This window comes from Poeciliopsis prolifica, unplaced genomic scaffold (assembly GCF_027474105.1).
Source record: "Poeciliopsis prolifica strain line A6 unplaced genomic scaffold, Auburn_PproV2 SCAFFOLD062, whole genome shotgun sequence".
Taxonomy (NCBI): Eukaryota; Metazoa; Chordata; class Actinopteri; order Cyprinodontiformes; family Poeciliidae; genus Poeciliopsis; species Poeciliopsis prolifica.
Genome location: NW_026562437.1, coordinates 1,121,051 through 1,265,229, shown reverse-complemented (window position 1 = coordinate 1,265,229; position 144,179 = coordinate 1,121,051). Strand labels below are relative to the sequence as shown.

At 38.0% G+C, this 144,179-nt stretch overlaps 1 protein-coding gene across 1 annotated transcript; it reads left to right on the top strand.

The window, feature by feature from the left end:
* The first annotated feature begins 33,574 nt into the window (after positions 1–33,574).
* On the top strand, positions 33,575–142,459 carry trpc5a (transient receptor potential cation channel, subfamily C, member 5a). The gene is made up of 19 exons (XM_055060818.1): positions 33,575–34,022; positions 77,341–77,382; positions 78,004–78,106; positions 79,079–79,329; positions 83,834–83,950; positions 84,739–84,801; positions 85,254–85,391; positions 85,702–85,908; positions 110,653–110,790; positions 111,755–111,953; positions 113,322–113,461; positions 115,819–116,019; positions 117,443–117,564; positions 125,194–125,389; positions 126,236–126,445; positions 131,362–131,403; positions 134,912–135,001; positions 137,620–138,508; positions 138,580–142,459. The coding sequence occupies exons 2-19, from the start codon at positions 77,350–77,352 to the stop codon at positions 138,651–138,653; spliced, it is 3,213 nt and encodes a 1,070-aa protein (XP_054916793.1). The 5' UTR covers positions 33,575–34,022; positions 77,341–77,349; the 3' UTR covers positions 138,654–142,459.
* Positions 142,460–144,179: the final 1,720 nt, after the last annotated feature.

Below are 144,179 nucleotides of genomic sequence, written 5' to 3'. Positions count from 1 at the left end.
CACTTCATTTAACATCGCCAATATTTTCCTCCTCTTCCCACTTTGCTTGATCATCCTTCGCAGTGGAATCCAGCAATGGTGGCAAAACAATCGCTCCACATCATCCATGAGCCACTCTGACTTCTTCACCTTCCACTTGGTGGTCATAGAGCTGATTGGTGTGTTTGGATCTGTTATTGGTCTTTGCGCTACGTACATTAACCAGAAAGTCTTAGTCACAGCAATCTACTTTTTGTCTTTTTCTTCCTTTGGGGGCGTCTATTTTCACGTGCTAACATGTGTGGATCGCTACCTGGCTGTTCTTCATCCTCTGACCTACATGAGCCTGAAGAGGGAAAGAGGATTCAGAATAAGACCCGTTTGTGTTTGTTGTGTTTGGCTGCTTGGCATTGCAGAGACGGCTCTGATGACAGCTGGGATTGTTTTTGTCGTTTTAAATTTCTGTGTTCTGATTCCGTCCATGGCCTCCATTTTCTACTGCACCCTCTCGGTTCTTCGTGCTCTGATCAGTCCAGGTCCAGGAAAACAACGGAAGGACAAGAAGAAGGCCGACCAAAAGAAGCAGAGGGCGTTGTACACCATCCTGGCCATAACAGGAACCTTGGCAATGCGATTTTCCTGCGCTGTAGTTTGGGCTGTAGTGATTGTGTTTGGTATAAACCTGAACTGTGTGATAATGACGATGGACGTTTGGTTAAATTTGCCAAGCAGTCTGGTGTTACCTGCCCTGTTTCTGCAAAAGGCAGGAATATTTGATTGCCTAAAAACAAAATCCTAAATGATTAAAATGTTTATTATAGAACAAAATCTTAACCTATTTGAATAAAGCGTAAAGGAATAATAAATAAGCAGCTTAAATGTCACAAATTTCTGACTTGAGTTGTGTTTTGACATAAATGTAGCTGAGCTGTAGAAAATGTAACAATGCTACGGCTCCTATTTAAGCCTTTCAAATTAAATTAGTCCGGAACTTTCTGTGAAATTCATTCTGTTCTCGCAATATTCCAGAGACACATTGATTCTGTAAAATTACAATAAAATTAGCGTTAAAATTAACGTTGCTGGCAGAAAATGTTTCCAATGTAACAGGTGTTTTCCAAACACCTGATTGGAAAACACCAGTCATTTCCAATTGGTGCTGGGATTATCACTTTGGTGTTTCCAATACCAAACTGCAACAGTTTGAGTCAATTTAGTGACAGTAATATTGAATGAATCAATTAGATTGTATAAGATTAATCAATCCAATGCAAAACTCTAAATGCATGAGTCAGTGTGTAGTCAGCACCTTAGTGAATGGTTATACAAATATAGCAAAGTAAACTAAAATTAACCATCACTAATCGCCAAAACTAATTTAATAACCCAAGTTCTAAAATCCCCATAATAAAGAAAAACAAATTTTTAGTTATATTTATGAGTTCTATATATTTTCATCCTTTGGTTTAGTTTTGGAGTATAACTACATTCCCTGTTTATCAACTTTGTAACATGCTTTAAAACTGTTTAAATGTTCATGTTGGACAAATAAGTTTGTTTATAAGTTATTTATGTCAGAGACGCTATTATAACTCTGTGTACAAACAGATGTATATGTTCTTTAATCTTTAATTTGAAAATAAAGTCTTAAAAAAGAAAAAGATAGCAAATGGATTTAAGTGTTTTTTTTAAGTATCTGCATCTGAAACATCTTGATTTGTTCTGGTTTATATCAGTTCAGATTAATTTAATTCTTTATCAATTAACTTTTTTGTATCGGTTCCATCCTGTTCTACGTTATAAAGCTGGAGTTTAAAACAACAGGTTAGGTGGAAAACTCAATGTTTTGATTTCCAGTAATCATTTCCGATCCCTCAGATCTGCTTTGGTTTGAAGATGCTACAGAAAAAGAAGAAAAGTTACACACATTCCTTTCAGTATTGATTAATTTTTAAATTTAATTTCAGCCTTTTTCACACAGAAGAACCTCAAACACACCAGGAAACACCTTCAGCATTTTGTTAATCAAGTGCAGTTTAATTAGGTTTATTGAATTTATTTGCCACCAATTCACAAAAAAAAAGCAGTTAAAATAAGTTTTGAGTGCCACAAATTGTCCAAGTACATTTATTGCCAAAGGTGAAATTGACATAAAATTCTCTTCTAGGTCTATGAAACAATCCATAGTCGATACATGCAAAAGAAATCAAGCCATAAATGTCCCATTATTAAGTAAGATGTAATCAAATGTTATGACAAACTGCACTGTACAAACAGACATGAAACGTGAGACCAATCTAGTATAAATCTAGTATAAAAGCTATTTTACATTTTTAATACAATGCATAATGCATGAATCAGCATGTTAGAGCTGCAGCTATCAGCATATTATGTTACGTTTGCATAACACAATCTATGCATTTACTTGTTAAAATGCTAAACAAAGCAGGGAAACAAGTTTTGAGTTTAAATATTCATGTGCATCTTACAGGATCTTTCTCTGACTGACAATTTTCTGCCTCAATTGAACAGTTTTAAAACGCGTTGCAAAATCTTACTCTTTATGAAACAGAACTTGCCTGTTAAAAGTTTCAAACCAAGGTGGTTTTAAGAACATTTATTTCATTTACCTTTTCATTTTATTGTAGGAGAGTTGATATTTAAATTTATTTTTAAGATCCAGGTTTTCTGCTTTATCAGCTGCAACTGATTCACATGCAACTCAAGAAAAAAGAGTTTGAGTTAATCTTTAGAGTAATGGGTGTTATTTTATGCAACATTCAAATTTTCCTGCTCTCTGTAGAAACAGCAAAGGTAAAACCAGACTGCTGGGAATATTAACCCCTGTAGTGAAAACCATTGCTAAACAATGAGCCGCGTTTCCTGTCAGATCTAAGCCAACCCAAACCAGTCCGTAGAACAACCGCAACATCAGAACTCCCAGTATGACCACAATCGTGTAGAAAGCTCTCTGCTTCGCCTGGTCAGGCCTCTGCCTGCCCGGACCTGGACGGGTCAGAGCAAACAGAACAGAAGCACAGCAGAAGAAGATGATTGTTGTGGCTAAAACAATAAGGAAGGTATCCAGGATAATGTACTTTCCAATCGTCAAATAACCCACCGATGCAAAGCAGAGCAGCCAGACCCAGATGACGGCCACATTTCTGATTCTGATTCCTTTTTCGTTCTTCAAGCCCATGTAGGTGACGGGGTGAACGACAGCCAGGTAGTGCTCCACACTGGTGAGCATGTGGAAGAATATTTGCCCATATGCAGTGAAAGAAAATATTATAAAACCATACATGAAGATGTTAGTATCCTCCATGAAGTTTCCAGAAAAACTCAGGATTAACCCGATCGCCCCAAACAGTTCCATGACAGCGATGTGGTACGTGAAGACGTCACAGTGACTTATCGCAGCAGAGGAGGCGGGGCTCTTCTTCTGCGCCTGCTGGAGGCCGAGGCAGAGGATGCAGAGGCAGAGAGGGAGGACGGTGAACACATGAACCACAGTCAAAACGCTGAAGATGATCTTTCCTGGGCCTAAGAAGTAGCAGTCGTGAAAGTTATTGCTAAAAACATGAGGATGAGGAACGGAGTCGTTGGAGGCTGAAGAAAATGACCACATCTGAAAGAGAAAAGAACATTACTTTTTAACATTGTTATATTTTAACCCAAAGAAAACACTTCAGTGGATTTTGGTGGGAGAAGAACCAAACAATAAAACCACATATGTGTGAAGTAAAAGCAAAATGACACATTTTCCTAAAATACTTCCTAAATAAACATCTGAGGCATAATATGTAGTTATATATTTGCACGCTGTCTATATCCGGCTTAACTGAGTTTGAGCTTTTTGTAATTATAAGTGGAATAAAAAAATTACTTCCTTGATGAGCAAAGCAGGAAGAGACATAAATCCCAAAGAACTGGAGTCATAATCGAAGGAACAAGTGGTTCAACAAGACGCTGATTACAAACACAAACTCAATTATCCAGATAATTTTTACTGAAAAAAGTCATATTTTATTCCACTTCAGAACTTTATATTTTGTTTTGGTTTTTTACAGAGAATCATAATCAAATAAATTGACATTGATGATTATAATGCAGCAAAATGTATACAGAAAAAAGACGTCTTTTAAAACGTATTTCATTATTTCAAACATCTTTAATTTCACCAATCAAATAAATAATTGGCTTAATTTTGACAGTTAAATAAAAAGCACAGAATGTAGCTCAGAAATAATATTACTAACAAATAACTTTCAGTACTTACACTGACCTTTTCAGCCTTGCTTTGAAAGTTACCCATCTCTACCTTAATGTGACCTAAATGAGAGAAAGAGGAGAGTTTGGTGAGAAACTATTTTGCATATATTTGTTTTTTCTGAACCTTAGCCAGTCATTTTGTTTGCTTTCAAATGATGCAAATCATAAACACTGGCAGCCCATTCATAATGTTCCTCTAGTTTAATGATTTTACTTTCAAACTTTCCCTCATTATTTAACATCAACCCATATTTACATGAATCATATATCAGAAATGATCATTAATCTGAACTTCTATGATCTGCTTGTTTGGGCCAGAGATCATCAATCATTTTCTCGTTGTTGTCGTGTTGTTTTAATGCAAATAAAGTGCAGATGAATTTAATGTGAAGAATGACGAGGAGAGCTTGTGTAAGACGAAGATATTTAAACACATGAAGTCGTCTGAAGTGGAGAGACAGAAAAGGAAAGGCTCACAGCAACCAGGTGAGCGCTCTTCTTTTTTAACTCCATGCAAACTCTCATCCATGTGTTCAAACAGAAAAACATTTGCTGTGATCATCTATGAGGTTTTGAAGAGCTATGTATGTTATTTACAAAAAAGCTGCTCCTGCAGAAATGAATTTAGCTATAATAAAAGTATAAACTGTCTGCAATGAGCCTTTATTATAACATAATTATAAACTACTGATATTCAAACTTTGTTTCTTTGTTTCAGAAATGTTGGTGAATAATTCATCCTCACTCTCCAACGACTCTCTTCTTCTCCCTCAATCCATTTTTTCTAAAGTAATGCATTGCTTGACCTACAGAGAAAGCTTGTACAGTTTTGCCATGTTTAACATCACCTACTTCTCCTCGCTCCTCCCTCTCTGCATCCTCATCCTCCGCCATGGACTCCAACGACGGCAGAAAAATCCGTCCAGCTTCTTATCGGCGTCGACGAGTCACTCTGACTGCTTCACGTACCACCTGGCGCTGATGGAGCTGAGCGGGGTCACCGGGAGCTTCTTGGGTTTCTGTGCCATCTACGTCAATCACCAGGCAACAGTAGCGGTTGGCCTGCTGCTCTGCAGCTTCTCAAGCATTGCAGATGTGTTTGTCCACATCTTGACATGTGTGGACCGCTACTTGGCCGCCGTGCATCCCGTCACCTACCTGAACCTCAGATCGGAAAATGGGGTCAGAACCAGAAACATCGGCATTAGATGTGCCTGGCTGTTGTCGTTGATAGGAGTTTGTCTGATGTCCAGCGACGCGGTCTTCTTAATTCTGAGTATCCTGATCATGATCTTGGCACTGTTGGTCATTTCCTTCTGCAGCGTTTCGGTTCTCTGTGTTTTAACTCGTCCAGGCCCGGGACAGCAGGCTGGCGAGGCAAAGAGGCTTCACCAATCAAAGCAGAGGGCTTTTCACACCATTTCAGCCATACTGGGAGTCTTACTATTGAAGTTTGCTTGGAATATAATTTGGGTTATGATTTATATCTATCAATACGATCTGGGTTGTTTGTTGGTAACATGTAACCTTTGGATTAATATGCCCAGTGCTCTTCTGTTACCACTCATGTTTCTGTACAGAAACAAGAAATTAGTCTGCTTTAAAAAATGACCGGGTCGATGATGGTGAAGCGCTCATACCGCTTTTATTTTGAAAAGACAACAGACAGGTAACTTCAGCTTTTCATTTAATATGTAATGACTATAATTATAATTATTTGTGTAGCCGGGGCATTATGTCCATTATGCACTCTTCCGTTTGCCCATATAAGGAAGACGCTGTTTTAGCGCAGCTGATTTATTACGGAGACAGATAATCGGCATTTACATTTAAAAGATCGCTGAGAGGGTGAGAGTCCAGGCTGATTCCTCTGCAGGTACGGTTAACATGAAGCATGCACTGGGTTCAGAATTATTTCTGATGGCTCCATTTTATTGTTGCAGGAAACTTCCTCTTGGAGAGGACATATAGAGCTCTTCTAGCTTTTAGCGAAAGTAAAGGCAGTTTATTATTACTTGGTTATTTAAAATTTCCGTCTAAGTCTATTCTCTGTTGTGTGCAGGTTGGCCTGCTGCTGTTTCAGTTTTAGTTTGTTTTGGTTTCCGTGTTGCATTAGTTTAGAATTTAATTTTTGGTTATTTGTTGATTAAATTCTTTATTCTTTTGGAGGTTTGCGGGTTTTTATTGTCCAGCCCTCCAGGCTCGCTTGTAAATGATAACCTGTGCTGTCCCTGGTTCCAAGCTGTTTTATCTAGATTGAGGAGACTAGTAGAAGGGGAGTTTCTTTTTTTGTGTGTGTGTTATTCACAGGGAGTTTGTCTTTTGTTGTGTGAGTGTGTTTTTGTTTGGGAACACACAGGTGTATGCAGTTACATTTGTTTTTTTTTATTATTCCTCCATCAAGCAGTCTGATTTTATTTAATCAGAGTAACTGGTTATTAGCGGTAAGGTTTCCAGGGCCAGCATAGATTTAGGATTTTAAAGTGGTTGATATTGTACAATAAAATGAATTGACTATTTATGTCTAAAGGTTATTGTGAGCTAAATAAACTGTGGTTAATTTGCATCAGTGACTCTGATCATTCTTTTTATAAACCTATGTGTGATATGGTAAAAAGACAACACCAGAGAATTTAAGGTTCTTCCCACATAACTAAAGTTGTAACCGAGATCACATTTGCTTTACTGTTGAGCATATTGAATGTATATGTTGCTATTTTTGGCGCTTAAAAAGATAGGTTTAACAGATCACACCATTATGATGGGCCAAATGTTTTCCCACGCTACCAGACGTTTTTCTTTTCTTTTGGATTGGGTATGAAGTTTAATGAGTGCATTTTAAGTGTAGTAGATGACAGTTCAATCATTGTTTATTGCTATAAATTTATTATTTAAAGAGTGGTAGGACTGTATTAAAGTCAATGTAAGTCTACATGTGAGTGCCGTGGTGTCCAAACTGACAAAATTAATTAAATAAGAATGGAAACATTCGTTTATTGTGATCTTTCTCTTTCTTTTTGTTTTTGCTCAACAATAAATACAACTTTTATTTATTAAAAGCTTTTATCTGTAAAATCTACACATCATTAAAGATCCAAAACATAAATATGAGTCTGATTGTTGCATTTTTAGAAGAGAATGGTGTGAGGATTTGGTGCTTTGTATCTATTTTGGTGTTATGTGAGTCCCTGTGTTATTGTGCCTACTTCCAGAGTGTTACCAGCTGCAGTATCACAAAAAGTGGGTATGCACTGTATGCAAAGCATAGCCTGGACTTTGTGAACATTAAGATCAGCATTAAAACTGTCATTTATCCACTGCCACCTCAGTCCAACCATGTCTTTTAATTTTTGGATTATGAATTGTTTTCTTTTCTTTGACCAAATTTTTTTACCATTCTTAACTTGTGTTGAGCAGCCAAACAAATTATTTCAAGGGCCAAAAATGGGCCCCCGAACCACACTTTGGACACCTCTGTGCCAATTATACCCCACATACTAATAGCAACAGCTAAGCTACGTTTAGCATTTAAGCTAATTTTAGCTCATACTCTAATATATTCAGATACTGGTAGTGAACATGCTAATGTTAACCCACATGTTACTGACTACATCTTAGCTTACCTTAGCATTATTGCTAATTATTAGCATCATTGATCACTCATCAATATTTCCAGCAATATTTGCACTTTACTCTCTATTAAATTCATCACTGCGATGGTCCCAAGAGTTTGTAAATCATTTTCTGTTCCATTTTGCTGCTGGAAAGACTTAAAATTTTAAATATTAAAGTCCATTTAGTCAGTATAAATATGGCTCTATATTTGTTTGTTTGTTTTCTTTATTATATTTTTCTGCATTCGTTTGTATGAAGTTTATTTTTCTGAACCAGTTATTGTTGAAAATGAGAATTTGTTCTAAATCAGCTTATCTGCCTAGTTAAAGATTAAATAAATTTAAAGAAATAGGAAACTACTACATGTTAAATAAGTACAATGAATATTTGGGATTATGGACAAAGTTGTTTTATGTTAGAATGGTCAATATCTAAGACATAATTATGAGATTTTTTTAAAAATAAATTGCTTTATTAGTGATGGACTTACTGCAATGAACGAACATGTCAATTTATTGAATATCATTGTGCATTACAACTGGATTACTTTCATACAAATTCCAGTTTACTAAAAGCAACAGGACACAGTTGTACAAACTAAACATTGTATTCATCCACTGACAGAAACAGCTCAGCATATACATATTAATTTCTAAAATGTTCTTTTTCACCATTTCTCTTAAAATGATATTTTTTCTAAAACTGCTGCAAGTACAATCATTAAACCAGTTTATAAATACAGGACTTAAAACACACAAAAAAGTGACTTTGAACATGTTTTTTTCAGATTTATAGTCCATTATTACGATCTGCATTTAAAGGTACCAACAGCATCAAAATAAAAACATATTTTTTTAAAGACAAAGTAGAGATGGGTTGGACATGGTGCCATTTATGTAAGTAAAGAAGTCTTTTTTTTTTCTCTCAGTCAATAGTTACAAAGAAGAAAACCAAAGAAATAGATAAAAACATAAAATGGTAACAGTAACTCAAGTACCCGAGAGGCTAAAATGCTTGTTTAAAAAACCAATGTCTTAAGTTGCTTAACGATGTAAAATAGGGTGATAGTTCATTCCAGCAGCTTTGTAAAATGAACCCAACTTCACTAACCCACACAGCCACCGGCTCCCTAATCAACATGGCCGTCATTAAATGTTCCTCTTGCACATTAAACTGCCTGTCCTGTGCAGAAAGAGCATCTGTAACACCAGACTGCTGGGCAGATTGAACCAACCGTCGATGGTCATTGTCACGCAGTCGTTCTGTCCGAACGCAAACATTACAACCCAACAGAGACCAAAAACAAATCTCAGCAGCAGCGCCACCAGGATGGCCAGGATAGTGTAAAACGCCCGTTTCTTTGCCTGGTCCGCCCTTTCTGCCTGCTCCCCCAGCCTGGGACGAACCAAAACGTTCAAAACAGAAAGGTTACAAAAGGACACGACTGCTACAGATAATATTAGGGAGCTAAAGTTGATGATGTAAAACAGATTGGCGGTGACTAAGCTAACCAATAGAAAGGCAAGCAGCCAGACACAGCCGGTGATCATATTTCTGATTCTGATCCAGCTTCTCTCTCTCAATTTTAGATAGAGGATGGGATGAACGACAGCCAGGTAGCGCTCCAAACATGTCAGGAGGTGGAAGAACATCTCTCCAAACCACGTGAAGGTGAACATCAGGGTCCCTACTTCTAATATTTTACCAACTTCTTTCTTGTAAATACCACAAAACGTAAAGCCAATACCAATCACCCCAATCAGCTCCATGCTGACCAGGTGGTAGGTGAAGCAGTCAAAGTGGCTCAGGGCTGCGGCTGACGAAGACGAGCATTTCAGTTGTTGTAAGCCCTTGTAAAGGATGAACAGAGAGAGGGGGAGTTGGAGAGACGCTGTGATGATGAGATACGAGATGAAGATGGAGGAGGTCGGTTTGGAGACGATGCAGATCATGAAGGAAGGCAAAAAATTGTACACTGAGAAACTTTGGGGATCAAACTCAGTTTCATTGTAGGATGAAGACGATTCCATCATAGCTGGAGGAGAAGAACGTGAAGCAGTCCAAGAAAACACATTAGATGTAATTTACAGTCACACAGTATCATTTTACAGCACAGTTAAGTAAAATGCTGCATGTATCAAAAATGACCTGAAAAACTGACTTTGCAATTTGAGAAATTGAAACTGGGCCTCTGTCTCTTTAAGAAGTTTCTACTCTTTCTGACATGCTATTTAATCAGAACAGTGTTCCTCCATTATGCCATTTACAGCCGTTCTTAGGGGTGTTGGACTGAGAAGAAGTTTGTATGATGAGTTCAGGAGACTCAGTTCTTTCGGGGGTTTGCTAATTGCTGCTGCCGCTAGTCTGAAGGAGCTGAGTGCGGATGGGTGCTCTGTATTTCGTGGAAACAGACAACACTTGGTGCAAGTTTCTTATACAGAATCACGTTGTGTTTGAGAGTTTTCAAAGCAGTCTGAATGGTCATGTGAAAGTTTAATAAACGTTCATGTCACTGATGTCACAATGAAGCATGAAGCTCAAATTTAAAATACTTTTTGACCCCAAAGGGAAATAAAATAAAATAAAGACAGAACATGTGACCGCTTTTCTGCTTACAGTTTTTTTTGTCCAAGTTGGAATCATAATTTCATTAAAAAATGTAAAATACAACAGAAAAATTATTCAAAATAATTTTTAAAAGTTATAAAACTCTACCAAGAGACCCCAAAGACATTAAGACAAGTGTAGTTTTATTATAGAGTCTTTAAATAAAAATGATTTAAAATATTCTTCAGCTTTTTGGAAAGTTTAAAAGGAAAACAGATTCAAATCACAAAACCATTCAGATGCAAATGAGACCAGACACATAGAAAGTACAAAAATATAAGATAATAAAAATAATAAGAATAAACACAGCACATAATATTTTTCACTGAATAACAAATAATGATGATAGTTAAGCACTTTTCTAAATAAATAATTGTATTTATATTGTTTCCTGTAAATATGCAAACATTTTGTCTTTTTATTTTAAACATGAGGGAATTACTCGATTTCTACCTGGAGCCTGTTTCTATATAATTAAATAATATGTAAATATTGTAATAACTTAATCCCACTGTGCAGATGTGAACTAAAATAGGAGAAATTCATAATAAAACCAACCTTCTTATTGTTCACAGGCTTCCTGTCTCTCGATGTCTCCTGGATGAACTGCTGGTGAAAATCTGCCTTCTCGTCTGTTTTCAGTATTTCATTCAAATATTCTTTATTTGCATTAACAAATTGTTACGTCAAGCGAATTCAAACACAGCTGACCAACAACACGCATGTCACGAACAAACATGGACCGCAGGAGTTATTTGTCACTTCTCTGTGAACACTTATTAATATATTAAAGCAAACAGAAAGCTTTATTTTATTTCAATTCTCTGTCTTGCATTAGCACAGTGGTGTCCAAACTTCTTGACATCAAGGCCAAAAATGTCAAGTTGAAAATATTCTGGGACCAAAAAAGTTTTGCATTTTTCTGTTTAATAGAATTTGCAAAATACATTTTTTATTCATTTTTATTTTTACTTTCTCAACAAGACACAAAGCACATATTATTTTAATGAATTAATCATGATTTAAATTATAAAATGTTCTTTTGTTTCCCAGATTAAACAAAAATAAATAAAGATATACAACATTTTTCAGGTTGATCATATTTTTCTAGCTTTTTTGTCTCTTTTCAGCAACAAGAACCAGATATGGCTCACTCTTACTTTGCATTTTAATAAATGTCGCTGGATGTTTTGTTTTTACTGCTGAAAGAAATTTAATTCAAAACATAAACCTGGAACTTGAACATTTTGTGTTGCACCTTGTCTTTGCCTGGCAAACCAAAGTTAAGGAATTTGATTTGATTGGCTTATTTCTTTAAAAACAAGAAAACAAGCAATCAGTAGGGCAGAGAAAACATGAGCATTATGATCAAGAGCTGCCCAAAATCATCCCAGGGGCCATAAATTAATCACCTGCATTAGCGTTTAATATCTTGTCCAGTTAGAATAAAAGATACAAAAGAAAAACAGAGGGTCAGACTGATTAGTTTCAAGTTTTGCTCATTTATTCTCACTTCTGGAAACATCTAATTGTATGAAATAAGAACAAAAGACTTAAAAAACTAATAATCACAAGAAAAATGTAGTCACTTTCTTACTTTTGAGCTTTATTTTTTATATGTATTTTGCTTTAATTGTTTTCAGTTGTAATTTTGTGACTAGATTTTATTTCTTTTTCTTTCTTCGCGAGGCTCAGACTGATGGGAAACCTCTTTTACAAAACAGAAATCTTCCCGTTCTGTGCACAAACAGCAGCGGCAACACCAGACTGCTCGCCAGATTAAACCAAACATCAATGGTCATCGTGACACAGTTGGAATCCCCCTCTGACAAATACACCACTGTCCAAAAGAGACCCCAAGCAAACCTCAACACCAGTGTTCCCAGTATGGCCAGAATGGTGTAGAACGCCCTCTGCTTTGACTGGTCCGCCCTTCCCCCGCCCCCATCCTGCTCGCCTGGACCTGGTCGCATCAACGCACCCAAAACTGAGAGACTACAAAAGAAAATAACTACCAGAGACAACACAACAAGGCATAAATTTATGAACACAAATGATCCAACTAAAACCAAAATGACCCATAAGAAGCCAAACACCCAAACGATGGCGACAACAACGTTTCTGGTTCTGATCCATCTTCTGTTTCTCAGCTTCAGATACACGATGGGGTGAACCACAGCCAGGTAGCGCTCCGTACATGTGAACATGTGGAAGCACATTTCCCCAAACCATGTGAAGGAGTAGAGCAAGGTCCCACTCCGTAAAATCCTCAGAGCGTCTTCCATGGAGCTGGCAGAACAGGTGAGGACGTAACCGGTGAGGATGTAACCGGTGATGCCGATGAGCTCCATGCCGGCCAGGTGGTAGGTGAAGCAGTCACAGTGACTGACGGGCCACGATGAGGAGGAAGAGGAGGAGGAAGAGTGCTTTTTCCAGTGCTGGAGGCCATGGTGGAGGATGAACACAGAGAGCGGGAGGTGAAGACAGACGTAGATGATGACGAACAGCAGAAACACGGTGGAGGTCGGACTGGAGCTCAGGCAAATCAAATACTCAGACAAGAACAGGTAGGAGAGAGGAGGAGCGGATTCATTCTGGGCTGAAGACAAATTCATCAACATCTAGTAGGAAAACACGTAACACATCCATTACACATCTTACACGTTGCTTAAACCATTAAAATCAACTATTATTAGCTCTAATATTGAACCACATTCTGATTTTTGCATCTATTTTCTGAATGGTCTTAAAAACAATGGATGGATTTATGTTCAGTCACTACAGCTGCAGCTTTCTTCTTTATTTCTCAGTTACTTTTGATATCAGTAAGTTATTACACTGCTGTGTTTCTGTGTGATAAATTCACTCAAAGCTGAATAACACATGTGCTTCTTTAAAACCCAGAGCAAATGCAAAATGTCACAAATCTGATTATTTTTGCTTTTTTTGGTCCTAAAAACTTCTCACCTTAATGCTGATGTTTTCTTAACCTCTCTAAACTCAAGAGGAATTTATTCCAAAATTGTATTTAAAGAAAAATTACAGCAGACATCTGTAATACAAAAGTCTAAGAAATAATAATAAATGTCTAGGATTTTTAAATAACAATAAATGTATTCTCATGTCTTCATTTTACTGACTATATTTTAACAAATATGAGAAAAACATTTGGATTTTACTCAGATTATGTTGCTTTTCTAATCCCTGATAACTACCAACAGACTGACCTTCCTGGTGCTTCAAAGCTCTGCTGCTCCTTTTCTGTCTCCGGGTCGAAACCAGCGGCTCAGCCTCCTCTCTGTTTCTTAATGTCCAATTCAAATCCGCCTCATTTGTAATAACAAAAACATTTCATATAGATGACAAACTGCATGCATGTGATGAAGATGCATGAATCCACTGATAGATTTGCATGCTTGCCCAGTGAACATGGCCTTTAAATCTGAATTAAATGCATTACATCCTGCTTCAAAATGTTTCCTCCACTAGGGGGTGCTCTTACATTTAATCATGCTAAAAGGAACACGTTGTGTGTCCTTTATTTTTGCAAAATATTACAATTTTAAAGTTGGAAATTTTTCTAAAACTAAACAGTAAAACTATAATTACTATCTTTGACTGTAGCTTCTGCTGTTTAAATCACTTTATTCATTGGAAGAGGTGTTGCTTGACCTCTTAATGTTGTCAGTATTTAATTTACTTTTGTCCTTTCTCATGATGTTAAGTATTTACCAAAATCACATTGATTTTACATATTTTCTTACACTGTGAATAAACATTTACACTGCCTTCAATCTTTGCTTTCAGTCAAATAAAACCTGTCCAAACATGCCGTCTGCAGTTCAACAAAGTACAGCTGGGAATCAAAGAACTAGATTTTTATTAGTCGTTTTATATTTTTCTCACATTGTGGACATGAATAAAATGATTAAATCCATTCTATACTATCAAGTAAGTGAGTAGTCATGAATGTTTCTGTTCATTTATATGAAAATGTTGAATTCCAGAGAGCAATGGTTCAAAATCCTCCGCTGTGAGAAAAAAAAGACATGCAAAAATAGACATAGAAATCCAAGACAACAAGAGAAACGAAAGCACATGTGGAAAAAACATGTCATGCATTTCCTTCCTTTAAAGTTTTTCTGCAAAACAACAGAAGAAGCAAATATCAACAGTAGTGGATAGCAAACTAATGCTAAAACACAAATAAAATATAAAAATAAACTTGAGAAAACGCTAAAAACACATTAAGTAAATTACTGACTTTACTGGTATTTTTCTTGTTCTTATGTTGATATATCTTTTTTTAGTTTGAACACAGTAATTAAAATATTTCTGCTTTTTTCATTTGAATTGATCAAACAGATTATTTATGCACAAATCTTGAAAACACAAACATATACAGGAAGCAGTTGCTTCTGACCCACACTGCAAAAACACTCAATTTTACCACGTTTTTGTTTTAGTTTCTCACATAAATGTCTTAGTACATTTTAATCAAGACACAACCAACATAAAAGTAACTTATCAGCAAAAAAAAGGAGCTTGTTTTAAGTAAATAAAGCCTTAATTTTGATGAAAAAGCATCAGTTCTATGGGCAGATTATTTCACTTATCTGCAAATAGAACAACCACTTTTTGTCAATATTAGGGAATTATTTACTTACCACTGTAAATTATGGTAAAATACTGGCAGCTAATGTTACCAGGGAACGCAAAAGAAAAACTTTTCTCCATGTCCCCCAGGAGGCTCCATGTAATCTTAGTCATCATCGTCTTTCTTCCAACATGCTAATTTTCCTGCTCTTTGCAGAAAAAGCAAAGGTAACACCAAAGTACTGGGCAGGTTAAACAAAACCTCACAAGTCATCACAACACAATTAGTATATCCTCGCACGAGATAAAAAATCCAAATTACACTCCAAGCTAACCTCAGGATTAGCACACCCAGAATGGCTACCACAGTGTAAAACGCCCTCTGCTTTGACTGGTCCACTCTCTCCCGCCATGTTCCTTGACGATGCAAAACCCAAAGAACAGAAAGGCAGCAGTAAGGAGTGACAGTTACGGTCAGTATTATGATAATTACATCCATGATGATGTAATTGTCCTTTACAGCCAAACACAACCCTACAAAACAGAGCAGCCAAACGCAGCCAACGGTGACGTTCCGGATCCGGAGCCCGTCTTTGTTTCTCAGCCTCAGGTAGGCGATGGGGTAGACGACAGCCAGGAAGTGCTCCACGCAGGTGAGGTTCTGGAAGAATCCCTCTCCGTACCAGGTGAAAGAAAACAGAACCGTCCCCACTTTGACTGCGTTTATCTCTCCACCGTAGAGTCCTCCAAGGGAGATCATACACCCGGTGACACCAACAATCTCCATGATGACCATGTGGTAGGTGAAGCAGTCCGAGTTGCTGACTGCCGATGCTGAGGAGCGATTCCTCCACCATTGGTTAAAGCCATAGTAGAGAATGAAGATGAACAGAGGGAGGAAGAGAGCAACATTGATGACAATAAATGTGGTGTAGATGAAGGAGCTCGGTCTGGTGAAGAGGCACTGACTGTAGGACATGACAGGAAGTGGTGGACCAGGATGGGAGTCATTGGAAGAGGAAGAATTGGCCAACATTTCTCCTCTTTCAGTGGTCCTAAAATATAACACCACGGCTGTCCATCCAGATCCTGACAGTAAAACTTCAATTTATCCTGTCAAATGCAAAGTAAAGATATTAGTTTGTATTATGGCTATAACTAAGTTAAATAGCGGTGTGATGTTCACAAACAATTTGATTCTTTTCTATAGATCTTTATCATGAACGATCAGACTCGAGTCGAAATAAAAACCGCTCTGATTTTTACAACTTTGCTAGCTTCCAATGCTTTGCACACACACTATTGCACTATTTAATTTTAAAATATTTTTATGTAATTGGGTGAATGTATGGTACAATTATTAACAACCACTTGACTTTTGAGTACTGAATTTGAATTTCAGTACTAAAGAAAGAGTACATAAGTGTTTCTAAGTGGTAAAGCAATTACTAGCTTATGCTGGCTCCATTTCCATGGTAAACCACTCCAAAGACTCAGCTTATGCGAGTGAATGATACTTCATCAATGCAGGCAGAGCATGGGAATATATTATGATATAAAACAACATTTTTATTTGGTTAGTTCTGTCATTGGAGGAGTTAAGAACTCATGTTGGCTTTGTACTTTCAGTATTTTCTCATTTTAATTAGGTCAAGTTCAGCCATCTTTAGTTTTTGTTCTCTAGGTATTTCAAGAGTTAAGTTCCTGATTCATTCTCCACTTTTAGTGTTTCTAACATCTAGTTCCTGTTTTGTTTTTAACTGCCTCTCAGCTCTTGAGCTCTGTGGTTGGTTCACTTCCTCCTTTGTTATCCTGTTTCTTTCGTAGCTTTACTTCATTTAGCCTCATGTTGAGTTGTTTTGTAAGTCACTCTGCAGCTTTCTGAGTTCTTTAGAGCCTTGTTTATTCTCTATTTGTCATTCTTTTTTAATTACTCTTTCCTTCAGTCTCTGAGCTTCCCTCCCCTCACAGCTGAGGTTCATTGTGATAATTAACTCACCTGTAATCATTCCTATCTGGTATTTAGGCAACATCATTGGCTGTCATTACCTACGGTTTCTGATTTCTGTTTTTTTCCCTCCTTTCTGGTTTGTTACTTCTGTTTTTTTGGGTTTTTTAATATATTTTTAAATCTCTTTTGCCAAATACCTGTATGTTAGACCTCTAAATCACATTATCTGTCTGTAATGGGCTTAACTAACGTTACAAGCCAAATTCAGTTGAATTGTTGTACAAAGAAATGCTGACAAATGATTAATTAATATTATTAATCATTTAATACAGCAAAGTCTCATATTTTTTGTCAATCTGGTCACAGGAACCAGAAAAAACATATTTTTTACACAAGCGACTATAGAAAAGTACTGACCATTTGGAGTCAAAATTATGACACAATATTTTGACTTTGATAAAGGCTGTTTTCAAAGTAATCCAGGAGTTAAAATGCCTTTAAATACTTTCCCAGAATTCCTTCTTACATTTCCTCTCTCCATAATGTGTTAAATTAGCTTGTAGATGTTATTAAATCTGAAGGTTTTACCTTTTTTCCTGAGTTGATTCTTTTTCAGGAGAAAACCAAACAGAAAAAACCCTCAAACATAAATTCCTAAGAAGCAGCACGAGGAGTTTTCTTTCTAACTCAAGTTTCTGCTCTGCACTCAATGCTAAATTAAGACATAGCTTTGTGATTGGCTCAAACTAACCACTCAACTTTCAGCAGACAATGTCACATCAAAACGACAGAGTGAAAAAAACACTTCTTGTTTTTCATAACAACTTTGTTAACGTCCTGCAAGGAGTGAAGGGTTACTAAGTTATGTTCAAACTCAAGCAAAATGTGTTAGCCCAGTGTGATGCTTTTAAATGTGGTCAAAGATGAAACTGAAACTTTGAGACGATCAAATATAAACACAAAGTTGACCACATGGTTTCCATTTAAAACATGATCTGCAGTTTTAGCCTCCACCTTCAGCCTTTTCCTGTTGTGCATCTAACTGTCAGAAACAAAATAGGTGTCAATGACGTGGTACAATGAGACAGTTTTTCTCACTTAGCAACGGAAATATTTACCTATACAAATATTTAAAATGTAATGAAACATCAATTCAAAGGTCTGGAAAGACACCAGAAAGATTTCACAGAGCAGCAGCAACAACAGTCAAACAGAATACTATAAAGTTAAGCATAAAAGTATTCGTACCCCACTTACATTTAGATTTTTTTCAACTTCATCTGATTAAAATTAAGACTGTATTAATGTAGTTCAGCTTGATTCTGATGGCGAATCTGCATATAGAGCTAAAAGGTGATGGCAAAGAGGCCTTCCAACATGAAAAACCTGGAGGTCTTCACCAAATTTAAAAATCAAAATAAAAGCCTAAACCTGTAAAAACTGGGTGAGCGATTATACCAGAGTGTTTAATTGGAGTAATGTTAATACATTTCCATTTATTTTTGAGGAGGTATCTGGAGGAATTTCTTAATATATAAATCTGTCAGGTGCATGAATACTATTGAGAGCACAAGTGTGTTTATGTGTGTGTAAAGAGTGATAACCAGATAAAGGTCTGTGCAAGTTTGTTTTGTAGACTGTCACTGTGGATCTGATGAAGGAAGTGAAGCAAGAGTGTGTTGCAAGTGAAAATGTGAAAACGTTTTACTTTCAGATTCAAAACATTTCACCTGTTTCTTGAGATAAGAAAGAGCATCAGATTACATTTATATTTGTTCTCAGTGAACAGTAGACACCATTTTTATTATTTTTTAATTCTACGTACGACTGAAGTATTTCTGAACGTATGCAATTGAAGCATTATAGTCAGAATAACATCATCCATGTTCCTCTAAAACATCTGAAAAGCTGTAAAATTCCTGTTTCAGGTCTTTAAATTATTGTCTGGCTGATTCAAGTTAATTGAAAAATAGATTTTCTTTAAACAAAATTGCAAAATTTTAACTAAAGTTAACAAATTAACATCAACAAAAATGTCACTTTGTCATTTTTCACGTTTATGTCGTTATGTCATGAAAATATAATCTACAAAACTTAATTAACTTTTGGTATTTTTAAGAATTAACCATTTACTTTTTAGTCAAAGTTAATAATTAAATCATAAAGCAAAGGACCCAAAAAAACAACACATTCACATGTATTTTAACGATGAACTTTGTGGCTCATCTCAGACGAAGACAAGAAGGCGGAAGTGATGTCACATGACCCTTTGCGCGTAACGTCACTATCAATCTCCACTGCGGTCTTATAGAGCCTGTCATTGTAGCTTAATACCGCTTCTGTTTGGTTTATCTCACTATAAAACGGTCACAAGGTGCGGCGCGGTGGGCTGCACAAACAGACAGAAAAGGATGAAACCCAAACTTGTCGTTTTATTATTTAACTTTGAATGATGAAAAACATGGCGGCGGTGGACAGCAGCCGTTACTCATAACGACCGGCGGCAGCCCGCGGTGGAGCCGCGGACTTGCAGCGAGCACTTCATCCAAGGCAAGAAGAAGATTAACGTTCATATACTTTAGAAGTAAATATGATTTAAAAGATACCAAGTGTCGCATTATGGCGAAGGAACATAATGGTAACCATGGTTCTTACCAGTAACCATGATAATAACGACCTACCGTCATGTAGCCTAGCATATACGGGAAGAAATGGTTAGCATTTCGTCTTCTGAACGTTTTTACGGCTGCTTCCGTTTAAAGGACAACGCAGTTTGTGACATAGTGACATAAATCATGTAAATTGAATTCAGACAAAGTCGGTAATTTGATGAACACGTCAGGAGGGAGGAAGTATGGGTCGGTATCAAAGCTAGCTGTTTCAAACCTTTCTGTCCTGCTGTCTATGAGACCCAACCAGGTGTGTTACGTTCACAGACAACTTAGCTTGACTAGAACAAGAAGAAGCCATGGATAAATTGGCAAAAACAACCTTTTAAAACAATTTCGTTTGCTGTTTTCAATATTCCCGATCCTCATTTGTGACGTCCATCATGGCGCCTCGAATGATTAATTGACGCGGTTGCAAAGGGTCGATAGGCAGTAGGTCAAGATAATGACAAATGTAACGCTAATCATCAATAACATTTTTCTCCCAATAAACCAATTTTCCTGCTCTTTGGAGAAAAAGCATAGGTAACACCAAACTGCATGGCAGATTAAACAAAGCTTCACACGTCATCATGATGCAGTTTGCACTGAACTCTTCAAAAGTACAAACAATAAAAATAACATTCCAAGACAACCTCAGGGTCAATGCTACCAGTATGGTCACAATAGTGTAGAAAGCCCTCTGCTTTGACTGGACCACTCTGTCCCTGCCCGGCTCACCTGGGCCTGCCTGGGTCAGAACGCAGAGAGCTGAGATGCTGCAGTATGGCACTGTGGTTACAGTCAATATTACAACGCAGGAGTCTATGACGACATAGTAGTCCTTCACTGCCAAACTCAGGCCTACTAAACACAGCAGCCAAACACAGATGAGCACTACATTCCTGATTTTTATTCCTCTTTTGTTCTTCAGGCTGAGATAGTCGATGGGATGAACGACAGCCAAGTAGTGCTCCACACACGTCAGGATGAGGAAGAGCCCTTCTCCGAGCCAGGTGAAGGAAAACAGAACGGTCCCCACCTTCACTACCGCTATTTTATCGCTGTAGATACCGCCAAAGGAGATGACGCACCCGCACACACCGATCAGCTCCATGATGACCAAGTGGAAGGTGAAGACGTCCGAGTGACCCACGGTGGAGGAGCAGTTCTTCCTCCACTGCTGGACTCCATGGTAGAGAATCAAGACGAAGAGCGGGAATAAGAGGACAATGTCGACGGCGATGAAGGTGGTGTAGATGAAGATGCTGGGTGGGGTCATGATGCAGTCGCTGTAGGACATTTTGGGAAAAGGCAGGTGGGAGCTGTTGGAAGAAGAGTTTACCAACATATCTGGAAGAGAACAAGACGCCAGATCATCTCAGTGAGAATCTTAAAGGAGCAGTATATAAAAAATATGAATTTTTAATATTTATTTGTTGAAACCATGCTATGACAGTTTAATATGAGACCTGTGAAAAGATCGATCTCCTCCACCTTATCCCTGAGCTCATTCTAATTTTAATTTAAAAATTAAAATTTTATTACATTTTAAAAGTTTGTATTTCTATTAAAATTTTATTTTAATAGAAATTCTAAATTTCATAGAATTAAATACTGTTACATTTCTATAAAAAAAAGTGATAGCAATTTCCCTTCTATAAATTGAATAGAAATTTTATAGAACTTAATAGAAATAATTTTTATCTAAATTTACATAATTTAATAGAAAATTCAATTAAAATTTTTGTTGGAAATTTAAAGAATTTCAATTAAATTCTTTAATGTTGCCATCTCAAAAAAATGCACCACCAAAAACAACAAATCAGAGTCGGGGGAAAGACCTTAGCGGCGTCAGTCATTCTCATAAATACGCTGCTAAATATGCTAATTGTGGAGAAACACCAGGAAAACTATCATCATTGGCGGCTACGCTAATTAATGTAAGCATTAACAACAGGCTACATCATGGAATGAACATTTCGACAAATATGTAAAATACATTCTAAAAGTTGCATACTCCATTTTTTATTATTATTGAAGTCAATTTATGTTTATATTTCATTGTAGATTTAGAAACTTTTGTATTTTCTAGATTTATTGCACACTGTGGGATATAGTTCAAGCTTGTTTCTTTCCACTTTTATCCTAAACTGTCTGAGTTACTGCAAATTTGATTAAATCTCCTTAAAACAACATTTCTATTAAATTTCTTAACATTTTTAAGATTGTTGTTGTTTTTGGGATGCATAAATATTGACTGCTCATAACATTTGAAATTCAAATTCAATTCCAAAATTCTTACCTTTCTCTTTAATCTGTATTTTTTATGTAGTTAAATAAAATGTTGATTAAATGTTTTCAGAGAAAGACTAACAAACATGAGGTCCTTACCTTTAATCTGACTGGATTATGTTTTTTTATATGCAGGCCAAAGATGAAGAGTTATTTCTTCTTTATTTTAGTAGGTCAAAATTCAGAGACTGAAGATCCTCCCACCTGCACCTTCCTTCTTGCTTTCATGTCTTTTAATATGAAGCCAGCTGAAGGAGGGGTTTACTCACACTGCTGCACACGACACCAAATGCATGATTAGTTTCAAATTGTCATGACTGATTGTCTGAAGTCGTTTATAGAAATAATATTTACATTCCTCGCCAGGATTGGTTTGTGATGCTGAAAAAAGGGATGTCACTCGGCATGCATGCACATCCGAAATGATATAAAACATTTCCTCCTCCTCCTCTCAAAGCCTCTGCAGATTCTCTTAAAGAGGTTACCAATAACTGTTGAAACACAAATAGATCTCTAACTCTGGGTTAAGCTACAGTACAAATTTAAAATGATTAAGATGCTGAAAGGCAATGTTTTCTTTTCTCCAAATTATTGTACTGCAAAAAACCCCAACTAATTTTACAAAGTATTTTTAGTCTTTTTTCTAGTGCATGCATCTTATTACACTTTAAGTAACTAAGATACATATAAAGCAAAACTAAGCAAAAAGTATCTTTTCAGCAAGGTTCTGCCAATAGAACTAGAACTTTTTCATTAGTACTAAGAAATAATTTTGTTAAATCAAGCTCCTGCTGAAAAGTTACTTTTAAGTCATTTGAGTCTTAATGTAATTATTCTAACATATCTGTGCTACACACCAGTCAAAGAATACTTGGTAAGATTGTGTGTTTTTGCTTCATGGATGCATGTTGTACATCCAGTGACTCCTGAATGAAGGATAGTTTTGTTTCCTGTTATAAGCATTTTCATTTGCAATGAGTCATTGCTCCAAAAAAACAGACATCATACTTCGTTTATGGTAAAAAGTTGCAGCCTTGGTGAAAAAAGTTAAATTTTTATGACGTTTCATCATGTATTCTAAAATAGGTACAGCGTTTAAATCAACACCAGTCATTCTATCCATAAAAAAAGAAAACTGCATGCTAGGTTTTAACTACCAACCTTGTAACTACAACACCACCATACTGCTATAGTCGGCCATGCCTGTCTGCAGGACAAGTCCCTGAGGGTTGATGGTTGCAATAAGGGTTTGTAAAGTGAAATTCAAAGAGATGAGAAAGCAGAAAGGCCAGAAACCCTAAAAGTCATCTGTCTGATGTGCTGCTGATAATCTGAGTGAAAGACTTCCCTTCTATACCATTAGAAAAAGAGGAAGCATCATTGAATAAAATAAAAGTAGATGCAGGCAAAGAAACTAATGCTTCAATAATGCACAAACTAATATGCACAATAATTTTGCTCATTTTGCTTGCGTCACACCAGTGTAGATGTGCAAAATTAATCAAAAGTTACTTATCAAAATATTTTAATACACAAATTAAACCAAATTAGAATACATTTATGATCCTATCTAGCGGCAGAAATCTTAAATATTTAACTTAAGAAACCTTAATATGACATAAAGCAGAATTACTTTTCTAAAATAAAGACTTTAGTCACACAGGAGAACAGGAAGGGACGACCGTATATGGATAATTATCAGTTCACCTGTTTCTTTTTTATATGTATCTGGTTTGTCTACTCAAATCTCCACAGTTGTAGCAGGTGGCCGCTTACACTGGTTCTGGTTCTGATGGAGGTTTCTTCCTATTAAAGGAAAGTTTTTCCTCTCCACTGTCGGTATATGCATGCTCATTATGACAGATAGCTGTAAAGTTGGCAAACCTCGCAGGAGGTGTTAATGCTGCAAATCAGCAGGAAGTTGAGTATAAAACATAAATAAACCACTTCTGAGGTAAATCATCTGTTCTCACACAGAGTGAACCTAATGTTTATATAAATATAGACATAAATAGCAATCTAGTTTTCACACATATTACTCATCCTTGAGCAAAGATTCGTCTCTGTAATCGTCTGTATTTGGAGAAACCAAAAGGCGTGTAGCATTTTTTATGATACTTTGTTGCCATCTGGTGTTTGTGTTGGAAACGGGATCCTTCATATGCAGACATGGATTTTTAACAACTGAGATGCACCAGTTAATTAATAGTAATGGTTTTTAATGTTGTTAATTATTCTTCTGTGCATTTTAAAGCCTAAGAAGTATCTAAAACGCGGTGGAAAATAAAAACAATGCAGTTTTCTTTATAGGTTGGAGTTATGGGCCTTTTATTTAATTTTTCCTAATTTATTACTCTTTTACGATGCACCATTGTATGTAGTTTATGTCATGAATCAACTTTGACCTTTTCTCCAAAAAGGCAAAGTATTGAGCTAATATCTGTTGCTACATTCAGTTTATATGAAGACATATTGAGCTGCACTGGACTCTGAGACAAAATACATCAACCTGAAGGTTAATCATTTAATTTCATTTTAATTGAATGATCCATAACTAATCAGTGTGAGATCCGATGCTGAATGTTCATTATCCTGCTTTATCTTCTGTTTTCTTTCCTTCCCACCAGATTGTTGTTGTAAACAAGAATTTACCTTCACTAAGTCTTCTAACTAAATAAAAGTTTAATTAAAATAAAAATAAGGTAAAGCTTTACAAAGAGAAACTGCTTTTATCCAGTGAAATGATAAATTATGCTTTTCTAGATAATTTTGGCCTCAGTTCAGAAAAATAAAACTAGTTTAGAGTCATGAATGTTACATCCCATGATAAAAAATATTAATTGATACTTTTAATTTTCCTTTGGGATCAATACAGTATTTTTGAATTTGACCTTTAAAAACTATATATTATTTTTGATACATAACTACAATTGAAAATTTATGATTTTTAAAGAATCACCATTTTATTTTTAGTTGAAGATTCTTAAATACTATTTTTGAAAAGTATTTTAGAAATACTTTTTTTTTAAATACTTTTTAAAAATACTTTTGAAAAGTATTTTAGAAATACTTTTTTTTAAAATACTTTTTAAAAATACTTTTGAAAAGTATTTTATAAATACTTTTAAAATGTTTTTTTTAAAGTATTTTAGAAAATACTATTTTTATGGATATATTGTTTTCTATGGCTTTGGATTTTTTGTGGGAAATTATGTATCGTTTACAAAGAGTTGAAAAGAAAAGCTAACAGATATTACTGCTACTGTGATTATGTTGTAGAAATCTAATGCAATTATTCCATAAAAAATATAAACTTCTAAAACTCACATTTAACTTTAGTTTGTTGATCATTTGCACTCCCATGATGCTGTTTGATTTGTGAAAACCTCTAAAATTGTTAAAGTGAAGCCATTTGAGGTAACTAACAACCCACCACCACATTAAAGACATGCACATCTTTTAACTCGAAGAGTATCTGAAGGAATCTCCCACATTCACATGCAAACAGAAAGAGTTTAAACCCGGAACATTCAGGATGGTCAGAACCGCTTCACATGTTCCACCACGCAACTAATTATCACTTATTACATAAAAAATAATGGAAAAGACATCCTAAAAACCTCAGATATGTACAAAATACAGCTGAAAATGGTTTCGCTTTTGTTTTATCATGCTGATATGTGAAACTTTAAAGTAAACGGAGCACAAAAAAGTGAAAAAAAAAGAGAAAGATTAAGAAAAGTGGAGCGTTTAGTTTGTTTCACTAATGCTGAAAGATCTTGAAGGGATTGTCAGTCACTAACTGGAATAAAATGCACAAATGTTCCATAAGTGTAAAAATGCTTTATATTAAGAATTAAAATGACAAATTTAACATAAATTTACAATTAACCACGCCTGACAGACATTCATTATTGGAGCCTGAGCAGAAGTGATAAGTAAACATGTCAGGTTGAGGCAGTTTTAACCATAAACTGTACAGTGATGCTGGTGTAAACCTATTAGCTGTTTTGATTCATTACATTATTTAAGTCTGTTTATAGCTGATTATTCTGTATACATAGTGGAATATGAGAATAGAAATTAAATATAAGATGTTTTTTTCTGTTTCTAGGCGCCATGAACCTGAGAGTGAGGCACTCTAAGCTTCTTTTCATGTCCCTCAGTGTATAAAAATCTAATTTTAACTTCCCATCCCACATTTTTCCCAACAGATGCCAACCTAAAAAGACTCTTCCAGGCTTCAGCTCCGGCAGCGAAGCAGGAAACTCAGTAAATATACTTTTTATTTCTGGCTCCAAGACATTTGGATGGCAGTAAACCTGAGCGTCTCTTTCTGTGCTGGCGTGTTTCAGCCACTTATCTCTCCTGCTTTATTCCCTTCCCACTCTTATCAGCTGAGCCTTTTCTCTCTGTTTCATCAGTTTGTGCCCTCTGTCTCTGCAGAAGTGAACATATTCAGCAGATGGAAATAATCCTCCTCCCCACTGCTGTGATCAAACGCCATTCACTCTCACAGATGGATAAAATAGACTCAGGTAGGCAGCAGCAGGATAAGATGTTAATCTGGTAAAAAGCTCAGGCGAAAGAAGCAGCTAACAGAGATAGAAGTGTCTTATTTTCTCTGTTTTACTTCACTCTGCTTAAATCTTTCAGCTTTAGTTACATTTTTTGAAACACGTTAAAATGATCACTTATTACAAATCTGACAGTTTCAGAGGAACACTACTCTATTATAATAGTTTTCCTCTAATAAAAATCAGATTAACAAAAGTTCCAAGTTTTAAACCTCGATTTCAAATTACAGTTGTTGAAGTAAATTGATCTAATTTAAAACTGTTGCAGAAAGCCCTCCACACCATTACCCTAATCTTGGGCTCTCTGCTTAGACTGCTGGTGTTTAAGTCAGAAATCATTGGTAAAATAAGACGATGATTCAAACCTTAAATCTGTAAATGTTCTAAATAATTTTAAGTGTACACAAAAGACGTGTGTACAATTATTTGACTGATTACTTAAGTCAAATAATTTTACCCAATATTTTTATTTTGCTAACCAATTATGATTAAAATAAATAAATGTCAATTATTACGTAAGATGAATTGTAATTGAACTTATCTTTGTTGGTTTGATCTGCATGCTGAAACATTGATTTTTGTCTTGAAACATTTGTAGAAAACTGCAAATCATCTGTTTAAAAACGTTGTTAACTCTGTTGACGCAGAGGAGAGATGCAGATTAATGAGAAGTTTAGAGATTTCCATCAGCATTGATGGGAGAAAAACGTAAAAATTAAAGCTTAAAATAAAATAAAAAAGTGTTGCAGAAAAGCCAAAGTGGTGGAGTCTGGCTCTTTGCAGACCATCACCAGCAGCATGTGATTTATCAAACTCATTTCAGGTTTTCTAATTTGATTCTGTCTTATTGTCTTCATGTTGCAACAATGTGAAAAAACAAACTGATTCAATTTACAATCCGATTTCTTTCATGAGATGTAATTTTATCCTTCAATAAAGAAAATTCAACTTTTGCTGCAGCACAAAATGACCAATTTGTCAGTGAACTGGAGGTGAAAGATGTTTATCTCCTTTGGAGTGAATCTGTGCTGCAGTGACACTGAGTCAGATGTAAGAGAGCCGTCAGTCAGACACCGCCGTGAAATCAGATAAATCTTGTCACCACCCAGTTGATTAGTGCATCTCCACCGTGTCGCTTGCTGTTGTGCAGTTTGGCAGGAAACATTTCCATTTGTCTCTGTCTCTTCGGTATTTTGTTTGATCAATGCTATAATGAGTTCAATTTGGGAAATAATTTTTCGATGGCTAAACATTGACTTTCCTTAAGCACAAACTTATATAAAAACAACATATTTATTAAAGTGCAACTGCTTTCTTCCAATAATTATGGAATGATTTCTGCTTTATTTGTCAAAAGTTTGGAAATTACAGTTATCACTCCAAACTTATCAGTATCGGAGATGTTTTGATTTATTTTCGAGCTCGTCAAAAAAAAAAAAATCCACTGAAATTTTCAAAGTTTATTTTTTATAATACCTTTATAACAACCTCAGCTGACCAAAGTGCTTCACAACAATTACAACATCACGGATAGATCAAACTAACAAAAAATACATATAAAATTTGCAGAAAATATCAAAAACTAATATGAATAAAAATCTAGACAGCTACAGCAATTTACAAAAAAAAGTCAAATCAGTGACTTACTAGTGTCCCCTTTTTTCTTTCAAATTGAATTTGGATTCAATTTAATGCTTCAACCTGCAAATTTATATTTAGTTTTTTATTTTCATAAATTAAAACATTTTATGAATAAAGTACTGAAATACTCATGTGAAACCAGTAGGTGGCACTATTGTCAACACCTCAATATACAAAGAACATTAGCAGCATTTCTGAGCATATTCACCTTTTTTCATATCTCATTAATTAGGCTTTACAAGAGTGCAAATAAAGTATATAATTTATATTAACTGAATTTTTATGTCAGTTTTTTTTAAGACTACATTTAAAATTTAATGTGACAGTTTGAATTAATAGGAGTCATCTTTATTTTTAAAATCACTGGAAATGTGTCCATTAGGACCTTTTATAGGGCTTCAGTTATGCAGTACAGACGAATATTAATTAACTTATTGTTGTTTTATGTTATATGTTTTATCTTGATTTTCTGTATTAAACAAGGTGAGAACATTTTGAAGAACTTTGGTTTCAACCTCCCAGTGACAAAAGACAAAACATTTAAATATTTCTTTGCACTAAATTTATTTTAGAATAGTTTTTTTTAAAATTACAAGAATAATACAATAAAATTATGTGAATAAAGACATAACACTACTACTTTATTCTTGAAATATCGTGACTTTATTCTAGTGATATTATTGCTTTATTCTTGCAATTTTTTGTGTTTCCTCAGTGTGGCCCTAATGCTCAGTCATAGAGAAAAGATGTAAATTATGTTGGTGGCTTATGTTGACTGTAATTTCCTTTAACATGTTTACAGAAAATAGGTGACTTCTAATTGTTTGGGTCACATTAAGTGAGATTAAAATGCTTCTTCTAATCAAGTCATTAGAGAAATTGACACTTGAAGACATTTTGTCCTCTTAAATTATTGTCAAATCTTGCTGACGAATCTTCAAACCGATTGGCAATAAAACCAAAAGTATTGCACTGAAAAACAACAAACTTGATATTAAAACAATAAACTGCTAGAATGAGCATCTTGTCCAAACATAACCGAACTTTAATCTATCAGACACGTTTCCTACTACAGTCGACTCATTTTGATTCTCTGAACTCTGCAGGATTTTTGCATCCAATGTGAATCTTTGTGCGAATACTGAAGTGTGAGGATTCATGCTGATAAATGTTTCATATTCTCGTGTGTGTGAGGAGCCAACAGAGCTGGAATAGATAAAGATCAGCATACTTGCACTCTTTTATTACGTCGTTCATTGTTAAAATGCAGGCTGTCATCTTTGCTTCTGCTTATATGGAAGCATATCTCAAATATTTGCAGCGTGTGTGTCAGTACATGCTGGATAAGCCTAAAATAATCTATTCCTCACATACACACACTAGGACAAGGCACTGTTCTGGAAAATGTCACACACGCATCCAGATGAACGATTCTCCCTCCCTCCTCTGTTCTTCCTCTCCACTCCCATCCTTCTCTCTTCATTTCCTGTCACTCCCTGTTGCTTATTCACTTCTACTCAGTCAACCTTCTGTCCTCTCCTCTCCTTTCACATCTTCTGTGCATTTTCCTTTTGTACGCATTGAACTCCACCTCCTTTCCCTGCGCTTCGTTTCTCCCTTCATGATGTTCCAGTAATTGAATTAGACGTCCCATGGATACAGACTCCCACACACCGGGCAGAACAAAACGCAGCAAAGGCGCACGCTGCGTCCAGACCGCGGCAGAAGCTGCGACTCGGGCTCCAGGTGTCTGTTATGATGTACCGTATCTGTTCCCATGGACTCAGCAATGCACACACACACACACACACACACACACACACACACACACACACACACACACACACACACACATCAGCCAACGTTTACACTAACGTTATGTTCAGTCCGATAAGATCGTAACAGAGGCAATGCATTTGCTAAAGGTTTCATACAGCAATGGCTGGTTTCTGCACACAGTTTTGTTCTGGTTTTATGCACCGTTTTTAATGTAGATCTACATCTTCCTCATATCCTCTTTTAATATTAACGTTTTACTTTTACTCCTGCATCATCTCACTTGTTTATTTTTGTGTGTCCCCTTTTGAAATTTTATTTTTTGTGTTGTAGTTTCTCAAGTCTACCATAAATTTCAAAGTACAATAGCTTGCTCTTTCTTTGTGTAGAAAACAATCCTCTCAGATTTTTGTGTTTATCTTTAGTTTGAAAAGAGTAATTTAAAAAAAGCCACACAGACACCTAATAAAGGTCAGAAGTTTGATTACTTAAAGTGGTGGTTAAATATTAAATATTGTATTGGTATCGCTGACATTGGTCCTGTATTTACTTATCGGATCAGCACCAAAACATGCTGCATTATCAGGGCATACATTCATGTATACCCTATTCTTTTATTTAAAAAAATAATAATTAAAAATATGCCATATAATTCCCCTTTTAATAAAAATCCAGATTCATTTTTGACCAGTTTTTCTTGACTGGAAATCCAACACAGAGTTGGTTTGAGCTTGTAATTTATCAGATCTCTGTCTTGCTATTGAAGCCGAGCGCAGGGAGAACCAATCTAAAAGCAATCCCAGTGATCCCACTGTGTCACTGTTGAGCAAATCCATAGTAACAAATCCAGCCGGTGGACAGGGATGGTACAGGGTAACAGATTGCATGTACTGGATTAAAGTCATTTGATTTTATGATGTGGCGAACAGAACAGGAAGTGTCAGGTTAGCAGGAGCCCCAGGAGTCTGTAATGACCATTATTTTTGAATGGATTACCTTCTGCATGATGGAAATTTTAGGCCATCTGTGATTTGGATCAGTCTAGACATCCTGAGGGGATGTCGGATTGTTATCTGTTAAAAATAAATAATAAATAAATGATGGTACCAGTGGATATAGGATATCAAAGCTGAATGAACTGATAGTCTGACTCTGCCTGATAAATAGGATGTAGAATAGAATAAAAGAGAATATACTTTATTGATCGAGGCAAGTGTTTTTTGTTTTTTTTTATCTAAAAACGTCCAGTTTATTTATAGACTTAAGATAGTTCATGTTATCACCACTGTAATATTTAAATTAATTCCTTTATGTGAATATTTAGTGAACTATTGATTGTGAAGTTAGCTGGCGTTAACTGTAGTTGTGCTATATATTTTTGTTTTGTGTAGGAGTTGGAGCTGGTTGTTAGTTTCATAGAGAAACCATGTCCTGACCTTAAACATTAAATAAAACTGGCACAGCACAGAAAGGATCCACTTGCTCACACAATACCATCACATTTGGGTTTCCCCATGTCCTTCTGGAGAAAGTTGTCCTGAAGTCTCAACATGCACCAACATAGACTGTAAAATCAGCTTTAACTCCGTTTGCCGCTTGTTTGGATCTGAACCTTTTCACTCAAAGTGTATCAATTCTGTCTTCAGTATTGCATAACCCCAAGGAAGAAAGAAGTCCACTTGTAAATGCTTTGGAAAATGTGCGAACATTGAAATTAAACAGTTTTGCTATAAGTTAAAAAGTGTCAGACAGGAACATAATAAATCAGTGATGACTCAAACCAAAGATATTTCAGAGACTTGGCATGTCAGACGGAAATTGGTTGCTGTGTTTGTCACACTTTCTGATCTCTCTAGACAACTGAACAATGTGACAGATTTGCTTTTGACAAGTTTATTTTCTAAAATGTCATGACAAAAGATTTTTTCTAGTGAAATAATATTCGATCAGTGGCTGTAAATACAGGTCTTGCATGTACGTAATAAATCTCTTCTCATGCCAAGATGTCAGGAAAAGAAATTCATAAACGTATGGTTGTACCTAAGAATTTAGAACACTGCCAACTTTCCTTCCTTCTTGTTGTTCGATTGAAAATATACAACATCAGCCAAAACAAAATGTTTCAGACTGATCTAAAAAGTTTTGGTTCCCCATTAGCTGCTTTATCTGGCACCAAGATGTCGGCAGCAGATCCTTTGAGTCCTGCAAGATACAAGGAAAGGCCTCCATAGATTTGTCTTCTTTGTTCCGGATATTCAGATTATTTTCAGGTCCAAAGAGTTTTTGGAGTCAGCAGTTGCTTTTGTTGCTCTTTGAAAAAAAATTTCTGCTCAGAGGTTGCAGCCACCAAGAAATAACATCCCTGTGAAAAGATGCAGGCGGTCTGCAGCAATGCTGATGTAGTAGACGTCAAAGTAATAGCAGGACACAACATGTCCACAGGCTTCACCGACAGCTTGCCTTGTATCGTAAGTTCATCCTGGTGCCATGTATCTCCAATTAAGTGAGGAATATAAACCAGGCCATCCATTAAGATGTAAAACAAAACTAAATGTATCAAACCAAGGCGCCTTCTTCCAATGCTGTAGTGCTTATGTGCCCAATGTTATCACTTTTGAAGCTAGATAGTGGTCAGCATATGCATCTTGACAGGTCTACTGCCATGTAGATCCAATTTGCAACAAACTGAACTTCTGTCAGAACCAGTATTAGCTTATATTGTAATATAAAATTCATCAGCTCCACTAATTGATTGGAACAAACCAGGCCAAATCAATACGCCGCAGGTTGACTAATGTTTCTTCCTTGATTTATGTTACATAGAAGTTACAAAAACCCCATACTAGATAAAGTTTTGGAAATGCTCAAATTTAAATGGGACATCAGTCCAAAATTTACATTTTACACATTTTTGTACTTTCATTTGCGTCTCTGCTGCTCCTAAAAACAGCCCAACTGCTTAGGAAAAACAAATTGGCAATAAGTGAATGTTTTTTAGTGTCTAGAAAACAAGTTGTTTTAAAAAACCTTCAGAATGTTAAGGCACCGCCCATCACCTAGCAACCCAAGCTGAGCACCTGGTCAGCTGGTTTTATATGTCCTTTATAGTAGGCGCTGGAAAAGACAAGTGTTTTAATGTCAATAACCATCCAGAAACCACTCTCGGTATTCTTGTTGGTTGAGCAGGAGGCTCCACTAATGATTTTCAAACCTGAGCAAGAAGAAACTTCCACGAGAATAAAAAGTCTCGGCATGGCATATCAACAAGATTAAGCAGTCCTGTCAATCTATATTGGCCTTAAAGAAAATGCCAACTTATTTTTTTCATTAGGCTAATTTATGACTTATAAAGGAGCCGATATCTTCTGCTTATCAAACAAGGTTATGAAACAGAAGAAGAAACCATTTTAACTGGAATACCTGGAAAGCTTAAATGTTGCCAGTGATTTTTTCTTTTTGTGAGTGAGCTGTGAAAGAGAGAGAAAGAGACAGAGAGAGAGAAAGAGAGAGAGAGAGAGATACAGAGAGAGAGAGAGAGGGTGCATGAAGTGATGTCTTTCCTAAACCAGAGTCAGTTACAGATGCCACTCTGGAGCCGGAACCAAAGCCAACTCTCTGGGTTTTATTCTTTATTTCCCAAACAGCCAATGATCCGTCACCTGTAGCTCTGGGGTTTGGGATTCATTTGGGATTGATCCCACACTTCCATCATTTTCCTCCCGCCGCTGGCATCGCGATGGGTCGCGCGGAGGAAACGCGTCCCCTGCCGCTCCGCCTCGGTTCGACAGGCTCGAGGAGGACGAGCTGATTCTGCGGAGTTAAAGGAGAAGAAGCAGGAGGAGAGGAAGACGGAGGTGGAAATCCCGCGAGAGAAACAAAAAGAGAGAGAGCGAGGTGGCGGAGGGGAGGAAACGCGGACAGATACGCATTCAGAGCCGGAGCGCCGCACGTGAGGCGCGCGAGCGGAGCGGAGCGGGGAGTAATCATTAATTTTGGAGGAGCTCCGCGGTGAATGTCTGCTCTTTTTCCAGCTCACAGACGGAGAAAAAGGAGTCTCCCGAACAGGTAAGGACCACCTGCAGGTTCCCGCTGAACCCGTTTCTGCCGCACACGGAGAGAATTAAACACCTGTAAGCGTCTTCAGCCTGATTGACTCAATTAGCAGCAGCTGCTGTCTGTCATGGTGCCACATTTAAAGGACGGCCATCATTTGAAACCGTGTGTTTTCAGTCGTGAAATGTCTTTAAGAAGAGATTAGCGTTAGTTTGTCACTTTTTTTAGTCTGTTTGCTCGTGAACTGATTTATTTTTTAAGCAAAATTGGTGCTTTTGTTGACTATCAGGCTCAAGCTGGTTGGGCAGCTTCTCCATACGCAGATGAAGCCCTGAAACATGGTGCATACCTGGATCCATGTTTATTTTCACCACAGAGCTCCAGTGTTTGGGTCTGATCTGGTTTTCAAAGTGACGATGGTGTTGCTGTTGATGTGTCGCTGCAGGTTGAGAAGGGAGAGAGAGAAAGATGCTTTGGGTGACTGGTGGGTGGTTTATGTATCCTGAATGTATTGACTAATGCTGAGGAGAAAATAGAGGAGGTGTAGCTGAAGTGCGTGCGCGTCAATTTGTGTGTGAGGGCCGCAGAGTTTGTGTGGGTCTCCGTGGACTCTGCTTTGCGCGTTGGTGCGTTTTGGGTGCGCATGACAAGGCTTTGTGCAGTTAGAAGAGAGAGAGAGAGAGAGGATGGTGCAGCTTTCTGCTGTATTTGCAGTGTGGGTGTGTGTGCGCGTGCTCGTTTGTGCACGTGTATGAAGATGGAGACAGAAATGGATAAAGCTGCAAAATGTTTGAGCTCCCCCATGGTTTTGGAAGCGCATAACGCGCAGAGCCATAAAGCCTAAGGGTTTTCCCCGCAAATTAAACCCTCCGTCAGCTTTTCTTCATTATTTATTTATTTTTTCCTAAGTGTTCCCTGGTCTGTCCACCTGCAGGGAAACGCAAGCCTCTTTAAAATGTAAGGGAGACCTAACTGCAGGCGCAGCCACCCACAAACAATAACATCTGGGAAATGAACCTCCTGCAGCAAAATGAATAACAAGAAGCAGAGAAATGATCTTGGCTATTTCATCTTCAGGAGAGATGCTGAGGGGAAAAATCAACGCAGACTGTTGATCATTATTTTATTTTGACAGCAAAAGTTGCTGAATTGTGCATTTGTTTTTTGGACCGTCTTCTGAAACCACTGCAGTTGTGTGGTGCCAAAATTACAGCTAAAGCAGCAAAGAATCGTCCTTATTATTTAACACTTTGTTGGTAACGAGTTTGGTAACTTTAAGTAGAAATATTTTAAAACCTGATTTGTCTGTGGCAATTCTTCCCATTGCTAATGCAGAAATAAATTAGCGTTATGCTTTTATTTTGGTTACGTTCCCTAATTCATTCATTTGTTTCTGAATGACAGTATATTAATTAAGCAGATTTATTTTTGCAATAGTCGTGCTGAGTCGTTCAGTGATTCTCTTTAAAATTAGTCATTTTTAAGTGGCTTATTCTTATTGTGGGTGGCGTATTCTGCTCTTTAAATTGAGTTTACTCCAGCTTTTGGCACATAAAGCACCACTATGATGGCACTTTCTCTGGCATCACACAAAGTAATATCCTTTAAACTGTGGAAATTCAATGTAACCTAAAAAAACAACTTCGTAAAGTCCAAAAAAGCTCAACGTTTTCTCTTAAAATATTAGTTTTTTTCACTCCTTAGTTTCACATAAGAATTTTTAATGTTTTGTGACCAGAAATATTTCCAAATGTTCATATTTGTTTTTCTTGTAATCAAAATTATAGGAATATTATTTCCAGCCAGCTGACCTACAGTAAGTAGTAACAGGTGGGGGAGGGACATCATGACCCAGCAGGAATAAATTTTGGTTGCTGAAAAACGTTTACAGTTTTTAAATCTTATCTGTCAAAATTCTAGTTTGTCAGTGAAATCACAAAATTTAAGTTTTCTGCATAAACTACATATTACATTTATTTTTATTTTATTGGCTATTTTCACAATAGAAATTTAGCACACAAATCACTCCATTCTGTTAGAGCCATGTTTGTTCTCCTCCTCTTCCCCACCATGAGCTGAATAATTCAAAATCTAAACATCATCGAGCATATTCTCACTTTTGAGCACTTCACTAGTTTTTGAAAGGGTTAGAACAAAAGACAGGAGAAACTGTGTGGCAGGGAAAGAAATAAGTAATGAAAAAGAGCAAAGGGGGATAAAAAAATCTCTTTGAGAAAAGGCGCTGACATGAATGTTTGTTTAAATAAGGGATTTAAAAGAAAGCTGTGGCTTAGCGCCGCAGAGTGCAGCGAGAAGCAAGAATTTCACACTAAGAACGATGTTTGACTGCAGGGGGAAACGGATCATATTTGAGTCTTGTCTCTGGATAATGGATTCAAAACTGTCAGCTGGAAAGTAGAAAATGCTTCAGACGAGTTCAGGCCTATTTTCACCGTTTTGGACGGGATCTGTCAGTTCTGAGAGCGATGATCCTGCAGCTGCCTGCAGCTTGACTTCATCTGAGCTGCCGCTGCACTGCTGAACGCCAACAGCAGATGGCTGCTGCTGCTTCACTCTTCATCTGAAACACAGGGCTGTGGAATAAAAACACCTGGAGCCCGGTGAGTTTGGTTCACTGTAAATAACAGTGTACCAAAAGCACTGATTAGCATTTTTGTGAATAACGAACACATAAGCTGCCCATTTAAATCATTTCTCATCTTCCATCTGCTTATTTTATGCTGCATGAATTTTGTCTCTGCCCAGAAATTTTGCGCATGTGAACAAAGCTGGAGATTCGGCGTATATGATTCTCGTACATGCCGTCCACAGCCACGCTGCCGCGGCAGAACAATACGGTTAACCAAATGAAACCTGTTATTAGTTTACTGCAGTAAAAATAAAGCAGAACAAACGTTGAAGAACAACTCAAAACCACCTTTTTTCTTGCTTTCTGTTGTCGGCTAGGCTATACACGTACTCGTTTTCATAGCAACTGACATCACCACCACCAAATTGATCAGGATTTAGAGAAGAGCCAAAAATACTCAAACATTTCCCACAAAAAGAGCAGAGTATCCAGTTAGTTTTATGTTTTAAAGCTTGATGTTTATTTAGCGATTATTAATAAGCGATCCCTGCACTAGATTAGCACCCCACTGCTTTTAGCTAAGCTAACACACAGCTAATGTAAACACTCGCTCCAGTGATGATCTGTCAGAGTTCATGATTTGGTCGCTTTTATTATTTTTTTGAACTGAAATTGAAGCACAACAAATTCAACATCACATCTACAAAATCAAACAAGAATATCTTGCTTCCCTCGCTATTTTTTTCTTAATTAAACCTTTTCCTGAGTTATCTGGTTCTCATAGTGTCGACAATTAGTTGCAAAGAATTGTCCCTTTATCTTTTAAATATCATACCAGGCATGCATTTAAGAAATTGGCATAACAGCTAAAATCATTGCTTGTCTTCGTCAGCCAGCAGCTTGTTGCCCTCCAGCAGAGGGATTCAATTCTCATTTGAATTGTGGATTTAAAGGAATGGTGTGTGGTCAGTTTGGTCCAAATATGATGCAATGTGGTGAAATCATCTGCTCCTGCATTGAGATATACCTCATCTTTTATGTATGACTAATCTTGACAAGTTTCCTTGAGACAAAATCAAAAGACCCCAGTTACACCCGGGTGGACGGTTTTAAAGGCAGACCATTTCCTCCACTTTAAAATAAAAGTCCTGGTGTCAGAAAATAATAGAATATTAAAAAATACTGCTTTATTTCTACTGCTAATAAACCAGGAGTAAGCAAAGTCTACATTACTACATGACAAGATTAAAAAAGGTAACAGCAGAAATGTTTGTCTTTGACTTTTTTTTTTTTTTTTTTAAATCTGGACATAAAGTCTGTGCTCATTCAGCTTTTATGCTATTTGAGAATATGCTGTACAGGCAATAAAATACTTTTATTCCCTGTATTTGACTAATTAATGCAATTTCTGTTCTTTTCACCCCTCAAAACAACATCAGATTTGTGCCACTTTCACATGTGGGACTGAATCTGATGCAGATCCAGCTGAAATCAAAGCATCTGAATATTTAAAATTTTAAACTTCACAGTAAAACAGATAAATGTGGCTTTCCCATCTCCCATTAAAGGATATTTCTGCTTTCTCAGGGAGCTTTCACACCTCTAAGGGAACTTTCTCACTTTCAAACTGCACTGTGTCAAATAAACCAAAAGAATTGAAAAATTTGTTCACCTCCTCACCTGTGGGGGCGCTGCACCATAAAAACCTCTGAAGAAGATAATGAGCACAACTTCCTTCTTCACAAAAAATGGAGTAGCGGCAGATTTTAACGATTGTAGGATTTCTTTTTTGTCTTTGTTAAAAGATGAAGAACCATTTCTCCTGCTAGCACTAGATTAGCATTTCTGTTTTGGTTGTATTTACCCAGAATGCTGTGCGGTGGAGAGGTCTCTGGTCTGCTTGCATTCAAACTGCACCACTTTCTCAGGAATCCTTTGAAGTACCCTTTCCATCCACAACATCCCATGGTCACGGTACTTCTCAAGATTCCTTGAATAGCTCAAGGAACGCCGCTCCACCTCTGCACAGACTTGAAGTGTTGCTGTTGCTACCTTCGAAAGTTGTACATTGAAGCCTTCAGACTCCAAGACAACATAGTCTCTACAGTTCCAGAAGAGTTTGTGGGAGCCACGCACATCCCAAAACTTGATGTGGGGGAAGAACCGTAACTTCTCTACCAAGAAACCCTCAAAGAGGCACTTCTTGACAACCCTGTCACCTTGCACCATCATCTCCCGTGCTCTCCCAAATGTAAGCGGTGCAGGGAAGCTGTTCTTGGTGCTCAAGTCCTCACAGAACACCTTCAGGTCAATGCTGCCAGATAGACGACCAGGTGGTCGTTCATCTTTCAGAGCTACAAAGGGAATGTCACTGTTTCTCCGGAAGATGTCACACAGCAAGAGGCTGACACCAAGAACAGCTGGCACAGCATCTAAGGCTTGGCATACTGGGAAAATGCGCTCCAAACGCTTTGTCTGGAGCTCATTTCGAGTCCAATGATGCAATGGAGGTGGTACCTCACCAGCACTAGCAGCTGAGTGGGCCAACCCAGTGAAACCTCTGGTGTGGGTTAGGCTGCTTGGGTTGACTGTGTTAGTACCCAGGCTCACACTCAGCTGAAAGTCTGATGTTGACAGAGGATGCCCGTAAAAGAGCTCCTCCAGTGCGAGCTCCAATTGAAAGGCCCTCCAAAGAGCATCATATCGGGCAACTCCCTGATGTTTTTCAAAGATGCTGTGCAGCTCCGCAACAAAGTAGGAGAGCACATTTCCAAGTGTTGACATCAACCCATGTTCCATGCCAGTATCCTTAAATGGGATAACCAATGAGTTCTCTATGAACAGCATGTGTAATGCTTGAAAACAGAAAAACTCTTTTGGTTGAATCTCCCAAGGAATGTTACCCTCGAACCAGTGGACTTGCTCAATACGAAGACCAAGCTGGACACTAGTTTGTCCTTTAGGTCCTGCATGTGGTCTATGTAGTCCCATGCCCTGGACATGAGTGCCCGCTGGAACTGAGGGTGTGACATGCGGCAGGTGGCCAACATACCACTCACAGGATGCCTATACGGCAGTTGTATGTGGACATGTGGCGAGTCCACATACATCTGCAGAAAGTTCAGCTTCCCCTCAGTACCAAGTACATCAAGTAGTGTTTGCCAAGCAAACACTACTTGAGTGGCAGGTGGTCCAAGTCGGTCTGATAATTGGTGGCTTCATGGATCCCCAAGATGGAGTACAGGGATCCATGAGGGCCTACCAACTCCTGCAGAGCAAAACGGGAGAACAGCAGGTGAATAGCTGGGTTGTGGGCTGCTATGTTGCAAGCCGTGTGCACAGAGAGATTAGAAACACCAGGGGGAGCTACTAGTTCTGCCATGTCCACAGTCTCCTCATCCTTCTGCCCAAAGCAGTTAGATATAGACCAGGCTTCAGGAGGTGGCTTTCTCCGATGTTCTTAATGGCCTTATCAAGAAGGGAGAGGATATAAAAACGGTCTCTCTTCAGTACATGATAACGACTGGTGTTGGTCGATATCTATCTGTTTCTGGAGAGTTGCCCTGCTTCTATCCATGCCCTTTGCTCCCTTAAGCAACTTCTGGAACTCCTGGACTATGCAGTTGAACATTTCACATGCATATATTCCATAAAGGGACTTCTTTCTTACCCGTGTATCTGGGTAACAATGTTGTGAAAAGTCACAGCATCGGCAGGTTGGAGGTTATTTCTGATTATTTTTGGGTTCGCAGGAATATGTTGATTCTACCAGCATTTCTGTTCTTTGTGGTAATTTGACGCTGAAATTTAAAGCATTTAGGCTACAACTTTGTAATTTCCCCCAAATTGGTTCTGATAGGTGTCACGTAAGAGTGACAGGTTGACCTGCTTTTGACCCGCTGCTGCACCGTTTGACTGACACTCAACAGGAAACCTGAGCTCAGAGTCGCCTCTGGTTTTCTCTCAGCTGTCATCTGTCTTGTTTGGCCAAACTCAATCAGTTTCAAAACCTCCGTGCTCTTGGTTGTCAAGTGAGGTCGCCTCATCTGGAGACAGCTTCCTGAACAGTTAATGTGAAGATTATTTCTTTGAGATAAAGCTCTCGCACTGAAAAAACACAAAATCTTTCTTATTTGAATTCTAGTTTCTGGTGAAAATATTTCAGTACACTTGAACTGAGACAAAACTGACTCAAATAACTTTTCAGGAGGATATAGGAGCTTGTTTTAAGTAAATAATTCCCAAATATTGGCAGATAACATCACTCATGACATGGGAAAATGTCTTATGAGTGGATCTAAAGCCCAGTGCACACTACACGAATTTTTTGGCCCGATTTTGCCCTTAAGACAATCTTAGAACGTCCTGCGTTCTAAGATTGTCGCTTCCGACAATCGTAACCGATCATCCTGTAGTGTGTTACGACTGATTGATCTAAAATCGGGGATACTGAACGTGTTTAATTGTCTTGCTTTAGAGGTAATTAGATCTCATAAAACCATAAGTAAAACTTTATCTTTATTCGAAGCAGCATGCTATTCTGTATGCTATCGTTTTTTTTTTTTTTTTTTTGTTTTTCTAAATGAAAGCTAATTATAAAATTACAGAGTACATCTGGTTGAGAAGCGCATTCCAATCTTTTGGTTGAAATGGCACATTTGATTTTATTCTGCAGTCATAATACAGTTTTAAACAATACAATAAGTTTCAATTAAAGGTGCTGGAATAGGCTACGTTAAGCTTTCACGGTCAGTTGGGGGAAAAAGTTTAACTGCCATCTGATTTTCTAATAATGAATATGCAGGAAAAAATTTCTTCTACTTTAAGCTGCTCTAATGTTTCAGTCATTCCATAATATGCATATATGCTACAACATAAACACAGCGAAAAATTATACGTAAACGGTTAATTAAACGACAAAACCGAAAACATTAAAAACAGTATTTTTTATGAAAAAAAGAAAAAAAACTCACCTCCATGTTGCGATGCAACAAATATAATCCTTGCTCGCGATGTATCCAGTTCTTAATCCAAAGCTTTGATTTCTGGTTGCGTATTTTTTGGGTTAACATAAGTCGCAAACTTAAAGTTACCACTGCTACGTCGTTGTCCCTGTTTGTTCGTAGCTGGAATTAGAATGTGTTGGAGTGAAACCTCACACTCTATGATCGAACCCGTTACATTTTAAATCGGCTAGTGTCTGGTCTCTCTCTCTCACGTTTTCAGAATCTACCGACTTTTCAAAAATCAATGTGAACTGGGCTTAATACATTTTAAGATTTAAGTCGATAATTTTTTAATATTGATTTCTTAAAAGTTCGAATTCGAATGTAGAACAAGATATGTTCATGTGACATTATCTACCAGTGTAACTAACTTTTTATCAATATTTGTGAGTTATTGACTTAAAACAAGCTTGCATATCCTGCTGAAAAGTTACTCTTAAATTAATTTAGTCTTATTTGAAATGCACTCCTATGTTTTCACTAGAAACTAGACAAAATTAGTTGTTAGATTTTTTCCAGTGTAATTTTTTGTGACTTTTCGCCATATAAATTAGTAAACTATAAAGCAAAATGTCCAGATCTCACACCTTCAGATACTTTAATCTGTGCTGCTTGAGCATTCGATCTGGTTGAGGCCTGAAAAGGAGAGTAAAAGTTGAGAATCCTCCTTTGGATTTGTGTAATTGTTCCTCTGTGACCTGAGATTTTTTTATTTCAGTGTTTCTCTCTCTCTCTCTCCAGCAGCCGTCCCTTCCCTCCTTGTCTTTCTCCTCCACTCACTCCGTGGTTCTCAGATAGATGTATAGGTGGAGGTGCTCAGGGTGTGATCGTTTTGTGCAGCAGAATGAAACACTGGTGGTGCACTTCATCCCTCTGCAGACTCTATTTCGCTCCGTCTTTCTCTTTTTTTCTTTCTCATAAATCACTGATTATTTTTTATCTCTGTCCATCGCTTTATTTCATGCATTGTTCCATTTTGCTTTTGTAAAGACCTGCCGTTTCTCCACTTGCTTTTATTTTTTTGTCAAATTTTTCTTTCTTCACTCTTATATTTTTTATTTTTATCATTTTATTTTATTCCTCATCCACCTTCCTTACAGTAACAGTTCTCATGATCTATATTTTGTTCATAAATTTGAGCATGTATGGAAATATTGGCACATTTATAAACATTTTTTGCCTAAAATTCAATAACATGACATTTCTGACTTAATTTTGCATTTATTAAGCCTGAGATTAAGGTAAACATGTAAAGTATAAATGCAGATTACCTCTTAATCTCTTTGTTTTCTGGTGGGATTAGAACTACCAACTCTGTGGAGGAGTCTGCAGCACAATGTTTTCCTTTTGTTTCTCACATTTAATTGTTAAAATGACAAAGTTTACACAAATTAAGATTAGTGGATTATAATATGTGCTCCAGTCACAGGATCTATAGAATATGAAGATAGATTTGAAGTAAAGAATATTTCAGAATCGCCTTTCTGGTTTATTCACAAAGTTTGGACCTCCATCTTTTCTGTGTTTACTAAATTCCTGGAGGGATATGTTTACAAACTTCCTTTTTCTTTCTAAACTTTCTATTTCTAGTTGTTTTTCTATTAGAAGTTTTTCTTACTCTCCATTTTAACTGGTCTTGTTTTAGGCGAAATTAATAAACTCAACAACTTCTCCAATTAAAACAATTATATGCTGCTTATAATAAGCATAAAGTGCAGAAAAGCATCAATTTTTTTATTTCTTCATTTTCATCTCTAAACTTTGACGTGTTTGAAGTTGTTTCTGTAAAAATGAATCCTCTCTCTCCCGTTGATGGAAAACATAAATCCTCCAGCAGCTTCCAGCATCCAGCTGCATTTATTATTCTGTGGAAATATCTGCTTTATGGGACGCTTTGCTGAAAATTAATCAATTCAATCCGACGATAAAATGAATATTCACTAATGCAGATAGTGAGCAGTTTTCCTTTATGGATGTTTTATGGTTTAGTGGTTTTCATTGCTGAGAATGAAGCTAATGGCTCCTGGAATTAAGCAGAGTCTCTATTATTGCTGATGATTTCAACATTGAATTTTCCTTCTGTTTTTATCAAACTATGAATCCTATGTAAACAAACTACAGTTGAATTAAAAGGATAAAAGATGTGGGATAACACCAAAAACCAGAGTTGGGTAGTAATTAGTTGCATTTATTGAGTTTGATTTACTTTTGTAACTTGTTTGAGAAAATGTACCTTTATTGGGAAACATTTTATTTTGCTTAATTTAGTTATTTTTTATTACTTGTGTGAATTATTGTCACTTTTGTTCTTAAAATGCCAAAATTTCCGCTTTATGTTTTGGTCTTGCTGATGATGTAAGTTTTAAATATTAAATGATTGATAATTTTTACCAAATACTTTTTTACTCTTGAGGACCGGTTTCCTCTTCCCACCTCTGTCTTTTCAGTTAAGCTTCATTTACAGAGATTTTCTATAAACTGCATAATCTATATTCTTAATGCATGTACATAAAATCCAGATGACGCCGGATTGTTATTCGAATGTTAGAAATGTCTGCTTGACTCTAAACAACCCCAATAATTGTGGACTCAGACTCAGACAGATGAATCCGTGAAGCAGGTCACCCTGGAGATTTCTCGTTTTGCACATCAGTGCCAGCGAACCGAACTGACTGACATGTGAGAATTATTGGCAGCCTGGTCTTTTTTAAGCGCTCTCTCTCTGATCATGCTCATTCTCCTCATGTCTCCAAAGCACGTGTTTGCACGCTTTTCTAATTTTAGAGTAAATTCACGTGTGCATCTGTGCTCCTTTTCTCCCCAAGAGTGTTTGCATGTTTACCGCTCTCTGGGTGTTTGATTGGAAACTGGTTCTCATCGACGGATGCTCCTCTGGGTAAACTTGGGTTTTGTTTAGGCCACTCTAGATTTCAATGTTGTGGCGTTTGGAAACTTAATGACACACGTCTCTCGTGTGTTTTATCTTTTTGTTAGTAGGATGTTTTGCTTTAAATTATTACTGTTGGCACAGGACAGGATCAGAACTTCCAAAGATTTTTCATCAGAAATTTGAACAGTCTGAGTTTTAGATCCCAGGATTATTTGATTTTTTTTTTTAAATGACATTACTGGAGTCAGGATTTAAAAAACTGCAAATAAATGTCAAATAAGTGAAGCGAATGTCTATAAAAGTTCATTTGAAACCAAAATATATAGTCACTCTTTCCAAAAGTGACAAGAAAAAAACAATTTACAGGAATATGGACATTATTTCAGTTTGTACTGATCATGTATTTCTAAATTACAGATGTTTAAAACCCTTTGCAAACTCAAAGTTTATGGTTTTCTGTTGCTGATTTTTAGCTGTACAGCCACATCTTTTGCAGCTCCTTTAAAAGAACAGATCTAATCCTAATTTAACCGCGCTAGATTAGATTAGAAAATACATATTTATCTTTATTTGCCTGAAAATAGGAAATTCAGATGTTGTTGGGTTTTAGTCTGGACCTAAAGAAACTCAGGGTTTTGGCTGTTTTGCAGTTTTCTGACGGTTTGTTCCAGATTTTAAATACATAGAAGTTGAATGCTGCACACGAAAAAGAACTTAAGGTGTTAGAAACAATATATGAAAATAATGATTGACAATGCAAGTAATAATATACAGTATGACATACAATACTGTGCAGGTTTCACAAATGCAAACATTGAATGGCGATGCAGCAGAGTCCGGTCACTTTTGAAGAAAACCAGATGTGCAAAAACAGCAGAAATGCTTTTTTTTAATTAATAAGAACAGAGTTGGTGATTTCAGAGTTTTGTTACTGATCTATTGAATCTGGGTTTCCCGTAATGTTATGTACCTCTGAGCTAAGAATAAAATCAAATTTCTGTGGAGCAAGAGGCCGCCGTGAATTTTTAGCAGCCGTTCTCCAGAAGGTAAAAAAGCCGAAGGTTTTCAGCTCGATGGAAAAGCACTGAGACTGATGTTCGCTTCAGTTGGAGTCAGAAAATGGACTGAAGCGTTCCTGTAGAGCCTCATTTCACAGCAATCATGAGGCTCAAGAAAAGAAACAAAATCGTGTGAATGTTTCCTTTTGGTTCAGATGGTAGATGAGTATCGGCTCGGCCTGATCTGTTGGACTCTTGCCTCACCGTCCTCTCATTCACCGAATGTCTGCTGTGGGAAATATTGTGTCCACATCCTCCCAGTGCAGAAACCTCGTCTGACTCCAGCCAGCATGTTTAAATACAAACCCATCCGCCATCAGCTGACGCAGCAGCAGCAGCACAATCAGCGCCTCTTTGTTGAAATGATTTGCAATTTATTTTACCTTTAATGTGCGGGAACAGCAGTCCTCCATAATTTGGTGAACAATGAGAACAGGCCCATTACAAAAACACAGCAATTACTCGTCCAGATAATGGGATGAATTCACTTCTTCTTCTTTTTTTATTATTATTATTATTATTATTGCCAGGAGGAGAGATGCATATCTATCTGCAGCTTTCTCTTGATTGTGTTTATGACGGCGCTGATGTTCTGTAGAAATGTTATCAAAACGAGTCACGATTATGTTCTGTTTTTGTGTTTGTCATTGAAGCATGGGAGAAACATTAGAATAAAATCATCCCATCAAGCTCAGAAAGGCTGGAAGAGAAAAACATCTGACAATGTGTCTAAACTCAGAGGGAATAAAATACTTTTTAATGTAGAAACAGAAACTGTCAACATCTCTTTTAGTTTATTGTAGTAATAAAATCTTAATTTTATTCCCTGCTGAGGCACATCAGCCTTCAACCCACAACTTTTATTTTAGAAAGAAGAGTTTTATTTTAGCATCATTTCTTCACTGCATCTGCAACATATATTAGTGCAACTATATTTTCTTCTTTTTCACTAAAAGTAACCAGCATTTTTATTTAGATCGATTTTTCTTATTAGGATGCAAACTATGTAAAAAATATCAATGTACAATATGAGAAAATCATCTTTTTGAAAGTTTTTTTAATTGTGGTAAAACCTAAAAATAGGAATAAAAGTGGTTTCAATTTAAAAATTACAACAGATTTCATGCAGTAGATATTTATCAAAAATTACAACAAGTCTGTTCTTCAGAAGGCCAGGAGATATTTGTGACTCTAAACCTGTTTTATTTAAATGAATTGAGGGCAAAAATAACTTTTTGCATTGTAAAAATTGCACAACTTTTCTCTAATCAGCCTGATGATCCAACATGAGGTGAACAAACCAAATCCAGAGGCTAATAAATATTTTAAAGCGATGTATGGCATTCATTTTCATTTTATAATCATATAAAGTTTAATTATGTTTCAGTTTCATTCCTGTCTTTCTCTTACTGGGCGAACATTTCAGATTTTTTCCTCTCATTTGGTTTTTAAAGCAGAATAAAGAACAAAAAGAGAGAAAGCCTGGGAGAGATGTCTGAAAATCTACAATCAAATATAAAACAAAGAGAAGAAAAACTTCCCCAGAGTGTTTGGAGAAAAGAGACCAAAGCAGCAGAAAATGAAAGAGTGAAGTAATCGTACAGGGGAGACGACCCGTATCAAAAAGAGACAGGTTGGAAATGAAAATGAAAGGGATCACCTGGAGGGGATCTATGCAGAGTGAGAGGAAGTGTGAATGGGTCAGAAATACAAATCAGTTCAAATATGGAGTTAAAGGAATATAAGTGGGGCGCGGCCGCCCCTGTGGCTTCTGGCTCTTTCTGCAAAGTGTTTTATCCTAAGAGCCGCTCCGAGGCAGACGAGCGACCGACCGCAGCTTCTTCTGAACGTCTCGCTTCTGCTTTTAGAAAACAAGCAACTTGTTATGACTGAAACGATTAATCGTGATTAATCAATCATTTCAATAAATCGTGATCGATCAATTATTTCAATGAATCGTCAACGAGTTTAGCAATTGCTAACTGGAGTTTACAGACTCAAACATATCAGTTTAGTGCAGATTAATCATGATTATTCCATTTTTGAAAGAATCGTCAACTCATTTAGTAATTGATTAATCAGAATGTAGAGACTCAAAAATGGACCAGATCAATCTTAATTGATTTTTTAAAATATATTTGTCAACTTATCTAGTAGTCAATTAATTCTTAACTGGAAGACACAAACTCATCCTATAATGCTGTATAAAAAGACTTAAGTGGATAAATTACAAATCTGGAGAATGTACCTTTGTTTTCATCCAATTAATCGTCAGAATAAACAATTAATTAGTTACAAAATCCTTATTGTTTGTTGCATCCCTACCATTTTATATTTCTGACAATGTCTCTCAACGTCAGTCCAATCACTGCCTCTTCTTCTTCCTCTTCTGTTAAATCTTCGTCTTAATTGAGTTGTTTTTGTTCCATTTTGCTGATGATAAACGACAGAAAGGAATCCAATGACGTCCAGCTCAGTGTTTTATCTTGGAAACAATTTAAATGAGAGGTTTTCCTGCAGCTCCTGAAGAGTTTTACAGTAAAAATCTGTCAACAGAAGAGATTTCTCACTGGGGAAAAGATTTAAAAACAGAAATTGTGCTGCACAAAAAGACACGACTCTACTGAGTGTCTTTTTTTCCTCTGCTTGATTAAAAAGGTTTTTCTCCGTCTTTCTTCCTCCCGTCCTTCTCTGCTGTTGGGGTCAAACTGACAAACCATTATTTTTACAACCATGTTTTATTCTTTGGAAGAAGCGCAGACTATGAAGCTATTCCTAGAATCGACCCTGATTTATTAGCACCTTCTTGACCACACTGATGATTATTTAGCACTTTAATGGGTTGAGCTGGAAAATGTGGATATATTTAGTTAATGTCACATTGTTCTTTTATGTCCCTAACCTGAATGAAGAGGGTCATTAAACCGACTCCTCATTTATTACTTATCCAGTCTGTACAAGTACATTTATACGCAAAGTGTTTTTCTCAAAAAAAGGCGAATACCTTCAGGCAGATTCCATTTTAATTTAACTTTTCAGTTCAAAATCAAAGTTATAATTTTGAACCTCATTCGCGAAGCATAACATGAAACACAAAGTGTTTTATGCAAAGCTCTCTGCATTCATTTGGATTTTTTATTGATTTAATATGCGATTCAGCTTGCTTGTCTTTATAAACTATTCCCCAAATTCTGGTTTCATGTTCAGTTATTTATTTACCTTTTTATTTGAAAGATTATGATCTCTTTCCTGCTGCTGTTTTCACCTATTTTTCCAGAGGTTAGTCACATTTAATTGAGTGACATTTTGAATTGGATCAGCCAGTTTTATTTTTCACTTTTACGTGAGTGACATCAGTGGCTCCAGAGATCAAGTAAGCATCGTAATCCTCGTCCTTGTTACGGACTTTCTTCATGTCTCACAGACTAAAAACAATCTAAGATTTGCGCATCTTATCTCACATATGCACTTGGATCTCTCTCTATGTGAATGTCAACAACCGACTGACCCTTTGCGTGTGACATCTTCTTTCCATACATGGTAGCATGTATGGAAAGAAACTGATTAGCTTCTCGTCTTTGTGTGTTTTTAAAGCTAAAGCTTTTTAAAGGGAAACTCTGTTCATGTCACAGTGACATAAACGGTGTGTGAACTCAGGCAGTCAGTAATTCGATCAACACGTCAGGATGTGGGCGGCGCAGGCCGGTTTCTAAGCTAGCCGCTTCAGAGTTTTGTGAATACATCACTATGAGTCCAATAAACCGACAGAAACAACGTGGGAAAACAATTTAAGTTGCTCTACTCAATGCTCTCTCTCTCACTCCCGACGCCCGTCATGGCGCCTCCAATGATTCAGTGACGTAGTTGCAAAAGATCAATATCCATTATTGAGCAGAGAAAGTGCTCACAGGTTTCAGTTCCTCAGATCAGGTAACGTCTGTCACCCAACTTTACTGTTCCTCCTCCATTATGATCTAACATCCCCACTTTCACCCTGCTGCTGCGTTCCCTGCCAAACCAGCAATCCGATAAAACGACTCTCACAGTGAGGGGAATTAGTGATTGAAGTGTTAAACAACAGGCCATTTCGGCCCGGCAGCGTTGGAGCTGGAAGTCTTTTTTTTTTTCTTTTCCTCTTTGTCATTTTCCTGCAGCTTCGTAAAGAGAAAGCTGAGCGCTGCAGGGATCCTGACAGATAAAACGCCTGCTAGGTTCCACTTTACCTTCTGAGAAAATTCGCTGACGTTTCATCAGGAAGCCTTGATCAACAGCAGAAAACTCCAAAACGTTAGTAAAATATGAATCCACAAGGCTAGTTTGCATGTTCAAACGGTTTCAAAGGTTCAGTACGATGCATTCTTAGAGAAAACTCTTTATTTTTATTGCTAGTTAACCATATTTCAGTATTTTTGGCATATTTAGCTACTTAGTTGGACTTCGACGGCCCTTTGTAATCTAACCTGATCTATATTTTCTGTGAGATACTAAATGTCTTGTAAAAAAAAGTGGAAATTTTTACAGAAAACAAAGAAGAGATTGAAAAATTGTTATAATTCAGAATGTCCAAAAGTTAAAATTAATAAATTATTCATGAATAATTCTAAAACATGAATCTTGTCTGCGTAATGATCAGCTGTATTTAGTTTTTTATGCACATCTCTTTCATTTTCACTTAATCCATGTGTCATTAATGATAGTTCAGGATTTCTCTCATGTTTCCAGACTCTTGAAGTTTGATTTTAATCATTTTAAAGCTGGTTATGTCAGACATAAAACCCAAGATCTAAAAGGTATAAGAATAACAAAAATCTCCGTGCTGATGTTATGTTCTCTCTGCACGCGCTCAAAGCAAAAATCAGACATGTCTTCGGAGTTCAAAGTGGTATTTACAGCTGAATCTGTGTCAAATTCCCGATGTGTGAGCTCTTCAGATCCCCTGAAGTATCTGATGCGCCTCATTGTGCTGCGAGTATGGAGCTGGTGCTCTCACACGGCTCGGTTCACGGTGAATGAGCCGGCAGCGGCGCAGGTTCTTATTCAAGGACGCTTGACAGTCAGGCTTTTTAAAAAAGAAAGAGCTTCTTCAGATGCAGAAAAGTCTCATTTAACCACTTCAGCAGAGATGAAATTGCTCTCTTTTTCTTAGTTATTATTCTTTAGCTGGTGTTGTGCAGCATCCAGTCAAGAAAAGGAGACTGAAAATGATCAGTGACGCTTCCAAACAGAGTAAAATCAAATCTGGGTTTATTTTATGCTGCTACAAAATGCCTGAAGTGACATTGTAGGTGCAAACAGTCATCATCTCCCTGCAGTGTTTTATAGGAAACTTTTAAATAACTTTTAAAAACCTCTTTAAATCATTCACAACTGAGCAATAGTTCAAAATATTTTTATAGATGTTATGACAGAAGCTGAGTCAATTTAAATACATTTAAATTTGTGAATCTATTAAAAATGTATGTGAAACTCGAGGCTTTCTCATCGTCAACATGTATAATATGTTTCAAACAGATGACATGATGAAAGTGGGTTAATTAAAAATGAGTGAAATCAATGACTGTAATTAAAAGGCCACAAATCAGCCGTTGAGTTTAATGAGCTTTTTAAATGTTAAAATGTTTCCATTCATTTTTCTGAAAGGCTCTTTAATAAAACCTAAAAACAACCTGCTGCTTTTCTTTTGATAAATTATATCTTGTCAGGGTTTTTCTTCCATTTTTAAAATAAAAAGATTAATTTTCACATGTTGATTACCATTAAGTGCTATAAATGTTGCTTCTTTATAGGTTTTTGGTCAGATTGTCAAACTTACTTTATGTTTGCTTAACTTGAACTTAATATATTTACTTAGACTTAATTTTATTAGTTGTAACAAATCTGACTTTTTGCACTGTAAAACATCCAAAGGTGGTTTGACTGTAATTTCCAAGTATTGTTTTTTAAGTTCATTAATCTTGAATTGATGCTGCAATTTAAACCAAATAATTATTTCACAATATGCAAGAAAAAAAAAAACTGCTCTCACTTAATTAAAAATCACACCTTTCTGATCTTTTCACTCATAATATCAAGTAAAAATAAAAACCTTTTTTTTTTACTTTAGAAATGTTTAAATTTTTGTTTCAAATTCCATGATGAATTTTATGAAACACAATAATTTCTGCTCGAAAGCATTTAGTGTGAACAGGACGTTTTCCCCGGGCTTTAATAAAAACATGCCGCTAAGCATTCTGGGAAATACGTCTCACTCCTGTCTTTTTCTTCTTCTTTCAATTTTCCCAATTGCTTACCTAAAAACTGAAGTTTATTCAACTCTGACAAAATTTGCAAAAAGTTACACAACTTGCTACTTTAAGTCACATTTAGGTTCTAAAATTCACTAAATTTACGACTTAAAAAGCAGAAAATAGTTGACGCAACTACATGCGTCTCATGTTTTACAGTGTTCAGGTGAAATGTGCTCATTTCCTGCTGCAGATGAACCACATCGATATTTTCCACCCAACAGATTGAGACTTCTGGGCTGTAAACAACAGTTTGTGGTTTTAAAGCCCAAAATGACGCAGAGTTTTAGCTGCTACCTATTGATCTGAACTCGAACATCCTGAGACTCACAATCAGGGACAAATGATTTCAATCAGCACAAGCAGCACAAGAGACCCATCATTTGCAGCAGTTAAGTGTTGCATGTTGTTCACCACTGTAAAAATGTCCAACAGCAAAGATTTATGGGAAATATCATCATCCTTCCTGCAACATGGTAACAAACATGGCAGCGATGCGCAACACAATTCAATAAGTTGGACGAACAAACTCTTTATTTCAATGGAGGGAAAAAAACTAATACAAAAGATTTTATTTAATATTTTTAGATTCTTAATTTGTTCATTTCTGGATGGGAAAATAATGTTCTGATTATCTAAATAAAATTAACCAGCAGTATAAGTATTTATCTGCAAAAACAGAAAATATGACCAAGTACTTTCTGTCTACTTTCTAGAGAAAAGTCTCAATGCACTTGAATAAGACAAAACTAACTGATTAGTGACTGTTCAGCAGAAAAAACAGAGGTTGTTTTAAGACAATAATTCTTTAATGTTGATGAAAAAAGCACTAATTCTGTGAAATAATCAGACAGTGGTCATTTTTCAGAATCAGAATTAATTATAATGTCATTTTGCACAAATAAAGCACAACAAAATTTAAAAAATAGCAACTCAAAGAAACCCTGACCCATGTTGTATCCGGTGTGTGTGTGTGTGTGTATGTGCGTGCGTGCGTGCGTGCGTGTGTGTGCGTGCGTGTGTGTGTGTGTGTGTGTGTGTGTGTGTGTGTGTGTGTGTGTGTGTGTGTGTGTGTGTGTGTGTGTGTGTGTGATGGACGGCCGCTCTACATTACCTGATTGGATCATGTGACCTGCGCAGTGGGAGAGCTGGACTCTCCTCTGCTGCTGTAATATTAATGACTGACTGTGTGTTCCCGCTGCCGCCACATGTGTGTATTTAATGCGATGGATCAAAGCGGACTCACACAGGGGAGGTGACATTTGCGAGTGCTGCTTGTGGGCTTTTGCTTTTTTTGGGAAACATTTTTTTGTGTCTATCAAAATGTAAATTGAGTCCAAATCTTGGAAAGCGTGTTATTGACCGCAGAAACGTGTGGAGATGTTTCTGTTTAGCGTGTGTGTGTGTGTGTTTTCTATGTGTCATGCCCAGACAGATTGTTCCCAGACGGCTCAGAGCTGCATGACACACACCACGCTTGTTGTCAGGACAGCCGTGCTGGTTGCCATGACGGCGTCAGTCGATGGGGAGCGGCGGCGGTGACTGATGACCCTCGGGACGCGCGGCGCCGTCACGTCATTTTTACTGCTTCCCATTTTGCTCCGATTGATTTTCACACTTTGTCGTTTGCATTTGGTCATGAACAACTCTTTGATTCATTTGTAAACGATACATTATTGGTGATATGATGAAAAACGCTGAATATTCTCAAGCTGGATTGTTAAATCTAGTTGGGATCAGCTCCAAGATAACCGCAGACTCATCAGTATTCATTTGGAAAAAGACAAAATGTCATATTTCCATAATCATATGGAGATTATGATGGATATTTGTAACCACTTCAACACGTGATCTGAAACAGATTCACTTTACTTACATCTTACCTGATTGCTGTTGCTTTTTAAGAAATTTAATTAGTAGCATCTAATATTGTTTCTGATCTTCCAAACATGAGTAGTAATTAATCATTTATATTAGGAGCAGAGGAAACTATCCTGCCCTGTTTAGAGGATTTTCACTTATTTTGAAGCAAAGACGAAATAAATATGGTGTTGTTTTTGACTGTAGCATGATTAGCATTGCTAAAAACAACCAAATCCATGTGTATCTACTGAAAAATGCAAGTTTTATTTAAAGGTTTGAAATTTCTGGATGGCTAAAGAGCCAACAAATACATTTTGTTTAGTTTCTTGGCCAGAAACTAAACCAAAATACTTGGTAAGATTTTGTTTTTGCAGTGTAAAAATCATCTTAAATCCACGTCACTGGAGTTCACCAACTCATTGGAGGCCATGTCTTGCTAATATGGAAACCTCCTTCCTTCAGTAACAACTTCCACACTAAAGAGTGTTGTCAAACTTCCCATTTAATCTTAAAAGTTGTCCATCTTCAGCCTCCTGCTGTTTTTTTGTTATCTTTTCTTTATGTTGTTGTGACTCACGTCCGCTTGTTCCTGTTTTCTCGTTTCGGTCGGCATATAGCGCTAGCTCCCACGTAGCATTTAGTTTTCCCTTTTACCTTCAATAAAAGCTTGTTGGTGTGGCCATGACTTTGAAAGAAAATCACACATTAGGCTCCCACTCCTGTCCTTTTCCTCATTTCCTTTTGTCATTTCTCTTCCCGCCTTTCCATTTCCTCCAGATTTTTATTTTATTTTATTTTGTGGCATTAATCTTAAAACTTCCATTAAACTTCATTTTTCTCCAGCTTATTAGTTTTCTACTCTTGACCGTTTCTGGTCTGCAGAGGAAAATAAATTCAGCGAGAGAAGTTAAAGGACTTTGTGACTCATTGTCTGCTCCTCTGGTGACAGTCAGACAGTTGTCTGGCAGTTTTTACCTGACTCATGAATATTTAGACTTTCTTCTTCTCTTGCCCTCCTGTCTGTTTTGCTGAAGGAAAAATGTGGAAACATTTTCAGCCTCGGATGGATCAGTTCTCAGCGGAGAGGCGTTTCTCATTTCCTCTGATAAATCTTTCCATCTTTTCTTTATGTTGATTGTTGCACTTTAATTTTTCAGAATCGTCTGGAATAAACTTCCAGAAATAAAGGCTTTAATAAAGGCTAAAAATTCACCTGATTGAGTGTTGCTTTTGATTAATTACAAACTTGATTATTGATCAATGTATTTTATCTATATTTTCTTGACGATTTCAATGATGTCATTTGACAAAATGATATGTTTATTGCTGTTTTATAATTGATTAGTAAATTATGAAGCACTTTACAAATCAAGTTTCAGTTCTGGCCAATGTGCCACTCAGTAGTTTCATATAAAATTACAAAATAAAATTTAATTTAAAGAGGATTTACAGACTTTAGAGGAACGTCTGACTTTGTTCTGCTTCTGGTTTTCTTTCTGTCCTCATTTTCTCTCAAGAAGGATTTTATGTTTTTGTCCTTTGCCTGCCAGCTGAGTCTGTAATGACTTCTAGAGGCCTAATAGCGACTTAATGGACAGAGAAAACCACATCACTTCATGTCTCGTAAGGAGAAAGGAAGAGAGTCGGGGTTTAATTTCAAAACCGACTTCATTAAAAGATACTTAAGCTGATACGGATCAAAGTTTGAAAAATAACCTGTGTGGAGCATTTATTACGGGGCCGTTCAGCTGCAATGCTGATGATGTATGTAGAGATTTGCTCACTGCAGGAGGGAAGAGGTTCGTTTGTACAACGGCACATCAGGGCAGATATAAGTAACTTTCTGCTAAAGAAATAAAAATGTTGAGATTATCAGAAATTTTCTTCAAAAACAAATAAATTTATCAGTTTGAAGTCACAAATTTGCTAGAAAAACCTCAAAATTTAACATTTTAGACTTAAAGATTTATTTGTTTTTAGAAGAACTGTAAGATTCCAGTATTAATATAAATATTTCAGAATTATTTTTTTAGCATATTTTTGACTTCTCAAACCTTAAGTTTGAGACTGTTGAGGGTTTTTTCTAGAAAAAAATCTAAATTTCAAAAACTTTCATGAAAAAACAAGTAAATTTCTAAATCTTAAATTTTAGAAAAATTTAAAAAACAAGTAGAATTTGAATTTTTCTAGGAAACTTCTGAGATTAATTTAAAAATGTCAGAATATTTTGTTTTAATTTACTCTTTTGTTTACCTAAAATAGCCTGTCTGATGTTTGAATGTGAGAGTTGATCAAATAAGAAGCTGATCTCACGGATATTAATAAAGCAGAATAACATTTTGGTCCTCTGCAAACAACAAACAGATTGTGTTATTGTCTGTTGTTAAACTTTGAAAATAAATTTTTTTTGTTTTTTTTGCCAATTAGTCGCAGACAAAATAAAGAATGAAACAAACGAAACTGAAAACAAATACATCCGTTTTCAATGGATAATGCATCGGGGTATTGAAGATGATGCCTTTACAAACAAATGTAGTTCTTAGGTTTACAAAACGCCGATTAAAATTTACAAAAGGTGACCAGTTAGCAAAGATGTTGCTATTAAAATGTGACAAAGAAAAAACAAGAATTTCAGATGCAGAACTTGACGTACAAAAATGTCCAAAACACATAAAGATGCTAATAATTAACAGTGTACAAAACTGAGCAACAAGCATAAAATTTAAGGTAAGATGAGTGAAAAAAGTAAACGAATACGACCGAACGCAGACCATGACCTTGTTTTATTTTCTAACATTCCTCCATTTCTCTTCCTTCACTCTCTCCATCCTTTTTGTTCACTCCTTTCATGTTTTCTCCGCTTATCTCCCCTCATTTATTTCACTTAACTCTGCAGCACAAAGTGCCCTTCAAGGCGATCCGCTGTACTGTAACGCTTTTTCTTTTCTATCAGCTCTTACATCTGAGCTTCAGTGGAGCTGCTTGATCCATAATTAGAAAACTTTGCTGCAGAAACAGAACAGGAATCTTAATATTCCCTGTGTGTGTGTGTGTGTGTGTGTGTGCGTGCGTGTGTGTGTGTGTGTGTGTGTGTGTGTGTGTGTGTGTGTGTGTGTGTGTGTGTGTGTGTGTGTGTGTGTGTGTGTGTGTGTGTGGGTGTGTGTTTGGGGCAGATGTCACCATGCGGTCAGCCATTGTCCTCTCCTCTCAGAAGGTGTGTGTTTTCATGTCCAAGTGAGTCACTAGGAAGTGCTTAACAGTGTCAGATCAAAGGAAGCCGACTTACGTCTGCCTGCTGTCTTCCTGACTAATTAATCCAAAACACACACACACACACACACACACAGGTTGCGTAAAGGAGAGACTAATGAGCTCATGGCCTGTTTTCATCAGCTTTCTAGTTTGCCTAAATGTGTCTCACTGTAAAGAATTAGAAAACACTTTTAGCACGTTTAAGGTCAATCTATTGGATGTTGATACGAATAAATGACACGGAAAAGGATTGAAACAACTGGAAAGCACAAAAAATGTGACTTTTTTTCCCAAAATTTTGACTTGAATCTCAGAATTTGGACTTTAAGGTCAGACTCTTGTGCATTGGTTGTGAATAAATAATAATAATACAAAAAATGATTCAAGCTAGTGGCTAAAAACAAAATAAATGAAAACATTTTCCAGAATTCTGACTTTTTATCTTGTCCCTTTTTAAGCTCAACCTTTTGTACATTTCTCGTTAATATGTACTAAAACTACAGAAAAAGATGGTAAATGTAAAATAAATGTAAACTTACAAGAAAATGCTAATTTACATTTTCTTCAAAATTCTTGGATATTTCCTCAGAACTGTATTTTTTTTCTCAGAATCTTTATTTTTCTAGGTCGGCCTCTTGCACATCAGATGTTAATCTATATTAATAATGTGAAAGACAATCAGACCCAGAGCTCTAAAAATAATCAAAGAAACTTCCTTTTTTCCCCAGAATAAAGATATTTCCTCAGAAAATTAAAGTCAGAATTTTATTTTATTTTTTTTAAATAGCCCTAATCCTGATTTGTATAATAACAATAGAATGCAATCATGTTTTTTAAATAATAATAAATAATTTAATCAGGTACATTCAGGTTCCTCCGATAAAAAGAAACAGATCTGTGCGTCACAGTGACCTCGGAGTGTATGAACAGTTCATTAGTGATGCATGGGAACAGTTCAATAGTGATGCATGTGAACAGTTCAATAGTGATGCATGTGAACAGTTCATTAGTGATTATGATGCTTGTGAACAGTTCAGTGATGATCCATGTGAACAGTTCAGTGACGATGCATGTGAACAGTTCAGTGACGATGCTTGTGAACAGTTCAGTGACGATGCTTGTGAACAGTTCAGTGATGATGCTTGTGAACAGTTCAGTGATGATGCTTGTGAACAGTTCAGTGATGATGCTTGTGAACAGTTCAGTGATGATGCTTGTGAACAGTTCATTAGTGATGCTTGTGAACAGTTCAGTGATGATCCATGTGAACAGTTCAGTGACGATGCTTGTGAACAGTTCAGTGATGATGCTTGTGAACAGTTCAGTGATGATGCTTGTGAACAGTTCATTAGTGATGCTTGTGAACAGTTCAGTGATGATCCATGTGAACAGTTCAGTGATGATGCTTGTGAACAGTTCAGTGATGATGCTTGTGAACAGTTCAGTGATGATGCTTGTGAACAGTTCATTAGTGATGATGCTTGTGAACAGTTCAGTGATGATCCATGTGAACAGTTCAGTGATGATCCATGTGAACAGTTCAGTGATGATGCTTGTGAACAGTTCAGTGATGATGCTTGTGAACAGTTCAGTGATGATGCTTGTGAACAGTTCAGTGATGATGCTTGTGAACAGTTCAGTGATGATCCATGTGAACAGTTCAGTGATGATCCATGTGAACAGTTCAGTGATGATGCTTGTGAACAGTTCAGTGATGATCCATGTGAACAGTTCAGTGATGATGCTTGTGAACAGTTCAGTGATGATGCTTGTGAACAGTTCAGTGATGATGCTTGTGAACAGTTCAGTGATGATGCTTGTGAACAGTTCATCAGTGATGATGCTTGTGAACAGTTCAGTGATGATGCTTGTGAACAGTTCATTAGTGATGATGCTTGTGAACAGTTCATCAGTGATGATGCTTGTGAACAGTTCATCGTCAGTGATGATGCAAAGCGATCGTTTCCTGAACAATCCAGCCTTGACTCATCCACATGGGATGATTGAACATTTTCTCATTTTAAAATGGAGCTGGATATTTTTTTTCCTAATGTGAATAAACAGAGTGAAAGCTCTTTTTTTATTTTATTTTGGAAGATATATCGTCATTGCTATCATTTGTGTGCGAGTACTGAAGTGAATATATTTAGTGTTTTCACCATCAGCTTTGTTCATGCTGACATCTCTCCAAACTCCTGCAGAAATCCACAGAAATGCTCATTTATTCTGACATAAAACTTAAACTAAATGACAAAATTTACTCCTCCATTGTGTTTCCTGTAATGATTACCTGCAACACCTTGTCATTTTTCCCATATAATCTTATCCAGATGTATAAGGGAACCCTGTTTGGAAGCATTTGAACTGCGGATGAACCGTCTACCTGATTTATTCTGCAGTCAGCAGCTTTTCTGTTTAACGCGCTGCGCTTACGAGGCTCGCATTATGTTTTATGGCAAAAAGACGAGCTATGAAAACCCGTTTTTCTTTATAAGGACTTGCAGTGTTTTGTGAGCTTCTGGGTTTCCTCAGGTGACAAAAAGAAGTAAATATTGAGACGTTGTCGTCTGGCGCAGCACGACGTTACGCATTTCTGTAGCCGATCAAAGGCGGTTCAATCTGGAGTCCAACACCGATTAATAATAATGTCGCCTACTTAAATTCAATCGTCCTCTAAACAGTTACGTTTACTCAATTACATTGGGTAACTTTTTTTGAAACGATGTTTAGGAGTACTTTTACTTGAGTAATATTTCTACTCTTAAATAAAATTCCTGGGGTTTTTTTACCCACTGAATAAAAAACAAATTCACCAGACACAAACACACACCTGCAGTTTACGTTACAGTTTCATAAGCTTTTTATTGAAAGAAAATATATTTATTTACATGAATTAATATCAATTTCATCCCTTAATACCAACATTTCCACTTAACTTTATACTTTGATGTCATTTTTAAATATTAAATCATTGATTTGATCAGTTACTCAGTACTTGAGTAGAATATTAGTGCTGCCAATCGATTTAATAAGATTAATCACTATTATGCATAATTTCTGTTTAACTTTGTAAGAGTGAAATGTTTTCAAAGATGTGCATTTAACATTTTTATAATCGTGCATATTCAGGAAGGTTTAAAAGAAGTACTTTTGTTTCAAACGTTAATTTAGAAGCAACTTTCGTTGAAAGATAATTTATTGTTGCAATTTGTTCAGATCATCTTAGTTTTATTCAAACTTAAATCTGAGTGTCTTTTTTTAAAAGTGAAATTCTCCACTGATCAAACAAGTTTGACACATTTTGGTGTATAAATGCGTCTTATGTTGATCAAAATTGTCAAGAAATGATAAAAAATGTCACATATTTGTGTTATTTTTGTAGTGTGTGTGTTTAATGGGATCAAGGCTGCAGTTTTCTGCCTACATTACTGCCACTGTCTCTTTTCATTTATCTATTTCTCTGTACTTTATGATTTGGAGGTGAAAAATCAGTTCTGTTTGTACAGTTTATGAGAACCTCCAGGTGGTGGGATGAATATTAAGTGAATAAATCAGAGTTTAGGTCTGACTGTCATCAGTTGAAGCAGCTTCAGACATTTAAACACGGCAGCGAGTAAAACTGTCAGCGCAGAGAGAGAATTTGCATATAATGGGTAATATAATTGAGTTACTGCTGCAACGTTTCAGTATCGGCTGCTCTGATTGCATTGAAGGGATGCGTTTATGCAGCTTATCTGGTGATCAAAGTTGTGCATGTTTCACTGGAAAGGTGACGCTTAAATATTAAACCTTCAACTAACGATTAAATCAACTTACAAGCAAAAGATCGTAGTGACACGGAACAAAAATAAGACGAGCTACTTACTTACTAACTCTGTTTCAAATTAAATATGTGACACAGTGAGTAACTAATTCAGTTATTTACATTTTTATGCTCCAAAAATCTGGAACAAACTGTTAGAAAACTAAAAAGTATCTGAAACACAGAGTTTAAATCAATGGTAAAAAGCCATGTTAGTTTTCTTTGATTAAATACGACTGAAACATCGACTAATATATTTCATTTATATTTGATGATTTTAAAGAATGTAACTTTCGTTGCTCATTTTATATTTTGTAATGATTTTTATCATCAGAAGCACTTTGGCACTTTAGTTTAATTAAATTTATTTGCAACAAATTCAGACTTTTTGTTTTTTGTTTTGTTTTGTTTTACATTTTAACAAAAAAACATTGAGGGAAAACTCCCCAAACCTCTTGTTAAATATATTTGAATCATCCATGTTTTCATGTTTTAACTCCTACACAATCTGCATGCAAATTAGCCAAAATTTACACAACTTATATATTTTTACTCAAATACAAAATGTCCAAAAAATACTTCAGTACTGAGAAACTGATCAGAACATCCTGGTTTAGTATTTAAGAAAATAAAATAATGTGTAAATTGTGGTATTTGTAAAGACGAAAATGAAAGAAATCTACACAAATAAGAAATATACTTTCTAACAATAATATTACTATTAGTCCAGTGAAAGTAATTTGTTTTCCAAGAAGTTACTGAAGTAAATGCAACTAATTACTGTCAATAAGTCCATTATATATAAATCATGTAAGTTTTTAGTTTTTGTTTTATAATGTCCACCTAAGAAGGAAGATGCACAGTTTGCAAATCTTTTAATGTCTAAATGGTCATTAAAATCACTTTTATGCAGCATTCCTGGAACAGAAAATAAAGTCTAAAGGAGCATTTTCACATATTTCTGAGGTTTTTCCTTATATTCTTCTGGAAGATCTCAGGATTATTTCAGCTGGTTTTTGCCGTCTTCTTGTTGGAAAGGATTGCATAACAACTAAAAATCAATAATCTCAGGAGGCCTGTGTTGCTTTATCACTGCAAACTTAAAAAGATGTTGTTTTTATGCAAATGGACCTGATGACCTCCAATCAGATAAAGATTGGAAAACTCACAGCCTCTGTGTCTCACCTCTGAAGTGCTGCAGCAGCAAACCGCAGCTGCGTCTTCCTGACTGGTCGAGTGCAGGCATTGTTTCCATGGCGATGCCTCTGCTACCGTCTGTCATGACGAAGCAGCAGAAGCAGCAGAGCGGCGTACGGGCTTCACGCTCCCACTCCGTCTCTGGTTGGCGCGCGCAAACACTCGTGAACGTGCAGAGGGTCGTTGCAGCGTTGCAGCTTCAGTCACATGATTCACACAAGCAGGACGGTGGCTCCGTTTATCACCAGTTAGGAAAGAAACTGATGAGGTGATTAAAACACACACACACACACACACACACACACCTGCCTCTACTACCTGTGCTCAGACATAAACCTTCACACACATGCAGATCAGGACAATTAACAAGACCGATGTTGCGCAACAAATGTAATTACAGCTCACTGTGTAATTATGTGAATGAATTGAAGGGAAGACGATCATTAAGTGTTTTTATTTAATGAAGCTGCGATATAGGGTTATATTTTATTTTATTAAATAAATCTGTTTATTTAATTTCAATAAATGTATTAATATGTGCTTATAAAAACAGAAAAACCAGCATTTCACTGAGAAGTATCTCGTGTAATGCGCTCAGCTGATGTTCCACCAGATATTTACTAATTGCTGCTGGCTAGTTTGAAGGAGCAAAGCTGAATGGTTGCCACGGGAGACTAACGGATTTCTCAAACATGCAGGAGAGAATCAAGACGATTCTCCTGTTTTGTTTTTAATGAGATAGAAATATAATAACATGATGGAAAGCTGAAAAGAAAATTACGTCTTAAGAATCAGCACCAAGGAAAATAAATGTTGCTGTTTTAAAGGAAAAAATCTGACTTTTCATTGTAGGAGTTGTGGGCATGGTTGCTAACCCAACCCCTTAATAATCTGGAGGTTTTTGAAGCGCCTCATTTTCCTGAGAGAAGCAGGAAAATGGAAGTAAGTATTTCCTGCAAAATGCTGATTTTACTGGAAAGTTTAATCGGAAGTGTGTATTGGATGTGCATCAAACTGAATTGCTCCAGTAATATGAGCAGCGTGTTGCGTCTGAGACTCGGCGCTAACAGAGGGATTTCTTAATTAACACGGCCGTTACTCCTGTTTACCGTCTGTGGAAGGAAATATTAATGATTCGTGTTAACATGATGAGTTGTTTATTAAAACGCGGATACGGCTGCAAGCTGCATTCAGGTCGAATGCAGCACCGTGACCTGCTGGCGAGAGTGTCAGCCCGCAGCATGACATGTGCAAAAAAGGCAGAAGAAGAAGAGAGCAAACGGGAATACTGATTACATCGAGGGGAGAGGAAACGAAGGAAAAACAAAACATAGGAGTGATGGATGTCTGACGAGGGTTTAAAGGTGGAGTGAATAATTGTCAGCGATGATAAATGAGAAGAAAGACAGATGAGGCGCCAGACAATAGATGGATGAGGTGAAGGGTGACAGGAAGTGATGGATGGACAGGATGGGCTCCTCTGAAGGACTTCAGGGGAAGAAAGAGATTACAAAAAGGCACCAGGGAAGAAAAGAGGAGGAGATTTAACAAAAAGGAGAAGTGGAATTAGAAGAGAAGGGACTGAAGGAGAAGTGAAGGAGGTTGAAATGAGGAGCGAGAGCCGGGAGGGTTGAGCGATGGGTGAGGAGGAGGAGAGGGAGAAGGATTATGGAGGAAGGATTCTCCAGGATTTTAGGAGCGAGTCCGGCTCAGCTGGCGGTCTCCTCCTCCCAAACGCTGAATACCTTTCAGCTCTATATTTAGGCTGTTACACAACAAAGCATTGCATCACCGGCCAACATTTTATTTGCTATATTGGCTGGAATGTTTCGCAGCTCAGTGCGCCTCGTAAAGAACCGTGGATATAAATAAAAATGTGTCATTAATCACCCTGTTAAAGGAAAAGTTGAATGACTTATTATCCTTTAAGCCATTTTTCTTGTTAGTGACGGTTTGGTCTTGATGTGTCTGCAAGTTGGCTGCACATTTGTTGAAGTTTGATCTGCATTTAGTTCAAAAAACCAAACAAAACTACAGCTAAAACTTTGCCTTAAAGGTTTTAAAATGTTTACAAAATACAGTAAATTAAAAATATTTGTTAATTTCAGTGCTTCATTTACTGGCAATGGGTTCGGACTCGTTTCCAATTCTGAAATTTGACCAAATGAATGTTTTCCTGCATGCATTTCTGGAAAAGTTCATCCATATGTAAATTACTGTAAACTGTTTCCATGGAAGAAATGCTGTTGGCACAAATCTGGTAGTTATTTAGATTTTGCTTAAACTCTGAATCTTGTTGTTCTAATTCGGAGTTTCACTTTTAGCCAAGATGCATCTGACGTTAGAAATTATGAAAATAAAATCACTTCATGGAAACATTCAACGTTTTGGAAGATGAAGAGGTTTTTCAGCTGTATTTGGCAAAACTGCAACGGAAACAGTTTATTTTTATGTCACACGATCAACAGCTGGACGTTTCTACTGACAGAAATGACAAATAAGACGACAGGAAGTGGTAGGAGGATAACGATGGTGCGTCTTATTTTTAAACAATTAAACACATGAACAAACGTATAAATCTGTCTTTTTCTTATTTAATGGAAACACAGTAATGTTTTTTGACATTAAAGTTGTGCACACATTTGTAAAAGAAACGCAGCTATTATTAGAAATATTGAAATATTTTTAGTTTTTTTTCTGTGTTATTTATCTTTTTATCATCTTGTTAACAAGAACACAAATCTTGATTTTCAAATTTTTTATTGAACAGCATTGTTAACCAGCGCATCAAATCAAATATTTTATATATGGGATCCTTTTTGCAGCACATAAATGTTAAATTATTGACAGAAATTAGAAATGTTGTGTGCAAAAGGTGTTGAATTATAAATTGTTTTGAAACTTTATGTTTTGTGAAAACGTGGAGGAATTGGACTATTGCTCTTTTTTTCCAGAGTATGAAAATACACACATTTATTGTCTATAAGTCACTTTTCAGCTGATTAAAACCATTTTTAATGACCGGCGTTTTAATAAAACTCATTAAAGTCTCTGCTTTTCCAACTGGCATTAAAACTGAAAGCCTTTTGCAGACATTAGAGTCGAACAACCAGGCAGTAAAAGTCTCGTCCCTGTTGATTTCATTGCTTTTAATATGCTTTGACTCCAGAAGAACAAACAGAATTTGTTAATGGCTACAAATTGCGGTGAATTCCCTGAATCTGTCGTTCCTGAAGTCTTCAGATCGCTTCACCTGCAGCTCTTTGATGCTTCAGCAGCTCAGATTACCCGCCGTTTTGATCTGCGCCTGCAATCATCTCAAATCTTCTCGCAAACAGCTTTTCATCCTGATCGCCAGAGAGACCGCATGTGATGCATTTAGTGAAGTTGGTTCTGTTCACACAAACCTGTGTGAGAGCATTGGAAGGGCTGTAGCTCCGTTTATTTATTACCTTTCATTAAAAAGTTGCTTGGTGATATGATTTATTTATTTCAAACATGATTTTAAAATCAGGAAAACAAACAATCGGTAAAAGAGTTGCATACATAACCAAAGTAATTTACTTTTCTGTTTGAAAAGGATTAGAAAGAAGGGAACATTTACTAATCCTGCCCCTTATATCAGTTTATATTTATTGCTTACCAACAAATTTTTGATCATTTTTTACTCTTATTCTGTTGATCTGAAAAAAATGAAGAGTGACAACTTAGCTCTGCAAAAATTTTTAAGACAAAAATGAACAGAGATGTGAAAGTGAGATAAAAGCTTCAAAGAGGGGATGAATGTTTGTTTAAAATTTTATCTCTTCATGCATTTAAAATGCTTGTTAAGAGGAAAAATTCCCCAGAGGAAGAGATTATAATTACTGCGGCCCTTCTGTGGCCCTTTCATCGTCCAAATGGACGCGTCACGTTCTCCTTGTAATGATGTGACTAAACTATTTCATGTCCTGGCTCATTAAACGTCATCGGATCCCGACTCCGCAGCTCCAGAACCAACAGAAAGTCTTCCAGTTGTTCTCCTTTTGGACTCTGAACCGATCAGAACCGTTTTGCCCAGAACCAGAAGAAACTATCCGACAATCTGGACTAACTCGAGGTTTTTGTTTTGAAGTCGACTCCTTGAAATTGGGCCTCTGTCTCTTTAAGAAGCTCCGACTCCTTCCCACACTCCGCCTTCAGCACTTTATCCTGGCAGTGTTTCTCCATTAATCCGTTTTTAACCGTTTTAAAATTATTCATCAAACATGCATCAAAGAGGCATATTTATTACTTCTACAAATTATCCAAATATTAATAAAACTGAAACACTTATTATTAAAAAAACTGTATTTGATTTTAAACTGGTGAACTTTTCCAGGTGGCTGGATTCAATGGGAATGAAAAATGGATCAACATGGCCAAGTTCTTTGGCCATGTTGTGCTAAAAGATCAAACTTTAAACTCATTTTAGTAAAGAAATAAAAACTAAATCAGTGAGTGAATTATGTTAATTTCCTGCCGGCTCACCTGGTTGTAATTTGGAGTCTCATGTTAACAAGCTTTTCCTGCCACGACCTCTGAACACATTAAATCGGTTTAAATCACTTTTGGAGCAGAACCAGTGAGTGTGTCTCTGCAAAAGATTCAATTCCTTGGATTTAATTTTAAAAAAGTCCAAAAATGCAACATTTATTTCTCCCTTGAGTCTTTAAAATACCTTCATAAAGCCTTAAAAACTTCAGGTTAAAACCACTTCAAAAGATGAAACTTTGTTTATTATTTTCTGTCATTTATATATTCATTTCTTAAAATGTGGCTTCTTTTTCCGAGCATAAAATGGAGATGGTAAGATGTATGAAATGAAACCAAGATGAACTGAGGGGACTGAGTGATGGAGTGGAGGAAGAAGAGCTGAAATTAATAAACTATGAGGTAAAAAAGAAAAGAAACGTCTCAAAAGACGAGGAGTGAAAGGAACAAGGAAGTGATGATCTGTCTTTCATTTTTATAAAACAGCTTCATGGAAATTTTAACCCAAAACTGATGCATGATGACAGTAAGAAATCCTTTGGTTTTTCTTTTTTATTTCTAATTTTTTAGATTATTTAGTTTGTAAACAAAAAGGTTTGACCATAAGGTTTTATAACTAACTAGTCACAGAAGTGCTACACAAATAAAATTAGATTTTTCTATCATGCATTTTTGTTTAAGTTGAATGAGCGACGACACGAGTTAATAAACAGAGAAGACAAAGATGGAGGAGACGGAGGATTGAAATGTTAAAGGATGAGTGATGAGACGAGAGAAACTCCTACATGAAATAAAGAGCAGCAGCTTTTAAACTTCTGCTCTTTGTCTCATTACGCTGCAGCTTTTATTGCAACGCTTCCCGCTTCCATTCAGCTTTTACATCTTTATTTAAGCTTTTAGTGATGCACATATTCAATTAATGATCTAAAACCTGGACGAGACTAATTCAGAACGTTTTCAGCCTCTTTGATCAGAACAAACGTTAAAATCAAGCCGTTGCCTTGAAGTGAAATGAACAAGGTGAGGTGAGTTTTTGGTTTTGCTTTGCGCAGAGCAGCAGGAAGGAGCTCAGCAGGGAGTCGGCTCATCCAACTTGTGGTCAACACACTCAGGGCCAAGTCTATCAAATCTTTACCAGCTGCTACAAGTATCGTTAAATCTCCTGCAGGATCGAGCGCCGACCGGCTCAGCGGCTTTACAGCAGCTTGTTGGTCTGCCTGTGAGCTTCACCTCGTATTTAATTTGTCTGGAGGAAAGTGTTGCTGCTGGCACGTTTAAACGCTGCGGATTCATCCGAGGAATCGTTGCTGTGGTTCTGAACTACAGACATGGAGAAATTCACTGTTTCTCATCTTTTATACAAGTTAATCTTTTAATGCGGAATCAATAACCTCACTGCAAAACATGTCTTTGATTACAAAATTGCATTTATTGTTTAAATTGTTAGCCAATGCCAAGAATATTGAATTATTCCTCTGTAGCTACCTTTCTGCAAGTTTTTTTTCCAAAAATTGGTGTTTCCATTATGTGAATTATTTTCATAAATCCAATTTGTGCAATTAAATGTTCAATATTAGCAGTGAAGAAACTTTTACATGAGCTGTGTTTCCACTAGAAACGTGCACAAAACTATCAATATCAGGTTAATGTTGGAAAAATTACAGTTTGGTGTAATTGCAGCGTTTCCATTAAATTAGAAACACAAATAAAATCTCTCATAAATAAGTTTGTTCACATAATAAGTCATTAAAACATGCAGTGGCATCACTCTTTTACCACTTCCTGTTATCGTCGTTATTGTTTCCAGCAGAAGTAACGTCCGGTTGTTGAGCACAAGATTCGTGTGATGTGTAAAAAATGTTTCCACTGCACAAAAATACGCGACTAAAAAATCACCTCATCCTAACGTAAACTTTTAATAGAAAGGTGGGAATTCTGGCAACTAATCAATAAATCTGATTTTAAAAAGTGTCACTCTGCAGTTGTTTCATTTAATCACTTAAGCCATTTTTATGCATAATTAAAAGATGCATTACCTTTAGTTAAAAGACGCAAATACAGATTTTAGTGATCATTTGTTAATTTTTCTGATTCCAATTTGCACCAATGTTGCCCTTTACAACAAATGATCATTAAAGGAATACTGTTGTTCTGTTCTAGGCAGTAAAATTTGTACTTTTGATTTTTGAAACAAGAACTACATCTTCTAGTGTATTTCTAATATCGCTTCAAAAAGGCCTCAGTGGTTTAAGAAAAAATCTGTGACTTTTTTATCTGATTAGTTGTCAGATTAACAAATAAAATACTTTATTGTTGGTTGCAGCTCTAATTTACACATAAAATAAAAAATGATCTGTTGGAAGTCAGATCACTTTATGATGTCCTGATGAATAAAATGCCGCTTTTCCTCTGGTGACAGAATCGCTGACAACCTGAGCTGTGTCGTCTCTGAGAGAATTAAAAACACGACGTCTTGCTGCGTTTGTGCTTCAGAGTAAATCCTCTCTGCGTCTCTGGAATGCCGTCTGGATTTGGAGAAACGCTCCCGCCTGCTGCGGCTCTTGCTTCCTGTTTGTGTGCCGCTCTGGCGAGCGGCGCTGGCTCTGCTGAGTAAGTGGCTGCAGGTCGCCGTCGCCGCTGGCAGCGCCGACTCCCATCAACGCCTCAGTGCAGAAACAAGTGTCAGCATGTTGCTGTCAGCAGATATCCGTGTCCTCCACCTTCACCTTGTGTAGCTGCAGCAATCTGTTCCACTTGTCACTGACCTGCTGCATTTATTTATCAGCTGCCTGTCACACACCAGGGTTTCTTCTTGTTTCAGTTTTTCTGTTCAGGCTGCCGTGTTTCCATACAAATGTGTGGAAAACGTCAATATTTCTACTGATGTTGGCAAAAGACAGTTTAGCAGTTCTATTATTCAAGAAAAGCAATTAAAATGACGCCTGAATAAGTTTGTTCACGTGATAAGGCTCTTAAAAAGATGCTGCACTCAACATCCAACCTCTCTCTGTTGTCGTCTTTGTCGTCTCTGCCTGTAGTAACATGCAGTTGCTGCTCACATGAATCATGTGAAGCAAAAAACGTGGGCGATGGAAACTCGGCTAGTGTTTTTGGCTCGTGTTGCTTTATCAGATAGTTTGGAATAAATGTGGGGGGTTTTGCGTTAAATTACTGTATGTTTCCATTACAAATGTACGGAAATCTTTTTTGATGTTGAAAAAACACAATTTTGCAGTTTATTTGATTTCATTAAATTAGAAACAGAATTTAAATCTTATGTGAAAAAGCTTGTTCATGTGATAAGTTGCTAAAAAGACAGGCAGCTCCATCATCCAACCACTTCCTGTCGTCTTTTTCATCATTTCCGCCAGTAGTAAAATCCGATTGCTGATCACGTGATGCATAAAAAGTGCCTCTATTGCAGCTTTACAAAATACTTTTGTTTCAATGTAGTCTAAGAAACACATCATCCTTCCACAAAAGCAGAAATTAGGTTTTTCTTTTTTTTAAATTGGAGTTTTTCCATTAAGCAAATTTATTTTCAGATTTCTAATTTGTGCAAATGAATGGAAAGGCAGCTCCTAGTCATCTTGCTACATAAATTTGGTTAGAAAAAGCATAAATAAATAAACTACACAACACGTTTCTTTGCAGTTTTACTTCAAAATGAAGTAATTACCACACCTGGCCAGCAGATGTCACTAGACATGTCTCTTTCCAGACTGCCCTCATAAATTAATTGATGTTAAAAGTGTTTTTGTCAGTTTCCTGGTATTGTGAATATCAGAAGCATAATTACTGAAATGTGTCTGTGTGAGCTGCTGTGGTGAAGTGAAGTTCTTCCTCCCAGTCGAGGTTCAGAGCTGCCAGAACAGCGTTGAGCTGAAACTCTGCTGGAAACACAACTCACAGACAGCAGCATCGTTTGCATATCGCGGTTACATCAGACCAACAGGCGCACATTCATGTGCACATGATGGGGAGGTCTCTGCTTGACCTACTTACACTGAAGGAGTTGGGAAATACAACAGTGTTGGATCTTTGCTGCCAGGAGTTTTTGAAATGCAAAAAGATTTTGACGGGAAAATATTGTTTACTGATTAAAATGGCCAGTTTGAGACGGGAAAGTTGTTTTTGTGTCCCGGCATTTGCATTTTGGCAAAATGAATCTAACTGGAGAAAACTCTGCTTTCACTTCTGGATTTTTCTAAAATAAACAATAAGCTTTTCTTTTTTTAGAGAAGTATATTATCAACATGCTAAATTAAAATGAGCTCGATAATTTCCATTCTGATTATTATTTTCTGAAGAGCAATTTTGTTTACATTATCCGTTTCATTTATATGCGATAAATTCCCAGTAAAACTTGAAATGACCTCCTTGTGTTTCAAGAATAGCTCTCACAATTTTTCACTCTAATATGTTCAACAAATAAACTGCAGAGAACCATTAAGAAATGGCTCAGCTGAGTGAAAATATATTCTTCGTAACGTAAAAGAAAACAGTCTGTGGAGAATCGCTGAGATTTGATTTTATTGCCGGACAGAATCGACCAGCTGAATCACAGTAGATGTAACTTTTACGGAGAATTGAGGTCAAGATGGAGAGGTTTTTTTACGCCAGGAACAGAAACGACATTCAGAAATTGGAGCGGAAAATCTGAAGGAAGTGCTGAGCGAAACCTGGAAATGTTCTGGCTAGAAAGTGATATCTGAGCGAGGACTGTAGAGTTTTATTATTATTACTATTGTTGTTGCAAAAAGCAGGTGGAAGTCGGGTAAGTTGTTCAAGAAATGCCCCAATCAGATCAACATGGAGGGCAATGAAAAAGGAAAGCCAACATTGGATGGAAAGTAATAAAGAGCAGCTGTCCAGACTGCTAAAACAACTTCTGCAAGACCAAATAAAAGAGGAAAAGTGTGGAGTGAGAGAGAAACGATGGAATAAAGATAAGGCAGGACTTTATCTGCAATGCTGTAACACGATCTGTGGAGCATTTTAAAGCAGTCAGCATAAAATCTGCCTCACTTTGCAGATTCTCACCTCATCTGCATTTCAGCAGCTCCTGGTCCAACACGCTGCAGGATTAATGGCGTCCATTCACCCGAATCTCACCCACATAATGTAAACATTAACAAACCATCAGCAGCACAGGCTGCAGGCTTCTAAACAGACCTGCAGGATAAAGGAGGAAATATCATCACTGCCAAATTCCTGCAAGCATCGCGACTGTTATATATTCTCAGAATTAAATAAAAAACATCATATAATTAATTTGATTGCATTTGAAGAAGTAAAACACCAGAATAAAAAAAATAAACAAGGGAATTTAAAGTAAATATAGTGGAAAAATAGAAAATAAAAGGCTAATTTAAAATTATCAAAGAGTTTTTAACTGCCATGGATTTTTTAACCAACATGACGATAAATTATCCCAGAAATCATTGCGATAAACGACACACAGTGACGTACTGGAAGTAAACATTCTCAAAATCACATTGTTCACTTTTTTTTTAATTAACAAAATGCATATTTTTTAGGGTTAATTATGATAAAACAGTACAATACTTAAATTCTCCCAGGGTTTTAGTCCAACAACAGGATGTTCATATCATATTTAAACCTCCGCCGGGTCAGAACGGCCCAGAGGCCTCACAGATAAACCGCAGCAGCTTTGCCGGCCGGGCTGGACCGGCCGCAGCGACAGCTGGGAGCACAAGCGGGTCGAGCGGCTCTCGGAACCAGCTGGGTCCATTTAGCGCATGTCGCTGCGTTTTATTCGTTTCGCTTCATTCTGCCGCAGCCTGAGGTCGACCCGGCCGGGAGGCAAATCGGCACAAATGAACCAAAAGCAGGAACGTTCACAAACGCAACATGTTTTCAGCTTGTCGGATCCAAACCAGCTGTTACAGAACAATTTGTGCTTTGGCCCCCAAACAGCGCCAACATCTGGCCAGGTGCCGCCTTACAAATCCACAGATAATTCTACAAAAACTTTTATTATGTTTTTAATGGTTAATGCATTCATTTTACATCATGAGCTAAGATGAATCAAATAGAAAATGAGAAATCAGCATCACTTTTTTTATACAAAAATGAAAAATTATGATAATTTTTAAATTTTGCATTGTTTTTCTCATCTTCCCTCCAACTTCCTGCGGCCCACACATCACCCCACAGCGGCCCCCAGGGGCCTGCGACCCCCACTTTGATAACCACTGAGCTAAACAACCTCATTGTTTTAAAAGAAGAAGAAAAGTGATCTTAAATGTTGGACCCGTTGGTGTTTTGCAGCTCCTGCCTCTGAGTAATCACTGGAAACACTTCTACTCCAAAGCTGCCTTCAGCAGTCGGAGTCAGTCATTTTTAGTGCGCTTGACATCGGTGGTATCTGGAGGCAATAATTTGTCTGTCAGCCGCTGATAAAGGCGGAGCTGACAGCGGAGACGTTCTCTTTCTTCTTTCTACAAACTTGATCCTCTGATGAATAGATCTTTGATTTGCAACGACTCGAGCCGGCGCGCAGATAACCTGACAGCTGGTCATTCAGGGAGTTCTGCCGGCTCCGATTTGGGATTCAGGGGACGTGTGTGTGTGTGTGAGAGTGTGTGTGTGTGTGTGCGTGTGTGTGTGTGTGTCTCTCCCCGACAGTGATTTGTCACTCTTCTTCAAAGAGGCAAACTGTGCTTGAACTTGACAGGATGAAGAGCTACAAGTGTCTGGGGCCGCAGTGTGGGTGTGAGTTTGTGGAAATGTTTGGGGTCTTCAAGAGGCCAGGAAGACGGTTCAGATATTTCTAGGCATTAATTTAATTTGTCAGGCTGCAGTCTCTGAGGTCACTGCAGCCTGAAGTGACCCAAATCTAACTTTTTGTGAAATCAATTTTTTGCTTTCACACTTCCAGATATGCAACGTGTGGAAAGTGTCCCGCCTGCGCAGTAGAGGGCGCAATAACGTCTCAGCGTTTCACCAGCAGCCATGAAAAGAAGTGGATGCTAACGATGGAGCACTGCTCACGATTTTAAAGTTGCCATCTAACCGGAGCAGCACAGTAACAGCTTAAATCTCGCTGTCGTCCGCCATATTTGTTGATTTTCTTCCCGCTTGCTCAGAATAGTGACGTTTGTCGAGTGTCAATGACGTTCAGGCCAGTGCAGATTTAAAAAGATCCGGAAGGTAAATCGGATTTAGAACCACATGTCCATATGATCTGGGTCGCTTTTGAAAAAAATCAGATCTGCGGTGTTCAGGAAAAGATCAGCTACAGGAAAGTAACGCCTCTGGGCCTCATAGCTGCTGAAAAACTAAAAGCAACGTTGGCCCTAGTTTGGCAGTATTTCAGACAGTTAAAACAAAAAGCTAATCAATAATTGCCAATATCAACTGATGTGAAATGCTTATATTGTGACATGTTTTTCAGCCACATTATCCAGAGGTTTCAAACTCGAGGCCCAGGGGCCAAATTCGGCCTTCATAGTAATAATTATTACATTAAAAATCAAATCAAAGCAGTTTTTATCTGTTTGGTGCCAAATTACATCAATCAGTTCCTCCAATTTTTTGCAGTTCTATGACTGTGCAAATTCACACAAATTGAACTAACCACTGCATTAGTTTTGCTTTTTTTTGACAAGTGAGAATAAAAACTCTGTCAGATTTCTGAGATTATTATTTTCTTTCAGTGGCTCTAATATAGTTTTTATAGCATACGTCCTTTAAAAGTTGTCAAATACTGTTAACTCCCGCCTGCAGGTGGCAGTATATTTTAAACTGCCTGCTCAGTCTTGATCTAACGTTGTTGTCTGCGATCGACAGGGAACGTAACAAAAAGTCACATTTACTGTCTTACATACAGTAAGTGCAAATATCGCAAAATTTTTTGCAGATATTTCTACATCAACACAAAATATGTCATTTTGATTGTAGAAAATGAAAACAAAACAATCGTGTAATCCTGGAGGGATTGATCAGTGTGAATATTTTACATAGAAATTAGACCAAAAATAGTTGGCAAGGTTTTGTTTTTGCAGTGAAACATTTCAGAAAAGTATTGCAGCTTCTTATAAGGTAGTTAGTTAATACTAGAAGTATTAGTTACACCGGCAGATTATTTCCCTTATATCAACATCATTTTATAATGTTATGATAGAATTTCTCAAAGCAGCAGTTTTTGAAAACACGTGAAACATCAAAACAAGCATCTTAAAGCTGCATCATTTTGAACCGTCATGGTTTTTCACGTTCGTTTTCCCTCAGCTGATTTGTAAATTCGCCGTTCGTGTAGCGCGCCATCCCAAAAATCAAAAAGAAACAAAAAAGTCTATATCCATTACTCATGTTTAACCAGCACAGTCTCTGAAGAATAACTCCGCTGCCTCGAACATAAACCAATTACAGCCTCGTTGAGATGCAGATCTGTGTCGTAGCAGATTCAATTTTCTCCAGCGGTCCGAGTCCCTGACTCGGATCTGCGGCGTCGACATTTCTGTCATCGACTGTGAGATTCTGTTCATGATGAGCCTGCAGTCCGGCCACCATCTGCAACGCCGCTGCTCTCACTTAAAACCACAGCAGTTTAACGGTCAGGAGCTGTAACTGCAGTAGAAATTCATAACTGGATCTCATGACTAGATAACCATTTAAATGGCCTCTGCTGAGTTAAAAAGAAGTTTGGACCAATTGTCAGAGCTAAAGTCCAATCGTACCACGGCCTAGAAAAAGTACTGAAAAACTGCTGTGTATTTAATACAAAGGAAGATCAATTATGGACATTTCTATAGATATTCCACAATTTTTACACAGTGAAATCGGGTCCAGATGAGGTGGTTAATTGATCCAGATGCTACATGAAGCTGCTTAGACGTCCAAAAAGATTTTTTTAGTAGGCCACACTCTCTAGCTCAACTTTTACACACGCACATAAAAATGGCTGCAAGCAGATGCGCAATTATACAACTGTATGTCATTGAACAGCAGAAGTGGAGCCTCCTCCACAACCAACGAGAATGTAGCCAGTGGTTTCTCAGTTGTGACAACAAAACACTTTTCGTCTTTTCCAGCAGCCATTGTACAGCACATACAGCGGTAAAACCACCTGAACAAACATTGTCGAACTCTGCTTGGGTTGCTAGGAAATGGCGCAGTGTGACTCAACAATTGGGAGTTTTTCAAAATGGCTCACCAAAAGACATCAACTTATTGCTAAACATGTTCAGGTGGTTCTTCTAGGCAGTTGGGTTGCTTTCAGAAGCAGTTAGGAACCAAAAGGAAGTACAAAAACTGCACAAAATGTAAATTTAGCATGAAACGCCCCTTTAAATATCTAACAGAAAACGGCAGTTGACCTGGATTGTTTCTTGTTGGTTGACTATTAAAAAACCTAAAGTGTTATTAAGAACAGCCAAATGAAACATATCCTGTTTAAACACCTTCGGTCTCATCAGATTATGACTTTAATGATCAAAGTGTGCGTCGGTTGCCAGCCGGCGCAGGATAAACTTCCAGGACTGATCACTGCAGCTGCTGCGAGACGGTCGATAAAGATGAGCAGGAGTGAGAGGCAATAAAAGGCTTAATAAAATGTGCTCATATAATCCTGGAGAATAATTTGTGACTTTCCTTCTCGTCCTCTGCTGAGAGAACAGCTGGAATCGAACACCTGCGCAGACTGCAGTTTGTCTAATGACTGCAGCGAATGACGTTCAGATGTAAAACAAGCTCAAAGCTTTTCTTTTGAGATTAACAGGTTTTTTCCCTGGCTTTCGAAACAACCCCGTACTTTAATTAGGCCCTCTCTCACCCTGGCACACACATGCAGATTGATCATTGTGTTCTTTTCTTCATCAGCATTCGGTTCGACTGCGTCCCACTGATGTAAAATTAATGCTGCGCCGCGCCGGAGAGCGTAGAAAGTGCATCGTCTGCCTTGAACGCTGCTTCACAAAATAAACAAATACGGGGTAATTATGGTGCAGCAAGTTAATGTGTGTAAAGTCCTCAACAAATAAAGGCACGCACACACACACACACACACACACGTGCAAACGAGAGGCGTTAGGCTGCGTTAGGTTTATGGGATTACATGTAATAACAGGAGAGGGCGTCGGTGTGGGAGGAGACGTATCTGCTCTCTGTGTGCTGACGGCTGATTTGACTCAACATACAGGCAGACATTTGCTTCCTGTCAGCTTTTGACAAGATTATACATAATACAGAACAAAGCCGCGGCATGTTCAACGTGTTCAAACACAAAAATGGCTGAAAACCTGCAGTTTCTGATTCATGTTTGCTGCAATTTGAATCGTTTCTAATTGTAAATAGTCTCTCTCTCAGATATGTTTTGTTTCTGATTAAAAAACAATTTAACACATTCCTCTGGTCTGAAGGACACTGTTTTTATATTACTTTACTTTTATTCTTTATTCTCTTCTTATTCGTAATATATTCTGTCTTCTTCCTTTGATTTTCTGTCAAATTACAAAGATTTCCACATTTTCAGGCAATAAATGATATTTTTCTTGTATTTTCACATGCAGCTCTGGAAAAAAGCCCACTGCACTGAACCACACTGAAAACCTCCCAGTTATTCCACCAATTACTGATTTCTGAATTCTTCCTGAGCTAAAACATTAGTTTTGTTGTTTCTAAATGAATATAAACTTATTTTCTTTGCATTATTCAAGGTCTGAAAGCACTGTATCTTTTTTTAAAGGGATTAAATAACATTTCATTAAATGTTCCTATGACATATGACTAGATTTTGTTATTCCCTTCCTGGTTCTACTGCCGCCCTGGGCGGCCGCCCTGATCAACATGCTCTCCTTTCTGGGTTTTAAGTATTAACTTTTAATTTTTCTCTCTCCTTCCTTTCCTCCAGATTGTCCAGATGAATCCAATGACACAGCTGTACTACAAAAAGGTGAGTTAAAAACACCAGCAATAATAACAACAAAACAAACATTTAGTTTCAAAACTAATTATGTGGATCTCATTTTAATTTATCATTCAATTAACTGATTGTCATTTAAGGTATTAACAGCTTCCACTCAAAATCTTAAATTTAAATGAAGTTAAATGTATATTGAGGATGACTAGTAATTATTTTCAGAGCAATAGTGAAGTTACTATGCAAGCTACAAACAACTCAGGACAATTAAAATGCTCAGAAATGAGAAAAACATCACAGATTAAGTGAAGCTGCTACAGCTAAACAGGAATGGATTAACTTCAATCGAGAAAATGGCAACAGTGCAAACAACTGCATAACGCTAAGCTGAAAATGTGAAGGAAAAACAACTTCTTTTTTTTTAAATGTTGGAAATTTCTCATGATTTGTAACTTGACTTAAAAAAAAAAAAGAAAAATTGTCAAAGTTGAGATTTCTGTCAAGGCTGTCAATTGTAGGTAGGGTACTGACTACTAATAACTAATCTGCACAAACTTAAACTCATTTAAGAAAATCGCATTTTGATGAAGGTTCAGCAGTTTTTTAATGATTTTAGTTCCTTCGTCTCTTAATCTCTTATCCCTCCGTCTGCAGGCGACATATTCGCCGTATCGCGACCGCATCCCTCTTCAGATCGTCCGAGCTGAAGTGGAGCTGTCAGCCGAGGAGCGGGCCTACCTCACCGCTGTGGAGAAAGGTACGACACGCGAGGACAAGCTCCTGCAGCCGCGTGTTTATCAGTCTGTTCCCTGCACACCTGGGCCGAGGACGGCCAGTCACCCGTGAAACGGTGCTGATGGCCGAGCAGCCGGTCGCTCAGGCTGTCAGCCGCTGTGCAGCGCCGTCCGCAGCAAACCATCTGGATGTCCTTCACTGCCGCCGTTCGCCTCTTTCAGAGCAAAAACAAATTGAGCAGCTGTGTCATGTTTACAGTAAATCATTCGAATAAAACCGGCTGATAGTGAGAGATTCAAGAGGTTTTTCTTCTAAGATTTAAATAAGATGGCCAGATAACTGCACTGCAAAAACACCAAATGTTACCAAGTACTTTTAGTCTCATTTGTAGTGAAAATATCTGAATAAACTTGAATTAAGACAAAATCTAAAAGGAACTTTTCAGCAGGATATAGAAACTTGTTTCAAATCAATAATTCCTTGTTATTGATGGAAAAAGTTATTGTTTCTTAGGCAGATTATTTTACATTTAATATGGAGAACCTCACACGTTATGAGTAAATTTATCTGCCAACAGAACAAATTTTTATGAACATCAAGGAATTATTTACTTACGTTCTCACATCTTGCTTGTGAATTTTGCAGGGCTTGAGAGAAACACTGCAAAATCACAAAATCTCACCAAGTATTTTTTGTTTATTCTTTTGTGCAAATCTTTTATCACCCTTGGAATAAAACCAAACAAGTTCACAAGCTACTGTGCCGTCAATAAGTCCTTAATAATCAGAAGCTCCACTCGTCTTGCGACAAGTGAAATAATCTTCCAGTGAAGCCAGTGCTTAAAAAAAAACTAATTCTTGACTTTAAGGCTTCAATTTCTTGTTGAAAAGTTACTTGTGAGAATCTTGCACAGAAATACTTGGTGGTACTTTGTGTTTTTGCAGTGAACATCCACTGCCCAGGCTTCAGCTTCCTGTCTGCGTTCCCTCCTCAGGTGACTACGCCGGGGTGAAACACGCCCTCCGCGAGGCCGAGGTTTACTACAACATGGACGTGAACTGTCTGGACCCGCTGGGCCGCAGCGCGCTGCTCATCGCCATCGAGAACGAGAACCTGGAGATCATGGAGCTGCTGCTGGACCACGGCATCCACACGGGCGACGCCCTGCTGTACGCCATCAGGAAGGAGGTGGTGGGCGCCGTGGAGCTGCTGCTGTCGCACCGGAGGCCGAGCGGCGAGAAGCAGGTGAGCTCAGAGCCCACGGCGGAAACTTCAGGACGACGGCGTGTGACGTCACGGTGGATTCAGAGAAAACGTACAAGAAAAAATTCTGAGTTTCAAAAGTTGAAAATATCCAAGTAAAAACTAAAGTTTTCTAAAAACAAATGTTGAAAAGTCAAAAATTTGGAAAGAAAAAAAGCTCAGTAATTTTTATATTAATTTCTAAAATTTTCTAGGAAAAAACCCAGAAATTTCTGAATTTGAAAACATAAAATTAAAAAACCATAAGAAACATGAAAAGGTCAAAATTTACGAGAAAAAAAACTTCAGAAATTTTCCGGTAAATCAAAAAAAATGTTCAAGAAAAAAAAATGCAGAATTTTCTAAGTTTGAAAAGTTGAAAATATTCATGAAAAAAACTGAGAAACTCTCAAATTAGGTTCAGAAAATTTCTAGGAAAAAATACTGAAATTTCTGAATTTGAGAAGTCAAAGATTTGTCTGAAAATTAATTTTAAAAAATGTCTGAAAATAAAAACATGGGGAGTCAACAGTTTACAAGAAAAAAACTGATTAATCTTATGAATGTTCAACATTTCTAGGAAAACTCAGAAATTAATCTCTGAAATTTTGTTTAAAAAAAATCTTGTGAAGTCCAAATTTGCAAGAAAAACCGTCTTAAAACATGACAAAAAAACAAACCTTTTTCTCTCCGGTTTTCCGGTGGCTCGTCTCCCGTTACTCATCGGCGCTTCACGTTTTTTTGTTTTCCCATCTGAATGCGTGAGGGAGAGATAATGAGCTGCACATTCATTCATTGCAAAGCTTCGTGCCGCGTTTTGCTGAGACGAGGAAAATTAAAGAGCTCTTTAGCAGACAACGTGTGAAATAGGATTTGCAGACAGAGGATGTTTGTCTGCATGATGCATTTTTATTATTTCTGTGTTTTCTCTGAGAAAAAGACCAGAATCCTCTGTTTCAGTGAAGTGCGGAAACATCCGTTCATTCAGAGGAAATCGGAGCGAGAGATTAGAGAGAGAGAAGCAATGAAGGAGTGAAAAGAGAAGAAGAAAAACACAAAATGAATCATTTTGTCCTCTAAACTGTTTTTTTTTTTTGATAGTTCATGTTTGAGGAATCTGTATCACCATGACTACAAGCCTGAAACAGAGGATTGTGGGAATGTTTCTCACTTTTGTGCTTTCTTGATTCTTTGATTATTTTTTCTCTTTTCTGTCATTTTTTGTTCTGTTTTTTATAGATAAAAGAAAAGCAAAAATGTAACTGCATAAAAAATTCAGATTTATTCTGTTTTGTTTCTCTTTCACATTTGACGCTTTTTCATCAAATAAAAAGACAAAACAAAATTTAAAAAAAAATTTATTAAATCAAAATGGTAACAACATTATAGATATGTAAAATAATAATAAAATAATTAAAAACATATTTTTAAAACGTTAAACAAAAATGTGCAAATTTAAAGTAGATATGCTAATAATTAAAAATTAACATTAACAAAAATTTAAAATTATATTTAAAAATAAAAAAGTAAATATTTTATTTTAAAAACTTTATAAAAAATGTTATTACAATTAAATTAAAATGTAAAAAAAATCTAAAGTAATGTATTTTAAAATAAAAGTAAAACATTTTAATTACATTGAAGTTCAAATTTTGACCAGGAAAATTCAGAAACTTTTATTTTGTGTTTTTTATTTTCTCTGTCCTGTAAACTGGATCTTATGATCGTGAACCTCTTAAAGTTTTCCTCTGTATTTCCTTTTATTGTATTTACTATTATTTATACCGTAGTGGCTTTTTAGAATTAAAATTGATGACTAAGCAGCATTTTTACGTCCTGATTTTTACATTTGGATATTTAAATGGGATGTTTTCTGGCTTCATGTGCAACAAGCTCACCAGTCACTGCTATTTCAATGAAAATAGAAATAAAAGTTAAAATAAAAAAAGGAACTGTGTCCTTTTAAGAGATGGAGAAAAAGATGGAGGGAAGGAAATGAAATGACTTTCACTTTGATGTCTGAAGAGTTTCAGTCTGAACTGGAGTCCAAAATAGATTTTTGTCTAAGTTTGCTGTCTGTATTTGGTGACAGCCACAATTTCACTTTTATTTACTGTAAACCGGAGCGTATGAACCAAAATATGCTCCAACTGGGTCAGCAGAAAGCAGAATTTGCTGCGCTCACTTTCTGCAGATTTGCTCCTAATTGATTTTTGGAGCTCCAGCTGCAGTTTATCAGCTTTTCTCTCTGCTGTAATGGATTCAGACGTCGCTCTGGTCAGAGAAACGACACAACTGGACGCTGGAAAGTCTCCAGGTTCGGTTTCAACCTGAAACTAAACTGACAGGTTCTTCCTAAAGTAACGTTTTCATTGAAATTCTGGCCCATCCGGTTCCCGACAAGGCAATGGAGAGTTTGTTTTCTGCTGGAAAGCAAAGAGTTACATCAATGACTTCAGTGTTTTGTTTTTTTTTTATTTTTCAAAGATATTTTACAATAACAAACATTTCTGCGATTCAACAGACGTAACTGAGGCGCTATTTTCACCCTGATGTCTCTGGATAGAGAAATATTACATGAAAAATATCAAATTTATAGAAAAAACTGAAAATATAAGTGCACTTTGTGAGAAAATACTGAAAAATATAACTAAACGTATCAGCAGCAAAAACCCAATCATTGCAAAAACACAAAATCTTCACATATTTCTTTGTGCAAATTTCTTACAACAAGCGAAAATGTTCTAAGTGAAATAATCTGCCATTATAACTAGTATCAACATTAAGAAATTATTGATTTGAAACAAGCTATTTTCTGCTGAAAAGTTGCTTGTAAGTTAATTTTGTCTTATTTCCAGTAAACTGAGATATTTTCACCAGAAACCAGATGAAAATAGTTTTGTGTTTTTGCAGTGTAACGTTGTGACCAGACTGCAGATACAACAGCATGCAAATCATGTTCATTTTTAGCAAATTAGCAAACCTGTTTCTTAACGTGTTTGTCGCATATTTTAATCAAAAACACATTCCTCCACACAACCAGACATTTCTTTTACTCTTTCGCTGCATCGTTTTCCAGTGTTTTGCTTAGATTTGTCTTTATTTCCGTACCTTTGTGTTTAATCCGAGCCGGACTCGTAGCAGCTGCTTTCACACGTCTTCTCGCCGCTGGAGAAGGAGGGAACGGGGAGGAAGAACGAACAGATGAGTAAAAGGTTTTGGCAGGCGGGGCAGAGAGGTACGAAGAGACGGGGCAGATGGGGAACGGAGGCGACAGCGGGTCGGAGGAAGAGAGGGATGGGGATGAAGCAGCGGGGAAGGAGCAGGAAGAATGGAGGAGAGGTGTGATGATGCGACGAGAGAGATGAAGAGAAGGCCTCTTCCTCATCCTCCCTCTGAGATGAAAGACTTCACACATGTTCTGTCCTCTTCCTCACCTCATCCCCTCGTCTTCCTCAAGCACCTTCAGAGTCTCTGTCTTATTTATGCAAAGTTTACCTTTGTTAAAGTGATGGTGACCATTCCACAATGGTTTCAAAAAACCCAAAACAATAAATAACTGAAGTTTTGACAATAAATATGATAACAAATCCAGATATCATATATTTGGGATATTTTATTTAAATTCCACCAAAAAATGACATTACACTGCAAAAACACAAAATCTGTCTGAGTATTTTTGGTTTAGTTTCTACCATAAACAGACAAAAATAACTTTTCAGCCAGATGCAGTGAGTTGAGGGGAGTGGATTCACTAAAATAGACAAACAAATCTCATCGTCATAAATGAAAATATTATTTTATTATGAAGTATTTCTGCTCTTACTTGAGTGAATTTCTGGATTTTCTGCCCATTGAATGAAGAACAAACATGTTCACCAGACCTGCAGCTTTTCTTAAAGTCTCTTATTTCATTGAAACAAACAAAACCGAAGCTAAAGCCCCTGGATCCCGAGCTGCTTTCCATTCGTAAATCTCTGGAGCTGCTCATTTTTTAGGATCCAGGATATTTTCTCAGTGCAGGACCAGATTCCTACCTTTGAAACATTCTTCCAGGATTCTTTCCATTTACAGGCTAGTCGTTAGGGTTGCTGTAGAAATGTGGACTCTGCCACATATAAGACCTCCACATAGAGTTAGCGCATAGTTCCTTTCGTGGTTCACATTTTGTTTGGGTGAGCAACGATTACGCCGTCCACCTCTGGAGCTCCAACGTAACTCAGAAAGCTTTATTTCCACTTCAGGTTGTGTCTGTTTTTATCTCATGAGCAGAGGAGACGCTGATGAAGCACAAAAAAACAACAGTAAACTGAGCTCTTTTATTTAACTCTTTCTGCACCACAACAGACCTGAGAAACTTTTATTATCATTCCAGTTTTTCCAGGTTGTGATCAGTAAACGGTTTCTTGAAGTTCAAATGCATTATTGTCTTGTCCAACTTGTCTTTAGATGTTTATCATCTGCTCTTGTCCTTCTGTTGAGACAAATCGCTTTGGTTTCCCCTCAGGTTCCCTCCCTGATGATGGACAGCCAGTTCTCAGAGTTCACCCCCGACATAACTCCCATCATGCTCGCTGCTCACACCAACAACTACGAGATCATCAAGCTGCTTGTCCAGCGCAAGGTAATGACTCTGTAACAAGCATGTTACTGTTTGCATGCGGATATTCAGCGCAAAGGCACAACGCTGGTACATGTCGTCCTTACAAACCTTCAGACGTTTGCATTGTTAATTTGGTGCAGTGTGCAACGGCAAAAAATAGCATGAAAACCCTTGAGAAGCAACTTAAAATAACTTTTTTCTCTCTCTGTGCAACTGACAACATGAACCCACTTTATGTTTCAACACCAAAAACACTCAAACATTTCCTACATGGAGAACAGAACATTAAATCCGTTACAGTTTTGGGTTTTTATGCTTGATGTTTATGTTGCGATGACTAATAAGTGATCGCTGTGGTAGATTAGCTACCGCTGCTGCTAGCTAAGCTAACACAGCTAATTTAAATGGCTGCTCTACTGATGATCTGTCAGCTGGTGTCCACGTCGCCTTTGTTTATTTTTTAAGCTGAACCTAAGCACAACAAATTCCACATCACATCTACATGTTAGCTTGTCAAAGTCAAGCTAGCGTAGCTGACCTACTTTCCTTTCCCCTGCTATTTTTTTCTCTTAATTAAAACTTTTTTCTGACCTTGTTCTCTAGTTGTCACAGAATGAAAGCACTGCGTCCCTTTGTCTTTTATATATCAGGCGTACGGTTAAGATTTAGCACATTATGTTGACAAACCAATGCTAGTTATTGTTAGCAAGCAGCTTAGGAAGCTGGGGGCGTGACGTCACGCTGCAGGGGTACCGACCCGTCTATGCTGTTTTATTTCCTGTTCTGATTTGCTGTTCGTCTTTTCTTAGGTCACCATCCCAAGGCCGCACCAGATACGATGCGACTGCGTTGAGTGTGTTTCCAGTTCAGAGGTCAGTCGATGTTTCTCCACTGACAGCCACTACCTGGTTTCTGATTTGGAGAAAATGAATTTATTAAATACAATTAATCTCACTCTAAATTATGTCTCTTTAAAATGTAAAATAAAAGAAGGATTGCTCACCGTTTTATTAAGAAAGTTATCAGTTGTATCCAAGTAAGTTGTGAGATTTCCATAGAAGTAGCTGTACAGTATAATGTGGCAATGATCAATTAACATTATGATGAATTTTGATTATTAATATTTTCCAAAGGCCAATGACTTCATAATCCATTCTATTTATGGTTCCTGTTGTTTGTTGTTTTATTTATTGTTTTTTTTTTGGTTCCTGTGTTTTATTTTGGATATTTAAAATATCTTCCAGTTCCAGTGTTGAGCATTCTTGACAAAATTAAAGTTTATTGGTCACTGAGAGAGCAGACTTGTATTATTAATCCCTGGCAGGTCGACAGCCTTCGACATTCCCGGTCTCGACTCAACATCTACAAGGCGCTGGCGTCGCCGTCGCTCATCGCGCTGTCCAGCGAGGATCCCATCCTCACTGCTTTCAGACTGGGCTGGGAACTCAAAGAGCTGAGCAAGGTATGGAAATCAGCTCCCATTACGCCTCAATATGCGCACCGAGGCAGCTTTTCATCTGGGGGCGGAGTTATGCTAATGAGGTTTCAGTCTGATCAGTCCTGCCTCGTTCTGAGCTCCTTTCAGAATGAGCCTCTGTCACTGTAAATCCAAATAAGTTCATCTTAAGTTCAACTTTCCTGAGAAAATGGCTGCAATTATACAAATGTGAACTTTGAAAAGCAGAAGTGGAGCCTCCTGAACAAAAAGACAGGAAAGCAGCGAGGGATTGCTGCTCCTCCATGTTTTCATCATCATCATCCCCACGTTCCAGGTGGAGAACGAGTTTCGCCAGGAGTACGAAGAGCTTTCCCAGCAGTGCAAACGATTCGCCAAAGACCTCCTGGATCAGGCCAGAAGTTCCCGCGAGCTGGAGACCATCCTGAACCACAGAGACAACGACCAGAGCGAGGAGCTGGACCCCAGGCAGTGCCACGACCTGGCCAAGCTCAAGCTCGCCATCAAGTACCACCAGAAGGAGGTAGGGACCCAACCGAGCCGAAGTGGTTTGTGTTTTCATGTCTGAAGGGTGGCTGCTTCACCGCTAAGCTTGACCTTTTGCCTGTTGTTGTTAGATACTGTAGCGGAGTAATGGACGGAGCTGTTTTTGCATAATTAGTCTTCACGTTCAAGGCTGGGCATTAAATGTCAGCGTATTCGTTCTTCTCTTATATGGTGACCCTGACGGCTGTGCTGCCGGTTTTATGGCCCCGTTGTGCAATTTTTTCGTTGAGTGGCTTTAATAAACTAAATGTTACATTTCTCCTCTAATTTACCCCGACTGGATAGCAAATTGTTTTTAAATGTCAGTTCAGTGTCTATATTGTAAGATCAAAGTAAGCGAGCAGTTATCCACCCGGCGTCTGACCTGCAAACTTTATTCACGGGAGATAAATAAAGACATCAGACAAGATGAATGCGGTTTATATCATGTATACTAGCTTCAGCAAAACAATAATAAACTTTCAAACTGGAAAGTGTAGCTTCGTAGCAGTCGATATAAATGCTGCACAAACTTTTAACCTCACTGAGTGAATTTTCTGGTTAAATAAAGGACACACACATTTGGAACAGGTTTTCTATTGCTTTCCTGCATACAATCAACAAGGAGTCATTATTCTGATGTGTTGAGTTGGAAATACAAAAGTAGTTTGACACACAGCACTTAAGCAAATAAATAAATCTGATTATTGCATGATAGCTTGAACACTGTGAAGGCTCAAAAATGACCCACAACACGGACTTTGGGAGTAATTTATTAAAACAGGCAGAGGTGGACACCACTCAGTTAGTTCTGTTAACTCTAAAGCGCTATACCAGCATGGTAGTTAGCATAAGCTAATGCTAAGATGTTCTACCAACATGGTGTTTAGCAGAAGCTAATGCTAAAGCACTATAACATTATGGTATTTATCAGAAGCTAATGCTAAAGCACTATAACATTATGATATTTAGCAGAAACTAATGCTAAAGCACTATAACATTATGATATTTAGCAGAAGCTAATGCTAAAGCACTATAACATTATGATATTTAGCAGAAGCTAATGCTAAAGCACTATAACATTATGATATTTAGCAGAAACTAATGCTAAAGCACTATAACATTATGATATTTAGCAGAAGCTAATGCTAAAGCACTATAACATTATGATATTTAGCAGAAGCTAATGCTAAAGCACTATAACATTATGATATTTAGCAGAAGCTAATGCTAAAGCACTATAACATTATGATATTTAGCAGAAGCTAATGCTAAAGCACTATAACATTATGTTATTTATCAGAAGCTAATGCTAAAGCACTGTACCAACATGGTATTTAGCAGAAGTGAATGCTAAGGTAGTTGCACTAGAAACTAGACCAAACATATTTGGCGACATTTTGTGTTTTTGCAGTTCACGATGTCAAACGAGTAATGGTTGTCTCATTCCTCCCATTTCCCCATTTATCTGGACAAAGGATAAGGGCTAAAAGGTTGAAGAAGTTTCCCCCAAAAGAAAAGTTATGGTCTGATGAAACCATTTGACAAAACAGAAACAATCACTATATCGCTTTTAAAACCTTTGCAGTATTATTCATGGAAACGGTTTTTAGTTGTTCCCAATATAACATTTAGCAAAAATATGTCCCAAATACCAAAAACATGTTGGAACTTTTTGTAGTTTTCATTCATCTATTGTCTCTTATTGTTAAAAATGGGAGTCGAACAGGAAAACCATTGAAGCTTAATGGGAAGCAGAGCCGCTCAGAGGTCTGTTCAGGAGAATCAAATGAAACAGTGAGAAAAGAAAAAGGGATAGAGAGGAATAATGAGCTGGATACAAAACAAGCAAACACAAAAGCTGAGACTTAATGGGACAGAAAGAGAGTGAAATGAGGAAGCAGATGAATCCAGTGAGATGGAGATGTGAAACAGAACAGAGCTGGAAACGAACCCCAAGGCGATCTGTCTCTGCACTTCCATCTACATGGCGGCTCCCTGCTGCTTCCAGCTCTCTGCAGCAGACGGATCCTGCCAGACAGATGAAAGCCGGAGCGAGAGGCGGATTAAGGGAATGACGGGGACAAATCTGGGCTGGACTCAAAGGAAAAGCATCAAATCTACGGTTTTCCTTCTCAGGAGCACAAGAGATGGTGAAGGTGGAGCCCTGACGAGCAAAACATGGAGGTTTTCCTCCATAAATATTAGAAAAATATGATCAGGAACTACAGATTTCATGAACTCAGTATAATCTATAAACCAGATTATACTGGGTTCATTTCAGTTTGTTACATTTTGAGCTTAAGCTGTAAATTTTAAAAAGGGTTGAGATGTACATTGCAAAAACTCATTCCTACGGACTGTTTTTATGTCTAGTTGACCGATATTATGTGTTTTCCAGATACATAAAGCCATTTCTTTCACAATCACAATTTTATAACAATGCTATAAGTATTTTGCCATTTAGCACCTTTAAATCATGTCTCTGTCTCTTTAAGAAGCTTGATCAATAGTCCATTAATATTACATTTACAGACATCCTCATGACTGTTAAACTGATAAGCAGTTTGCATGGTGATCTCAGTAGGGGGGAAGTAGCTCCACCAGGTGTTTGCTAATGGCTGCTGCCGCTAGTCTGGAGGAGCTGGGCAGAGGAGAGTTGTTTGAGGATTCCTAAAACATGCATGAAAGAATCGAAACAGAACTCCAGAAGAACCTTAAAACATAATGTAAAGCTTAAACAATTAAAGCAGCCCCTTCATTTAAAACTAACTTCAGCATTTTTTTTAACAGAGATGCTAAAATTCAAATAGGCATGTATATTTCTTTAATGGAAAACTTTATGAAACTGAGTTTAGAAAAGCAGAAGTTGGATTACATAAAGGCAATTCTGCAAACTTCTACAGGATTCATCCTATAAACTACAAATCTTGTAGGTGCCCTACATTGTTTTACATTTACAGTAACAAAATGTTGATTTCCAACTTGCACTGGAAGCGTTTTGAATGTTCTGTGGCGTCGCTGCAGCAGCCTGCAGTGACTCTGTGATTTAACTTAATCGGCGCCGTGCTTCCATGACGTCCAGTTCACAGAAACTGGGAGGGAGTCGATGAGCGGTCTGCCTTCCTGCTGCAGACGAACACGCTTCACTGCAAGGCTGGATTAGCTGCACGTCCCGCCTCTTTGCACAAGAAGCTCTCAGACAGCTGAGAGTCTGATTTCTTTCAAAACATTCAGCGGGATCATCGTCTCAGAGCTGTAAATAAGAAATGCTTTCAGACTCCGTGGAGAGGAAAGGTGGGAGATGCAGAGGAGTGGAGGGCGGCTGCCAGCGGTTAATAAGGCATTAGAGGACGGAGAGAGCAGGCAGGAGCCGCTGATGAAACTCCTGTGAAATATTTGAGAGAGAAAAAGCTGATAAGTGTGTTCACATCTAAAACCGGAAATGCCATTTTCTTTTTACTCGTTATGAGTCAAATTGCTGAAATGATTCTCAACGAGCTCAAAACTGTGACAGACGAAATGTTTCTAATCAATTAAAGGAAATAAGCGACAGCAGTCAGCAAAAATCTCCCAAGCTGGAGACGAATGAAGAATTTAAGCTGCAGAGAAGAGATGGAAATGCGTCTGGGGAACATGACGTTGTATTATTAACTATCCCATTACTGTTCTGCTGCTCTCTGTTGTTTCTTAATTGAGGGAATAAAACGGTTCAATAAAACGATTCCCTGCAAAAGTTTTCAGACGTCCAGAACTTCAGTGATGAATGGTTTTCAAACCTTTTTACAAATAAAAGTCGGTAGCCAAACTAAAAAACTTTTCCTGGACGTCTGACCAGTTTTAATTAGTTTTTCGAAAAGCGTTGACGAAGCTTAACGCAGCCACTGCAGCCAAATGTTTGCTTTCATCTGCTCACAGCAAAGAGTTGCATTTTAAGTGAGAGCTGATATTCATACAACACAATTCTGGGTTGTATTTTTGTCCAAGGAAGTAAAATCTGCTCAAGAGACCATTTCAGAATGAATCACTGAATTTATGAGGAACAGTCATCACCGTAAATATCGATGCGTTCCTTAAATTTGATGCATTTGCTAATTTAGTAAAAGCCCAGTAAAATCTTTGGAATGCTTTCAGTTTATTTATTTGTAGAGATAAAATAAAAGTGCAAACATTTCTGCACACTGGTGTCCTGAAAGTTAAACTCTAACAGGTTTTGGGCTTCATTCACATCCAAACTCCGATTCATCTCACGTCAGTCTGAACGGCCCGATTCTGACGGTTTCAACCCCACGAAGAGTCCGATCTGAGCCGCGTCCGCATGTGGAGCCAAAGATCCGACACGTGTCCAAAAGTTTTCAAAGTGTCGCATTTAATCCGACTTTAACCTAAATTATGTGAAACGTGTCAAAATTCTGCACCAGAAATCAGTAAATCAGGACATAATCAATGATTATGAATTTATTAAATCAATCTGATTCACCTAAATGTTTGAGTTTGTGAAAGATAAACTTACAGCAGGAAGTTTTAATGTTTTATTAATTTCATCAAACCTCCAAGAGTTGAATAAACTGGAGTTTTTAGGTTAGCACTTAAAAAAACAGAAAAAAAAAAGACAAGAGTGGGAACTATTTCCCAGAATGCTTAGCGCCAAGTTCATGTATCCTGAGATGGAACTGCGTTACTGAATTTTTATTTTTTATTTTATTTTAATGCACATCTTTGAGGATAATGTCCTGTTCTCACTAAATAATTTTGAGCAAATTTCATTGTAATATTTAATCAAATTAATTATCAAATCAGAATTTTTTTTGGTGCCACTTAAAACAGGAATTTAAATTATTCAAAAGTGAAATAAGTAGTTATAACTTGATGTAGTGAGTGAAACTAAGAGACAAATTTTTTACTCCTTAACGTTTTTTTCTTGCGTATTGTGAAATAATTATTTGGTTTAAATTGCAGCATTAAGTTAAACTCACAAATCAGGATTAATGAATTTAAAAAACAATGTTTAGACAAACAATGATCAGACTTTGGCTTACATCAACTTTGTAAACTTTTCTTGTTGACTTTAAGTTAATTTTTAAGGCAGCAGGACTGCAGATGTTTTACAGTGTAATGTAAACACAACGCCGTGCGAGGAAAACTGAACAGGAAGTCAGTTCCCACATGTTGCTTTATTTGTTTATTTAGTCACTATTTTATTTAGAGATTATTCTTCCAAACTTTACAATGAAAGTCCTTTTCAAACATTTAGACAAAGGCACAAAACACAAACTAAAACCCACACAAACTGTTTCTAAAACCGCAACCAGCTGAAACTGGGACAACAAGAGCAGCTGATGGCTTCACATGTTCCAGCTTCACATCATCAGTGCACAGAGTCGGCGGCACATTTATATAATTATCCCTAAAAGCCTGGGATTGTTAATGTGACACAAACAAAGAGAACACACACCGACACACACACACACCGACACACACACCGACACACACACACCGACACACACACACACCCACACACACACACACCCACACACACACACGGCAGAACCTGAGCTGAAAGGGCGGCGCAAACAGCGAGAGGAGGAAACAGAAACAGGGAGCGTTGGGAGGTTTCCATCAAGTTTCCATCAGGTTTCCATCAGGTTTCCATCAGGTTTCCTTCAGGTTTCCATCAAGTTTCCATCAGGTTTCCATCAGGTTTCCTTCAGGTTTCCATCAAGTTTCCATCAGGTTTCCATCAGGTTTCCATCAGGTTTCCTTCAGGTTTCCATCAGGTTTCCATCAGGTTTCCATCAGGTTTCCATCAGGTTTCCTTCAGGTTTCCATCAAGTTTCCATCAGGTTTCCTTCAGGTTTCCATCAGGTTTCCTTCAGGTTTCCATCAGGTTTCCATCAGGTTTCCTTCAGGTTTCCTTCAGGTTTCCATCAGGTTTCCATCAGGTTTCCATCAGGTTTCCATCAGGTTTCCATCAAGTTTCCATCAGGTTTCCATCAGGTTTCCATCAGGTTTCCATCAGGTTTCCTTCAGGTTTCCTTCAGGTTTCCATCAGGTTTCCTTCAGGTTTCCATCAGGTTTCCTTCAGGTTTCCATCAGGTTTCCATCAGGTTTCCATCAGGTTTCCATCAGGTTTCCTTCAGGTTTCCTTCAGGTTTCCATCAGATTTCCATCAGGTTTCCTTCAGGTTTCCATCAGGTCCATCAGGTTTCCATCAGGTTTCCTTCAGGTTTCCTTCAGGTTTCCATCAGATTTCCATCAGGTTTCCATCAGGTTTCCATCAGGTTTCCATCAGGTTTCCTTCAGGTTTCCTTCAGGTTTCCATCAGATTTCCATCAGGTTTCCATCAGGTTTCCATCAGGTTTCCTTCAGGTTTCCTTCAGGTTTCCATCAGATTTCCATCAGGTTTCCTTCAGGTTTCCATCAGGTTTCCATCAGGTTTCCTTCAGGTTTCCTTCAGGTTTCCATCAGGTTTCCATCAGGTTTCCATCAGGTTTCCATCAGGTTTCCATCAGGTTTCCATCAGGTTTCCTTCAGGTTTCCATCAGGTTTCCATCAGGTTTCCATCAGGTTTCCATCAGGTTTCCATCAGGTTTCCATCAGGTTTCCATCAGGTTTCCTTCAGGTTTCCTTCAGGTTTCCATCAGGTTTCCATCAGTTTTCCATCAGGTTTCCTTCAAGTTTCCTTTTAACGATCCACCTGGATTAGTTTTACAGATGGTTTGGACATCTATCCAGTCGAAGCTGCATTAAAATGGTAATAATTGGTATTAAATTATCTCTGAATAAATGATTCTTGCAGAAAACAATTTTATTGTCTTGCTTTTAAATGTTTGTCGAAACTAGTTTTCAGTTTTATCTCAATTTTTCAGCTTGCACCACATTTTTTTGCTTTGTGGTGCTTAACTGTGAAGGAAAATAATACATAATTTAAATGATTTATTTGCAAATGAAAGTCTGATAAACAGCTCCTTTTACTCTGATAACCCTAAATAAAATCAGATGTCACCTAACTAGCAAACACAGCACTGATTAGAGCTGCAGCTAGTGATTTTTTTAGTAATCAATTATCCTATCGATTATTTGGACGATTAATCAAATAAAAAATTTGTCAATTACTGCAGATTATTCACGCACTAAAATATTTGATGCTTCACAGGAGATTTTTTTTGTCTTAAATCTGAAAGCTTTTAAAATCAAACCTGATAGGTTCAGTAATAACCTATTAATTACACCAATAAATATAATTAAATTAAAAACAATAACAGACAACTCTGTTTATATTCCTGCTAGTTTAAGATTTCTGTTTTATTTTCTTAAATGGCAAATAGTTTGTTGTTTTTTAGATGAATTTTTATGTATTAATTGTGCAACTCGGTGGCCAATTATGTGGATTATGTCACGGAAATCCAAATCAGTGACAAGCTTCATGGATTCAGAACCAAAACCAGTGTTTTCTGCGTCCAGGTCCGTCCGGGGTCCGTTCGGGTCCGACCGGGTCCGGCTGTAGATCTGAGTGTTTTTGTGCTGCAGTGTGAGAGCGATCAGCATTCTCCAGAGGGATCAATGCAAATTGCATCTTCAATAAACTATCCATGACTCTCTGCGATCAATAAGTGTGGCTCCACACCCACACACACACACACGCGCACACACACACACACACACACGCCCAGAGCTCTGCATTCCAGATGCTGCTGCCTCGGCTCCAAATTATTTCCTCTTTCTTTGCTTTTCTTCCCTCTTTTCTCTTTTCTCTCTTTCTCTCACTAAAGTTTGGGCTTCGCCTCAGCAGTTTCCAGAGTTTGGTCGTAACTAGTTACATTTACTTCAGGAGTATTTTTACTTTTCACTTTTACTTGAGTAATCTCATTCTGAAGTATTTCTACTCCTGTGTAAAATGTCTGGATTTTCTTCCCTCTAAATGAAAAGCAAACATGTTTCAACCAAAAATCCACCAGACAGACTCATCTGCAGTTTCAGTTAAAGTTTTAAAAGTTTTTTATTGAACGAAACTGATTTGGAAACATTTTCTTGATATTTTCTTGTCATTTTTGTCCTTAAAATACCACAATTTCCACGTAAGTTTATGTTTTGGTAATTTTTTAATTTTAAATGGTTGATAATTTGATCAGTACCTGAATTTTTTAATTGATTAATTTCGTACGGTTTTACTTTTACTTGAATAAAAAATATGTAATATTAGCGCAACTCTTACTTGAGCACAACCTCCACCCCACATCACCACAGACCAGGTCAGAGAACAGCTGAGGAAGCTCAAGCCCAGGAAAGCAGCAGGGCCGGACCAGGTGTGTCCAAGGCTGCTGAAGACCTGCGCTGCTGAACTGGGAGAGCCACTACAGCGGATCTTCAACCTCAGCCTGCAGCTAAGGGAAGTGCCCACCCTCTGGAAGACATCCTGCATCGTCCCAGTGCCCAAGAAGAACAGGCCCAGCGAGCTGAATGACTTTCGGCCCGTGGCACTCACTTCACACCTGATGAAGACGTTGGAGCGGCTCTTCCTCGGCCTCCTCAGACCTCAGGTGGAACATGCTCAGGACCTCCTGCAATTCGCCTACCAGGCAGATGTTGGTGTGGAGGATGCCATCCTCTACCTGCTGCACCGGGCCCACTCCCACCTGGATAAGGGCAGTGGCACAGTGAGGATCCTTTTCTTGGACTTCTCCAGTGCCTTTAATACAATCCAGCCCCTTCTGCTCCAGGACAAACTAAATAGCATGGGAGTGGACCAGCACCTGGTCACCTGGATCCATAGTTACCTCACCAACAGGCCGCAGTATGTCAGGCTAAAGGACACCGTGTCTGACACTGTGGTCAGCAGCACAGGAGCCCCTCAGGGCACAGTGCTGGCCCCTCTTCTCTTCACCCTGTACTCCTCTGACTTCCACTACAACTCGGAGCTGTGTCACATACAGAAGTATGCTGATGACACAGCCATAGTCGGATGTATCAGGGACGACGGAGAGGAGGAATATCGCTGTCTGGTGAGGGACTTTGCTCTCTGGTGCCACACAACCACCTGGAACTCAACACCTCTAAGACGAAGGAGCTGGGTATAGACTTTGGGAGGTCCAGACCAAAGCCGACCAGTCGTACTAGAGGGCACGGAGGTTGAGGTCGTGGGCTCCTACAAGTACCTCGGGCTGTGGCTGGACAGTAAACTGGATTGGTCAAAACACACCAGCCACCTGTACGGGAAGGTGCAGAGCAGGATGTACTTCCTGAGGAGACTGCGGTCCTTCAACATCTGCAGCAAACTGCTGTGGATGTTCTACCAGTCAGTGATCGCCAGTGTCCTCTTCTACACCGTGGTGTGCTGGGGAGGCAGCACATCCAAGAAGGACACGTCCAGACTGGACAAACTGATCAGGCGTGCCGGCTCTGTGGTCGGCATGAAGCTGGACTCTCTGGTGACGGTGGCAGAGGCGAGGACACTGAACAAAATGCTGGACATCATGGACGATAGCAGCCACCCTCTACACGACGTCATCAGCAGCCAGAGGAGCCTGTTCAGTGACAGACTGCTGCTTCCCAAGTGCCGGACCAATAGATTCAAGAACTCCTTTGTCCCCCACGCCTTCAGACTGTACAACTCCTCACTGGGGGTCGGAGGTGACACAGGAAAAGAGGGAGGAAGGAGTAGTTTTTCTACAAATGTGAACTCCATATTTATCAGGCAAACCATACAGTGCAATACCATATCACTGGTCAATCTATCGACCAAATTGCTATAATTTCCTTTTGTGTTGTATTTATATTCTTTGTTTTGTATTTAATTTGTATTTTTTTGTATTTTGTGTATGCTTACTGTGTGCCACATTTTTGCCTGTGAGCTGCTGGTAACTATAATTTCCTGAGGGAGTCTTCCTAAGGGATCAATAAAGTCAAGTCTAAGTCTAAGTCTAAGTCTAAGTCTAGTTTGGGTACTCTGTCCATCTGACGTTTAAATCCCTTCGCTCATGCCACAGCTTACCCATAATGCCGAGTGCCTTTTAACGCGAACACAACCTCTGATTGGCTGTTTGACTCACAGGAAGTAATGAAGTACGTCCAGCTGGCTGGCAGGAAGGTGTAGGAAAGAGGCCGATACTCTTCGCAACACCTTTGCGAAGCCTTCTGGGCCGCTGCGGATTAATGGGAAGATAAGTGTGAAAAAGAGGGGAGGGCCGGAGTGTGTGTGTGTGTGTGTGTGTGTGTGTGTGTGTGTGTGTGTGTGTGTGTGTGTGTGTGTGTGTGTGTGTGTGGTGTGTGTGTGTGTGTGTGTGTGTGTAGGTGTGTGCTGTTTATGTGGATTGTTTGGTTTGCTCAAAGAAAAGCTTTTTGTTCAGTCTGAGTAAAGATTGGTCCGAAAAAAAAATACAAAAACAGAAAAATACAAATTTACCTCCAGAATCTCTTTCAGATCTTTGATTTTAGTAAAAATGACCATAAAAAATACAATTATACATATTCCTCACTGCCAGTATTTGTTAAAAAGTCTCTGAGGGAAAAACTAGCAGACCTGCAACTAATAATTACTTTAGTGAACAAATATTCTGACGATTAATTGATTAATCTGATAAAAAATAAATTACATTCTGCATATTTTACATTTTTACCACTTAAACCTAAATATTAAAAATGCATTAAAATATAAAAATAAACAAATAATTCATCTTTTAAGTAAGAAAGTAAAGATTTCATAACTAAAATCTCATAAAAACATTTTTTTGTGATCATTTCAAGTCATTTCACAGATTCTCAGTTGGAGATATGTCTGAACTTTGACTACGCCATTCAAGCATATAAATATGCTTTGGTGGGCTCTTCAAGGCTGCAGCGAGCAATTATTTTGGTGAACAATTATTCTATCTATTACACATTAATAGATAAATCTATTATCTATTATTCTGTAGTAACAGAATAATTAACAATCGATTAATCGGGAGCAAATTGGCACATTTTGTAGATTTGTCATCTAAACCTTTTCTACAATGTCAGAAATACTTTAAAAGATGCAAATAAATATTTCAAATCATTTTTAAACAAGAAAATAAACTTATTATGACCTGAAACGTAACATCTAATGTTCACTAAGGATGCATCTGCAGCGCAAAAACCTCAGACCCACCGGCTGATGTATTGATTAACTGATTAATAATTGGGAAACTAAGCATAATTAATAGCTTTTTACCGAATTTGGATCAGATGAAGCCAAAAAATACAGATACATTTTTATTATTTATATATTCTGTACAGTTTTGGCTCAATTACTGCTCTGAAAATGCTGATTTCTTTAGAAATGATTTTTTTTCTGAGTCTGTTAGTGGTTAATCGATTACTAAATCAGTTGATTAATCTTGATTAAGCCGATTAATCTTATAAAACAAACTTTTTCTCAATTTAATTTCTCTCAGTCACACTTCTATATAGACTCCCGTTTAAATAGTGGTAGCTCAGCAAATTGGAGCAAAAGCCAGAGAAACGGGAAGAAATCATTGTTGATAAATCAATGCATCAAACACGGCTTACTGTGTGATTTCGTTGTTAATTGTTTTGTGTGTGTTTGTGTGGGGGGGGGGGGGTGCGTGTGTGTGTGTGGTAATCCATTTTAGAGGAAAGAGAAGAAAACTTGGCGTTTCTCCAAAGCAGCCCAGATGCATCTACTTTCCTCCTCTGTTTCAGCAGAAAATAAATGCTAATGCTAATGCTAATGCAGGGAAACATGAACAGATCAAAGGCAGCACCGTGTTTTACTGTAAATATGGGACGTTACATGAAGAAACTGTTTATTAATGAGCTCTAGCTCATTACAGATTGCTGAATATGTTTCTTTTTCTATTGTTGTCTGACGGTTAAACGCTGAAAGTTTGCACCAACATGATGTTATCAGACTTGCAGGATGTCTGAGAACCGTCTCAACAATTTCAGGGAGGACTTCCTTAAAAACATCGACGGCCTTTCAGTCAAAACAGTCGGGCATTTTCTGGATCCGGCCGCCCGCCTCTTTACACGGACTGCTGCAGGAAAAGGATGTGATGTACAGAAACCTGGCGGGGAAAACAAAGAGTAATTTTCACGTGTTTGTCGGTTCCTCTGTGTCGTTTTTGGAGACAAAAAAAAATGAGAAAAATGAAGAAATAAAATGTCAGCGATGCCTGAAGTGAAGCTACGCAGAGGCAACGGGGCGAAAACAGGGCAGCAGAAGAGCTGAAGTTTGTTTGGCAGTTTGACGAATGACAGCAATCAAAAAGAGATGTTGGGGAAAGAAGTTAATCACAGGCTGGAACTAGATGGAGGTTTTAGGAAGAAGCAGAAAGATGAGATGGAGAAACACCCAAACCAGAAACAGAAGGAAAGGATCAAAGTTTAGGACAGTTTTGAAGAAACCAAAAATGATTAAACGAGACATTTAATATGTTTCTATGGTTTTAGAGTTTTTCAGACAGACATGTTGGTAGCAAACAATAGTCACAGATGTATAGATACATAATTATTAATGATGAGACTTTATGTAAATTTGTAATTAAGTCAATTTCCGGGTCTTTGTTTAATTTGTTGCATTTTAATCAAATGTTATGAACAAAATAAGAAATATTTTCAATTCACAAACCCTTTTACTGCCAAATTATTGAATAACAAAGATATTTATTGTTTTTTATAATATCATCAATGCCAAATCCAACTGTTTCAGGAACTCCTGATGTTTGATGAAATTTCTTTGAAAACATATTTCTGTCTGTGCTGCTGCTACATGTTTATCATCGAGATGCTATTTCAGTCTTGAAAAGCTTCGCTAACTCCTTTTAGCACTTGAATGCAACGACAGTCTGTTCCAGCATCCATCAGATTTTGTTTTAAAGCAAAAATTTATCCCTATTGGGCAACAGAAGCAGCTTTATCGTAAACTGGTTTTGTTAGCGGATGGAGGTTGAGCATCAAGTTTACGGGTGTTCCAGAAACGCACCACGAAGGTTCCGGCTTGGGACGTTTGTAAAAAAATAATAATAATAATAATAATGATAAAAAAAGCGATTTATTGTGTGAAAATCTATTCAAGTTATTGAAAGTTCCTGCTCTAATAATTAAAGATGCAGCAAAAGCCTAAAACAAAACAAAGTCGGATATTTCTCCATAAACAGATGTTTAGAAGGAGTTTGTAAAAACAATATAATAATATTCAGTAGATTGACTTGACAAACATGGAGGTTTTCTAGATGTATAAGTCCTCTTCAATTTGACATTAAACCATCATAAGAGTCAAACACGGCGGTGGAGGTGTGATGCTCTGGGACTGCTTTTCTGCTTCAGGACCCAGACGACTTTTCTGTGTTTAACTATCCAGACTTTACGTTAAAGTTCGCTCTGTTTACTCCACTTAGTGGCTTAAACTAACAAAATAAAGAGTTTGAAGTGGCCTAGTCAAAGTCTGGACTTGTATTCAGTTGACATTCCCTTAAACAGGCCTGAAAACTTTTCCGTATGGCTCAAATGAAAACATTTCTGCAAAGTCGAGCTGGTCAGACACAGATTTCCTGCTATAGCTAACAGCTAGCAGTAGCTGCTCAGTCAGTTATTAGGCTTTAATAAACTGGCCCGGTTCTGTGCTCCCATGGTGGTCCAGCCCATTTCCATGTGTATCTCTGTGTGGATATTGAATCATTTAAAAGTCTTTTTCTGTCCTTGGGGCCAGAGTTACCTGCCGCCACGCTAAATTATACATTTAGAGCCGTCTCAATAATAAATAGATCGTTGCTTGTTATCTCCCCGGGGTCTGTTTTAGTATAAACTCGGGTTTTATTGGACTGGTACCGCCGGTTGGATCCCGGCCCGGTCCTAATGAGGCAGAACGAATCGTCCGGAACAAAAGCAAGTCGATGCGGCGTCCTAATAAGGTCGGCTGCAGCTGAATAATATATCCACCTGCTTTTTTTGTTGTTTTATTCATTGCTTTGTGAATTATTGCTTTAATTAATCCTTCGACATGTTATCGCTCTCTGAGATCTGCATGAGGACATTCTGTTTTCCCTTCGCCACTCCTCAAAGAGCTCATCTAAAACCCCGACCTTTGACCCTAAGTATAAATTTTAACCTTTAGAAACCCTTTGAAGTGACAGGAAAGCATTTAGTCGAGGCGGACTGTCCTGGTTTTTATGTTCTTCACCTCGGCCTGATCCTCACAGGCGTCACTCAGCAGCACATTTGCTTTCGCTCAGTTCGGAAACTGCTTTTTGCTAATTGTTTCATGAAGCTGCTGCAAATTGCAGCCATGCGCAAATCCACAGAAAGTGTCACTAATCTGATCGGCAGCCAAACAGGAGAAAGTGGGGCACAGAAAGCTGCTGCCGGATTTTTTTCAACCCGTCTCTTCGCTTTCTGAATGCGGTTACGCAACGCGCTTTCTCCGCTTTCCTTTCTGTGTATAACCCCGTAGTGTGCGCTTCTGCTTTCTATTTCTGAGCAACGTTGATGTATTTCAAGCGTTTTTCTTTTGTGTGCCAGAATGGATGTAAACCTCTGTGCAAAGTTAAAATACAAAAGAAGTACCCAGAGATTTGCTTTTTTTTTTTCTTACTTTCTTTCCGTTTGTCATTTCCAAACGGTGATGAGTTGATTCTTTTGCAGGTTTGTGAAAGACTATTTTCAGCGCAGCGCGGTTTTAATCGTTTAAACTTCATGCCAGTGTCCTCCGCGGCTGCTTGAAATGAACCGAGCTGAGTAGGGGGAGTGGGTGTAAGAAAAAGAACTGGCACCAGACAGATGAATAAAAGTTATGCAAAGAGGCGAATACAATAAGAGAGAGGACAAAACTGTAAAAAAGGGAAGCAGAAGAACCGAGCACTGTTCACGAGAAGCAGCAAAACGTATAAAAATCTAAACCTGGCAAAAGGAAAGACTGAATACCAACCTCAACAACCATCCCCATGTTTAAGACATGGTAGTGGTAGCGTCATGCTGTGGGGGTTTGTTTCTGCAGCAGGAACAGGCCTGGTTTAATGGAAACATGGAACCAAGAAGCTGCAGGAGGTTTGAGACCAAAACATGCAGCTGATTTAAATTAAAACATGTTCATGTATTAGAATGGCCCAGTCAAAGTCCAAACCTTTATCTAGTTAAAAATCGCAGTTTCCATCCAATTGACTTGACCTAAGGTCATTCTGTGAAACAGCAAAAGTTTCAGTGTCTAGATGTGCAAAGAAAATCACCATGTTTTTCACATTAAAATCTGAAATAAATGTCTGAAACTGTCATGTTTGAGTATTCATTACTCTTTCTTTGCTTTTTAAAGACAACAGAGTATTTTTTCTTCTGATAAAATCAGCATAAATACTTCTGTGAAACCCTATAAACATGCGAATAAGAGGACAGAAACCTGGAGTGTGAGCCCAGAAAGTGAATTAGCGTGACTTTGGGTAAGCCTATTGCTGTCTTTTAACATGGAGGGCAGATTACATCATGCTGTAGAGAAATTAAATTACCCAGCACTGCTGAGTGTATTTCTGAGATCACAGCACAAATTGGCCTATTAATTAAATTAGCTGGGAAGCGGCTTTTTGGTAACGCAGCCAGAGAGACGCAGGTTTTGCAGCAGGTTAGCTCGGCTTCCCTTCCTGCAATTTGCTTCTTCTTCTTCTGAGCCTCCATGTTTTCGCTGATGGTCGCAGTAGGAGAAACGGCGCAACGCAAAACATGGTCATTACATATTTTTTCCCCCACACAATCATTTTCACATGATGAGATTTCAGCCGTTTTGGGGCGTCTCGTCTCTTTAAGTGAGCTGCTTTTTGCCAGCGTGTGAAAATGGCTGAAAACAGAAGCGCGTCTTTGGCGAGCGCTAGTTTCTGCTGCAGGGTTACCTGCTAGGTAACGGCCTGACTCAGCACTCGGGAGAATTTTGAAACTGTAAATTTTCCAGACAGTAAAACAAAACAACAAAAACATGAACTTATTCCCAGAAAATGGTTGAGCTGTTTTTAGAAGCAGCAGGAACACAAACGGAAGAACTGAAATATGAAAATATGTGTTTTGCATAATAAGTTCCTGGTAGCAGAACAAGCAGCTCAGAGCTGACTTTCCTACTAACAATATCAACTGAAACATCATGGAAACAACTTTGAATTGCTTCCTTATGTGCCACAAACCATCATGTATAGATATTATTTCCTTTTTTATAACCTTTTAAATAATGTTTAAAACTGCATAAAAAAACATTTGCTGTACATGAAAGGACATTGCTGCAGTTGTTTAAGTCTTTCTTATTGTCTCTGCTGCCTAAATTCAGCAGGTATCACTGGAAAGCATGCTATGAATGTTTTAGTAGAACAATCTTTGGTACAAAACTTTCAGCAAATGGGTTTTAAAAAAGGCCAGCAGCCATCTTAGACCAAGATGATCCTCATATATTTCTTGGTGATTGTGCTGGAAGTGGCTCCTAAATAGCTGCTGTTTTCCAGTTTCTAGCCTCCAGTTTGCCCAGATTAGATGGAGCAGAAGCGAAGCTCTTTAATTTTACAGCCATTACAGTCATTTACAACACATGGCTGCCTCTTCACTAAATGTGCTACGCTTGGCAAACTTTTAAAGCTGGCAGCAGTTTGAATATTTAAAGCGCCTGGACTGAGACCTCAACAGTCGACAGAGTTAGCTGGATGTGAGAGCTTTGAGAGAGAGTCTGACATTGGTATTGATAAAATGATTGGGTCTGTGTTTGATCCCCTCTGGTAACTGTGTTTACATTCTTATATTCTCTGTGTGCTTATGGCAGCGGCTCGTATTGTTTTATTAATGAAAACGGGACAATTCCCTGCAGTCTGCAGATCCATGTTGCCTCATTCAAAATGAAAGCGTGTGTGTGTGGGGTGTGTGTGTGTACGTGCGTGTGTGCGTGCGTGCGTGTGCGTGCGTGTGTGTGTGTGTGTGGTTGTGTGTGGGTGGGTGGTGTGGGTGGGTGGGTGGGTGTGTGTGTGTGTGTGTGTGTGTGTGTGTGTGTGTGTGTGTGTGTGGTGTGTGTGTGTGTGTGTGTGTGTGTGTTGGCTCTAGAAATGGCCTGGCTGACTGGGAGATGGATATCTTTAACCTTATAGGTACTTCCTCTTACACTTTAACATTACATTTTTTGCACAAAATCCTTCTTAGATCAGAAAATTTCTGACCTGCCTACTTTGAAAAGCAGACGTAGAGCCTCCTGCACAACCATCAACGATGTAGCAAGCAGTTTCTGGATGAGCCTGTTGCAATAAACAATAAATCAATTAATCGCAGCTCAATCATTTCCATTTGCATTAATTTTCTCTTTCTGCAGAAAATGGCCGCAGCACAACGATGCTTTTGTTTATCGCAATAACGTCTGGAGCCATTTATGGTGTGTTAAAGTGTGTTGTTGTGACAGGCTCGAGTTTCGCTTCGGTTGCTCAGTAACTGGAAGGTTTTTGAAACGGATCGTTTTCCAGACATAAAAAACATGAACCCAGAGAGATGGCTGGATGTTTTTGCTTTTATTATTTTTAAACAGTATAAACCCAAAACAAAGTGCAGAATTTGAACTTTTTGCATAACAGGTGAAGCAAAACTAGAATACAAGCAGCTGCTCATATTCTTGTGTTTTATTACCTCCTGGTTTCTGGCGCTGAAGCGGTTCCTGCACTCTTCTGAACATCCATGACTTTCCCTTCTCTTTTTAAAGCCTCTTTGCGTTCCTCCTCCTTTGCGCTGCTGCGTTCGACCCGGTCCAGTGTAACCAGTCTTGTGTTGGTGTTCCAGCAGCTCGTGGGTCAGCAGCCGCCACCGGCCCGTGGGCGAAAGCAGAGCTGCAGTCCTTGTGTAACGCCTGCCCAGCCCGGTGTCACGTAACCTGCAGTAGCTGCAGCAGCAGCAGCGGAAATGCAAATTATGTAAAACCCCCATTCGTGCTGCTGCTGCGCCGAGCGCGGCCGCTTCGCTCCAGCAGGTTATCGTGAGTCATCAGAGCTCCACCGGCCCAGCTGTGAGCAGCTCAATAAACGGGAATTCAGGACCAATCTTTCTAGTTGGATGGTTTCCCAGTTTACGCCTCGTCCCTGGAGGATCCACCAGATAACTGTTTGCATTCATTAATGAATAGGAGGAGAAGTACTGTTTTTTATTTGGTTTTTTTGTGCTTTTGCTGCTGCAGTTTATAGGAGAAAAGACCAAATAAGAAGAATACATTGATAAGAATGATGCTCAGCATCAAAACGGTTTTATTTTTTGGTCATTCCTGGATGGTGTCCACTGATTTTATCACTTGAGCGTCTGTAGGCAGCCAGCAGGGCTCGTTTCATGGAGCGTTTTGTTCCGGCTGCTGTTGTGTGTGGATTTGGTTCATGTGTGGGTGTTGTTTGTTTTAGCTGTCTGCAATTTAAATGGGTTTTTTTCTGCTTTCTTTTTTAAACGACTCTCAAATCACCTTAAAAGACGTGCAACACACATTTCCAAACAATTTCTCATGTTTTTTACTTGCTCAGTTATACTTATGTTTAACTTTCCCTCACATTAGAGTGATAAAAACATTTCTGGGTTTTTTTTCTCTTAAAAGTATAAAATCCTTTCTGCTGCTTCAACCATAACATCGACATAAATGTATTTTACTATGCAGTCCTTACTAAAAATATTTTTTTCTTTGCTGTTTTGTAACAGAAGTTTATTTTTCTAATGCGAACGACTCAAAACAGTCTATTGTTGTCAATTTGACATGTCTGAACCCAAACATGCAGAAAAACAAACCTTTAAACTAGTCCAAACAAGAACCACCAACATGATGAACAGAAAAAATTTTCAGAAAATATCTACATTTAAATTAAATAATATGAAATGTGAGAATTTATAAGACTGTACCAGACAGTTTCTATAATATTTATTTTCATTTTGATGAAATTGTATGTTATAATTATTCTAGAAAACACTTCAGTCATTGATTTTCTTCATTTATTTATTTTAAATAAAATGTACTCAGATTGATGTGATGTTTTAAATCAACCAAATGCAAAAACTAAAAACATTATAACTACAATAAACCATTCTCTACTAGCATTTTTTTAATCTTCCTGTAAAATGATTCAACTCAAAATGCAATTTGGGAAACTGACATGTTATTTTACATTATTGACTGGCGTTTGAAAAGCAGCCAATCCGGGAACAGCACCCACTTTTCTGGACTCTGATTGGCTGAACCTCCTAGACCATAAATAAGGTAATATTAGCTTCTGGGGTAGAGCTACACTGTGTGTGCTAATGCTACACTGTGTGTGCTAATGCTACACTGTGTGTGCTAATGCTACACTGTGTGTGCTAATGCTACACTTTGTGTGTGCTAATGCTACACTGTGTGCTAATGCTACACTGTGTGTGCTAATGCTACACATGCTAATGCTACACTGTGTGTGCTAATGCTACACTGTGTGTGCTAATGCTACACTGTGTATGCTAATGCTACACTGTGTGTGCTAATGCTACACTGTGTGTGCTAATGCTACACTGTGTGTGCTAATGCTACACTTTGTGTGTGCTAATGCTACACTGTGTGTGCTAATGCTACACTGTGTGTGCTAATGCTACACTGTGTGTGCTAATGCTACACTTTGTGTGTGCTAATGCTACACTGTGTGTGCTAATGCATATTAAGGTATATTTGGTGTTTGAAGGATTACATTTTGAGAGGGAATTTCAATATTTATGGCAGTTTTGGTTCCTAACCCGGTACAAATATCTATTTTTTTCCCTAAGTTGCTAACAAAGACATATTTTTTACTGCTTTTTTGATATTTTAGGTGACTAAAAGTGATGTTAAAAGAAGATAAATGATCAATTAGCAATAATTATTGCACTCAGGTAACAAATGTGCACACACATTCCAGAATACAATCAAAAGTCAGACTAGCATAGCTTCATTTATGCTCATTGCAATCTTTCAAAAGTTTGTACCTCGTTTACTTTGATATTTCTTCAAACTGTCATTTACAATAAATCGGATTTTAAGAGTTAAATAAAAATGCATTTGATGGTGAGGTGTAATTTTCTGTCACTTTCAATTGTTGTCCACGTCCGTTTAAGCCATTTCCAGCCGGCGGTAAAAGCGGTGCGTGTTCTATAAAGCTGCTATTGGATTAGCATGAAAGAGTGTGGTTTTCTGAGATTAAGTTTGAGACTTTATCCTGTGCCGTTTTCACACCACTGCAGAGGAGACGGAGCGCGGTAATCAATTTAAAATGGACCGGACATTTATCATGGAGCTGAAGGTGCTTCCCCAGTTTTCAGGAGTAAAATGACATGAAGTCAAAGAAAACTATGGATGGATGGAGGGAAGCACAGTTGGGTGAACAAAACACCCAAACTATCAGTGACGGCCGAATAGCTGCTAATCTATACTGAACTAATCAATATATTGGCATTAACATCTCAGGATTTTGAGTATTTTTCCAGATCAGGACTTTTGCAAGTCATATTTCTTTTTGGTTCAATAAAAAAACTTTATTATTTATAATGAATATTTTCTGATTTGATTTGATTCTTCACCATCATTTCCATTATTCATATTTGAGGCATGACAATGCTCAGATGGCTAAGCTAATCTTTTAAAATGTGGTACAGATGCTTTAAAACCTAAGAATTGTTTTTTAAAGATTTATTGAAAATGCCTTTGAGGCTGCTGCTGTGACCTTTCAAATTGAATTTTAAAGATGGACGGTGATGAGTAACAACATCGCCTTTCAGGGGGAAAAGTGAAGACTGACCCAAACTTTGTTTGAACTGGGTTTTATCTAAAGTAAAAGGCAGACAGACTGATGAAATTAGATATTTAGGATCCCCACAGACAGTTCTAAAAGGGGTGACCAGGTCTGACTGATTTTTTTATGGAGATCTGTGAAGAAACCAGCTGCATTGCTATTGACTATAAAACATTTTTACTATCTGATCAAGAAACAGAAGTTACTACTGGTGGAAATGACAGAAAAGATGACAGGAAGTGACAGAAGAATGATTTTGTCTAATGACTTATTCATGTATGATTTTGATTCTGACTAAATATAAACATTTCTTTAATCCTGTAAATGTTCTTCAGGTGACGGAAGGCCAACTTTATAATTGTCTTTATGTGGCTCTCCATCATTACACTCAGAATTTGCTGGTTATAACTACCAAGAGCTGAGTAGTAACTAGTTACATTTACTTGAGTAACTTTTGTGGGGGAAAAAATGCTTTTAGGAGAGCTTTTCTTCCTTACTCTTGAGGAAAATTTCTGGATTCTACACAAACTGAATGAAAAACAATTTAGTTTTTTTACCAAAAATTCACCAGACAGACATACGCCTGCAGTTTCTGTTAAAGGTTCATAAAAAGTGTTTTTATTGCAAGAAACTGATGTGGAAACATTTTCTTAACCTTATATTTGTTAAGAAAATCTGGCGATGTTATAAATGAAAATTAGAAATGTTCATGCAAGTAGCATCTTTAACTTTATGAAACAAGAACTGCAGGTCTGTATCTGGTGAATTTTTGGTTTGTTTTTCATTCCATAGGGAGAAAATTAAGAAATGTTACTCAAGTAAGACGAGAAATACTTCATAATAAAATTACTCAAGTAAAAGCATAGTAAAAATACTCCTAAAAGTATTCTTTTCATAAAAGTTACAGAAGTAAATGTGACTAGTTCCTTTGATAACACTTTATAGTGAAATTCCTTTAAAAGTGCCAACGTTGCATTATTTTGTAAAGAATGACACTTTAATGCAAAGTTGGCACTTTTAATGGCATTCCAAGGTAATTGCTAAAGCAACTTGTCATTAAAAGTGTCATTATTTCCAGTCATTCATAAAGTCTCCTCCATGTTTATGACGGCGTCATGTCAGTCGTGTGCAGATAAAGTGTTGCTGTTCCTACCAAACTGCAGAATCATTACTTTTTACTTCTTCCAGAGGAAAACCTGGTTGAAGTATTGCTGCTCTTCCTAGAGGGAAATCTTTGGGTGTTTTACCCTTTTCTGGTAACACCTGCACCACATTGTTGCCCCTGGAGTCCAACTTCAGCCCATCAGGTTCAGAAGCGACCTGATCGCCCACCACTCACTGATTCACCGATTCCTCCTGGACGTTGTGTTTATGTGCATCGTCCTGCTGATTTCCACTGACCAGCGATGATGAACACGCCACCCACCGTCCTCCGTCGCGTTACGCAAGCGGAGCTGATCCGTAGGCTGGGTTTAAGGTGCACTGGCGGTTTCTAAAGCGTCTCACGGCACCAGAACGGACCACTTCCTGTCAGAGGCGTCCATTTTTTATTTTCTGACTTCAGAAGCTGCTCAAACGCAAACAGGTTTGGTAAATTATGACACAGATGTTTTCCAGCTGAAACTCTGAGAGATTTATCCTAAAACAGGATCGAGAGAGAGAGAGAGGGAGAGAAAAAGAGGAGAGAGAGAGAGAGAGAGAGAGAGACGGGGGGCAGACTGCTGTAGTTCAGATCTTTCATTAGCATACTGCTGCCATAGGAACAAGAAACGAAGCCAGAGACGAGCGAGAGAGAAAAGAGAGACGGGAGAGAATAAGGAAAACAGACAAGAGGAAGGAGGGATGAGGAGGAAAAGGGATGGAGGAGAGCGCCAGAAGGGACGAAAAGAAGCAAGAAATGTATTAAATATTAAGGAAAGATGGAGTGAAGGAGGAAGAGAAGGATGAGGATTTGTGATTACTGGTGGAGAGAAAGGAAGAGAGGAGTTAAGAACGAAAGAAAAAAAGAAGCACCAAAGATGAAAGGAAAAGGAAATCGGACTAAATATAGTTCAAGAAAAGAAAGGAGGAGATGGAGGAGGAGAAAGGGAAAGGAAGGAGTTTGGAGAAAGAAAGAGAGGAAAATAGATTAAAAGAGAGAGACATAGAAGAGAGAAAAAGAACAGGAGATAAAAAGAGAAAAAAGAAAGAAGAGATATAAAGAAGGAGAGAGAGAAAATGATGGAAGAAACCAAAGAGAAAGGAGACAAAGAAAAAACGAGAGAGAAAAAGAAGAAAGAGACATGAGAGGAAGAAAGAAATGAACAGAGGGAGAAATAAGAAAAAAGAGATAAAGGGAGAAAACAAAAGAGATGGAGGCAATGAGAGAACAGAGGAAAAGGAAAAGAGAGATAAATAAAGGAACAAAGACAAAAGAAGTGAACAGAGGAACAATAAGATTTTGAGGAAAAAGTGAAGAAAGCAAAGTGGGACGTGAAGGAGAAGCGCTGAGGATGAAGAGGAGGATTAGAGGAAGGGAGGAGGAGATGGAGGGATGAGGAGGAGGTGAAGCTGCAGCAGGCTCCTTGGTTTGACTTCTAACACATCTCCTGCTTCCTCCCGTTTATCCTCTGCTTCTATCGTGTCATCTGTATAATTAAATACATGCATTATCCAATTTTCTCGCTCGCATTCCGGCGGCGCGTTTCCCGGACGGAGGTTCAACAAACCGCTTCTGCTCAGCGCTGAGGTCGCGCCCTCCATCGCTCCCCGAGTCTGAAAGACGAGGATCAACTCAAACCGAGAGCAGAAACTCCTCAGCACAGTTTAGAGGTTTTCTTCAGAAGTGAATTTTGCAGTTTGAAAGAAACAGAAGAAACTTTTCAGAAACTTTTCAGCAAGAGCTTTTATGTTAATAACCACTAAATAAACAAAAATGAGTTCCACTGGCAGAAACTTTGATTTATAATGTGAAAAATGTTTAATAGTAACTGGTATAATCTTCCTTTTAATATCATGTTAAAAAATTAACTTAAAACAATCAAGATATTTTATATATGTATGTATTTTATGTCATTATCATGCGAAGTACTTTGAGAGTCTTAAAGTGAAAGACTTTGCAGAAAGAAAAAAAAAAAGTCTTGTAAACATTTCCCCGTCCGTCTTTCCCTCTTTGCGCAAAACAAAATGCCGCGGCGCTCAAAGGCGTCCCGGTGAAACTGTGATTCAGTCTCACGCTAACAGATGAGGACGTTCCAGATAAAATGTGCCAGGATCAACTGTTTATGAAACGGGCCCACTCCGAGAAGAGACGTTCAAAAGAAAACAAGGACGTGTGGAAATGTACGGCCGTCGCCAAATGTTCCTCCGTCAAAACGCAGCCGAGGATCGCGCATGATTGACAGCGGCAGGCGCTGACTCCATCATCTTTTGGCAGTCTGCCTCCTTTAGCTTTTAGCTAAATGTTTGCTTGATAACAGTTGTGTGTCCTTGTGTGAAGGTGGGATGTGCAGCACTGGTGTTTATTCAGTCCATTTATTTAATAGGATGTTTGTTTGAGAGGAAAACAGACTTTTAGCATTATCTTATCCACACACACACAGCTTAAAGTGACAGATAACCCTCCGTAGCTGCAGCCCTTTTACAGTGAGAAGCTAATTTATGGTGTTTGGACTTTTATCCCGGGCCAAACTAATCACTCTAAAGCAGGCAAAGACCAAACCAAGCAGGGAAGAAACTACAATAGGAGTAAAATGGAAACCTGACGGTTGTCTGGGTTTTAGGGACATAAAGGGACATTGCTTAATGTCCGGCAGGGACAAAAGGCTTCGGTTTAATCCAGAACCATCCATGGAGGAATTTAATGAGATGTAAATGAAAGCGACCACAACAACAACTCACTTTTAGAAATTGTTTTAGAGCAACATTTAGCCTCAAATCAGAGCGAAACCCACAGAACCTCCCATTAGTTCATGACTTTGCAACCAGAACCAGCCAACATTTAGCTTTACCCTTTTTGGTTTCAGTTTGTCGCGCAGCCAAACTGCCAGCAGCTGCTGGCCACTCTGTGGTACGACGGTTTCCCAGGCTGGAGGAGACGACACTGGGCCGTCAAACTGGTGACCTGCTTCATCATCGGGCTGCTGTTCCCAGTCTTCTCACTGGTGAGAGAGAAACTGAAACGCTGCGCATCACTCCTAAATGTTATCTTGCTAATAAAAGCCAGGAGACAGAATGAGCTCCAAATCATCTTCTTATGTCATCATTGTTTTTTTAACGTCTTCTTTCAGATTAATTAAAACTGAAACAATAAGAGTATTTTTTTCACATTTTCAGATTCTTCAGTAAACATGCAGACATGCATAAGAGCAAACCAATCTGGTTTCAGTTCATTTCGCTCTGTAATGCTGATGAGAGTAATTAATGCAGTAAAAGTGTTTAAATCATGTAATCTTCCTCCATCTGAATGTGTTTTGACAAATCATGCAAACATCTGGTTCCTCAAGCTGCTCATTGTTTCAGTTTCCATCTAAATCCTCTCTGGCGCGACGAGTCTGCAGCTCCATGCAAACCAGATTCTGTCCAATCGATTTGTTGCTTAATTTATGCTCAATGCAAACGACTTAACATGCATAATTTGCAAAACCTTGTAAGCTTGTAATTTCTTAAATGTTAGAGGACACAAAATGGGATTGCAGCACTGATTAAAAAGATTGATTGAGTTTTTCAACCAGTTTCTCAACTTTCCTAATTGCTAAAAATGTTTGAAAGTTTTTTTTTCTGCTATCAAATAAAAAAAATGATATGAAGCATTATTTATTTATCTAATTAATGAAATGTGTCAATGTCATTTCTATATAAACTTTTTGCTGATTTCTGGATATTTGAATGAATCCAGTTGAATACAGAATAAATGTGAAAATTAAAATGTTTTAGCCTCATAAAGGCTGCATGTATATTGTTTTCTCATCTTAACTGATTGCAGATGTTTATTTCTGCATCTGTAACTTATATAGGAATTATTGACTGAAAACAAGCTTTTTGCAGTGCAGCCTTCTGAGCTCCCCTCACTATCCTCTGCAGGACTGGAGTTTTATTTGTTCTTGTGTTTCTTTCCCGCCTCCTCAGATCTACCTGTTGGCCCCAAAGAGCGCTCTGGGGCGCTTCATCAAGAAACCCTTCATCAAGTTCATCTGCCACACCGCGTCCTACCTGACCTTCCTCTTCCTCCTGCTGCTGGCGTCGCAGCACATCGCCCGCACCAACCTGCACATGCAGGGACCCCCACCCACCATCGTGGAGTGGATGATCCTTCCCTGGGTGCTGGGTGAGCATTAAAATGACACCGGAGTCAATTCAGAGCAAACGATTTAATTCCTAATGTGTTTGAGCTACAAAAGGGCAAGGTCGTAAATACGCATTCATTATCTTTTATACTTCTCAACTCTCAGACTTTCTTCTATCAAATCCAAATTTTGTCAAACCTAAATGCCAGCAGATGTAAATCTTGTCGAAGCAGGAATCAAAAGCCTCCAACACGGGTCCAGATTGGTCAGAAAGAACATTTTGTTGGGACTCAACAAAAGAGCGGAGAAGAGTTTCTATGAAATCCTAACTTCTTGGATAACAATGCAATCAAACAAAAGAGAAACGTTCAGTTTTTCCTTAATATAATCTGACATCTCAAATTAAACCAACAAGAGAAAAAAAAAACGTGACAGCACTTGAATAAATGCTTCAAAGTCTTTGTAATAAAAATAGATCTTATTTTTGAACAATTCTCACCCAAACAAACAGCCAAACTGTCTCCTCTCCATGAAACAAATGAATCAAAAACATCCCAGGTGACTTTTGGTGGCTGATTGCTGGTCATTCAGAGATATCTGTGGGCTTAAGTGGTCCGGATGTGGGTGGTGGGAGCGTGGAGGAGGTGGTGAGTGGGTGCGAGTGGGAAAAATGAATGATTACGTCTCCGTCTTCTTTCTCTCAAAGCGCTGACACCAATCATTTCCAGATCCTGATTGTAATCATTGTGGAAAATATAAAACAATCTGCTACTCTGTGTCACTTCATGCACTTCCTTCTTCTTTAGAAACTGACTTAGACTAGAAGGGAAATATGTTAAGTTATTGAAAAAAAGAAGGGAAAAATATCTTGCTATTAGTGAAATAATCTACAAAAGAAACTACCATAGTAAGAATTTATTTACTTGGAACAAAACTATATTTTGCAGAAAAGTTGTGAATAAGTTAGTTTGTCTTATTTCAAGTGTGCTCAGTTATTTGCAGTAGAACCAAGACCAAAAATACTTGGTAAGATTTTGTGTTTTTGCAGTGCAACCTCTTGGATCGGAATAACAGCAGCTGCTGAAATATTTAGATTTGCACGTCAAGCCAGTCTGAAAATTCGGGGCACTGAAAAGCCACTGAGCCGATGTGTCACAGAACCAAACCCACCAGAGAGATTGATATCAGGCGTAAGGGTTAAACCAAGCTAACCAAGGTCATTTCTCTTTCAGAGCCTTAAAATCTTGTTTATTCCAGCGAGGAAACGTCTTCTGAATAATTTAGAATAAAGCTTGACTTGATGTAAAGTCAGTCATACAGAACAAAAATGCTCGCTGCCTGCTTAATGACCTGTGTCTGCACAAAGAGGAACACGTTGATGTTGGGATGTGTCTGCTTGTGTGTTTCAGGTTTCATCTGGGCAGAGATCAAGGAGATGTGGGACGGGGGATTCACAGAGTACATCCACGACTGGTGGAACCTAATGGACTTTGCCATGAACTCCCTCTACCTGGCCACCATTTCTCTGAAGATAGTGGCTTACGTCAAGGTAAAGACTTCTGGCACCACGACAGACGAGAGAGTCACCAGGCTATTAATGTTTGAAGATCTGGCAGTGCAATAAAACTGAGCGATTGTGGCAATACTGTGTAATCAGGCAGTGATGGAACAACAGGCAGCTGGCAAATATAAATGTTTGCAATTGGTTTGTTTGCTCAGTAAAGGGGAGATGAAATATTTCTCCATGAACCGAACAATGGAACCGTGTTTATCTGTTGGTAATGCAAATTCTAGGACAACAATGACATGAGACGTGAGAAAATAACACTGATCACTTGCAGACTCACTTTCAGCTGTGAAAAACTATTGCATACAAAGTCCTAATTAAGACATTCATAATTGGTTATAAAAAAAACTGTGTACAGGTTTTTAATTTGCTAAATAAATAGTTTTTAAATAACAGCCAATAAAAACACAGCTGTTCATTTGACAAAATAATGATAATATTACACATTTTCTTGTACAAAGCTGACAAGAAGTAAAAAGTCATAGTTACCTATTAGCTTGACTCCTTTAATCTCAATTTAACTTACTTTAGGAGGTTAAGAGAATAATAAACTTACTCCTACTGTCACTGTGTAGCTATCAGAAAACTTATAGTCAAGCTTGCATCTGTTAGCTGTTAGCTTAATTTAAAGTAGCTCTTCGTCTGTAGGTGTTAACTGTTAGCTTGATTTCTAAGATTATTTAAGCTTTTACGTTGACTAGTTGGCTGTAAATCTGACTGTTAGTAGCTGTCAACTTGGCAATAAGTAGCTACTAGCTGTAACCAAGCTAATAATAGCTGGCTTTTCTGGTTTGGTTCTGTTAGCTTGACCATAATTAGCTGTTATAGGTTGATGGTAAGTAGCTGTTACTGTGATTTCTCTCGTACACACACTAGTAAAAGCTGACTGTTAGCTGTTGCCTTTGTTTGGTTAGCTTGACCATAGTTACCTGTTAGCTTGACTCCTTTAGCTTAAAGCAAGTTAGTAATAGCTGATAACTTGGTCCTGTTAGCTTGACCTTAATTATCTGTTATAGCTTAATGGTAAGTAGCTATTAGCTTGACTCCTTCAGCTGTAACCAAGTTAGCAATAGCTTAGTTGCTGCTAACAGGATCATTTTGTTGGCTTGGTTCTGTTAGCTTGACCATAACTAGCTGTTAGCTTGATAAGATATTGAGACCTTTATAATTTCATCATTTGTTTTTCAAAGTATTTGTTTGTAGCTTTTAAGTCTAAACATGGATAAGTAGCAATCCTGAGTGCAATCGAACTATGCAGCTGTTTGTTAGAGTCTGAGTTAGCTTCAGGAGATTTCTCCTAATTTTTCCTGGGATCACTCAGACTGGAGTTTACTGCAGGTAAGGTGCTGACTATTCATAAATATTCCTGACAGCCCCCCTTGAAAGAGCTGAACAGCTTCTTTAATTAAGAGAAAATGATGTAATTAAAACACACACACACACACACACACAAACACCAGACGGCTGGGCCATCTGCAACAGCTGTGAGTCACTGATGGTGGCGGGTGGCCCACCTACACAGGTCTGCATTATAATTACATGCATGCAGATATATTTAAAACACACATACCTCCTTTGACAAGTTCACAAAGGAGCAGCAGCTGGAAACTTTTTTTTTCCATTTGTATTTTTAATTCTTCTTTAAAATATTCAGCAGCACTAAAAATCACCCGGAGATGTTGAGAGATTTTGCTCCGTCATCCGACTTGACGCATCCGAGAAAAGGTGCAATTAATTAATGTCGGCGCATCTGTGTTCATGCTTTCTGTTTCCGGTTGTGCACCCGTGTGTGCGTTAAAAGGACGGAGCTTTAATGGAGGAAGAGGCAACAAGACTCCAGTGCTGTGGAGGGTTCATAGCTGAATTTAGAATTAGGAGGGAAGCAAAGCATGAGAAAACGCGGCGAGGAGGAGGAAATCGGCAGGAGCAGAAAAAGGAAGGGAAACAGACAGTTTTTAATGCTTCACTGTACTACAGCTGAACATAAAAGGCATCCTAGTATAAATGTATAAATGAGTGTCCAGAGCACAACTTTGTTTTCAGTGCGTTCATTTACATGTTTCCCTATTTCTGTTTTGTGAGTTTGACAAATTCAGGCGAGGAGAGTGTGACAGGGTTTTATTTTAACAACACTACAGACCTGGAGTTTGTCGAAATTTGCTTATTTATTCTTCGAATTTATTTAGTTTCATCATGAAGCCGTTTCCAGACGTTTATCGGTGTTTTAAGGTGTCGCGTTCCTGTTGCCGTCCGTAACAACGAGACAGAAGATGCTGGACCGATTTTGTTATACCTGTCTGAAGTCAAACCGACCGCTTCCCTTCCTCCTCTCCTTCCAGTACAACTCCTCTCGTCCCAGGGAGGAGTGGGAGATGTGGCACCCGACGCTGATCGCCGAGGCTCTGTTCGCCATCGCCAACATCTTCAGCTCGCTCAGACTCATCTCCCTCTTCACGGCCAACTCCCACCTCGGCCCTCTGCAGATCTCTCTGGGGAGGATGCTGCTGGACATCCTCAAGTTTCTCTTCATTTACTGTCTGGTGAGGCATCGTCACGACCGCGCACATGGAACAGAAAGCTCATTAGGTGTTGCTTTTTTTTAATGACTTCCCGCTAATCGCTGCTAACTTTCCCTGTTTCCATTCATATATCTCAGCTGTCGCTCTCACACCAGTTTAGCGGACCTAATAAGCTTCCAGTGTATCCTGTTAGCATTCAAATGACAGAAGAAAATGATGTTTCCTTGGAAAATCAATCAATTGAGTTTTTTTGCGTTTCAGCAGCAAGGCAGTTCAAAATCATAAAAACCAGAGGTGGGTAAAGTACCTAAAAATTGCACTCAAGTAAAAAATATTTGATGACTCAAGTAATTGATCAAATTATCAACCATTTAATATTAAAAATTACATAATCAGACGGACCAATATATGAAGTTAAGTGGAAATGTTGGTATTTTAAGGATTATAATGACAATAATTCAGATAAGTAGCAAAAAATAACAAAATCAGGCCAAACAAACTTTTTCAAAACCAGTTTCTTTCAATGAAAACTTGAACTTTAACAAACGCAGCAGGCGTGTGTCTGGTTATGTTTTGGTTAAACCATGTTTGTTTTTCATTCAGTGGGTTGAAAATCCTGAAATAGAAATACTCTTCTGGGAGGTTGGTACAACAACAGCAGGACTTCAACGTCTTGTTAAGATATATTTAAAGTCCGGTGTTGGGACTTCTTGCCGGTTTTAGTCAGAACTCCAGCAGCAGCGTTCTGGACCTGTGAAGACACTTGCAGTAATCAACTAGAGACAAACGCATTGATGAGTTTCTCTGGCTCTTGCAGGTTCTTCAGGTGGTAGAAGGCCGACTTTGTAACTCTAACTTTATGGCTTTGAAGGTTCAGATCCGAGTTCATCATTGCATCTTGAATCCTTGAATTTCTAACCAGCAGATGCTGCAGGTCTGCATCACGACGGTTAGCATTTATTAATTCCTTCTCCAGGGAGCTCCTGACCTAAAACTCAGTTCACATGTGGGCTGCTTCGCCTCCCTGTGGGCTCCAAAACAATCATGGTGGGCCTGAGGCTCCTTCTACGTCACTCCAGCTTTTGTTCTGTCTGAGATCAAAGCTGTGCTTAAAAAGTGCCTGGAGAGATGCACGCCGCAAAAACACCAAAGCTTACAGAAATTAGACAAAATTAACTTAAAAATAACTTTTCAGCGGGATGGAGGCTTGTTTTAAGTCCTTAATATGGATGGAAAAGCACCAGCGCTGTTTGCAGATTATAACATCTTCTTATGAGTGAAATAAACTGCCAGTAGAAGTAGAACTCGGTTTAACTTTTTATTCAATGTTTAAAAATTGTCGGCTTAAAACAAGCCTCTACAGCCTGCTGAAAGGTTCCTTGTAAGTCCATTTTAGCTGAAGAAAACAGATTAAATGTGTGTTTTTGTGTATCTTCATGCGCAGGTTCTGTTAGCGTTTGCTAACGGACTCAACCAGCTGTACTTCTACTACGAGACCAAGGCTTCAGAAGAACCCAACAACTGCAAGGGGATCCGCTGCGAGAGGCAGAACAACGCCTTCTCCACGTGAGTTCAAGCTTTAAAATATGCTGCAAAAGTTAGCGTGCTCTGCTAGTGTCTGTTTTTATTATTCATTATTTAGATACTGGAAGTTTTTGTTTATTTGGGGGATGTAAAATATACTTTTGTCATTTTTTAATCAGCATTTTGTAAGTGTGACCGGTAATTTATTTAAAGCGACAGCTGAAGTGAGATATATTAATCAAATTTCACATTTTTTTAAACTTCCATTTGAGTTTCCACTGCTTTTGAAAGTAGTTAATGTTTTCTGGTGTCTGGAAATATTCACCAATAAATGAATTAAAAGCAGGTTTGAGTGCAACAAAGTCAGCTTTTCAGTAAAATTCATTGAATAATTATGATAAGTTTGGGCAACTCATAATGGCACAACAACAATTTCTTTAGTCAGAGGCATCTTCAGTGTCGCTGTAATACTGACCACTACAGGAGATCCGACCTGTTTGCAATTATTAAATGACATTTCAGCCAATAAAGTAATTTTGAATTGAAAATAAATATTTAATATAATAATAAGATAGTAAATGAGAGCAGAAGATAAATTTCCAAATCATTTTGTTTTGTTTTTTTTTACTACATAAAGCTTTTGAAGCCAATACTTAAAAGTATTTAATATTAGGACAGAACTTGACCTTGAAATGGATCAACAGTTTCAGCACATAGAAAATAACAGAACTGTAAAGCTTAAAGCGCGTTTGTTTTTCATTCAGTAAAGAAATTCCAGCTTTATTTCAACGTGATATAATATCACTCAAGAAGAAGAAAATGTGTTCAGTGAATCTATTCCTCATGGCTACAGCGTTTTATAAAAGTTACTCAAGTTTACGGTAACCTGTTGCTGCCCACATCTGATGGTTTTAACTGGGAACCAGTTTCATTTTTAGTGAAATATTTCCATTCTTTAGCCTTAATGCTCCTGGTAATAATCAGGCGCCCTCTAGTGGACAATTGCAGATAAATCAATTGACTTTGACTCTCACAAACCCATTGAAAGCCTCAGTTTTCCAGATAATGATGTGGAAAATATTGTAGTGTTCTAGTTTTGTACCTTTATTCTTCAAGCCGCGTGAAGGTTTAGCAGAGTGAGATGCTGCTGCTGAGGGAGCGAACAGTAGAGTCAGTGGGAGGAATTTAGATGAGGAAAGTGGTTTGTTTTGGATAATAGTGTTATTGATCTGCTATCGACTCCATTACAGTAAAAGATGCGGTACAATAGCTGTGAGGTGAGCTGAAACAGCAGATCACAGAAACTGAACGTTGTACAGTTTCTGCTCCATTAACGACGCAAAGAAAAGATAATTTCTAAACAAATGTAGTCGTCACCAGATTATTATTTACTTCTGCACGAGATAAATGTTGCATTTGTTCTACTGAACCTAAAGTCTTGATGCTTTCAGAGAAACAAATCATGGAAGATACCAAAGTTTTGTGTAAACGTCAAGTTAATTTGTGTCATTTTTAATGAAAAAGGCAACTCCAGCTTCATCATAAAGACACAAAACCAGCAATAAACATTACATTTTGTCAAATACTTGTATGAAAACCAGCAAGGAAGCATATATCAAATTATATTACTAAATGAAGAAGTTTTATAAAGTGTTCTTTTTGCTACTTTGAAATTTTAGGTAATAATCTACAGAAATGTTTTTCAGGTGAAATACCAAATGAACTTTAGAACTTACTTCTTATTTTGTGGGTTTATTTGTGCGAGACATCAGATGGATGCATATCATGTTTTTTATTAAGCATTTAAAAACAACTCCCGGGTCTCCACAAGTCCTTAAAAAGTCATTTATTCATGCATCTAAAATAAAGGCCTTAAAAAGTCTTAAATTCATTTGGAAAAGCCTTTAATGTGTTAGTGACAGATTTAACATTTTCTTTATAGGACTATTTAATATCACATATTACATTTACTTTTACTTTCTGTCTGAATGCAACAGAAAAATACTTTCTGTGACTCGCTAACTAGCTGCTAATGTACTCTTGCTAGCTCGCTAGCTTTTTGGGTCAGTTGGCTGAATGAAGTTTGTACATTTCTGTAGCAATAAAGGTCTCAAATTTCATTCTGAGTGGCCTTTAAAGGGCTTGAATTTGAGTTGCTGAAAGCCCTGACTAAGCGCCGGTAGAAGAAATGATCTCTCATGGTGTAACTCCGGTACATCAGCTCTGATTGGCTGCTGCAGGACCAGAAGCTGTGGGACAGAAATCAGCGTCACGCTGAAGCCAAATGAGCATGCAGCATGCCGAGGAGACAGCTGAGATGACGCATTATGCAAACGGAGTGATTGCAGTCCCGCAGGCAGCACGGTCTGCATCATTATTCATGAGTTTACAATGCAAGGATTATTTCCTCTTCTCTGTCGGCGTGTGTGTGTGTGTGTGTGTGTGTGCGTGCGTGCGTGCGTGCGTGTGTGTGTGCCTTTCACTCTCTAATTCACACACTTATAATTTTGGAGGTTTTTTCACAGGATCACTTCCTGTTTCTGCTCAGGTGTCTCATCTCCCTCCTCCTCCTCTCACTCATCTGTACTTCACACACTTATCACCACTAATGTGTTAGATTGCTTCACACAAGCAGCGATCATACATGTGTGTGTCTCTCTCTCCTTTCCCTTCACACAAGTCCTGTAAAATCTCTCATTTTCTTTCACACTCTGCGGTCTATTTACTTTCACACAAAGCTCTCTTTCTCTGGGGTTTGCAGACTCTGCTTGATCAAACCGAATGAAACATCTCAGTTGTAAACATTGAAATAATTAGTCCAACTATTTGTTTTACTGATGATTAAAAGGCAAGTTAACCGAAGAATTATTGAGGTGTGTTATTCTGCACAAAGTTGTTTTATAGTCACTTAGTAAAGCCACAATTTTTAATTTTAATTTCATTGTATTTTGGATAGAATTAACTACTTATTATCTGTTTTTTGTTTTACATAAAGTTTGTCCTTTTTTATTGAATTGTATATAAATTGTCATGCATCTCATGACAATAAGATGCATGACAATGCATAATTTTTCTGGTCCATTAACCAATGACTGCATTAATTTTTTTTTATGGATGGAGTCAAAAACATCTGACTTTATTTTTGCCCCTGATTTTGCAGAACCTGCAGGTTAGGTTAAATTGTTTATATGAAATAATGTTTTTAAAACGCCTTACTGTTATTTTAAATGTAACTGTTTTATATTTAGTTTAAAATTTAGTTCAATTTGTAATAACGACAACAAGTCATTAACAAAAATTGCTTAATTAGTTCTGCATTTTTAAAGCATTAGAAATTTTAACCCCAATAAAACTTTTTTTGTTGTTTCTTGGTCAGAGCCTTCGTATTTTCACGTTTCTGAATTGCCACTAAATCTGTTGCCTCCGCTAACAACGATGGATGACAAAGTTGTTTCTTTTAGTTCACGAGGGGTTAAATTTTACTTCTAAAATTGATCTGATTGGATGCTGGAAAAGACTATTGTTGTGTCCAAGTTGTGCTAAAAAGACTTAGCATACTAGCAAAGCTATTCATGGCTAAAATAGCTTCTCATTGCTAAAGATGTAGCAGCTAGTAAAGATGTCCTGAATACAAATGCTAATGCTAATTACATGTCTGCTGTTAAACTTTAGAACCTATTTCTTATTTGTGGTAGACGGTGTTCATTTAGCATTTAAAAATAACTCTATGTTCATATCCACATCCTGACTGATACCTTTAACAAGGTGTCCATATTTGTTAAATTCATTTTTAAAAGTAAGATCATCTTTAATATGTTAAATCCCAGATCTTAAACTATGTTTTGGCAGAAATAATTAGCCTTGTATGCTGTATGTATTTAGTTTTTCTCGCTGTAATTTTCTGTCAGGCGAAAGTTTGAGTCACACTCAATCGTCTTCATTGTGTTGTGTAATTCAAGATGTTTGAATTACAGGCGCTAATTACTTGCTAATTTAGCTAGCTAGCTACCTAGCTTCTTTTTTTTTTTTTTTTTGCCATTTTGCTAGATGACGTTCATACATTTCTGTTGTGATGTAAGTCTTACATCCACTCATAATTGTCTTAAAAGGTTTAAATTTGAGTTGCCACACTTCCAGGAAAAGTTAAATAATTGATCAGATGTTCCTAAATATAAACCTGATGGTTGAAATAACATTAAAAACAATACATTTCTTTGTTGTTGAGCTCATATGTCTTTTTAGTCAGGATTTGGCACCAAAAAGCTCCAGTTTTTAGTCCCCAGTCTGCTGGAAAACACATAAACGTTGTTGTTCCTACAAAAGACGAGCTCCGTACAGCGGAGTGAATTAACTCCACGAGGTCGGTTTGCCGAGTGTAAACACACGGGCGCGCTTTGTTTTCTGACACAGAAAAAGCGAATGCGCCGCACACACTGCGTCTCTTCTCGGTTCACCTCCCACATAAACTGCAGAAGTATAACAGTGAAATGACTGAGTGGCTGCGAGGATCAGCTGGAGCAGTTTATGACTCGGCTTAGTGGAGTGAGAGATGAGAGGAGAACTCAGGAGAGGAAGAGGAGCCAGCTGGCTGGGAGACGAGGGGGAGAGGAGGAGGGACATGGAGGACGTGGTCACTGGTTAAAGGATGATTATTTAAAGCTCGTCTTTTTGCAACACTTTGTCCAACCGGATCATAAACATGATGTAACAACCTGATGAAGGAGTCTTCAGAAATCTTTGACTGTCGTCATGAAGTGTCACTTTGATACTTTTAATAGATTTTTAATGGAAGTTTTAATAGAAATTTGCATTAAAAGTGTCATTATTTACTCTGGACGACTATGGTTGTAACCATTTCTGAAGACTCCATCATACTGATAGCAGTGCATTTTAAAAAATCGGTCATGTGCTGTTTTTACCCGTCAAATAGTCGCGTTTTTATACGGTTTAGTCAATTATAATAACTTATAATAAAATTTAATTAAACGACTCCACTTAAATCACCAGCTCTTCAGCTGCTGCAGTCTGAACGCACAGCTTCACAATTTTTTTAGCGATTTATTTTTCTGCGATAAAATCCTTGCATAAAGTCTATAATGTTTGCGCCTGCGCACCAGTCAGGGGTTTTAATTATAACCTGGCAAATGACCAACAAACGTCGTTTAAAAAAATAACCGGTCAAATGCGGAAAATGTTGCATCAACGCGACCTCTGGTGTGATGTCACTCATGCACACCCCTTCAGGTAAAGTTGCCTCATTTTTTAATTCAACCTAAGTGTTTGTTTTTGGAAAGACTTTTTCTTTCCCACCATCACAAACATAAATGAGTGGAGATCATTAAAATCTTTTGGGTCTTTAAGAATTGAGTTTTTGCTCAGATGAAACTGAACTCCATGTGACCCAAATCTGATTTAACGGAAGAGTAAAGTGGTTCAGTTTGAATCTTTTCACCTCTAAAATCTGATTTGTCAGTATGTGGTACTAAATCAGATTATTGTTGTGCTGTTAGTTGTGTTTTCTTTTTCTTAGCTTCCTTTGTCTTGCTCTGTGACAAACTGAGAGTCTGCTGAGCTCATCATACGAACTCGCTCTCAGTCCAACACTCCAAAGAGTTCATGGAGAAGCAACGTGGTGAAGAATGATGAGTGACAGAGAGAGTAGGAGCTTCTTAAAGAGACAGAGGCCCAATTTCTAAGTTGTTTTTGAGATATACATATCTAAATATATAATAGCATTTTTATAATTGTGCTATAATGTCATACCATACTTCGGCTAGAAAGCGTACATTAGTCCAAATATATCCCAGATATACAGAGAAATTGTTGATATTATAAAAATCGACATTATTTCAGACCTAGATCATATGGAAAACCAAACACCTGAATCAAAATGACTGCCTGAATCAGGCGGTAACTATTTGCTATGAAATGTCTATGAATGGCACCATGAAGTGAAAACTGGGGAATAATTGAAATAATAAAACAAAAACGATGGGAGTTTCATCCCTTTCTCTTGTCGTCCTCCCATCTTTCCCATTTCATAACCGACACGCTCGGCTGCTTCATTCGTCGTTGATTTAATTCCCTTCGTTTCTTCCACAACACGCCGAGCCTCTCACCTCCCTGACTTACAAATTTCACCTGCATACACCATCGCACCATCTCTCAAATGATGCTCTGTGAGGGAGAAACAGTCTGTGCACCGACTGATCAAATGTTCCTGCAACGCAACAGTCCTGCTGTTCACCACAATGAGAATACCCGCTGCATCCCTGAATATTTCATGCTGTATAAATATAGAGCCTTCCCCTCGTCGGTGTCGTTCTCTTGATGTAGCGTCGAGCGCCGCCAATTGTTGCTTCATCAAAAATTCAGCAACCGCAGTTGTAACAGTGACGGCCGCACAAAGAGACACGCGAAGGCAAGCAGAGGACAGAGAGACGAGACAAAAGACGAAGGATGGAGAAAGAGATCAGGGAGGGAAAAATGACAACAACTCAGAAAGCAGGAGGGAAACATGGAGCTGCCTCTCCGAGTCTGGATCAGGAAATTTTCTGCTTTTCTATCTCAATAAAAGCGACTTTGAAATTCTCTCTCGAGCTTCTTGGTTTCAAAGGGCGGGAGGTTTTAGGCGAGGATGTTCACATTGTTTGGGTGTCCAAACTTTGTATCAAAAGGATCAAATCAGGAAAATAACAATAAAGGTGAATTTTTATTTATTATTTGGTTTATTTGTATTTTTTAGGGAAAGGACGTCACTCAATGTAAATCCAATACTAAAAAAAAAAGTGTTTTCTGTTTTTTCACTGCAAAAACACAAAATACTACCAAGTACTTTTTTGAGTTTTGCTGCATAAATATTTCGGTTCACTTGAATTAAGACAAAACTAACTTAAAAGTAACTTGCCAAGAAATAGGAGCTAGTTTTAAGAGAATAATTTCTTAATATCGATGAAAAGGAAATGGTTCTATTGGCAGATTATTTATCTTATAACTTATCTCTGCACTTTAATATTAAGGAATTATTTACTTAAAACAAGCTTCTATATCTTGATAAGTTACTTTTAAGCTGGTTTTGTCTTATTTAAAGTGTAAATAAGATATATCCACTAAATACTAGATTAGGTAAGTTGGTTTTGAAAAGACACAATTTGACTCATTGTACAAAATGTCCATAAAAACAGAAATTTAAATGAGTGACCAGAGTTTAAGCTTCTCTCTGCACTCAAACTTGGTGCTGCAGCAGCCAAGTCAGTCTATTTCTTTGATACAAACATTAGTGCACAGGTTGAAAATAATCTCCTCAATATTTGTAATTTATACAATGTGCTGTGTCTCCAGAAATATGCTACAGTACAGAAAAGCGCAGGAATATTCTGCATTGTTACGTTTTTTGCCTTCAGAAATGGAATAAAATATGGAAAAAAACATTGTTTCCAAGCTTTAATTTCTCATAATTTCTAAAGATTTCTAAAAATCCTCTTCAAATAGAGATGGTGTCACAGTTTTGAATGTCATGTTTTGACCATTTATCATTGTTTACTTTAATGAAAATCCTGTGAGCTCTCAGAGTTATGGACATCAAAAGTTATTTATGATTCATCCTCTCACCTTCCCTCCGGATCTTTATGTCAATCTCATATTAATTGTCTTACTTCTGGTCCCTTTCAGGTTATTTGAGACTCTCCAGTCGCTCTTCTGGTCCATATTTGGGCTGCTCAACCTTTACGTCACCAACGTGAAAGCTCGGCACGAGTTCACCGAGTTCGTCGGGGCGACGATGTTCGGGACGTACAACGTCATCTCTCTGGTGGTTCTGCTGAACATGCTCATCGCCATGATGAACAACTCCTACCAACTCATCGCTGTGAGTCACAAGCTGAAACGTGTCCACGAATGAAATACCTTTAATAATTATTTCTATTTGGTTTGTTGTGTTTTTCAGTTGGAGGCCATACACTGCAAAAACTCAAAATCACTATAGTAAAGCTAACAGCTATCAAATATTCTAGTTAAATTCTTGTTAAATATTCAAAACTGTCTTACAAGTTAATTTTCAGTCAGTAATTATTCAGTATAGGTTAAGTACTAGTTTTATGGCATTTTTACATGTTTTAAGTGAAATAATATGCAGAAAAGTAATGTTAGTTAGTTTTGTCTTATTTGTAATTTTCCAAGATATTTGCACCAGAACTAGTCAGACATACATGATGAGATTTTATGTTTTTTTGTGTTCTTACATTTGCAATAAAATATTAGGTTAGTTCTGGGATCTGAACTGGGCTCCTTTACCACTGTTGACACCTTTGATTTTGAGTTGTGATTGTTTTCATTAAATAAGAAACTTAATTAATATCATATATTTTCACACAATAACTCGCTAAAAGTTATGCTCGGCCATCAGTTTCCTACCACTTCCTGTTGCCTTCTTCTTTGTTGTTTCCGGCAGTAGTAACATGCGGTTGTTGATTATGTGACGATGCAGGAAAAACGTTTTTCCATTGTGGTTTTGCCAGATCAACCAATTTGATATGGGCAAGAAAACCACCTCACTTTTACTTGTTTTTTTTTTTTTTAAATTGCCGTGTTTCCATTAAACAAATTTATCTTTGAAATGTCAAATTGTCCAACCTGTCAACGGAAACGCAGCTCCTGTCACTGATTTAAGCCGAAGAAATGTTCCAGATTAAAGAGGTTTCTTCTGGTTTTGCAGGACCACGCCGACATCGAGTGGAAGTTTGCCCGCACCAAGCTGTGGATGAGCTACTTCGACGAGGGCGGCACGCTGCCCCCTCCCTTCAACATCATCCCCAGCCCAAAGTCCTTCTGGTACCTCCTGATGTGGCTCCACAACAAGCTGTGCAGGAGAGGCCAGCCGCCCGGAGAGGCCTCGCACAAATGCGGAAACCTTCGAGAGTTCACCGTGAGTATCTGAGAATCACAGATTATTGTCACAATGTTTCATATCATTATTGATTAGGGGTTTTTTTTTGTTTCAAATATCTGAAATCCTGCCAAATTTTATTGAGTTCTGGCTCCATTTTGTTGTTTTTTATTTTCACGCAGTTATGAGGCAAAACCTTCAACTGCAGTTTTACTCAGCAGGTCGTTGCTAGATAACCAGAGAATGAGTGGGTCTGTTGATTCCAGCTAGCTAGCTTAGCTGGCCGTGAGAGACCGAAAAACCAAAACCTTTCCTCTGACTCTGTGCGTTTCTGGATCGGAGTTCAGTTAAATTACTTTTTTTTTTCGAACGTATTATTGCTATTATTGATTTTGATCACAATATATATTTTGGTACTGATTTATTGTCAACACAAGATAATAAACACTTGTTTGCATCTTTGAGTTTCTGTCATTTGCTCATTTTATCTCTTTTTTATTATTTTATTTTATTTACATGATCAATCTCTCTTGTTTTTGTGCGAATTCATAATCGTGAGTTTATTGCCAATTTTACACAGAAAATGGTCAGACTTTGGGCTTTAGTTATCATCGCTAACTCCCACCTGCAGGTGGCAGTATTTCTTACTTTTACGATAAAGTTGCCTCAGTCTTACTTAATACCAAGTTAAGTGTAAAATCTCCTCCAAATATTTCTAAATTAGTGATTTTGATTGCAAAAATAATTATAAAATCCTGGAGAGATTCATCAGAGTAAAAATATGTTCAACATTATTTAAAGTATGTATCAAATGCAGAGTTGTTAATTATTTTTATCAATCTTGATGGCCCAAAATGAAAATCAGTTTGACACCCAGCTATTAAAGGAAGCATTTAAATACTAAATTGTTGTTTTTCTATCCCTGTAGTAAAATAAAAAACAAAAGAAGCAACATTTTCCAGCAGAGCGGTGTCTGGTTTTTCCACTGCAGCCTTCATTTACACCCATAATATAGGAATTATGAGCTGCTGCTGAGGCTGTTATGAAACAGTGTGTGTAATCCAAGGAGGTCACATTTCCAAACAATCAACTCCGAACCATAAATCACGCTGCATTCAGCGCGTTGCATCAGCAGCGACAGTTATTTAATGAGAAAAGTTGAGCCGAAGAAAATATTAGAAAGCAACACAAAATGCTGGATGACGATCGACTCGCAGCCACAGAGAAAAACTGCAAGACAAATAAGTGGAAACCAGCAACACTTAAAAGTCAAAACCATATTTAGGAATGTTTTATGGAAATTCATTAATATTGTCAAATAAAAAAGATTTAAAACAGTGGATCTAAAGGAAGTTTTATGATGTTTAAATCTTCTGTTGCTGGCTCTAATTAGCCTAAAACAATATTTATGCTTCATGCAGCGTCTTGATTAATTGGGCTCTGATTATACAGACCGAACTGCTGCTGCGGCTCTTTTTATTTTGATTACATTGACTGGGCTGGTTTATTTGATGGAAAACAGATTATTATGATTTACAGCTGCATTTAATCAGAAAGAAAGCAATTGTGGTTAGCAGCCCTGATAAATGCTGCAGCAGAAAAAATAACAAATTGCTAAATGATTAACCTCCTAAACAGCCTCTGGCAGAAGCCTGGTCGGGTTGCACTGACCCAACAGCACTGAGCAGAAATACAAGCTTGTCCGATTAATAGATAAATGTTTTCCCCATTCTTAAGGTAAAAATAGAGCTAAATATGTTCATGTAACTTTATGTTAGCATTTATTTTTCAATTTCGTTTATTGATGGAGATGGGATTATATTTTCAGGACATATTTAATGAAAGAATCATAAATCCAATTAGTTATTGAAGTCACGTCAATAACTAGTTGAGCGACGCGACTTTAACTATTATGGCTGCTTGATTTGGATTGTTTTGGGTATTTCTGCACAGTCAGTGTTTTACTTGAAAGTGATCACAGTTCAGGAAGAGAGAAATTCTCATGAAGGACTCAACATCTCAAATCAGACTTCATGGGTAAATTTCTGTCAGGTCAAATCTTTCCTTGCAAATCAGTCGAACGCTTTATTAGACATTTTTACAAGATAAAGCTTTTTATGTAAGACTCTAATTTCCCTGATCACTGCTGGTTTCATTTCCTGTTTAGCCTACACTTGGTGTACTCTCTTGAACAATGAACAGTTCTTTTTTATTTTTAATCTGATTCATGCAAACCTTTGATTATAACCATGACTATGTTGGCTGTTTGATTGACTATGGATGGCTGTTATATTGGCTGTGGTTAACTTGGCTGTTGCAGCCATTAGCTTGTCTATAAGTAGCTGTTAGCTCTGCTATAGATAGCTTCATAATGTTTAGTTTGACTCTAGATAGTTGTTATCTTGACTATCAGTCAGTCAATACGTAGCTTGACTACGGCTGTCTGTTAGCTTTACTATGAGTCGTGGGTAATTTGACTAATTGTATTGCTAGCTTGACTATGGATAGCTGTTAGCTTTACTGTGGATAGTGGTTACTTTGATTATGGATGGTTTTTAGCTTCACTCTCAGTCATTGTTGATACTGTGACTATGGTTAGCTATTAGCTTGGCTATGGGTAGTGGTTAGTTTGACTATGGATTATTGCTAGCTTGTCTATGTAAAGTTGTTAGCTTTTCTGTGGGTAGTGGCTACTTTGATTATGGATAACTCTTAGCTTTACTCTGAATATCTGTGAGCTTGGTTATGGGTAGTGGCTAGTTTGACTATGGATTATTGGTACCTTGATTAGTGATAGCTGTTAGCTTTACCATTTATAGCTGTTAGCTTGGCTACATTCTGTGCATTTCACTCAAACCAATTAGCTTGAATACTTCAGTACGTTTTTCCCTGATTCTCACACTGAGCTCTTGCTGCTGTAGATGAGATTCTGGCAAACTGTCACACGAGATCAATCAAATTTTATTTGAATCGCACATTTCAGAAACAAGGCATTTCAAAGTGCATTTGAGACGTTTAAAGGCAGTAATTCTGCAGAAACAGTGTCCCACCACACGACAGGCATCAGCTGTGTGTCTGGAAGTCCAGAAGGAACATCGACAGATGAACATGTCCTGATAAACACATGCAACAGTCCAGTCATTTGGAGAGACACCGAGAGCCATCGGCACACACTGATAAGGCTTTTTCACACCATCACACACACACATTGACTGCAGCTGGCGTGTTCACCTCAACTGAAGTCAGCTGAGTTATATAAGCCAACCAGCCCACGTAGGTTCAGAGAGGCACACAGCTCTGCAGAGATCTGATCGCAGGAGAGAGTTTGTGTTTATGTGCATGATCAGAGAGTAAGCATCAGAGCGGCATGAGACACCGAAAGCAAAGATTGTCCAGTAAGGAAAGATGTGGGGAGGACGGCTGCAGATACAAATGTGTCAGTGTTTCGTTAGCAGACAGCAGGAAGAAGAGAGGACAGATGAGTGTGAAACACTGAATATTAAACTGAGCAGAAATTAAAATGAACATGGAAAACTGAACTCAACAGCCTGAAACGTGAAAACAATGAATTTCTGTTGGAGGTAATTGTAGTTTTTCACACTTCAGTGTTGCTCTTGGATGAGATTTACTCCAAACCTCTGAAGAATTAGGTTGTTGTTAGCAGCTTGGTTTGGTTTCATTCCCTGTCACATTTCAAATTATTAGACATTTTAATAAAATATAATGAGAGTAAATGTTAAAAGCAGCATTTAAACGTTGATTACGTTTTTATGTTAAAAAGTGGCAACAGGAAGTCGTTTCAAATCTGGCATGTTTAGGGTTTCTTCTCAGCATCTAAATCAGATTTTAGTCCAGACTTTGACTAGGCCACCCCAAACCCTTGTTATTTTTCTCAAGGCAGCATTAATGCGGTAAAACGTCAGAATCACAGTTCAAGTTATAAATCCTCAGATTATGTTCTCAAATGTTTTGGTTATGAGAAGGTTTTTTACTGTGAGACAGTCTCTCATGTTTTCTTTTCTTCCTTTGAGACCATTTTTCTTTTGGATCATAAACTTTGACCTTAACTGAGGCAAGTGACGCCTCCATTAGATGAATGGATAAGTGTTTTGATGTTGAATTACCATCTAGAAACCACCTGCTGCATTCTTGTTGAATGCAACAGAGAAAATACTTGGAGTGTTTTTTGTTGTTGTAAAGGAATATGTAAATCACTGTAGATCAAAAATTTCAAAAGGGTTTTGAATATTTCTGTTATTGAAAGAAAGGCAACCACTTTACTAATTTAGTTTGGGTTCGACTGGAGAAAACTGAGAAAGATTTAATCTATTCTCAGCAATAAATCATGATTTAGGGCTCTCTTTATTTGAAACTGTTTTAATAATGTAATTAAAAGAAGATTGTTATACATACATCCTCCTAAATGGGGGGACAAATATGTGTCATTGCAATATAAAATCACTTCAGGTGCCACAAATGGCCCCCGCGCCACACTTTTAGACACCTGTGTTCTAAACAGAATATATTCATATTCCAGATTAAGGCTTTTTGCTGCAGCCAGTTTTAGACCAGGGTGTACATTTACTCGACATGATGTCTGTATCAATGTTTAATGGTGAGAAATGATTACCCAGAGTCCATCACTCTTTACAATATGGCCGCTCCCGGCTCTTTCAGCCTAATGCAATCTGTCATCCCTTCGCTTTGTTGTGGTTTGGTAGCTGTAGGAGATGGAGGTGAATGCATTTAATCTCGTAGTGACTTCTGTGTGAAATATCAACTTTCCTGAGAAGAATGATGGGAGCAGAGGAGACTGAGGGAGATGTGGAAGAGGGCAGGAGAATATTAATAATCATTATAATAATAATAACAGAGAGGAAGAAGCAGAGATGTGGTGATAAATGCAGATGCATTGTGTTATTTTTATATTAACATTCCCCTTCGTTTGTTCACAGGAGCGCCATGCTGACAGCCTGATACAGAACCAGCATTACCAGGTCAGTGAAACTCGTAACGGCTCCTCAGCTGCCATCGCTTACTGAGAAAAAATATAAGGTGCAAATATTCAAATCTGTTTCCTTCAGCCAGTTATGATCATTTTATATTCATTGTGTCAGAGAAAAAGGTAAAAACCATCTATATGGATTTGGTTAGTATGAGCTCTTGGTTTGAAGGAAGAAAATCACATGAAATATTTAATATGTTAGATTTAAAAACAATAGAAGTTTTATCTGAATTCACAGATTGATGGACTAAATCAGAAAAAACTAAACATCCAACCAGACATCCATCCAACCAACAAACCATCCATCCAACCAACGAACCATCCATCCATCCAACCATCCATCCAACCAACCAACCATCCATCCATCCATCCAACCAACCAACCATCCATCCAACCAACCAACCATCCATCCATCCATCCATCCAACCAACCAACCATCCATCCATCCATCCAACCAACCAACCATCCATCCAACCAACCAACCATCCATCCAACCAACCAACCATCCATCCATCCAACCAACCAACCATCCATCCAACCAACAAACCATCCATCCATCCATCCATCCAACCAACCAACCATCCATCCATCCATCCAACCAACGAACCATCCATCCATCCAACCAACAAACCATCCATCCAACCAACAAACCATCCATCCATCCATCCAACCAACAAACCATCCATCCAACCAACGAACCATCCATCCATCCATCCATCCATCCAACCAACGAACCATCCATCCATCCAACCAACAAACCATCCATCCAACCAACAAACCATCCATCCAACCAACCAACCATCCATCCATCCATCCATCCAACCAACCATCCATCCATCCAACCAACAAACCATCCATCCAACCAACAAACCATCCATACAACCAACAAACCATCCATCCATCCAACCATCCATCCATCCATCCATCCATCCATCCATCCATCCATCCATCCATCCATCCCGTAAATAAATAAATAAATCTCTTGGCATCAAACATTATTGATAATGGCACATAAGGAGAAATTAAAAAGTCCTCAGTCTAATAAACATCATCAGCATTTTGATTCACTCTGACATCATCGTCTCAGCACAGCTTCCTCCACTTCGCTCTCTCTATTTTTTTCTTTGTTTTTTAATAAATAAATTTTAAAAGACAGTAATTGTTTCTTTCAGGGTCTAAGTGAAAGTAAACACAATTAGCTAACAGGTTTAGATGTCCCCAGCTGAGCCAATCACATTTTGTTTGTGCTGAAAGAGAAGGCTGCTACTAAATTAATTACTCTTCAGGTGACCGCTTGTTGAGATTGCTCTTAAAGTCAAAGCGTTGTGACTCAACCAGTCAGCCGCTGGCAGAGGAGAGAAACACTCGATAGATGAGATTTACACACATTTCAGATTCATGAAGTCACTCAGCATTCACTGGAGTTATTTTTTTAATCAGCAAAAAGTATTTAAAAAAAATATTACCAAGAAATTAAAGTTTGTTGCAATTAAATTTATGTATTTATTTCATTAACTTGTGTTCAAATCCTTCTGAACAATTGAACCTTATTTATGCTGAAGGCTGATGATATCATTCGTGAACTGTAAACCAATAATTTGCATTTGTGGAATCAAAAAATGAACCTTTTGAAAACTTTCTCTGACATTTCTCAATAAATGTCAAAAGAAATGACATTTTTGACACTTCTTCGCCTGGATAATAAAATATCCAAGTAAAATATCAGTTTTCTATGGAAGAGGATTAGAGCCACTGAAAAAATAATAATTCTGATTTTTTTCTCAGCATTTTGATTTTTCTCATAATTTTGAAATTTAGTTAGAATTCTGAGAAAAAAACCTCACAATTCTCTTTTTTCCTCATTGGCACTAATCCTCTTCCGTAGGTTTCTATTTGATAGATACATTTCTAAAGCTGGCGTTTCAGGAATTGCAATTTGAGAAAAAGTTTAACTAAAAGCATCTTGACAGGTGCGCTGCTGCAGTACATAATCAATTTTAGTCGATCTATGAAAAAGGATTTTTTTTACATCTGAATAAAGAGGAAAAGCACAAACTGAGACCTGAAGAGTTTAGCTGTTAGCAAACTGTCATTGTTCAGCTGCAATGTCTGCTGCTGGCAGAATAAGATAGAAAAATTATATCTGCATTTATTATCAAATGGACACTTGGAAGAAAATCCTTCAGCCATTGAATCGGCTCCCACCGACATTCACGGCTTCTTCTCTGGTCCTTTGAGACAAACAGTCGCCCGTCCCTGTAACTGGAACAACATCAAACTCATTCGCTTCAGATTTGCCTTTCAATATTTTTTCCAAAAACAAAGTTTGCATGTAAAACTCCCAACAAGTTTTCAGCCACATAAAGAGCTGCAGCAGAATGAGATTATCGATTGTCTTTAATGTTTAATGTTCAGAGTGTTGGTTGTTTCTGGCAGCTGAGTCCGCCGTCTCTCCGTCCAGGTTTAGGGGATTTTTAAAAGAAATTTGTGCAACAAATCTTCCGAGGCAGGAGCGTCTATAATGAGGCGCCAGTACTTTGTGTTTGGCACGGCTGATCGTTCCTCTGATATCCTCCCATGCTTTTAAAAGGCTTGTTGTGGGAATGTGTGCTGCACATTAGCAGAGTGAGTGGTGTGCTTTTGGCAGAGGTGCTGAGTGACAGCATGCCAGACCGTCCCGTTTGGCGCTCACAAGTGTTGACTGTGGGCCGGTGTGTGTATCAGGTTTTGAATTACCACCCACTCCACACCAAATGCCTGTGATTTTTTTTTTTGGGCCGGTAAATCAATGGGACTGACCCACATCACTGGCTGATTGGTTAATGAGATGAGAACAGCTAAAGGACCGTGTTGCCTGTTAGCGTTGATGACATTTTAAGAAAAGAAGTTTGAAGGAATCTTGCTTGGTTTTTATACAACTGAGCCAGCAGAAGATTTATTTCACTGATTTAAAGTTTTAAAGGACATGTAATATGTAAAACTCACATTTTGAATGTTTTTAAACTTACATTTGGGTCCAAGTGCTCAGCTGTTGTTTGGCAATAAATTCATCTTTTTTATGTTTTGGGAAAAAAGGCCATTTCAAAATCCCTCCGGTGCCGTTACCGAGCAGCACAAGGGAATGATTTCACAATGATTTCTGGCACAATGATTTCTTACCATCCAGAAAACACTTTACTGCCTTCTTGTTGGTTGCGCAGGAGGCTCCACTTGTGCTTTTCAAAGATGTACGGTTGTATAATTCCAGGCATTTTCACCTGTGAGTGCAAACATAGAGCTGGCTTCAAAGGTTTTACCTCTTCATTATGTAACTTGTACGTCAGTTTTGCCTTATTTCAAGTGTAAAAAGATATTTGCATCAGAAACTGGACCAACAATCCTTGGTAAGGTTTTGTGTTTTTGCAGTGGAAACGTTAAAAGCATGGGTGTGTGTTTGGTACTGTTGTGTTTTAAGCAAAGGTTCTTCTAATGGCAGTAACCCCTGCAACTTTTATCAACAGGAAGTGATCCGAAGTCTGGTGAAGAGATACGTGGCCGCCATGATACGAAGCGCCAAAACTGATGAAGGGCTGACAGAGGAAAACTTCAAGGTCGGTCTGGGGAAGCTTCTTCTCAAACACACGATAAAACCACCTCTTTTTTTCTGTCCTGCATCTCAGCCCGCTGCGGAGCTTGAGCCGCACAAACATCAGCTGCACAGAGTCTGTTTATTTCAGCTCCCTGCAACTTTTATTGATACCAGAGGCAGATCTGCTTTTTATGGCGCCAAACAACTTTTAATAACAGCCACATGTCCACTTTCAAGCACTTTCTCTAACAAAATCTGCTGTTCAGGCTCTTCACTGACAAGGCTTCTTTAGTCTTTCCCCATTTTTTTCTTTCTGAGCCATAAATTATTTGAAACGTCTTTACCTCCTGAGTAGATTTCCCATGATGCCTTTGGAGGCCGGCCCTGAGCTGCTTTGAAGCAGAAGGTTCCTTTGGGCTTTTGAGAGTAAAAAACAACATCAGGTGCACAGCGAACTGAATCACTTTGCTCTGCTGAAGGATGTTTGTCTTCGTATTATGTTAGTCCAATAAGGACTGAGGAATAAATCGGTGTTCTGCTTCCTGATTTTTAATGTTTGTAGCGTTTCAAAGACTTAATATGCATCTGTTAGAAAATTTCAATCGAAGCTCCCAGAAATCCAAAATAGTAATTTATCATTTTGCCTTTTGTTGCTGAACTAAACCGTTGCCACAATGGCAACAGGAATTGATGGAAAAAGGCTGGATGAAGTCATTGAAAACCGACTGGGAGACTTAAACGGGGCGTGTTTTGTAAAATCGACTTTTTTGAGCTTTAGATGCATGTTTGGAGAAATTGTTTAGTATCCATGGCAACCACTCAGGGGCAAAACACCTGGGTGCACCTAGCTCCGCCTCCTAGACAAAGCTCCGCCTCCTAGACAAAGCTCCGCCTCCTAGACAAAGCTCCGCCTCCTATACGAAGCTCCGCCTCCTAGACGAAGCTCCGCCTCCTAGACAAAGCTCCGCCTCCTAGACAAAGCTCCGCCTCCTATACGAAGCTCCGCCTCCTATACGAAGCTCCGCCTTCTAGATGAAGCTCCGCCTCCTAGATGAAGGTCCGCCTCCTAGACAAGCTCCGCCTTCTAGATGGAGCTCCGCCTTCTATATGGAGCTCCGCTTTCTAGATGAAGCTCCGCCTTCTATGAAGCTCCGCCTAGATGAAGCTCCGCCTCCTAGACGAAGCTCCGCCTTCTAGATGAAGCTCCGCCTTCTAGATGGAGCTCCGCCTTCTAGATGAAGCTCCGCCTTCTAGATGAAGCTCCGCCTTCTAGACGAAGCTCCGCCTACTAGATGGAGCTCCGCTTTCTAGATGAAGCTCCGCCTCCTAACTATATTTTCCAAACTTTCACCAATGAGAACTAGTAGAAGCGCTGAGGTGGAAACTTAAACAGCTTTAAAAGAAAAACTGTATTAATTTTCCCTTTGGAATAAATAAAAATATTTCTGAATCACATCTGTGATTTGAGAAACGTATATCCTAAATATTTACTTCACAACATTTTTGCTCAAAGTGTTTCTTAATGCATGAGATATGAAGAAAGGTTTTCTCCTCCAGTTTTTTATTTTCTTCACTCTGTTGTCAGTTTTTTTTTCACTCTACAGCCAGATAAAGCTACGTGTTTCACTGGAGTGATTTCTGAATTATCTCGCTCTCTTTCCTGACGCTTTCAGCAGTTATTCCCTCCTTACATCAGTCGTTGCTGTTCTCCGCGCATCCTGCAAAGTCCTTACCCTCCTCTTCACCCCGAGCCTCGACTCACTGATAGTTTAACTCCCCGACCATCAGCTCTATCTCACACACTTACCCTCCTCACCTTCTTCTTCCCACTTCTGGCTCTTCTTTCATGCTGACTAAACCGTTTAAAAGGGATCTGTTGCGTAAAAAGTCACATTTTTCACATTTCTGTCCTTCCGTTTGACTTCTAAAAACAGCTAAAGTGCTTTAAGAAAAAAACCCGGGCAGCCATTTTGGGCAGTAAGTTAATAGATTTTGGTGTCTGGAAAATGAGTCACTTCCTAAACCTCCGTTGCCTAGCAATGCAAGCAGAGTTTTTTTATTTGTTTGTGTGGATCATCCCCATTAGAAATGGCTACTCATCCTGAGGTCGATCATTTAAAAACCAAACATTTATAAACATAAATATGTTAATTAGTAGCATATTGAGTCATAAATGTATAATTGCAACACTTTATACAATAGAAGAACTAAACGGGGCTCTTTTAGGAAGCTCTAGCATGTTTGGTCAGCAGTATGCAGTGTACAATGGCTGCTGGAAAAGACAAGTGTTTTATTATTGACTTACCATCCAGAAACTACTTGCTGCATTGTTGCTGGTTGTGCAGAAGGCTCCATGTCTGCTTTTCATATTTGTAGGTTTGTATAATTGTGCATCTGATGCAGCCATTTTCAAATGCGAGTGCAACCATTGAGTTGAGGGGCGTGGCCAGCAGCAGTTTATTTGGATTCAAGGCGACAGAGATCAAAATTGGCAGAACTGAGCAAACAAAAGTCTCATTATCTAAGAATGATTTTGTGCAAAAAACGTAATGAATTTGTATCGACAGTAGACCAATCCGAACCTGTTCCAGGAAGAATGATCTGATACTGAACATCGCGATGTTCTCCATCTCTGTGCAGGAGTTGAAGCAGGATATCTCCAGTTTCCGCTACGAAGTCCTGGATCTCCTCGGCAACCGGCGTCCTCCCCGGCGACACTACTCTTCATCCAGCGAGACGACAAAAGACGACGGTGCCATGGCGTCAGAGGATGACAGCGAATCAGGTGACGGCCCTGGAGGAGGAGAGGGCGGAGGAGGAGGCGTCGGAGTCCAGAAGTCGAAGAGCGTCACCTTCTCCGACACGGTGGAGGACGACAGAAGGCCAGCGCCGACGCTCGGCGTGTCTGCGCTGGTGCGCTCCATTTCAGGAATGACGCGGATAGACAAAGCAGAGGAGGGGAGGCTGGAGGACAGAGTGGGGTGGGGAGAAGACGAGGAGGATGAGGAGGGGAAGCCAAAAAGCAACGGGCTAAAGACGGCCGTCATGCCTCCGTCCTCCACCAATGTCCTCCCCTCGCCATCGTCGTCATTTTCCTCTTCGCTATCGTCATCGCTTGCTCGCACAAGGAGCCGCCTGCACCGCCTCTCATCCCCAAGCGCAAAGTCAGACTCTTTCAAACGCCTCTCCTACCTGTTCTCCCGCTCCAAACGCAAAGCCCCACCCATGCCGCTGCCTCTCCAGTCCCCGCCCTCGTACACCATCTCCGACGGGCTGCTCCGCCCCCTCGGGAGCCACAGTCACTCCGACTTCGGACTCAGCGACGTCACCAGAAGCGACACTCACCTGAACGAAGTGGGTCGCTCGGTGGACGCGCCGTCATTCTCGCCGCTGAGAACGAACGGGCGGGACTCGCTCCTGACGCTTCCCCTCCCGCCGCCGTGCCCCTGCCAATCCCTGCACTGTGCTTCCAACATGTCTGAGTCCAGCTCGCGACTGCTGGACTCCAGCGAGGACGTTTTCCAGGGAGAGGGCATGGAAGGGGCAGGCGAAGGAGGCATGGATGGAGGAGGCGGAGGGGGAATGATGATGATGATGGGCGGGTGGGACCATGTGACGATGTCTTAGAGGACAGCTGCGATGTCATAGAGGACTCTGTTACCACGCAGCTATAGGAAAAAGCAGAAACTGTTTTCTTTGCCTGTTTGCTCAATACAAACAAAGATGGCGTGATGCAGAGAGAGAGGGGCATGGACACAATGGAGCTTTTGGATCTCTGCATGTTCAACTCTGTATTTATTTGGGCTTTGACTTTCCCAGCTGTGACAGGAGGAAGGATCCAATATGGCGGATGTTTATGGAGACAGTTTGACTCCTTTTGGGGATTTTTCAGGTGACAAAATATATATTTATTGCTGGTTTAACTTTTTAAGGGCTCTGCTCAACTAGATATATGTAAAAACCTGCTGCATACAGCAAGTTTTTACAAGGCTCTGTGACCAAAGCAACTAACTAGCTATAAGTTGCCTAACCACCTAGCTAACTAAAGTTTTCAAATAATGTTAATAACTTAGATTATAAACTTTCCAACAAGGGCTTTTGGATGGTTGTGATGTAGTATTGGTTTATTATTTGCTGAGCTAATGTTATCAGCTTGGCCACTAATTAGTTTAGTTAGCAATAGTAGCTAGGCTACAACTGTAGCTTACCAAAGTTAAAATTAGCCAGGGTGATTGTAGCTTAGATTCAGTTAGTTTACCTAATTAACTACAGTTGTGTAAGCTAATTGTAGCTTAAGGAAGCTACAGGTAAGTAAGCTATAACTGTAGCTAAACTAATTACATAACTAGCTTATTATCTATGATTAAGCCCAACCTTACTTTCACTCTGGCAAAATAAGGCTTAAAGTAATATTTTACTGTGTAGAAATTTGTTTTACATTTTGTTCAACCAAAGTTTGAACAAACTTCAAGCTAGAAGCTAGCATCTAGCTAGTTGCTAGAAGCTAGCATCTAACTAGCAAACATTTAATGAATGGATTTGATTGTCAAATCATCTGAAGTTTATTTGTTTAGCACATTTCAGCAACAAGATTTTTTGTGACTTTAATCCTGGAAATGTTCTGCATGTAATAGAAGGCTGGCTTTATAACTGTATTTATGTGTTTCTGAAGGTTCAGATCTAAACCCCTCACTACAACGAGATTTCAGAACTGATCAGTTTTTTGTTTCTGTAATAACGACTCTTGGTCGTTCCTCTACAGATTCAAGTAGTTTTGTTTCTGCTCATCTTGAGAAAGTTATGGGACATCCATGTGTTAGCTTGTTTTATGCAAAACGAGCTACCAAACTAGCTAGCTGATTAACCAATGTGCTAACTTTAGCTTGCTAGTAGCTAAGAAATAGCTTGTTAGTGACTTGATATCAAATTGGCATGACTGGACCTATGTCATACGGCTAACAAGCTAATTTTTAGTTATCTGACAAACCAAAAATGGGTTTGCCACTAACGTGAACTAGCAGGTTAGGGAGCTAGCAGCTCCCTAACCTGCTAATTTAGGTAGACTAACTGGTTTTAAAGATATTAAACAAGCTACTTATAAACAAGTAGCTTGTTTATTAACATTAACAAGCTACTTTTCTAATAAGTAACTACTTAAAATTAAGAGTTTATCAGCTACCATTTACTTAACTACCAAGTTGATAAAATTGCTAGCTTGGTATAGCAAGTCGCTAACAAGCAAATTAGCTTGAAATCAACTTTGCACTGGTTTGCAAACAACTGAAGCAATATTATCCAGTCCGCCACTAGCTAGCTATTGTTTTACTAGCTGGCTAGCCACCGTAAATAGAAAGCATCAGGTCTCATTTAAAGAGGCTTCAAATATTCCTGGGGATTTATTGAAACCCCCAGAGAAGTTAACCCTTTCAACCTAAATGTGACATTAATGTATTTAGTGTTTGCTTTAAAGGATGAACAGTCTTGAAAACATGAATTTAAACATCTAAATTTAATTTGTCACTAGAATTTGTTATTATTCCTGCCCAGCCTGATTCAAAGCAAACTGTCCTCATAAATATTTTCCAGGAAGACCAAAGGACGTCGTTTCAACAGAAACTCTGAAATGTCTCTCATTCCTCTGAGCGATGGAATTAGAAAGAGCCGAGGCGAGGAGAGGAAACATCTTTAAAATCTTCTCAACTTACGAGGAATCTGCCCTGAGAGCCAAACGTTGAATCTGCAGTGGAATAAATCGGATTTGAATGTTTTTGGATGTTGGATGGAACAACCCCTTTACCTCCAAGTGGAATACTGAAAATAAAGGTGCCATATTTTCAGTGGAATACCTCCGTTTTACCTGTGGACCGATGGATTTGAGTCCAGCTGGATCTCTGGGATGGAGCGGCATGGAACCAGCGCTCTGCTGTCTGCAACCTCTCTCTCTGCATCAACAAGGGCCAAGGAATTTATTTCATCCTAATACAAGTTATACTAGTAATAATTAAGGATATCATAATAATAATGAAACTGCTAATAATAATTAATAATAATAATATCAATGAGGACTTTTCTGGTTTCTTAAGACTGTGTTTGCTTCTGTTTGAGTTGCCGACAGTCCCTGGCTTCTCGCTCAGCTCTTCCTTAATAATTACACTTTATCCTGGAGAACGGAAATAAACGGTGAGAGAAGAGGAACGAAGACGAAAGATGTGTAAAAAGCAACACAAGTTCAACCTGAGTAAAAAGAATGAATGAGAGGAAACAGGAAGTGAATGAGTGGCGGATGGACATGAACAGGAAATTCAGTTTTAAAGGGAAATTTCACCAGAATTTCATCATATTTTTTCTTATCTCGGAGTCGCCAAGGCTGCGACTTCAAAAGGTTGGCATGAGCTGAGGCTGTTAACTTTTACTCTGGATAATATACTACTGTCGGCAATGAAGTAGAGAAATTATGCATGTTTGATCAGAAAAACACAGTTACCTACAACACACACACACACACAGCAGGTGTGATGAATAGCTTCGAGTCAAACGTTCTGCCCTTTGTTTCGTTTCTCAGGAGACGTTCCTCCACAACAGGGTGACATCGTCCCTCGTTTTTCACTTCACTTTGCCGCCGTTATTTTCCCCGTCTTTGTCCTCCCGTTTACTCCTCTCCCTCCGGCGGACGCTGTGACCTCGCCGCCGGCGATCTTGGCGTCAAAACGCCTCTACGTGTCAATGAAACAATGTCCCAAAATGTCAGGTCTGCAAACATGGCGACCCCGTCATCCGCTCAGCGTCCTGCGGCGTCACGGCCAGAAGAGTCGCAAACCGTCCCACTGCCTCCTGGCGGCAATACAGCAGTTTTCTGTCCTTAGTTTCTAAACGTCGACGAGATTTTGGAGGTTTTACGTCCCACCAGCAACAGGAAAACGATCTAGCAGCAATTTTTACTCTAACTAAATGTTCATGTAACTTTTTGTATATTTCTTTCAGGGCTACTTAAAGAAATATATGGAATTAAAAGTAAAAATAACTGAGATTAAGCTCAGAATTTTGATTTTAAAAAGTCAGAAAAATGTTAAAAGTCAGAATTATGAGGTAAAAGTCAAAATCTTAGAAAAAAGTTTAAAAAATCTAATATTAAAAGTCTGAATTATGTGATTAAAGTGAGAGTTCTGAGATTAAGGTCAGATTTTATAATAAATTTTAATTTGCTAGAATGTTGTAGCATGTTTGTCAAAAAAATTGCTATAAAAAACAACAAAATTTTGAGTTTTTCTCAGAAATTTTCTAGAAAATATTTGGAAATTTCTGATTTTGAAAAGTCGAAAAGCTTCTTGGAAAAAAAAAAGTCATACGGTTTGTGTTAAACCTCAGATTTTTTCAAAGAAAATCTTGTATGATGCGACAAAATTGTTGGACTTTTGAATTTTCTGAGTTTCAAAAGTAAATTAGTTTTACTCAAAAAGGTTCACATTTTTTTCTAATCTCCACATTTTTCAAGCAAATTTTTAGCAATTTCCAAGTTTTTTGTAGAAAATGTCTGAAATTAATCTGAAAATGTCAGTTTTTTACAGGAATTTAATCCTTTTTCCTGCTATAACTGAATGGCTGATACCTGTTGGTGCTTCATGTCGTACTTTGTTAGATTACTTTGCACCAGTGAAGGTTCTGGAGGCCTTTCTGGTCGAGTTTCACTCTCAGACATGTTGCTCAGTAACACACATGAAGATTTATGAAAAACAAACATCCCCTGCTTTTCACCACCTTTAATCAGGACCGCTGCACCTCAGGGCTCAGCTTTTCAATCATCTTTAATCAATCACTGTGATGGGAACCAGTAGATCCTACAGGACATTTCAGAAACAACTGAAAGCTTTGAGATTTCGGAGCTTCTTACCACAGCATTAGTTTAAAATATGTAGAAAAATATCATAATAATGTACTTTCTGGAGCAGTGAGGACAATCAATCACTGTGAGAAATGGGTTCCAGTTTTCCCATGCGGGTCCTTACAGGCGCTGCAGGCCCATCGATCCACTCACAGCCCATGATTAGATTCTGTTGAGGTCCTGATTCACGGTGATTGATTTAGATTGGTGCACGTCTAGCATGCGTCCGTTTGCGCTTGTACAGTTCAGGTTGGAGCCGTTCAGCTGAGACATTTCGTCCTGATGGGGATGAAGAAGAAGACAACGATGGGAATTAAAGATGAAGAAACATCCAAATTTACGTAAAAAGAAACACAGATGAGACGAGGCAGATTATTTATCTACAATATGAGCTGCAGGTTGGACTGTAAATGAAGGCAGGATGGGAATCACAGTCCTGCCAAAACTGCAAAAACACAAAATCTTACCAAGTATTTTTGTCTAGTTTCTAGCACAAACAGCTTAGTGCTCATAAATGAAGACAAAACTAACTCAAAAATATATTTTCAGCAAGATACATGACTTTGTTTTAAGTAAATAATTCCTTAATATTGATTAATTGGCAGATAGTTTCATGTATAACATTTTATCTGCCAACAAAACTAGAACTTTTTTTAATTATTTTAAGGAATTACTTAAAACAAGTTCTTATATGTTGCTGAAAAGTTGCTTGTAAGTTTTTGTGATATATTAAGTGTAATAAGATATTTGCACTAGAAATGAGATTAAAATACTTTTGTGTTTTTGCAGTGTAAAAGCGTCAGAAGACTTTTGCCTTAAAAAAAGAAAAACAATAATTTATTCCTTATAAAACTGTAACAAAACACAAGACGAAGTTTCCGTCAACCACAGACGAAACACGGAAAACAACGAGACCAGTGATGCAGCTCAGCTGGAGAACACCGAACAAACCTTTCCTGATAAAATGTTACACGATTCTGAAATAATAATTAACAAAATGAACTTGCAGACGAATAAAATCCAAATCCAAACGTGTCCAGTGGGAAAATTCAGCTGGACTTGCTGATGTTCTGTCCACACGGCGCTTTGCTGGTTTTATGGAAAAGAAATTGGCAAAAATGTCAAAAGTTGAAACAATAAAACAATTAAAGAAAGTTTTTTTTCTTTTTTTTTTGGGAAAAGCCAAAAACCAGTGAGCATAAAAAAACTTTTTTTATTTTTATTTTTTTGCAAAATTGAGGAAATTATGTCAAATTCATTTGTTTCTGTCAACATTTCCTAGAGTGCAATTTCAAAATGTGTATTAATAAAATGTTGATGG

Bases quoted from the DNA above. Each gene is read 5' to 3' on its own strand.
- trpc5a (XM_055060818.1), top strand. From the start codon at position 77,350: ATGAATCCAATGACACAGCTGTACTACAAAAAG. The intron at 85,392-85,701 runs GTATGGAAATCA...CCCACGTTCCAG, and splicing joins AACTCAAAGAGCTGAGCAAG to GTGGAGAACGAGTTTCGCCA. The intron at 135,002-137,619 runs GTCGGTCTGGGG...ATCTCTGTGCAG, and splicing joins TGACAGAGGAAAACTTCAAG to GAGTTGAAGCAGGATATCTC.